General features: G+C 45.9%; 2 protein-coding genes across 8 annotated transcripts; one reads left to right on the top strand and one right to left on the bottom strand.

The window, feature by feature from the left end:
- Positions 1–10865: 10865 nt before the first annotated feature.
- Positions 10866–75932, top strand: SLC44A4 (solute carrier family 44 member 4). Of its 2 annotated transcripts, none has more exons than XM_053295542.1 (21): positions 10866–11066; positions 37250–37298; positions 38665–38700; positions 41152–41230; positions 44450–44546; positions 45997–46128; positions 49683–49743; positions 50111–50216; positions 51136–51219; positions 53073–53185; positions 56011–56133; positions 57067–57166; positions 59040–59132; positions 59397–59499; positions 64050–64306; positions 66449–66543; positions 68040–68143; positions 72796–72869; positions 72979–73144; positions 74115–74199; positions 74296–75932. In XM_053295542.1, exons 1-21 carry the CDS (start codon positions 11040–11042, stop codon positions 74391–74393), a joined length of 2082 nt encoding a protein of 693 aa, XP_053151517.1. In that variant the 5' UTR covers positions 10866–11039; the 3' UTR covers positions 74394–75932. The 2 variants fall into 2 exon arrangements, with proteins under 2 accessions (XP_053151517.1, XP_053151516.1); XM_053295541.1 differs by having other exon boundaries at positions 38627–38700.
- Positions 75933–78567: 2635 nt separating this feature from the next.
- On the bottom strand, positions 78568–104439 carry LOC128344749 (centrosome-associated protein CEP250-like). Of its 6 annotated transcripts, none has more exons than XM_053295545.1 (12): positions 104270–104439; positions 103664–103778; positions 98500–100251; positions 96852–96977; positions 95812–95910; positions 95028–95141; positions 93656–93793; positions 91965–92144; positions 87538–87714; positions 84812–84991; positions 82139–82232; positions 78568–78899 (listed from the first exon to the last, which is right to left on the bottom strand). In XM_053295545.1, the coding sequence occupies exons 3-12, from the start codon at positions 99415–99417 to the stop codon at positions 78868–78870; spliced, it is 2058 nt and encodes a 685-aa protein (XP_053151520.1). In that variant the 5' UTR covers positions 99418–100251; positions 103664–103778; positions 104270–104439; the 3' UTR covers positions 78568–78867. The 6 variants fall into 6 exon arrangements, with proteins under 6 accessions (XP_053151520.1, XP_053151521.1, XP_053151523.1 ...); XM_053295546.1 differs by having other exon boundaries at positions 103675–103778; XM_053295548.1 differs by lacking the exon at positions 104270–104439 and adding an exon at positions 104181–104241 and having other exon boundaries at positions 82139–82229.
- Positions 104440–111294: the final 6855 nt, after the last annotated feature.

Here is a 111294-nt window from a genome sequence, read left to right as displayed (position 1 = left end):
AAGGTGAGAAATTTCTGATTCTCCACCATCAATGTTGCTGTATGTCTGTGACTGACACACCACCAGCTCTGACAGCAGCAGAAAAAAGCAGGGTATCCAGCCAAGGTTCAGGAAGCCAACCCCCTCCCCCATTGTTTCCTATGGGAAAACAGGGTTCTGTGTTAAGATGTTTTGACTTCACACACCATTTTCAGAAACCACATGTGTGAGGACCTCCTGTATTTGGCTGGCACGGTCCGTTGTATCTCCTCCCTGCTCTCTGGCACTGTTTATGTTCTGTGCTCAATTTGCCCAAATGGTCTGCCCCTCTCCTGACTACAGAAGATCGGTGTCTGTGTTTTCCTGCAACCCATTTGATATCAGCCCTGCAACTGTTCCATGTAGGTATGTCCAAATGAACGTTAACCAGTTCCATTTTGAAGGCTGAGGCTTGTTTACTACATATCCTGTTCATAGCAGCCTTGGGCTAAGTAACCTTAGTGGAGACCATGGCCCAGTCATTCCCAAACTGTCAAAGCATACTAGTGTGTTGAGAAATAACTGAAGAAGGATCATGATGTGCAGGCAACAGGGAAGTGATTCTGTTTACCTCTGTTCTGTGAAAAGCTTCCCCCGTGAATTTCTGTACATCAAGCTGCTATTAAAGGCAGAAGAGCAAGCCATACAATTTTCTCCTGGTCACTTGGTAATCCTCATTAGTGGGAGAAGTGACTGTATACTACATAGGCATGCAGTCTAGCTACCATCTCTTTTGCAGTTTTGCTCTTGTTTGTACTGCTTGAGTATAAACCATGGAGTTAACTCTTAAACATGGCTGGTGGTGGGTGCTTCAAGGAGAAAGTGCACCAGTGGAAAATTGGCAACCATAGGAGGAAATCTTTGCTGTTACAGGCTTGGAGTAAAATTAGTTTCCTTGTAATTGTATTTCTCTACATTTAATGATAGAATGGACTGCACTGGTTCAGACTGTAGGTGCAGGTTTCTGGTTCTGAATACTTCTCCACAATAAATACATATTTAAAAAATTCCTCACACATCAAAAACTAGCTCAGTAGAGAGAAGGGTTCAATCTAGCAAAATGAGCTCAGTGGAGAGAAGGGTTCGATCTCACCCCTATGCCTGCTGTGTGGCTTTTCTGTTTTTAAGGGGTATTTTTAATGCAAAGAAGTACCGTATTTTACAGACTATAAGACGCTACGGACTATAAGACGCACCTTAATTTTAATCCAGTTTTTCAGAGTTTTAACATATTAAACTGTTAAAACATATAAGACGCTCCTGAATTTTGGGGGATATTTTTCGAGGAAAAAAGTGAGTCTTATAGTCCATAAAATACGGTATTAAAAATCTTCTCCCCCTCAGTCTGAAATAGTACAGTCCACTCCACCACCTCAGCACTCTACCACCCAATTCTGATGTATCTGTTGGCCAGGGATACACACAATCTCGATCTCACGCTTGCGCATACAAACACCTGTTCTTCTGTTCATATTAGGGTTGTCATTTGCTTTTGCAAGCAAGGGTCCTGTGCCTTAAATAACTGAGATTCAGATTATATAACATCCAAACTCAGGAATGTAGTTAGTAGTGACAAAGCTTAGCTTGTGTGTTTCTCCCTTCCTGGTGTTAGAGAGCTTGAAGGGGATATTTCTTTATCTTTAGCTACCCCAGCTGCAGCGGAAAAGCACTGCTAATTAATATTGTCTAGAGACATGCAGTTAAAGTTATAAATACAGTAGTTTATTTAAGAAATCCATCAGCGAGATAGATTAAGACCTACATGTCTCATTGCTAGCTACTTACAGAAAGGGAAGGGAGAAGAAGGAAGTCTTTCTCTCCAGGTAAGAGAATGAAACTTGAGACTATCATACTAACAAAGGGGAAGTATATCACTGTAATTGTTTAATTGTTGTTTTAAAATTTTTTAAATTGTTATAGTGTTTTGAATTTGTTTTAGCTCTTTACTGTTTTAGTGGTTTGTTTTAATTGTAAACCACCCTGAGCCATTTTGGAAGGGCAGTATGCAAATAGATAGATAGATAGATAGATAGATAAGAGAAAGCATAGTCAGAGAGGGGATTCTCTTTCTCACAATTTCTACCCCTAGTACTCCTAGTGGTCAATAGGGTTGCTGGTGCTAGGAGTTGATGCCGTCAGGAGCTACATCTCCAGCTCCTGGGCGCTTTCCAGATTACATGCTACAACTGCGGCAAACTGCTTCGGTTTAGCAGGATCATCTTGAAAACCATCTCCAGAATCTCAAACTCCTACAACAGGAAAATACAGCTACTTTTTTGCAATGCGCATGCAACACTGCAGCACTATAACACAAAGATAAAACCCGAAAGAATGTATCGGAAATGTGAATGGCACCTTGCTGCCAGCACAGGGATGCGGTGTCACAACCCAGGAAGTATGAAAGCACACTTAGATTCATAGTGACCCTGTTGAAGGGTTTAATCTGGAAAGTGCCCAGATAGCTGTTCAAGACACTGAAGCATTGTTTAGAGAGCACAGTGACAACTTTATCTAGCTGTGGAGTTAAGGGCAGTCAGTCTAGTATAAATAGGGATATGAGAGAGCAAGGTTTAAATCTCTACCACATGTCTAAGGGAAAAGCTATCAAGTTGGTTCCCAATGGCTACCTGAATATCAACAGGAGTGTGTACATTAATACTGTTAGAAGAGAGATTTATTCCCTGATGCTCGTCTCTTGGTTAGGTATTTTCACTGGACACCAGTATCAAAGTTTCAAACAAAGCTTTATTTCATTGCTAGCAAAAGCTTTTGGGTGCAGCTGCCCCCAGTCTGGCAGGCCACCCATCTTTCATACTCTGTGCGTCATATTTCACCCCTGTGCATCATATACAAGTCAACGTGCTACTTTAAGCCCAAAGGTTCCAATTTGCTTCCAAGTGCTATATTTCCCAATTACACTTCTCAAGACTTCTGGCTTGCGGACTTGGCCTTTGGGAGAGGAGAGCTGGTCTTGTGGTAGCAAGCATGACTTGTCCCCATAGCTAAGCAGGGTCTGCCCTGGTTGCATATGAATGGGGAGACTACATGTGTGAGCACTGCAAGATATTCCCCTCAGGGGATGAAGCCGCTCTGGGAAGAGCAGAAGGTTCCAAGTTCCCTCCCTGGCTTCTCCAAGATAGGGCTGAGAGAGACTCCTGCCTGCAACCTTGGAGAAGCCTCTGCCAGTCTGTGAAGACAATACTGAGCTAGATAGACCAATGGTCTGACTCGGTAGATGGCAGCTTCCTATGTTCCTATGATTTCCCCTGCCCATTGAGACATACTTTTAGGCAGTGTCATCATAAAATATCCTCAAGTCATGGGGGGGATCTACCAACAACTGCAAGCGCCATTGATCCTAGTTAGCGAAGTGCTGTTCAAACCAAGTGTGCTTTTTGGCTGTTAAAGCAAGTTGCAAATAATATTCCAACAATACTTACTTAACATTTCTTTTACTCCTGTACCTTATTGTTGACTTAGGAACAATAAGTAAGACACTGGAAACCAATTCTTATGTTTACCTGTGTAAATGTGAGAGAAGCAAGGAAAATGTTTGTTGACTGGTTGAATGGACTCAGTATGTAAAGGAAAGAGAGTTTCTCTGCATTAGGGGAAGGAAATTAGGTAAGAAGCATTGAGTAGGAGAGGAGAAAAGGCTGAAGCTAGGATATGGAGAGGGCTGGAGGGGGAGGGTATGAAACTAGGGAAAGGAGAATGGGACCAGTAGTTGTGTACTGCAGGATGGCCAGTCTTAAGGCTTCAGGAAGCTTAAATTAATCAATCAATCAGTCTAGAGCTCTTGGAACCACCAACATAAAATAGGAGCTTGGGGAAGCAGAGCCAGTCACAAAATGGTGGCTTCAGGAGGCAGAGCCAGTCACAAAATGGCAGCATGAACAAAATTTTATAACAGAAGGGATTAATAATAATAACATCATAAGGAAGTTTCACACCAAAACCACTGAATTATGGGAGAGTTTTGCTGCTGCAGGAGAGGATGGGAGAATGAAAGGCTGCTTCGTGGGAGAAGAAACTGAAGCGAAAGGAATGGGGGAGAAAGGAGAAATGACCCTGAGTACTCAGAGAGTAAAAATGGTGCAGCCATGTCCTCATCAGCCAGCCAATCAGATTTGCAGTTTTGGCGGGAAGGGGAGGGAGGGAGCCACAAGCCCATAAGCCCAGAGAGCTGCTTCAAATAAGCCTGGGAGGCGCTATCTAATGCCCACCCCGAAGTACTGACCAAATTAGGGCAGGCTCAGAGCAGGGCAAGCAGAGTAATTGCCTGGTCCCATTCTTGTTGCTGCCATTAACATTACCCGGAAGTGGCCCCCTCACCCACAAGGGCTCTCTAAGGACACCCCCCTGCATATACATTCCTTGTGTAGCAACCAGAGAGGAGAGAACTTGGCATCTGCATATATGAGCACAGTGAAATGAGTAGGATAGGAACCTGAGGGAGGGGACCCATAGTTCGTTGGGATATTACCAAAAAGGCTCCAGGTTCCATTCCCAGCACTTGTGTATCAGGACTGGGAAATACTTCTTTCAAATAAGCTCTCTCTCTATTCTAAATAGTCAATAAAGCCAGTTCTGAAAGTAGAATGCCCGCAAGGGAGGGGGTGCTTCCCAGTGTACTGCATGGAGTGCTGCCTGTATGACTCTCTGCCTGAGAGGCAGACGTCCTGGGAATGCACTCAGTGGAAAGAGCTCCTGCTCCTGGCTCAGAGGGAAAAGGTTCCTTCCCTTAAAGCCAAGGTGGCTGGCCTGGAGAAGCTCAGGGAGGCGGAGAGGTATGTGGGTGAGAGCCTGAGGGATGTGATAGAGGCATCCCACTCCCAGGCTGATAGCTCCTTGGCTATTGGAGAATGAAGGTTTCGGGAAGGAGGACATCAGTCTGAGGAAGATGGGAATGCTCCCTTAGAAGGACCCCTTCCTTGGATGATGCACCCATATCCTCTTGCACAGAGGATACTCCTCCAGGGATTGGGGGCCTCCTAGTAGTGAGTGATTAGATCATTAGGAGCAGGGGTGCACCTAGGTATTTTTGATGCCTGGACCCAAGGCTAAAAGGCTTCAGAGGGACCCCCTCCTGCTGTGAGCCCCCCGTTAATTTTTTTTAAAAAAACACCTCTTGTGCACAAGCAGGCCTCCTCAGCCCGCACACATACACAGCATTTATTTATTGTTGTTTGTTTGTTTATTCGATTTATATATTACCCTTCCAAAATGGCTCAGGGTGCTTTACATTGAAACAAAACAATTAAAATCAATTAACAATTAAAAACAGAGATTATAAAACAGTTGCAAGAGTAAGTGTGACTCTGTTGGTCCTTTTGGACCTCTCAGTGGCTTTTAATACCATTGACCATAGTATCCTTCTCTGGCGCACTTGAGGGGGTTGGGGGTGGGAGGCACTGCTTTGTAGTGGTTCCACTCTTACCTCTCGGGTAGATTCCAGACGATGTCCCTCGGTGACTGTTGTTCTTCGAAAACTGAACTTCGGTATGGTGTCCCTCAGGGTTCCATATTGTCTCTGATGTTTAACATCTACATGAAACCACTGGGAGAGATCATCAGGAGATTTGGTGCAGGGTGTTATCAGTATGCTGATGGCACCCAAATCTATTTCTCCATGTCAACATCATTGGGAGAAGGCATCACCTCCCTAAATACCTGCCTGGAGGCAGTGATGGGCTGGATGAGAGGTAACAAGCTGAGGCTGAATCCAGATAAGACGGAGGTACTTATTGTGCAGGGTCGGAACTTGGGAGATGATTTTGATCTGCCATTTCTGGATAGGATCACACTTCCCCAGAAGGAACAGGTATGCAGTCTGGGGGTGCTTCTGGACACAAACCTCTCCCTGGTGTCCCAGTTTGAAGCAGTGGCCAGAGGTTCCTTTTATCAGCTTCAGCTGATACGCCAGCTGCATCCATTTCTTGAGATAAATGACCTCAGAACAGTGGTACATCTGCTGGTCACCTCCAGACTTGATTACTGCAATGCACTCTATGTGGGGCTGCCTTTGTATGTCGTCCGGAAACTGCAGTTGGTCCAGAATTGTATGCTGGTCTCTGACTGTAATAAAGCTTGATTGATTGATTGATTGATATGCTGACTGTGCCTTAGAACAGTTGGTTGCGGAACCAACCAGAAAGAAGGCAACCTTGGACTTCTCCTGAGTGGTGCCCAAGACCTGATGCAAGATGTCAGAGTTGTAGAACCAATGGGGAACAATGACCATAGTGTGATCTAGGTCAGCGTATATGCAAGTGGAGCACTGCCAAGGAAGTCCAACACAGATACACTGGACTTCAGAAGAGGAAACTACTAAAAAATGAGGTGACTTGTAAAAAGGAAACTGAAAAGGAAAGTCATGAGGATCAAATCACTCCAGAAAGCATGACACTTATTTAAAACCAGAAGAATAAAAGTTCAGTTGGAATGTATACCAAGAAGGAGAAAAGGTAGCACCAAGTTCAGGAGGACGCCAGCATGGCTAACAAACAGGAGTCAGGGAAGATCTAAAAGGGAAGAAGAATGTCTTTAGAAAATGGAAGTCCTACCTGAATGAAGAGAAGAAAAAGGGACATAAACTGTGGCAAAAGAAATTGAAGGAGCAGGGGCGGAGCTACCATTGGGCAAACGGGTTCAAAGAACCCAGCCTATGCCCAATCAGGGGCCACGCCCCCCACGTCTGATGTCAGACGCGGGGGTGCTGGTTTAGCTCCTGAGCAGGGACCACGCGGCCCCCGTTCAGCAGTTAAATGGCCGCTGCAGTCGTGGTGCGGCCAGGAGCGGCTCATCCCTGCTTTTAAGGCAAGGAAGAGCTGCTCCTGGCTGCGCCTAAGTAGCTCCTGAAGAGGCCACGCGGCTCCTTCAGGAGTTAAATGGCCGGCACTGCGTTCGCAGCACGGCCAGGAGCGGCTCTTCCCAGGGAAGAGCCGCTCCTGGCTGCGCTGCAAACGCAGCACCAGCCTACAGGAGTTGGACTCCATCTCCCGAACGGAGCCTTGCTGATGTTAGACATGGGGGGTGGGTGGCAGGGTGAATGGGGCCGCCGCCGCACATGGGCTGCCAGCAGTCAGGCTCCGCGCCTGGGAAGGAGGCAATAAGGGATGCAAAAAAGAGAGTCTGAGGAGCATATAGTTAGAAGTGTCGAGGGGAGTAACAAAATATACCAGAAGAAGAAAACCTGCCAGGGAGGCGGTTGGACCCTTAGACGATGAGGGCATGATAGGAATTATTAAGGAGGATAAGTAGATTGCAGAGAAGCCAATCCATCTTCTTTGCATCCATCTTCACGGCGCAGCTGACTATATACCCTCTCCAGAACTGAGCTTCTCAGGTTTGGAGGCTGAAGAACTGGGCCAATATGAGGTGATGTTCCAAACTGTCTCGAAAAACTAAAAAGTAACATATCACCAAGGAACTCAAATGTGAAATTGCTGATTTCCTAGCAAAAATATGTAACTTGTCCCTACAATCAGGCTCTGGATCAGAGGACTGGAAAGTACCTAATATAACTCTGATTTTCAAAAAGGGATCCAGGGGGAATCTGGGAAACTACAGGCCAGTTAACTTAATTTTGGTGCCTGTTAAATTGATGGAAAGCATACGTAAGGACAAAATTGTTAAACATATAGGGAAAAGGCCTTGTTGAAGGAGAACCAGCATGGCTTTTGCAAGGACAAGTCTTGCCTCACTAACCTGTTGGAGTTCTTTGAGAGTGTCAACAGGTATGTGGACAAAGATGATCTGGTTGACATAGACTTGGACTTCTAAAAAGCTTTTGACAGAGTTCCCTACCAAAGGTTCTTGAGTAAACTTAGCCATCATGGGATAAGGGGAAAGGTCCATGTGTTGATTGATAACTGGTTGAACGACAGGAAACAGAGGGTAGGAATAAACTGACAGTTTCACAATGGGATCTTTACTGGGACCAGTGCTCGTTAACTTATTCATAAATGATCTAGACGTTGGAATAACCAGCAAAGTGGCAAAATTTGCAGATGACACTAAATTGTTTATATCCCCCTGCTAACTGGGCAAAGAGGCACCTTTTACTGTGGTGATTCTCCTTATTTAGCAGGGGGAGAGTAACTGGCCCTATCCACCCCCAGGACAGTACCTCCAGTGACTGTTGCTGGTGTCTATCTTGTGTTTCCTTTTAGATTGTGAGCCCTTTGAGGACAGGGATCCATCTTACTTTATTTGTTTGTTTGTTTGTTTGCTTGTTTTTTCTCTGTGTAAACCACCTTGAGCCATTTTTGGAAGGGTGGTATAGAAATAGAATTAATAATAATAATAATAATAATAATAATAATAATAATAATAATAATAATAATTAATAATGTAAAACCTGCAGGGGGAGCAGTCTCGCGAAAACTTACAACCCGGAAAAACAACACCTTCTTTACTCTGGATATACGACGCCCTAGCTCTATATCACAGCGATCAAATCCGAAACAAGGCATTGGAAATGTGAATGGCACACTTCTGTCAGCGTAGGGATTGCAGTGTCACAACTCAGGAAGTGTGGAAGCACACTTCTGAGATCCGACGTGACCCCATTGCAGGGTGTAATCTGGGAAGTGCCCTGGAGTACTGTGAGCAATTCTGGTTATCACATCTAAAGAAGGACATTGTAGAACTGGGAAAGGTGCAGAAGAGGGCAACCAAGATGATCAGGGGCCTAGAGAGCACCTCTCTTATGAGGCAAGGCTACAACACTTGGAGCTATTTAGTTTAGAAAAAAGATGACTGCAGGGAGACATGATAGAGGTCTATAAAACCATGCATGGTGTGGAGAAAGAGGATAGAGAGAAATTCTTCTCCCTCTCACAGAACACTAGAACCAGGGGTCATCCCCTGAAATTGATTGCCAGGAAATCTAGGACCAGTGAACGGAAGTACTTTTTCACACAATGCATAACCCACTTGTGGAATTCTCTGCCACAAGATGTGGTGCCAGCCAACAACCCGGATGGCTTTAGGAGGGGTTTGGATAACTTCATGGCAAACGGAGTGGTGGTCTTGGAAGAGTAACTTTTCCAACCTTAACCTGCCTCACTGGGTCATGAAAGGCTGAAACACCCTGCTGTTTGAGCTCCTTTGTTGAAAAAGCAGGATGCACACCTGAGATGGGTTGATTCTTGGCACATTATTGACCTAACTTGCTTCATGGAGTTTGGCTGAGGATGCAACTAACGTACAGATATGTTGTAACAGATTTTTCCTCAGTGGGAAGTGTGGGGGGAGGAGGGACTTGCCAGTTTGTTCTTATGTTGAGAGGCCTCGTGGATCTCTCTCTAAAGAGAAGGAAAAACTTTTCCAGGCACATCAGCTTTCCCCCAAATTGTACTACAGTGGCAGGAGAAGCTGCAGTTGATTAGTTTCTTCCATTTGTGCAGATATTAATGGTACAAAGGCCTACCAGCTACCAACTTTTTCTGGCAAGGCTCCTATGCATTTTAACAACTTCTTGTCATGCATATAGGTCACAATAATATTTCCTAGCATTAAGTGGAAATAAATAAAAATAAAATAAATAAATAAATAAAATAAATAAAAATAAAGCTTCTCCTGTTACATTTCAATTTTATATGTATCAGCATATTTGTCCTTCGTTGCCTCTTTACTGTCTGTTTTAGCTTGTATGTGTCAGAGTCTTCAGGAACATAGATGGGTGGTCTTTGCTTTGTAACTCTGTAAATTGTCATGCACAGTGATGGTGAGATTTTAAATGTATTCCTCATCTGTTAACTCTGGGTAGTTTACAATAAACAAAACAAAGAAAGATATAACAATACAGTAAAACAATAGAAAACAGTTGGAAACAGCTTAAATAACAACAGACCATTCCACCATATAGATATGAGAGCAGCAAACTGCAAGCTTGGCAGACTCTTTCTTGGCAACATCTTTCTGTCCTAGGCAGCCGTTAAATGTACAGAAGCACTACCAGGAAAAATGTTGGCAACCTAGTTCTCAGCTTATGGATCTGCCATATTTTTACAATACAATACAATTATTGTATTGTTTTAACTTTTATATGTGTTATATGTTGTTGTTGTTGTTGCTGTTGTTATTAATTCAATTTCTATACCGCCCTTCCAAAAATGGCTCAGGGCGGTTTACACAGAGAAGTAATACATTTCTGATAATAATAAATAAATGAACTGTTTTAACTTTTATATGTGTTTTAATTGTTGTTAGCCGCCCAGAGACGTAAGTTTGGGCAGGGTATATATTTAATAAATAAAATAAAATAAATAAAATAAATATTTTTCTTGCATGTCATGGCATCTGATAAAGGGAGATTATAGCCCCATTCAGAAATTTTTGTTTTACATGCATTCAAGTGTCTGCACACATGTACTATGTTTTCTTGCAAATTACTATACCTGTGGTCATGTTAAAAATGGACCTGGGTACAGGACTCCTCAAATGCAGGGTACAGATAGGAAGTGTATGACTGTATGCCTTTGAACATAATGTGTGAATAGCTATATCCGTACACTATACAAGGTTGTGCCTACGCTGAGCATAACGTGAGAATAGGCTTATAGGTTGCAGGTTTTTTTTCAGTAATGAAACGGGACTCGCTTTGGAGGTAGGAGATCAAGGGGAAAGTTTGGAGCACTGAGTGAGTTCTGCCCACGTGGGACGCAAAGGAAAGGGTCCCGGCCAGCTGTGGTCGGCGTGCAGTGGGTTAACACGCAGCTGTTGCTGGTGGGGGCGTGGGCTGGACTCAGCTGTGCAGAAAGGGGCGTGCCTGGGCTGAAACAGGTGAGCGTGGCCAGCAGGTGTGTGTGTCGCTGTATGCTCAAGAGAGGGAGGCGGTGATGTCATCGGGGGCGGGGAGGACGAGGACTGCCAGGCAACAGGTTCCACTCCTCAGAGAGAACCTTTCGAACAATCCAACTTCTTCCTGTAGAGTTCTGAAATCAGGTGGTGCCTGACTGAGTCTCCCTTCTCCCGCCACAGCATGGGGGGCAAGGGGAAACGGGCGGAAGGCGATGGTTCTTCCTCCTCCAGCCCCTATGGTGAGTTTGCTGACTGGGTTTTGCAGGTGTCTGGGGAAAGCTGGTGGAGGAAAGGGCGTGAGTCGGTCGGGGGAAGCGGGATGGGGGCCTCGGCTTGAAAACCGAGGCGGGCTATGGAAAGAGAATGGGATGAGTTTGTTTCGGAGTGTAACAAAAGTTTCTTGTTTCTGGAATCCAGAGCAGTCCTTTCCTGGGAGTTCTCTGGTGTTTATGTGGGAGATGGGCAGCTCGCTAAGGGGTTAGGGTAGAAAACTGATGCTGGGCTGGGTGTTAGTGGGAACACCAGAAGAAAGACTGAGTATTATAGGGGTAATTTGTTGGGTGTGTGTGTGTGTGTGTGTGACCTTTGTCCCATATGTGAGCTTTCTGAAAGGAATATAAGCCTGCTCTACAAATTCTATTCGAAGGAGCCTATTCTAACATACACAGAAGTGACCTATGTATGGGGAATCCCAATGTGTCTGTACTATGAAAATTGCACACACCCTCTTGCACATATATATGTTGATGGATGATATTGTATAGCACATTGTGGATATAAAATACCTTTCCTTCAAACTTCCACAGCACTCCAGCAAAATGTGTGGCAGTGGCAGGGGTGAACTATGAGGGGTGAGGTGTCTGGCCCTTTTAATGCTGCCTGTGTGGGGTGTAAAAACAGGAAGTAGTTTTTAAATTGAAATATGTTTGTGGACATTTGGGACTGAACTTGATTGATCTTTACCCTGCTCCCCACCTACCCCTAAAAATTCCAGAGGCTTAAAAAGTAGGTGGCTGGACCAGGAGGTGGGTGGATTTAGCTGGTGAATGTTGGGGGGCAAGGTTGTCTGAAAGGGGTATGAGAGTGGGGGCCACATGCAGAGGTACTCCTATCCCTGGACTTTGTCTAGGGCCTCCATACCCTCTTTAGGACAAATCTTTAGACCCCCAAATCCTCTTTAGGACAAATCCATCTGTCCTGGGTGATGTGGCTTGTGCCCTCAAGAACCTATGTGTTAAGAAAGGATGCTTAACTCACAGCAGGGCGTGGGGGCTGGAGGGGGGAGGCTCCAAAGGCCTTTAGGGCCAGGCTCCAAAATTACCTAGGTGCATCTCTGGGCCCGATGAGCCACCTAATGGTGCAGCGGGGAAAATGCTTGATTAACAAGCAGAAGGTTGCTGGTTCGAATCCCCGCTAGTACTGTATCAGGCAGCAGTGATATAGGAAGATGCTGAAAGGCATCATCTCATACTGCGTGGGAGGAGGCAATGGTAAACCCCCCCTGTATTCTACTAAAGACAACCACAGGGCTCTGTCACCGGGAATCGAAATCGACTTGATGGCACACTTTACCTTATCTCTGGGCCCATTCTGTGTAGACTCTTATAGTTCCAGCAGGGCTGGGGCAATATTGATTCGTTATCACTGTATTTGCCCCTGCACAAGCTAGGGGTGGCTCTAGCTGGGGGACTATCCTGGGAATTGCAAGTTCAGTAGTTGGGGTAGGATTTGGGCCCGGAAGCTTCAAACTACTTGAAGGCGGTTGGTTGAGAAGGCAGGGGACCTCCTTGGGTGGAAAAGACTTGAGTGTAAACTATGAGAGGGTATGCACTTCATGCTAACTGCACCTCATTTTATTTATTCATAAATTACGTGTGTATCCGTCTGTCCTTTCTCCAAGGAGTCCAGAGCAATGTTAATGGTTATGGCTGGATTATTGTTTATACTTCATTGGACTGAGGAAGATTTCGAAACTTAGTCTCGGTGCTAAAAGTTCCACATTGTTTAATTCTATAATCTCAGCTTACTGTTCTTCATATTACTACCTAAAGATGAAAATACAATAGGTAAACCTTTCACTATTTGTGTTTTCACTATTTCTTATTCTATTGATAATGTAACTTCATTATCAGTTGGGTACTTATTGGGGTTTTTTTGGTGTTTTTTTAAAAGGATTATATCTTGGTTTTGGTACCTATCCCCGTCTCATCTTCAGTCTCCCTGGTCCTAGTCCAGCACTCTAACCACTACACCACACTGGCTTTTATGTAGTGCTTTAAGATGATCACAGTGCTGCTTATACGTTATCTTGTAATCCTTACAGTAACCCTGTATGGTGGGGGGTCAGTACTGCAGATGGGGCACTGAGGCTAAGTGAGGGTTGCCTAAAGCCACCTAGTGAATTCTTGGTAGAGGCCTTCCTGACGTATCTCAGTTCCTTGGCCACCAGCTCTTGTTGTCAGAAGCAGTCCTATACGTTCTCCTTGGAGTTACTTTCTTTATCTCCTGTTGATTGGTTCTGCCATTCAAGAGGATAAATCTTCCTCCTCCTCCTATGCAGCTAACACAACTGTTCTCCCCCCCCCCCGCTTCCTGTTTCCCAAGGATACCACAAAATGGTGCTTGTTTGTTGCAAGGTGAGGTGCTGGGGCTTTAGCTTGCCTACAAGCTTATGTTCTCTCGGGCAACAGAGGTGTTGTGCTGACGTATAGTTGCAAGGGGAGGTGCTGGTTAAGAGAGGTCACTGTGCACAGAGCCAACCCAACCATGAACCAGATTGATGTGGGCTCCCTCAGGCAGATCATGGATTGCTTCTCGGGGGCAGCATTGCAGCTCACCCAGTACCTGAACCATGGATGGCCTGCCAATGAGAGAGAGAGTAAAATGGCACCACTTCTTTTTCTCATCCCATTTTCCCCCCTTCTTATTTTGAGATATTTGAAAGAAGGATGTAACTGGAGTGTAACTCTAATAGTGGGGAGGAAAGGAGAAAATGGTGTCTGGTGCTTTGCTTCAGGCAGCAAAATGGCATGGACTGGCACCAGCTCTGCACATGCTCTGTTGCGCTCGTCAGCTCTTAACTAGGCTTGCAACTGTGTTGGTTCTTCATGTAATGGAACTAAACTAAATGGACCAGCATTCATGTTCCTAACTCTGCCATGACTTTGTAAGGTCAGGATACATGCTACATTTAGTCAGAACATCAAATTACTTCAGAATGCAGTTGTTTGTTTAATTGCCAGTATAAATGGAAGGGAGCATGTTATACTAGTGCTAAAATAGCTCCACTGCTCTAGATTTTGCTTCTGTGCACAATTCAAAGTGCTGGTATTGCTTTTTTAAAAATTCCTAAATGGTCTCGACTTGTGTTACTTAAGACAGGGGCTCCCAGCCTTGAGTCCCCAGATGTTGGCCATTGTGGCTGGGGATGATGGGAGTTGTAGTCCAGCAACCACATCTGGGAACCCAAAGTTGGGAGCACCTGACCTAAGAGTGTGCCTTTTCCTCCCCTTTGCCATCCCAAACACACCAAGATCCTGGTGAGATACTTTCTACATTTTGAGTTCTGATTGGTTAGGACAAGGATAAGGCTCCTTCATTGGTAGCCCCATTCTCCAGAATTTCCTCCTGGGGGAAGCTCCCTTCTTGCCTTCTAAAAAACTAGGTAAAATGTTTTGCTCAGCATCTGGAGAGAGACGCAAACTGACTTGTTACAGCTTCACAGGGCTTTTGGTCTATATTTTTGGTAACCTGTAGCTGTTATCTGTAATGGTAAGAATATGAACATGGAAAATATTTATATACTGCTTTTCAACAAAAGTTCCCGAAGTGGTTTACATAGATAAATAAATAAAATGGCTCCTTGTCCCCAAAGGGCTCACAATCTAAAAAAGAAATATAAGATAGACATGAGCAACATCCACTGGAGGAATACTGTGCCGGAGTCAGACAGGTCCAGTTGCTCTCCCCCTGCTAAATAAAGAGAACTGCCACTTTAAAAATTTGCCTCTTTGCTCATTTAGCAGGGGACCGTAAGCCCACAGTGAATATCTGGCCCACAATTAATTGGGCTAGAACTTTGCAGTCTCTTTGGCTCTCTGCCCACAGAATGCCATTTTGTGTATTGAGGGTTACTTGAATGGATAGATAACTGATCGAATCCTATGTGTACAAATGTATGTTTTGCCATGTATACTTGTAGTGGGAAGCCACAGTGGTGACTTCTTAGCTTGTGTACATGTAGCAAAACACACTCATGTGTCGCCACATGTGACAAATTACACACTAGATCTTACATCTTGGTTGGAGGAGTCTTCAAACTAAGTTCCCTTGTTCGAAGTTAGGAATAGAAAGCAAACCTTGCTTGCAGCTTTACTGTACAGTTGAGTCTTCCTTATACTTACAGCATTTATTTCAAAGTGCTGTAGGAACTGCTAGGGCTTCAAGCTTTTTTGATGGAAGGTGCCTTTTTTCTATATCGGTACAAAGAGATGGATAGAAAAATGAATGACACATGGAAGGTGGATGGTTCTACTTAGGAAAATTTTTGTCACCACACCAGCCCTTGCTAGCAAGGCACAAACTGAAACTTGATCACTGCTCTCTGTTTGCTAATATTGAAATGTATGACTTTGTTTTGTACAGAGACTGTTGATTTATCTAACTTGGCACTGTTTAATCTGACTGGCATGTATACTGAGCTATAGTTCCTCCCTAAAATTGGTAAGGTGGTCATAGAACCATAGATTTTTAGAATGGGAAGGGACCTTGGAGGTCGTTCTGTATCCTCTTAAATTGCCTATAGTTAATGGAAGCATATGGAAGCTTTCAGACTATGCAGGCATCTCTATCGGGCAGAATGGAAAGACAGTTAGTGCACTGGTTGGGACTTAACTTGGAATACTGGGTGCTTTCCAGATTACATCCTGCAACGGGGTCACGGCGGATCTTGGAAGTGTGATTACACACTTCCTGTGTAGTGACACTGCAGTCCCTACGCTGACAGCAGGGTGCTGTTCACATTTCCGATGCCTTGTTTCAAATTTAATGGCTGTGATATAGTGCTATGACGTCATGTATCTGGCATTTAAAAGTTGCTGGTTTTTCGGGTTGTTAGTTTCCACAAGATTGCTCCCCCTGCTGTTTACATTTCAGATGCGATCTGCCTGAATAGAAGCATTTTGCTGCTGTTGAGCAGCTATCTGGAAAGCGCCCAGGCTGATTAATAAACTCAACAACTTATATACTGAAGCATTTGTATAACAAGCAAAGCTGTACTAGTGCAAAAATTGCATAGTTGCAGTAAAAAACAGAATTGCACTGTAGCATGCAAAGGTTCCCTTTAAAACACATGAGGCATGTTGCAGGTTGCACAACTGTTGTGCAAGCACAAGCTTAAGAACATAAGAACAGCCCTGCTGGTTCAGTCCCAAGGCCCATCTAGTCCAGCATCCTGTTTCACACAGTGGCCCACCAGATGCCACTGGAAGCCTACAGCAGGAGTTGAGGGCGTGCCCTCTCTCCTGCTGTTACTCCCCTGCAACTGGTACTTAGAGGCATCCTGCCTTAGAAAAATGCTATCGCCTATAAGCTTGCTTGCAGTAGTGTGACACTAGCCTAGGACACTAACACCAGACTTGGTGCAAGCAGCTAGCTCAACAGCTTTGCATTAGTTCAATGTCCTTGTGCAAGCGCTCTGTTAGAATGTTAGCCTCCGTGTCTAGTTCTGGGCACCATAATTTCGGAACACTGATCGACTTAAATCGTTCAGAGGTGGGTAACAAAGGTGGTGACAGGTCTGGAAACCAAGTCCTATGAGGAATGGTTGAGGAACTGGGTATGTTTAGCCTGGAAAAGAGACGATTAAGAGTAGATACGATGGCTAACTTCAAATATCTGGAAGGCTTTCACTTGGGAGGAGTGGGATTGTTGCTGCCAAGGGCAGGACAAGAACCAAGCAGTTGCATTTATAAGGAAGCAGATTCAGACTAGACACGGGGAGACAATTAACTACTGCAAGAGCAGTTTGACGGTGCAACGGTCTGTCTTGTGCAGTGGTGGGCTGCTCTTTGCTGGAAGCTTCTCAAACAGGTTGGATGGCCATCTGTCAGAGATGCTTTAGCCATTTCCTGTACTGAGCAGAGGATTAGACTAGAAAGGACCACCTCCAAGATCCCTTCTGACTCTAACATGTGATCATTCTATTGGCTACAACAGCCCCTTCCACCTGGTTGGTTGAGGGGCTCTGGATGAGCAGGGGGTGGAGCCTGCTGCTGGGGTGCAGCCCCCCCCCACCCTCTCCATGTCTTCGTTGATATTTGATAGTCCCTCCTGAGCATCGTAAGAAGCATCCGTATACATGTCCGTGTAATTAGTTACTTCAAGGCATAATGGCTAATCTCTGGGCTCTTCAAACACTGGTTGCATGGTTACTGGTTCTAATGTGAACACAAGATAGCTTTCTCCTGTTGAAAAGGCTGATTCCTCTTAGCGCCTTGCCGTTCCTGGATGCTGCAAATTCTTCTGCCATGACTTTGTGGCATGTGCTGGCAAACAGCCCAAATCATTCCATAGGTTTACGCCCTGATCTTGGGTTATACCCTACGTCTTGCCCCTGACCTTGGAGGCTTGTAGCAAGGAAGGTGATTTGGCAGAGCAATAAATCGTGAGTGACGACCGCTTTTGCTGGAGTCGGAACACCTTCGCAGGCATCAGAAGCTGTCCAAGTGAATGATTTGTTCAGCTTCACAGCCATGTTGCTCAGAGTTCAGGAATGACCAAGCGTCTGGCAGGGAGCCATGGTTAATGTACATTCTTGTATTCTTGTTGTTTACTTCCCCTCTTTTTCATTTCCCTCTGCTCTCTTGCTAAATTTAGCTCTGTGGGGCAGAGACCTTCTTTCTTTTTTTCATTTATATCCCACTCTTCCTCCAGGGAGCCCAGAGAGGTATACATGGTTAGCTTTCTCCTCACAACAACCAGGTCTAGATGGTGAAAAAAGTCAATACCCATTACCCCCCAAAAGTTATGGGAAACAGAGGATGCTTTTCACCAATGTCTCCACTTTGCATAAAATTTGCATATGTTTATTGGTATTATATATGCATATTTTGATAAATACACCTCACCAGCGTGAAGCTGATGACCAGGTGAGCTGTTTAGGTGCAGGGTTCTCAAGGCCTCAGTTTCTTAACAGTAAATTCACTTCCTAGTTAGGTGTTTCTCTCTCTCTCCTCCTCCTCCTCCTCCTGCACAGGTCACCCAGCCTGCAACTTCTCCTCTTGGCTCAAGGAAGGGCAGCCAGCTCGCTACTGAGCTGGCCTCTTTGAACGCTTGCGCGGTGGTGTGTGCAGGGTCTCCCACTCACTTGTTGTTCTCTACGGCTACAAACATTTATATACCACTTCTCAACAGAAGGTTGCATAAGATGCTCCCCTGTCTCCAAAGGGCTCACAGTCTAAAAAGAAAGGCAAGGTTGCACCTGCATTGGCCACTGAAAGAATGCTGTGCTGGGGTTGGATCAGGCCAGTTGCTCTCCCTATGATAAATAGAAGAGATTCATCACTTTAAAGGGTGTCTTTTTACTCGGTTCGCAGGGGTAATTACTAACTGAGTGACGTTAGTTAGCGAACTGCCAACTTCTCACCGCTGCCACCACACGAAGGAAGCAAGCGGCACCTCCCAGGCCTACCTAGCCGTGCTCCTGCATCATGTGGCTCTGAAATGTGCTGCTGAAGCAGAAACTCTACCCTGGCTTTCCCATTGGGTAGATGTTCAGTAGGATGCCAGCAGGGCAAAGAGAAGAAAAGTGGCTTACTATTTTCTAACCTCCCCTTCTTGGGCAAGGTGTTGGAGAGCATGGTGGTGTCTCAACTCCAGGCAGCCTGGGATGAATTGGGTCACTTAGATCCTTTCCAGTCAGGCTTCTAGCATGGATACAGGATGGCCTTGGTTGCCCTGGTGGATGACCCACACCGGGAGGGACAGAGGGAGTGTGACTCTGTTGATTCTCCTGGACCCCTCAGCAGCTTTCGATACCATCAACCATGATATCCTTCTGGGTCATCTCTCCACATTGGGACTTGGGGGCATGGTTATATGGTGACTCTGCTCCTATCTGGAGGGTCCTACTCAGAAGGTGGTGCTGTGGGACACCTTCTCCACCCTTTGGCCTATGGCGTGCCACAGGGATCTATTCTGTCCCCTAAGCTGTTTAACATCTACATGAAACCTCTGGGAGAGGTCCTTCATGGGTGTGGGTTGTGGTGCCATTAAAATGCTGATGACACCCAGCTCTATCTATCGTTTAGGTCAGCAGGCACAAGGGAGGCAGTAGATGCTGTGAAGCAAGGTTTGGAGGCTGTTCTGGACTGGACTGGATTGCGGCAAACAAGCTGGAACTTAATTTAGATGTGCTCTGGGGTGGTAAATCTGGTCTTGGGTGGGGTCACACTCCCCCTGAAAGACGAAGTCTGCCGTTTGGGGGTGTTTTTGGACCCGATTCTGTCCTTGGAGACACAGGTGATGGTGTTGTGCAGAAGTGCTTTTTACCAGCTACAGCTGGTACACCAGTTGTGACCCTGCTTGGAGAAGTTGGACCTGACCTCGGTCACTCATGCTTTGGTAACATCTAGATTGGACTACTGCAATGTGCTCTATGTGGGGCTGCCCTTGAAGATGGTTTGGAAGCTTCAGCTGGTCCAGAACATGGCAGCAAGGATGCTCGTGGGTGGAAGACACTTCATGAGTGTCATACCCATCCTGTGGTGGCTTCATTGGTTACTGGTCTGCTCCCAGGCTAGATTCAAGGTGCTGGTCTTGACTTTTAAAGCTCTATATGGCCGGGGTACCTGTTGGACCACATTAACCCATATGAACCTGCCAGGACCCTCCACCCAGCATCTTGGGCCCTGCTCATGGCCTCACCACTAACAGAAATCCAGTTGGCAGGGACTTGACAGGGCTTTTTTTGTTGTTGTCCCTCAGCTTTGGAACACTCTCCTTGAAGAGCTTCACTATACTCCCTCCCTCAGTGTTTGTAAAAATAAAATAAAAAATCTGTTAAAGATGCTTTTAAATGTGTTTGCTGTATATATCTGGTAGGGTCTATAGTTTTCAGTTTTTATAGATCTCAGTTCTTAGCTTTTTATTTTTAATTTGGAACTTTAATTGTTTTTTTAAAAAAATAACTTTTATTCTTTTATTTTACATTGTATCTATTTTATTAATGTTGTGAGCCACTCCGAGCAGCAGTATACTGGAGGGGCAGGGTATAAATATTTTAAATAAACAAAATAAAATGAGCGCAAAGTGTTCTGAGCAAACAAAACTTTCCCGCTGCTCCCCAGAACTGCAGACACCATGACAAATGCAAAAAAGTCATTTGGTCCCCAAATAGTTGTATGTCCTCTATAAAAGTCCCTATTAAGTAACCCTGTCTATAAATGAGATATGGGAAAGCACATTGGAGCTGCCTCCAATAGGTGAGTCCCCTTTGTCCTAATACCCGAAGCCATAGCTCAGTGCTCTGAATGCAGAAAGTCCTGGGTTCAGTCCTGTTGTCACCTGTTAAAACGATATCTGGCTGCAGAGGCGGGAAAGACTCTTTCTTGAAATGCTCAGAGTAGACTGAAGACTCAAGTGAAAGGGGAAACGAAGGGGGGCTCTTAATATAATTATCTGAGTTACTTGTATAGCCACCTTTCAAGCTGAGCCCCTCAAAGCTGTGGCAGGTGAGGTCTGATGTAAATAGCCACACATTGACTTGCCTCACCAGATTCATCCCCTGCCTTCTAAAACAGTAGCTAAGGAGGATGTTTCAAGGTTAGGGGCAGGGCCCCCTCTAATCTGAGTGCTGCTCTGACTCTAGTTCAAGGCAGCTGCGCATGGGGTGGCCACAGCCTCCAACAGTCAGACCTAGATTTGAACTTGCATCCCCTTTTCTGAGCAAGGATCCAGCTCAGTTTCCCTTGTGCATCTGATAAAAAAGGGTCCTGGTTTACAAAAGTGCAGCCACAATGATATAGCTTTTTAAGGTGGCAGAGGGCACTCTGCTACTTTTCTTACAACCTGCTGATCTCAACATTCCTGGTCCCATTTTCTGAAGTAGATTTCAGTGTTGTCTAATTCGAAGTGTCTCGCTTTCATCTAACAAGCATTGGAGACATGCCCCGTTAATGATGCTCTGGATGACTCTGACATTTAATTATCCCCCCCTCCCCACTGCCGTTCATGGAGAAATGATCTAGTTGCTTGTTCTTGGGTGAGGAGCGTGTTGGCTTGTTTGGTCACAAGGGTGCAGCCCAGCAAGAGGAAGGCGGATGTTTGCTTATGACTGCCTAGCTCAAGAACAAGGAAATGCAAAATCCCTTTATTTTATGGACTCCCAATCGAGGTTAAGGCAAGGACAGTTTTCTCCTCTAGCCAGCAGGAAGCAAAACCCTAAATGTATGGCATAATCTGCCCAATTTGTGGATAACTGAGAGAAACTCTCTTCTGGTTTTTTATTACAAGAAGATAGGTTGCCGAGTGAAAGTTACTAATGGGTACTAGCACCTGGAACATGCAATCTGCCTTGCTTGATTGAGCCAAGGGTCACTCTAGTCCAATGGATAAGCTGGTGATTCTGGGAAGTGTATAAAGAGATAACATAAGAACAGCCTTGCTGGATCAGGCACAAGGTCCATCTAGTCCAGCATCCTGTTTCACACAGTGGCCCACCAGATGCCTCTGGAAGCCTACAGCCAAGTGGTATGTGCATGCCCTCTCTCCTGCTGTGGCTCCCCTGCAACTGGTATTGAGAGGCAGCGTGCCTCTGAGGCTGGAGATGGCCCACAGCCACCAGACTAGTAGCCATTGGTAGACCTGTCTTCCATGAATCTGTCTAAACCCCTTTTAAAGCCATCCAAGTTGGTGGCCATCACCACATCCCATGGCAAGGAATTCCATAGATTAATTATGCACTGTGTGAAAAAGTACTTCTGCTTGTCGGCCCTAAATTTCCCAACCTTCAGTTTCATGGGATGATCCCTGGTTCTAGTGTTGTGAGAGAAGGAGAAAAATTTCTCTTTGTCTACCCTCTCCACTCCATGCATAATTTTATACACTTCGATCATGTCTCGCCTTAGTCGCCTCTTTTCCAAGGTAAAGAGCCCCAGATGCTGTAGCCTAGCCTCATAAGGAAGGTGCTGCAGTCCCCTGATCATTTTGGTTGCCCTCTTCTGCACATTTTCCAGTTCTACAATGTAAGATGTAAGTCTGCCCTATTTGTGCCTAGCAACTAGTTATTCAGAGCACATCTGCACTGTCTCCAGATGTGGAGGTTCCTGATAGCCATCATTTGGAATTGTCCATTCAGCTTCTAAACTTAAAGCTGGCACTACCCAAAGTTTTCTTTAGTGTGCAACCAGCCACCAAACATGCTGTTGCCCTCCCCCCCCCGCAAAAGTGCAGTTCTAAAATATTTGCAAGGCCAGCCCAGCCCATCCACCATGTAGGCCTAAGCTAGGATACCTATTCGGGGGATGGGGGCACCACCAACTGCCCAAGTAAAAGAATAAGGTTCTTGTGGGTTCATCCACTGCCCCACACCATGGAATACCAGCCAGGTATCCACATTTTGCTAGGCACAGGTGCTGGTGCCTGCCCACAGTGCTGCCTGCAGGGCTAAGACAGGCTTTAGAACGTACTCCCTGCCAAAATAAAAGCCTCCGCATTTCTGACAGCTTTAAAAAAGGGCTGTTAAGACACATCTATTCACCCAGGCTTTTAATTAGACTTAGATAATCTTTCATTGTGTTAATGTTTTAACTTTGTTTTTATGCCGTGTTGTGTTGTAAACTCCCCAGAGACGTGAGTTCTGGGCAGTGTACAAATATGCTAAATAAAGGAAAGGGGGTGTTTTGCTGTCTGAGCGAAAGTTGAGTGGGGCGGCCCCACTTCCTGGCTGGTCTCTAGCTTGCTTTCCTTCTCTCCTCACCCCACAGCATGAGCGCGTTCTCTCTGTGCCCCCTCCCTGTCTCCCTCCTCTCTGTTACTGCTGTAGCTGCTCAGGTGGGAGCCTCCATCCTGGTTTTTCAAGTGTCTAGACTCAAAACAGGAAATAAGTGGTTCTTGTGATGGTTGGGTTGGCTTGGCTGTGGCTGGGCCTGGTTTGTCCCAGAGGGCAGCTCCTCACAGCACCATTAAAAAGGAGACAGAGTTTGACCCTAAAGATTGCAAGGCCATCAGGTTTCCAGGTGGCAGCAACAGAGAAAGGGCGGGCATCAGGCAGACTCTGAGGTGAGCCCCTAAACTCTTTTTCCTCGGAGATCCTCCACTGAGCTCAAGCTGGGAGCAGAAGTCAAGCCGGGCAACAGCTCAAGTTAAAACTGAGGCTCTGCACTCCTTGATTGATGCATAGGAACATAGGAAACTGCCATCTACTGAGGTCTATCTAGCTCAGTATTGTCTTCACAGACTGGCAGCGGCTTCTCCAAGGTTGCAGGCAGGAATCCCTCTCAGCCCTATCTTGGAGAAGCCAGAGAGGGAACTTGAAACCTTCTGCTCTTCCCAGAGCGGCTTCATCCCCTGAGGGGAATATCTTGCAGTGCTCACACATCAAGTCTCCCATTCATCTGCAACCAGGGCATACCCTGCTTAGCTATGGGGACAAGTCATGCTTGCTACCACAAGACCAGCTCTCCTCTCCATGCAGGGCACCAAAGTCTAACTTTTCCTGGTGCCAAAAAAGCCAGGCCCTGAACATTTGTGCAGTTCAAAAATTCAAAGTGAAGCAAAAGTTTTATATTATATTAGGTGATTTTAAAAGTGACAATCATGCGGAAACTAAAGTGAGTTGTCCAGATTCCCCTAGAACCCAGACCCTGATCAAACCTACTCATTTCTCTTCCTGCCCCATCCCCCTGCCATCAAAGATGCTTCTTACGATTGTTGCTCTCCCTGGAGTGTATTCACCAATGAATGTAACATTCTTCTGAAATGTTGCCATCAAATTCCCAGTTCTGCGGCTTCTAAGAGTCACGGAATGTGACTCTAGGCGACAAAGTACGTGTGCACAGACAACTAAAATGCACAGGTGTGTATTTTAGTGGCACATGCTGTGTGCATGGATTACACTTGCATGTCATTGTGCAGTTCTGAATCTTCTTTAAAGCCCTTGTACTGGCCATCGCTATATCTTGGGCCAGTCGTTGTGTGAAGTATTTTCTTCCGTCCATCCTAAATCTACTGTTCGTTGCATAATCCCGAGTTTCTGTATTAATTTACTCACTGTATGCTCTACACTTGAAACTTTTATTCCAGAAGTGGAGGGATAGCTCTGGTTACTCAGTGGTTAGAGAAGGGACTCTGCGCTTCAGGCTCGGGAGCGCTCTGTCCAGAATTACAGTTCATGTTCCGATGACTGGCTATATTTCTATTGTTCCAACTTAATTGGGGAAGAGAAGGCAACAATCAAATTTCATAAATAAAATTTGGAAGATTGTAACCTTACACACAAAGTGCCTACGTCTGAAATTGTGAAGCTTGTGTGCATGACACCAGTCGTGAATTATGAAGGTGTGTTTTGGCTGGCTGAGTGTCTCCACCAGACAAACCGGTGGTAAGACGGACCTCCTCAGATGACCTTAATGTGCTGTGGGGATCATGCAGAAGAAGGTGCTTTCGGACATAACTTGGACCTAAGCCATTCAGGGCTTTAAAGGTAATAACCAGCACTTTGTATTTTGCCCGGAAACATATCGGCAGCCAGTGTAACTGTTTCAAAACAGGCATAATATGGTCTCTCCGGGTTGCCCCAGAAACCAATCTGGCTGCCGCATTCTGAACTAACTGAATTTCCGGACTATACAAAGGCAGCCCCATGTAGAGTGCATTGCAAAACTCCAGGCCTGGAGGTTACCAGCTGATACACCACTGTTTTAATGTAGATATTGAAAATCATTGGTGACAGAACGGAGCCCTGAGGGACTCCATATAACAGCTCCCATTTTGAGGAGAAACTGTCACCAAGCTCCACCATCTGGAAGCTACCCGAGAGATAGGAATTGAACCACTGTAAAGCAGTGCCCCCTATCCCCAACTCTTTCAGGCGATCCAGAAGGATACCATGGTCGATGGTATCAAACGCCGCCAAGAGATCGAGAAGAACCAGCCAGAGTCACACTAGCTCTGTCTGTTCCCTGGTAAAGGTCATCCATCAGGCTGACCAAGGCTGTCTCCACCCCATAGCCCGCTCTAAAGCCAGTTTGAAATGAGTCTAGATAATCAGTTTCCTCCAAAACTTCCTGGAGCTGGTCGGCCACCACCCTCTCAATCACCTTGCCCAACCAAGACAGATTGGAGATTGGCTTGTATCCACTGCGAAGGGGTCTAGGGAAGGCTTCTTAAGGAGTGGTCTAACCATTGCCTCCTTTAGACAAGGAGGCACCCTACCCTCCCTGAGCGATGCATTTATGATATTAACTAGGCAACCATCTCCCTGCTAGATAGAAGCAAGTCTGGCAATCCAGAGACCAGGTGGTAGGCCGCACTGCCCCAAGCAGCTTGTCCACATCCTCAGGAGTCACAGATTGAAACTGATCCAACCTAATACTGCAAAAAGGATTGCTGGACACCTCCTCCAGAGACCAAATAGTGGAGTCCAAGTCGGCCCGAATACAGTAGATCTTATTTGTGAAGAACCAGGTTTTTTATTGGTTTTTTGACTTTGAAATAGTGATATTATTTTTATATTTGTACTTCTAATTTGTATTGTGCGTTGTGTGTTATACTGTAAACCACTTTGGGATTATGTTAATGAAAAGTAGTATGGAAATGGAACAATTCAATCAATAAAAGCAAATTAAAGATCTGAAGTGATTTCCTCCTGCATTTGCAAACTTTAAATAAAGATATTGAAATGAGAACCGATCCTGCAACAATGCAATGGCAGGGGTATAGCTGGTGGGTATGATGGCCTGAAGGAGCTATACTCCTACTCTTTGTAGTGTTGTGAGCTGCATTAAACCCCAAACCCTCTGAATATATGAACCATTCACATTACTAGCAGGAACAATAGTCCTGCTGGATCAGACCAAGGATCCATTAGGCTTACCTGTTTCTCTTGCACTGTTTCAGTCATATGCTTGTGTTGGTTTTTAATCTTGTTTGTACATGCAAGCCATACTTCACATCTTTTGTACAATCTGTGCACAGTGCAGATCTGTATGCACATACATTTAAGACATTGTGTTGGAACACATGTGCAGTACTGCACTTATCTGTGCTATGCATTTGATAGGGCGTAAACACAGGTTCACTCTTAAAATGCATATACAGTCCAGTCATTCACAGAACATGTTCGTGTGTGCAGACACCTGTATGCCTGCTGGGGTATCCCCTACAATCTATCAGAAGAGGGCTGCAGTTTCCTATGTGCAGGGAGTACTTGTATACAGAAGTGCATTTGAGAATCAGTGCAACACACATGCCTCCAGTGCAGTCTGGCCGTGCTTTTGCCATCCCTTCTGCTGTTTCTGTGAATGAGAGAGCATGGCAAAGATCAGGAGAACGGCTTTTACAAAATGGCAGTTGGTCCATTGGGGTGGAGGGAGCCAAATACAACACTAGCATAATACCATTGCCCACAACTTTGATGTTTCAGTTGGTCCAGCGAACTTTGAAGTTCATCAGAACTCTTCCTGCTGCTGGAGTATATTTTTTGAGGAATGCCCATGCATTTTACAGTTGCTTCATTTGCATATTTAAAGGCAGGGATAATTGGAATTCCAAGGTCCAAAGGCCATTCACTCTAATGGATGCTCTAGCACTAGAGTGAAAGGAAGGGAAAGCCGCCCCACCTCCCATGACACTTCCAGCCACCTCAGGAACAAAGCAGTCCTTTCTCCAAACCCATCCCTCTCTAATACAGAATGCTCTGACTTGCTTGCCCTTAGGATGTTTAAGTCAAGAGATATTGGAGGCTTGTGCGGTGGGTGGGTGGGTGGGGGTTCACCCAGTGAAATTGAGTAGCAGCTGATTATTCAAAACAGAGGTAAGAAAGTACTTTCTCATACCATTCTGGAATTCGATTGCACAAGGTATCAAATGACACCAGGCACTAAAGCTAATATAGCTTTAAAATAGAATTAAATTAATGGAGAAGACTGTCAATGACTCTTCGTGGTGGCTGCCTAGCACCTCCAGGTTCAGAGGCAGTATGCTACACAATCCCAGCTCCTGGAGGACAGCAGGGGAGAGGGCTGTTTCCTTCATGTCCTGCTCATGGTCTGTCTAGAGCAGGGCTACACACCTTCAGTCCTCCTGCAGATGCTGGACTAGAACTCCCATCATCCCTGACTATTGGCCACTGGGGAGGATACAGCTCCAGTCTAGAGGAATCTAGCTGGTGACCCCTATGGAGAACAGAATCCTGGACTTGATTAAAGTTTATTTTCCACACTCAAGAGCTCTGATCAGTTGTCGTGCTGTATGCAAATCCAGGTATCTGTATAGAAGTTCTGTACATACGCAAGTTGTACATGCAGTTAACAGGGCTTTATTGTCAGGGAGAAGGACTCTAGCCCAGCTTTACTGTGATATACTAACTATGTACACGGAGGAACTGTTTTCCTTTCCTCCACTGGCCATCCTGCTATTCCCTTATCTGAAGTGGTACAATCAAGTTTGACCACCCTCTGTTGTTTTGAATGAACCAGGCTTCACAGGGGCTTCTTCTAAACATTCATGTAGTGCTGTGAGAGCCCCTTTTTCTGTGGCCTCATCCCATAAGAACATCCCTGCTGGATCAGGCTAAAGGCCCATCTAGTCTAGCATCTCCCTGTTTCACACAGTGGCCTACCAGATGCCTCTGGGGAGCCCACAGGCAAGAGGTTAGGGGCAACTGGAATTGAGAGGCAATGTGCCTCTGAGGCTGGAGGTGGCCACCAGACTAGTAGCCATTGATAGACTTGTCCTCAATGAATTTATCTAAGCCCCTTTTAAAGCCGTCCAAGCTGGTGGCCATCGACACGTCCCATGGCAAGGAATTCCATAGATTGATTATGCACTGTGTGAAAAAGTACTACTTTTTGTCAGTCCTAAATATCCTGACATTCAGTATCATGGGATGACCATGGGAGTTCTAGTGCTGTGAGAGGAAGAAACATTTCTCTGTCCACTCCATACATAATTTCATACACGTTGATCCTGTCTCCCCTTAGTCACCTCTTTTCCAAAGTAAAGAGTCCCAGATGCTGTAGCCTTGTCTCATAAGGAAGGTGCTCTAGGCCCCTGATCATCTTGGTTTCTCTCTTTTGCATCTTTTCCAGTTCTACAATGTTCTCCTTGAGATACGGTGACCAAAACAGTGTGCACAACTCCAGATGTGACTGCACCATAGATTTGTACAAGCAGCATTTTTATTTTCAATCCCCTTCCTAATTATCCCTAGCATAGAATTGGCCTTTTTCACATCTGCCACATACTGAGTCGACACTTTCAATGAGCTGTCCACCACAACTCCAAAATCTTTTTCCTGGTCAGTCACTCAGATCCCATCAGCATATATATTAAGTTGAGGTTTTTATCCCGATATGCATACATTTGCTTAGACTGAACTCCATTTGCCACTTTGTCACCCACTCCCCCAATTTGGAGAGAGCTTTTTGGAGCTCCTCACAATCTGTTGTGTATTTTGCTATCCTAAATAGTTTAGTGTTGTATACAAATTTGACCACTTAGCTGCTTACCCCAACTTCTAGATCATTTATGTAATAGTTAAAGGGCACTTGCCCCAGTACTGACACTTGGGGGACCCTACTTCCCTCCATTGTGAAAACTCTCCATTTATTCTGATCTTCTGTTTCCTGTCCTTCAACCAGTTACCGATCCACAAATGAATCTGTCCCCTTATTCCATGACTGTTAAATTTACTCAAGAGCCTTTGGTGGGGAACTTTGTCAAAAGCTTTTTAGAAGTCTAAGTATTCTATGTCAACCAGATCACCTTTATCCACTTGCCTGTTGATGCTCTCAAAGAACTCCAAAAGGTTAGTGAGGACTTGCCCTTGCACAAGCCATGCTGGTTCTCCTTCAGCAAGGCTTTCTCTTCTATATGTTTCTCTTCCTATGCAGCGGCAGCAATAGTTTGTATAATTTCAAGAACATTCTCAAAGTGATTACATAGCAAAAAATCATAAGAAAACTGTTCGTTGTCTGCTCCTTCCCCCCCCACACCTCACCAACAATAGCTTCTGAGATTTAGTTAAAGCACTGCTTTAACACTTAATGAACCCCACCAAAAAAGATCCAGCTGTAAATACTTAGAAAGAATATTTTCTGTTGCCTTGCATGAGATTAATATATTCCTCTGCCACAAAAACAGTCTTTGGTGTCTTAATGACCAGTGCAGCCTCCCTAGGTTTGCTAAATCAATTAAGTTCTGTAATGAGACAGGGAACGGTTACTTTGGATCAACCCCAAACTAAAAGAATGCCAGGAAATGTGATTCCATCAGAGTCAGCTTCAACTGAGAACTGTTTCCTCTCCTGCTGCAGCCCTTAGCTTAGTCTTTAGGAAACCTAGAAAGTTTTGCCATGCCACTATAAATATTGCCTTGATAAGAAATGCTGTTGTAGTGTGCCAAGTAGCCACTGGGCTTTGATCTCTGGCTTTTTGTCCACTGGACTGCACTCGATCATGAGCTGCAGTTCTGCCTGTTGTGAGTCATTTCCCTGGCGAGCAAACTGGTCAGACCAGAAGTGTGGAATTTGCCTCTCTGGGCTTGGCAGCGCACACAGCACTTAAGCATCCTCCCTCCCTAGGGAAAAGTTGGAATGCTCCTTGCCATCCTGTGTCCATCCACTGATGTCTGCAATCGGCAGCAAGTAAATTGCACTCATTTCTTTTTCAAGTGCCACATAGTAATCATTGTAATCATTCACTCTCTGCATGAAGTAATACAACATGGCAGAGGCATGGGCAGGCACTGCACCAGTTAAGGAGAGGGGTTTATTTCCTCTCTTGGCAGTGGCCCTTTCTCGGGTGGTGTCCACAACTTGATTCTACTGCACAAGGCAGGAGTTAGATCAGGGCTGCTCAACTTTAGCCCTCTGGCAGATGTTGGCCTACAATTCCCATAATCCCTGGCTATTGGCCACTATGGCTGGGGATTATGGGAGTTGTAGTCCAAAAACAGCTGGGGGGGGCTATGTTGACCAGGTCTGAGTTAGATAGTTGAAGTGTAAGGGCTCTGCACCATTACAAAGTTGGGTTGCACTAGGGAACAACAACAGCAAATATTTATATACTGTTTTTCAGCAAAAGTTTCCAAAGCAGTTTACATAGAGAAATAATAAATAGATAAGATGGCTCCCTGTCCCCAAAGGGCTCACAATCTAAAAAGAAACATAAGCTAGTCACCAGCAACAGTCACTGGAGGTACTGTGCTGTGGATGGACAGGGTCAGTTACTCTCCCCCTTCTAAATAAAGAGAATCACCATGTTAAAAAGCCTAGTTAGCAGGGGAAGCCAACGTGATCCGGAAATGCTGCTCTAGTAGAACAATTGCAAGGCTGATTCTTGTGTTGCAAGGGCGGGGAGGCTGCTGCTTCTCAGGGAAACAATTTACAAGCTATGTGGTGGGTGGGATCCTAGGATGATTATGCTTGTGTCGTCCATGCTAACTCAGCCCCTTGATACTGGTGTGGTTCTTCCCACATGCTCCCAGCCCTCTTAAGTGGCTGCTAATAATAACCCTGAGCATTGGTATAGCACTCCCAGGTGTCCCTAAGAAGCTGCCTTGTACAAAGTCAGACGATTAGCCCATTTCACTCAGTATCATCTGCAATGATTGGCAACAGCTCTCCAGAGTTTCAGGCCAGAGTTGTCTTTGCTCCACCACTGAGCTATGCACTTTTTCTGTCGGCACTTGTAGCAGAAATCCCAGACGTGCCATCCTTCCACATAAGAACTCTGCTGCTTTGGATTAAAGGCCCAGGTTAAAGTGCAGCCAGCCTTCAGGGAGGGCCGTGGCTCAGTGGTTAGAGCACACATGATTTGTATGCAGGAGGTTCCAGGTTCAGTTCCTAGTACAGTGGTCCCTCGACTTACGAAGATAATCCGATCCAAACGCACGTTCGTAGGTCGGAATTTTCGTAAGTCGAAAAGCGCATCCACGGAGGTCCGGAACACTCGTAAGTTGAGGAAGCCGCATCTAAACCGGCAACGACTTCCGGTATTTTTTGTCATTCGTATGTCGAAATCTTCGGATGTCGAGTGCTTCGTAAGTCGAGGGACCACTGTATCTCCAGGTTGGACTAGGAAACACCCTTCTCTGAAACCCTGGAGAACTGTTGCTAGTCAGAGGAAGCAAACTTAGATGGACCAGCAATCGAACCCTGCACTACGCAACTCTGTCTGTTCCACCAGATTGCTCTGAGTAGTCTGCAGTTGGGACATGAAGCCAGCAGCGCCCTCCCACTGTTGCCCTTCAGCACTGGTCTTGGAACAGAGGATCCAAATAGCCATCACAGCTAGCAACCACTGATAGACCTGTCTTCTATTACAGGGGTCCCAACTTTGGACTCCTGGAAGTTGCTGGACTACAACTTTCACCATCCTCAGCCACAATGGCCTCTGGTATATTAACTTGTTTTAATCTCCCTTTAAGGCTACTTAAGGGGCTGTTGTCACATCCTGGAGGCTTTACAGACAGGGCTACTACCCCGAATTTCCTTCAGAAGAGAGTGTGTGCGTTCACACACAAGCCAAACCAACCCTAAAGTCCCTTTGAGATCCTTGGACCAACTCCACACACAAATCGGGCTTTGTCTTGCAAATTCTAGCTTATCTCGATGTATTTCTGGGTTTTAAAATACTGGTTTTAAGCTACTTTTTCTGAAAACGCTGGAGCAAATAGGGAGAGGCACTGATGTAGAATCATTAGCATGATAAGAGGGATATACTCTTATAGGAATGCAGATATAGCTTTTTAGTAATCCCCCCACCCTGGACCCCGCCCATTGCCTAGAAAGAAAACACGGAGGCATGCCATGTGAACTTGCAAAAACAAAAAACGAGAGCAGAAGGGAGGGGCTGCTTCCCTCAATGCCGTGAGTGTAATTCGAAGTGGCTTCACTCAACATTTACCTCGTAGCATGAAGCCATGTGTGAATAACTCCCTGGTATATGAGGAGAGCTGGTCTTGTGGTAGCAAGCATGAATTGTTCCCTTTGCTAAGCAGCGTCTGCCTTGATTTGCACCTGAACAGGAAAATATATGTGCGAGCACTGTAAGATAGGAACATAGGAAGCTGCCCTAAGCTGAGTCAGACCACTGGTCTATCTAGCTCAGTATTGTCTTCACAGACTGGCAGCGGTTTCTCCAAGGTTGCAGGCAGGAATCTCTCTCAGCCCTATCTTGGAGAAGCCAGGGAGGGAACTTGAAACCTTTTGCTCTTCCCAGAGCGGCTCCATCCCCTGAGGGGAATATCTTACAATGCTCAACTTCTAGTCTCCCATTCATATGCAACCAGGGTGGACCCTGCTTAGCTAAGGGGACAAGTCATGCCTGCTACCACAAGACTAGCTCTCCACCCTTAGGGAATGGGACTGCTCTGGGAAGAGCATCTGCATGCAGAAGATTCCAAGTTCCCTCCCTGGCATCTTCAAGAGAAACTGCTGCCAGTCTGTGTAGACAATATTGAGCTAGATTTGGTAGGAGGCAGCTTCCTATATTCCTAACCTGTGGCAGAATATTCTTTAATTTTGTATAGTTTCGTTGGCAATCAACTACCAAAAACTTGTTTAGGACTGCCCAAACTGTAGCATTGTGTGTAAAGAGAGACTTCTATCTATCCATTTCCTCCATACCATGTAATTTTATAAACCTCTATTGCAGGCATGGCCACCCTGAGGCTCTCCAGCTGTCTGACTGCAACTCCCATCTCCACCTGTCACAGCTTATTGTAACTGGGGATGATGGGAGTCATAGTCCAGCAGCTAGATAGCCTCAGGTTGGCCACCCCGGCACGATTACATTTACTATCTTTCCTCTACCTTCCTCATAGGGAAGGTAGTCCAGACTCCTCATCATTTTGGTTATTTGCATGATGATTTGCACTTGGGTTGCACATTCTTGTTCACCTGGAAGCGCCATCCATGTAGAAACTGCATAATGTGTGAAGCAGCTCAAAGTTCTAATGCATTTGGGGAGCACCCCCTTCCCTGACTTCTTATTGACTTACCCAGAACTATAAAAGTACATGGAACGTTGTCATTTCAAAGTCTAGACCTGTTTCAGACTAGCTTTTGGGTGGGCTATGGGGTGGAGACTGCCTTGGTTGGCCTGATGGATGATCTCCAGTTGGGAATTGACAGAGGAAGTGTGACTCTGTTGGTCCTTTTGGACCTCTCAGTGGCTTTCAGCACTATCGGCCATAGTATCCTTCTCTGGAGCATCTAAGGGGGTTGGGGGTGGGAGGCACTGCTTTGCAGTGGTTCTACTCTTACCTCTCGGGCAGATTCCAGACTGTGTCCTTCGGGGACTGTTGTTCTTCAAAAACTGAACTTCGGTATGGTGTCCCTCAGGGTTCCATCTTGTCTCCAATGTTGATTAACATCTACATGAAATCACTGGGAGAGATCATCAGGAGATTTGGTGCAGGGTGTTATCAGTATGCTGATGACACCCAAATCTTTTTCTCCATGTCAACATCACCAGGAGAAGGCATAACCTCCCTAAATACCTGCTTGGAGGTAGTGATGAGCTGGATGAGAGATAACAAGCTGAGGCTGAATCCAGATAAGACAGAGGTGCTTGTTGTGTGGGGTTGAAACTCAGGGAGATTATTTTGATCTGCCAGTTCTGGATGGGGTCACATTTCCCCAGAAGGAACAGGTACGCAGTTTGGGGGTGCTTCTGGACACAAACCGCTTCCTGGTGTCCCAGGTTGAGACAGTGGCCAGAGGTGCCTTTTATCAGCTTCGGCTGATAGCCAGCTGTGTCCTTTTCTTGAGATAAATGACCTCAGAACAGTAGTACATCTGCTGGTCACCTCCAGGTTTGATTACTGCAATGCACTCTATGTGGGGCTGCCTTTGTACATAGTCCAGAAACTGCAGTTGGTCCAGAATGCAGCAGCCAGGTTGGTCTCTGGGTCATCTCGGAGAGACCATATTACAACTGTGTTGAAAGAACTACACTGATTGCCCATAAGTTCCTGGGTAAAATACAAGGTTTTGGTTATAACCTATAAAGCCCTAAACAGCTTGGGCCCTGGGTATTTAAGAGAGCGCCTTCTTTGCTATGAACCACAGCGCCCATTGAGGTCATCGGGAGAGGTTCATCTGTAGTTGCCACTGGCCCATTGTGGCTACTCAGGGACAGGACTTCTCCATTGCTGCCCTGAGGCTTTGGAACACACTTCTTGTTGAAATAAGAGCCTCCTCATCACTTACAGCTTTTAAATATTCAGTCAAGATGCATTTGTTCATCCAGGCTTTTAGTTAGATATTGTTTTAATTGTGTTTTTAATAGTGTTAATGTCCTAAATTTTAAATTGTTGTAATGTGTTATCCTTTTTATTTGTTTTGTTGTAAACCGCCCAGACACTTGTGTTTTGGGCGGTATACAAATGTGTTAAATAAATGACCTTTTATATCCAAAAGGTCTTTCTTTTTTCCCCTTTTTTTGCAGGATACCATGTTTTTGGTAACTTGGAAAAAAGTTGATGTCTTGTAGAGTAACACTTTTTTATTAGTATGATCTCCCTGCCCAGGGTCGTAACTATAATAGGGCAAGGGGAGACAGTTGTCTGGGGGCCCACTGCCGTGGGGCCCCCCCAGAGGCAAGTCACATGACTGACTCCCCCAGCCGCGCACCCGCCCGGGCTTCCTTCAGTTGTATTCATCCTCCAAAACTGATGTGAGTGTTAAGACCTGGAGCTACCAGAACAGCATGTCTTTCTCTAGTACCATGAAATGACTTGCACCATCCACAATTTACAAAACCTTTTTGAAAATAATTTAGGATGTTGTTTTATTGTGGTAAAGTGTATGTACCCGTGTTTCCCCGAAAATAAGACAGTGTCTTATATTGATTTTAGGCCCAAAAAATGCACTAGGGCTTATTCTCGGGTAGGTCTTATTTTGCACACACCTCCCCCGCCACGGCAGGCAAGCACAGAACAACTTACTCCGAGGTAGTGCCCCAAGTTTAAACCCCGTCTCCTGCCGTTCTCGATCCCTGCAGCCAGCGCGCGGCCGTGAACCCCTACCTCCCGCCTAGGTCCTATTTTTGGGTAGGTCTTATTTTCGGGTAGGTCTTATATTAGCGGCACATCAGAAATTACTGCTAGGTCTTACTTTCGGGGAAACACGGTATGTATGTATGTATGTATGAATGACTATGCTTTTTGTTACCACTATTCAGCTTCATTTAAGATTTCTTTACTTTATGAGCTGAGCTTCAGTGAGGGGGGACCCATTTTAAAATCTTGTCTCTGGGCCCACTCCAACCTTGCTACGCCCCTGCCCCTGCCCCAGGATACTAAATCTCAATTTTAACAGCAGGAAAGACCTCACAGGGAAGGGAGAGCCTATAGTAACAAGTGATGAATATGGGCCACTAGTTACATGGACTCATGTTTTTTTTCACCAATCTTGGTGTGACAAGGTGTTGTAATAGTTGCCAAGAATTGGGTATGTACTGTTGGATCTGATCCAGTCAAGATGGAATTCATCCCTCCTGAATCCTACTGCCATTTTATCATTTGCTGGTTGGCAAGAGCCTGTGATGCTTCTACTAATTTCATTGTGGAGTGGTAGCTGTTGGTGGAATCATTCTGGGCAAGATTCTCGCATTTCCTCTTCTATGATGGCTTGCATCCTGGCAGAGCTGACAACAGTAGTTCTTCAGTACCTGCACTTTCTGGCTTGATTTCAAGGTGCTCTTTGCTTGCTTCCTGGTTGAATTTTTACAGCTTTCTCTGCTTATCTCTTATCTCTGGTAATTGGAACCAAATAGTTTCAATGTCATCGTCATTGAACTTGGAGCAGTGCCTTGTCAACAAATACACAGGTCAGGCCTGTCTGAATGTGTCACTGTGCGATATGGTTTGGGGCAGTTGGGCTGTCTGGATTTAATTCCCTAGTCTTAAATCAGTGCTTATTCTCAGCTGCTGCTGCCTGACTGAGACCTGATAGATAGGTCTATCAATGGCTACTAGTCTTGTGGCACCTCCAGCCTCAGAGGCAAGATGCTTCTAAATGCCAATTTCAGGGGAGCAACAGCAGGAGAGAGGGCATGCCCTCACCTATTGCTTGTGGGCTTCTCAGAGGCATCTGGTGGGCCACTGTGTGAAACAGGATGCTGGACTGGATGGGCCTTTGGCCTGATCCAGCAGGGCTGTTCTTAGTTGCTGCCAGTCTGTGTGAACAATAGCCTATATGGACCAATCATCTGATTCAGTATAAGGCAGCATATGTTCCTAGAAAGCCTGGCCTTTCAACCAATGCTTGATTTCTATCCAGGCCAAGTGCACAGAACCTGAGACTGCCAGGAATTCACACTTCTGGGAAATCCTTATTTCAGATATATCTTAGCTGGTTGTGGTTACTCATGGGGGGGGGCGGTGGGTGGGGGGCTACTCTGCACATGTTCTGGGGAACCCTCTTCTATATTATACTTGCAAGTCTATGCTCTGGCACTGAAAATAGGTTCTGGAATGATATTCTGGTATCTAGTAATATTCTGAATGATATTCTTGTTATGGAAACCTTACTTGCTATCTCGGCTTAAAAAAAAAACAAAACTAAATGAGAAGTATGTTAATGAGAGGTGTGTTGTTAAGAAGTGTTGTTGTTGCCAGAAGTGCCTCTTTCCCACCAAAAGAAAGAAGGCAGGGGGGCAACTTTCAGTGGGACAACAGTATGACAGGAAACAGCTTGCCTCTCGCACCATCTGTTGTAGTCCCAATAAGAATTCTTCCCCTGGCTATTCTGAGTGGGGGGCGAGGTGGGGGGGTAGATACTACTCACAAGCATGCCTCTTATTAACTCAAGTCAGCGCACGCCTTGTATGACTATGAGAGCCAGTGCAGAGTAGTGGTTAATATGTCTCTGGGGAAACTTGGGTTCAATCTGCATTCAGCCATGAAGCTCACTGAATGACCTTAGGCCAGTCACCATCTTTCTGCCTAACCTACCTCATGGGCTTATGAGGAGGATACAATGGGAGGAGGAACCACTGATGCTGCCCTCGCTATCTTAGATGAAGGATGGGGTACAAATGTAATAACTCTCCTAGACTCTTCTCTGTATACCTGGAGTCCTTCCCCCCCAAGTCTAACCATGAATGACCAGGCCAGCTCATCACCCCACACATAATGACTTGGCATTCTAGCTTCCAGTTTCATTCCACTCTCACTTCCTTTCTCTCACCAGGGGAGAAGTATAAATACGATCCCTCTTTTCGTGGTCCTATTAAGAACAGGTAAGAAACCCTTGGGATGTGAAATAAAGAGCTAACTAGAGTCAAGTGTGTTTCTATACTGGGATCGAAGAGGGGCTGCAAATCCTGGTTTTCTAAGGTCGCATTCACATGTTATGTTCAACACTGATATGAGTCCTTTTCAGACATTATGTTGAACACTCATACCAGCATGCACTAGTACCCTCATACAGTTATTAACATGCTATGTTGAATGCAGGTACAACAGTACACTATCTGCTCTATGCATTTGAAGGGCCTGTATCTAGGTTCACTTTTAATATGAACACAGATACAGTCATTCACACAAACACGTATGTGTGTACAGACTTCTGAATGCAGGTACAGCAATCTGAATAGGATTAAGATTTGTACTCTGCATTTGAGGGAGCCTCTGCTCAGGTTTGCTTTCGAAATGAATGTGTGTATGCTCATTCTCACGTCCATGCTCATTCTCATGTGCATGAACAAACACTTAACAGACACCTGTATTCATGTACAGCTTACTGTCTGAATAGGAGGGGTGGGGAGTAGGGAGGCCCATGAGCACTGAACTGCCAGAGCCGAAACCTGTCCCGCAGCTGTGCCCACAGATACCCAGTGGTGAAGAAAGTGTACTTTGGGCATGTTCAGGGGACATTTTTCTTTTATAGTTTCTTCAGAGCTGAGCCCTGACTGAAATCTAAAGCACTCTGGCCATGGTAAAGGTTTGGGGTTAAATCTGAACCAAAATGACCAGGGGGCTAGAACACCTCCCTAACAAGACTACAACATATCAGGCTTTTAGTTCAGAAAAAATGGTGAATAAGGGGAGAGATTATAGAGGTTTATAAAACTATGCAGGGTGTAGAGAGTGGACAGATATATTTCTCTCCCCCTCTCACAACACTAGAACCAGGGGTCATCACATGAAACTGATTGCTAGGAAATTTAAGATTGACATGAAGAAGCAATTTTTCCACATAGCACTTAATTAAGCTATGCAATTCTTTGCTAGAGAATGATAGCCACCAGTTTGGATGGCTTTGAAAAGGGATTAGACAGATTAGTGGAGGACAAGTCAATCAATAGCCACTAGGCTTCTTGACTATAGGCTACCTCCAGGTTCCGAGTGGAAAAATGCCTCTGAATATCGGTTGCAGGGGAGCAGCATCAGGGGTATGTTTCATCTCCTGTTTGTGGGCTTCCCAGAGGCACTTGGTGAGCCACTGTAGGACACAGGATGTTGGACTAGATAGGCTTCGGGCCTGATCCACTAAATCTGCTCTTGTGTTGTGTTCAGGTCCTTTTCTTTGTGCATGTGTGTTGATCCTACTCTCCCCCTTTTCCAGGAGCTGCACTGATATTATTTGTTGTGTCCTCTTCACAGTCTTCATTGCAGGCTACATTGTGCTGGGACTAGTGGGTAAGTAGTGCTAAAAGCTACATGACTTAAGCGATTGATTGATTAAGTGCCATCAAGCCGGTGTTGACTCTTAGCGACCACATAGATAGATTCTCTCCAGGATGATCTGTCTTCAACTTGGCCTTTAAGGTAGTGGCTTATTCATTGCTGTCGTAATCAAGTCCATCCACCTTGCTGCTGGTCGTCCTCTTCTTCTCTTTCCTTCAACTTTCCCCAGCATTATGGACTTCTCAAGGGAGTTGGGTCTTCGCATTATGTAAACCTGGAGTTCAGCCTTGAATGCTTATAGTTTTTGTTGAAGAAAGCAGCCATTTGTGTGGTGGGGGAGAACGATGAAAATCAGGACTGCATCATGTGGAAAGGAGATGTATCAACATGTGCCACAGACAGTCCAGTTAAAATCAATCCCCTCAGCTATCATCTGCCTTAGGAGGGAGGCAGATACTGAAGAGATACCTCTTCAGAGACAAGAATGATGACGGTGGAATCCAGTGTGGAGTACTGTGTTGCCAAGCAGACACTGATTAACTGGAAGTTAAAGCAAAATACTGCAGTTCCGCAGCTGGTCAGCCAAATTCTGCCAGCCATGTATGACAATGAATTTGCATAAATGATATTGTTTGCTTCCTTAACTGAGGGTTGAAGAGTGTAAATTCCATTTGGCCTTGACAAAATCTTGTTGAAATACTATGGTTTGTACTATGTCGGTTGTGCTATTTTAATTGCGAAATGGTGTAAAGAGTAGGATCTAGAAGTCTTTAACAACTATTAAAAAAGAAAAGCTTCCTCAACCATGAGGTCTAGCTGTGTGTTTACCCTCATCCTCTGAGCTCTGACAAGAGACATGATAGAAGTCTATAAAATCATTTTAGGGTGTGGAGAAAGCTGAGCGACATTTTTCTCCCTCTCACATAACCATGGGTCATCCCATGAAACTGATTGCCAAGAAATGTAGGACCAACAAAAGGAAGTCCTTTTTCACACAACACATAATTAACCTATGGACTTCTCTGCCACAAGGTGGCAGCCTGGATGGCTTTAAGAGGACAGGTCTATCAATGGCTGCTAGTCTGAGGGCTATAGGTCACCTCTAGCCTCAGAGGCAAGATGTCTCTAAATACCAGTTGCAGGGGAGCAGCAGCAAGAGAGAGGGCATGTCCTCAGCTCTTGCCTGTGGTCTTCCCAGAGGCATCTGGTGGGCCACTGACTGAAACAGGATGCTGGACTAGATGGGCCTTGGGCCTGATCTAGCAGGGCTTTTATGTTCTTATGTAGAATGACACTCTTCAGGGGTGTATCTGTGACTGCGTGGATGTGTTCTAAGGATGTGGGCCACTGAGGTTGTTTCATCTGTTGCCTCCCATCCACCTGCCACCTCCACAGCAGTCCCACTACTAAGCCTATAGCCCCTGCAAGAGGTGGGGTAACAAGTGAGCAGGGCAGCAGTGCCAGCCTGGACCAGTGTAAAAAGAACAGGCAAAAAACTAAAAATGGGGCTTATTCCAGATCCCAAATAAGGCCACTAGGAATTATGTCATATCCTTGTAGTCTTTCATTTTATAGGTTCTGCAAGAATTTATTCCACTTCTTTTCTCCGCCCGCCCCCTGCCCCACAGGCTGCCTCCAGTGCCACTGTTTATTTATTTATTGTTCAATTTTTATACTGCCTTTCATAATGCATCTCAAGGCAGTTTACAAAAGTTAAATGTGAGTGTGCTGAACATAAGCTTACTTAGACATCTTTTAATAACTTAATTTTCTTAATTTTAGTATGGAAATCATTAAAATACATTATCTTTTTTTAATGTACAAGTTCAACTTAATCTCAGCTGCATAAATCTCAGTCACGATGTCCTCTGCAGATGGGCCGCAGAGGTCATAGTGATATGTCTTGGGAATGTGCAGCCAATATGTAAGCTGATGCCACTATGCCCCTGGAACTCTTCTATAACCCGATATCTGTAACTCACTTAAAACTTGGGTACAGATCTGGGGCTATTTGAAGCCAGTAGGTTAGAATAAGCCAAGATGGGTGGGTTTGGACTACACAACCAAATTTAGTTTATTTGAACCTAGACAGGAAGCAGGCCCTTGCATGGGCATGGGAGTGGGGAGCATATTTCCCCAAGGCTCAGGGATGCCATGCGAACCCTGGCTCTAACAGCTTTCATGTGAGCTCTGAACCAGCCCATCATTTCCTCCTCCTTTGTTTTTACAACAACCCTGTAAAGTAGGGTGGGCAGAGACAGCAACTGGCCCAGGGCCAGCAAGTCTATTGGCTGAGTGGGAATTTGTACCTGGGCCTTCCAAGCCCATTAGCCTGACAGACTAACCATTATACATGATGGCTATAGTGGATAAAGAAAAACCTTCAGTAATATGTAAAATGCACAGGATTTTCATCTGTAAAATGCTCACTTTCATTTCTCTCTCTCTCTCCTAATTTTCAAGCTTGGCTGTATGGTGACCCTCGGCAGGTTATTTACCCTAGGAATTCAACTGGATCCTACTGTGGAATCGGCGAAAACCGGTGGGTTACAAGATGCATGGATATGAAGGGGAATCAATGGAAGTGGGTCATAGGGAAGCAGTTTAATAAGCACAAAAGGCTGGAATCCATAGCAAGAAGTGCAGCTAGGAAGATGGTCTGGCAGCCTTACATCTTGCTTCCTTCCTCCTGACTTTTCTCATCTCCTTTATTGCTTTTCCTTCCATTTTGGGTGAAGCCAACTGCTTTTTAACATCTATATGAAAGGGGATTTAGTGCTGGGTGTTATCAGTATGCTGATGACACCCAAACCTATTTCTCCTTGTCATCAGCATTAAGAAATGACATTAGCCCCTTAAATGCCTGCCTACAGGCAGTAATGGGCTGGATAAGGGAGAATATATTGAAGCTGAATCCAAGAAAGATGGAGGTGCTCATTGTGAGGGTTGTAATCTGCAAGACAGGATAGAACTTCCTGTTCTGGATGAGGTTACACTCCTAGCTTGGGAGTGCTCTTGGACCTGGGTCTCACCCTGGTGCCTTGGGCTGAGGCTGTGGCCAGGGACACTTTTTACCAGATGCTATTGATCCAACAACTCTGCCCGTTCCTTGAGGAGAATGACCTGAAAACAGTGGTGCACTAGCTGGTAACCTCCAGGTAAGGTTGGATTACTGCAATGTGCTCTGTGTAGGGCTGCCTTTTTACATAGTTCAGAAACTTCAGTTGTTCAGAAGGCAGCAGCCAGATCTCTTGGTCTCTGGGGTATCCTGGAGAGACCACATTATGCCTGTTCTTAAACAGTTGCACTGGCTGCTGATATGTTTCCAGATAAAGTACTGGTTATTACCTTTAAAGCCTTGAATAGCATAGGTCCGGGATACCTGAGAGAGCGCCTTTCTTTACAAGATCCCCACTGCTCATTTAGATCATCAGGAGGGGTCCCTCTTTGGGTGCCACTGGTTCATCTGATGGCGACCAAGGATAGGGTCTTCTCTGTTGTTGGCCCTAGGTTGTGGAACATGCTCTCCATGGATATAAGAGAATTGTCTTCCCTGGATGCCTTCAAGAGAGCCTTAAAGACCCATGTTTTTAGCCTGGCTTTAAGTGATATTTAGTTTTAGTTACAATTTTAATCTGCTTTTAATTGGTTTATGGTTTTAATTGTATATTTCTGACTTTAGTGTAAACCGCCCTGAGCCTTTTTAGGAAGGGTGGTATTCAAGGGTGTAGCTATAATTGAGCAGATGGGTTCAAAGAACCCGGGTCCCCAGCTCCAGAGGGCCCCCCAGCTCCACCCCTTCCTATTCTCTTCATTATCTCCTTCACTCTGTGGAGTCGCCGTGGAGAGGGGTGAACACAGGTCTCCTCTCCCCTAGCTACGCCCCTGCGGTAAATCGAATGAATGAAAGTTTTTTCTTTACTGTTCTTAAAGTACAGCATAGGTTTCCAACACATTTTTTCAGGTTTTTTAATACAATCGGAAGTTTATCAATACAATATATATAGTGTAAAATCCTTTTTCCTCTTCTCTTATAGTTGTGTCTTCTGTTTGAAATTATTGCTTAACTCTTATATAAAAGTTTTACTATGGTTGCTCTGGACTCTACCACTGTAGAGAGTGGGGAAGGTTAAGCCACATTTCACCCTGCAATCTAAATTCTTCAGTCCCCAAATGGTTGCAGCATAGTCAAATGTTAAATGCCTCCATACCAGTTATGGCTTTACTGTGATGTGTAGTCTGGCCCTGAGAATCCCAGCTTTTTTTATGGCTACAAACCAACACTTGTGTGTGTTGAAGCACTGCCTGCTGGCATCTCAGAGCCCAGATAGTTAGAGGCCGAGGAAAGAGCTCAGTTTCCCTGCACAGTTGTTTACTTCTCTCCGTGATCAGCACAACCAAAAACAGGTGACACAAAGCATGTGGAATTCTTCAAAATAAGAGCAATAGTGCATAATTCTGCATGAAAAACGTTGATCGCTCCTGTGCATTTTTTTAAAAAGCACACAGCCTGGCTATAGCATGACCAGCCGTAAAGGACAGAACAGATGTGCCTTTTTGTAAAAGAGGGAATTTTTAGCAGATGCAGCTTCTTGTATCCTTGCATGAAAAGCTACTCCCTGCGCAAATACCCCCTTCTGAGGAGCCTTTCTGCCCTGTGCATCTAATTACCCTAGCCCAGGGCGGCACAACTTCAATCCTTTGGATGTTGTTGGACTACAGCGCCCATCATCCCTAGTCACAATGGCCAATAGGGCAGGGCCGGCCTGTCCACTAGGCAGACCTAGGCGGTCGCTGAGAGCACTGCAACTCCCTGGGTGGAAGTCAAGTGGGCCAGGCCTGCCTTCTAACTAGTCTCTGGCTTGATTTCCTCCTCCTTCCCTACTTGGCATGCTCTGTCCCTGCCTCATACTGCTCTGTTACTGCTTCTCCTGCTCAGACGGGAGCCTGCACCCTGGTTTCTCAAGTGCTGAGACACAAAACAGGAAGTGGTGCACATGACAGTTGGTGTGGCTGTGGTTGGGCATGGTTGGTCACAGAGGGGAAATTTTAGGGAGACAGAGTTTGGCTGACCCTGAGGATCACAAGGCCTTCACAGCTGAGGGGAAGGAGGCGGCAGCAATAGAAGAAGGGAGGACAGGTGCCAGGTGGGCTTAGAGCTCCTCAACTCCTTTCCCTCTTCCCACCATACCCTCAAACCACTGCAAGCTAGTCATTTGCTGGTCATCCACATGGGCTGGTCATTTGACCCAGTGAATGAGCAGCCTGTACAGCTCAAGTTTGAAGCTGGGGCTTTACCTGTGTTTTCACCCTGTTGAGTTTCTGCCTAGCATGAAACTGCTAGATTCCTGTATTGGATTTGTACCCTTCGCTTCCTGCAAGGAGTTCAGGATGTTGTACGTGGTCTCCCCACTTCACCTTTATTTCATCCTTGCAACTATAATATGGAAGACGCTGAGAAAGTGACTGATGTAAGGCCACCTAATCAGCTTTATGACTGAGTGGGAATTTGAATCCAGGTCCTTCTGGTCCTAAGCTTGACATCCTAACGGCTACACATTGCTGGCTCCCTAAAGGCACAGGGATAGTCAGTTAAAAACACACACACACAAAGCAATGTGACAATCTGAACTTGCTATCAGTATCTCTTCTGCAAGCATTTAGCCTCAAAGCCGCATGGCATCTGATCTGATTGAAATGCCACAGCCCTCCCCTACTCCCTTTCTGTTCCTTCCTATGACTTTAATTATCTTTTCTGCAGCAACAAGCCTTTTCTCTTCTATTTCAACATTTTAAAATGCATCCCGAAAGATCCCATATCAATTGCCATGGACGGACTGCAGTGTCCTACTACACAGGTAGGGGAAGACGTGTGGGAGTGGGGTTGGGGCAGGGGAGCCATGCACTTGCTTGGGTTGTTTGGGACAGGAGATGGGTGCTGGGAGCCAGGATACCTGGGTTCTCTGGGAACTGGGGTTGCCGCCACTTTTGCTTCTGGCCCTGTGCTCTTGAAGAAACCTTTTCTTTGTTGTGAATTCAGTGGCACACCTAGGGATTTCTGGAACCCGGACCTAAAGGGGTTTGGACCCCCCCCCCCGCTTTAGGGAAAGCTGGAAACTTTTTTAAAAAACCTGTACTTCATGGTGCACTAACCCCGGGGGCCTCCAGCTGTCCTGGGGGGCACAGTGCAAGTGTCGCAAGTCAGTAACATCACAAGCTTGCAATGCTCATGACTCTTGGGAGTGGCTCACCTGTGCTAAGGCTTCTAGCAGGCCTGGACAAGCCCACTAGCCCAGTAGGGCTAGTGGCTTAGCTGCTGCTGCTGCCACAGAGGAGGCCTGCTCGACTCTCACTCCCACCCAGGGGTGGCAGGGGGCTTCAGGGAGCCCCACTCCCAGTGCTGAGGAGGACCGGACTTTGTCCTGGAAGTCCAGTACAAAGAGCGCCACTGTGCACATTTGCCACACTTGTCTGGATGTCAGCCATTGTCTTCCAATAGAAGCCCACAAAATTGTCCATGTACCATGTTTACCCGTATAGAAGGTGACTCTGAACTTAAGATGGTGCCTTGAGATAGAGGTTAAAAACCTGCATTTACCCCAAAGAAAGGGGGCTCTGAATGAAAGATGATCAACCTATATTTCCCGGGAAAGAACTGGGGGGAAACTTCAACTTGGATTCAGTGAACACAGTAGCAAGGAATTGAAAGAATAGTTCCATGTCCCAAAGGGGCTCGCAGTCCAAAAAGAAATGGAGTATCCAGCAGCAGCTCCTGGGAGGGAGCGCTGGGCTGAATGGGGACTGTTGCTCTTTCCCCTGCTAACTACAAGAGAGCTACCACTTCAAATGGTGTGTCTTTACTCAGCCAGGGGTTCTCAGACTTGGGTCTCCGGAGGTTGTTGGACTAAAACTCCCGTCATCCCCAGACACAATGCCCCAAACACCAGAACCCCTGCTGTAAGGCTTAGATTTTAGATTTATTACAGTCATCGGCAAGCACAAAAACAAACAGTTGCTGTAAGGTAAATGCCGTCTTTTTCTCTGTCTCCCAGTTGTTTTATCTGCACAGTGAGGAAAGCTTTACTTACTGCATTTCTGTATGTCATGTGGCTGTCAAAGGCACAGGAGCAGGGCTTGTAAAAACAAACAAAACATTGGCAATCCTAGTTGCAAGAACAGGCAAAAAACAAAATGGGGCTCATTCCAGATCCCAGCTAAGGCCACTAGGGATCTGTCACATCCTTGAAGTCAATCATTTTATAAGTTTTGCAAGAACTTATTCTACACACTTCTTTTCTCTCTCTCCAGCTTTGTGTCTCATCCTGCCCTGAAGCTTTCTGGACTCTGCATCCAAAAGCCTTCGCTCCTGGTGCAAAACCTTCCGAAGAGTGGAAGCAGAAATGGTGCCAGTCTAGTATTAACCTTACCACTACCAGCCTGGTAAGTTAGTAACTGTTTGCCCTGAGCGTGCCATGTGCTGACGCCGGGCCTGCAAGCCTGGGATGGGACAACAAGAGTGTAGCCTGGCTTTTGCAGGCTTGTCTCCAGCACCTCTCCCTTGGGGAATTAAGGGCTGAACCAAAAATCACCCAGGTAATTGTCGGAAGCTGTTCCTGAGAGTTCTGAAGTTAGATTTCCATGTGCAAGTAATCCTTTACTGAAAGAGACCCCTAAGCCAGGGGCTTCTCAGACTTGGGTCACCAGATGTTGTTGGACTACAACTCCCGTCATTCCCAGCCACAATGGCCATGACTGGGGATGATGGGAGTTGCCGTCCATCATCCTCAGGGGACCCAAGTTTGAGCTTGCCTAAACAGGCGTGCAGGCAGATGTTCTGTAACTATGTGGAACTGCCCAAACCCAGACAGAAGTGGTTTAATATTACACCAATAGAAAAGTAAATTGTATTATAAACCATATAATTCAGGGTTGCACAACTTTGGTCCTCCAGCAGTTGGACTACAACTCACATCATCCTTGACTGTTGGCCACTCTAGCTGAGGATGATGGGAGTTGTAGTCCAACAGCTGGAGGACCAAAGTTGTGCAGCTCTGATATAATTAGTAGGCCCGTACAATGCTTCAGCCGAAGCTGAATACTTTGCATTGCCCCTCATATGCTGGTAACTTCTAGACTGGACTACTGCAATGTGCTCTATGTCAGGCTGACTTTGTATGTAGTCTGGAAACTGTAGTTGGTACAGAATGTGGCGGCCAGGTTGCTTTCTGGGTCATCTCAGAGAGACCATATTACTCCTGTATTGAAAGAGCTACACTGACTGCCAATTAGTTTCCAGGCAAAATACAAGATGCTGGTTATTGCCTATAAAGCCCTAAACAGCGTAGGTGCTGGGTAGTTAAGAGAACGTCTTCTTCGCCATGAGCCCCATCGCCCATTGGGATCATCTGGAGAGGTTTGTCTACAGTTGCCACCAGCTCATCTGATGGCAACTCAGGGATGGGCCTTCTCTGTTGCTGCCCCTGGGCTTTGGTTTGCACTCCCTGTTGAAATAAGAGCCTCCCCATCTCTGGCAACTTTTAAAAAGGCACTGAAGACACACCAGGTTTTTAATTAGATTTCTAGTTTTAATACTCTTAATGTTGAGTAATGATTTTAATGTTTTAATAATTTTTAATTGTTTAGTTTGTATTGTTTTTGTTCTACATCACCCAGAGATACAGGTTTTAGGCGGTATATAAATATATTAAATAGATAAACTTATTCAATAGTACTATTTGGGTTGCTCTAAAGGATGACTAAATGTCAATAGAATTTCCTTTAGTACACTTAGTTAGGTTGTCAGCCAGCATCCCTAACTAATCAGGCAACAAATCCCTTTTAATAAAAATACTCATTAAGAACTGAATGTGGCAGGCCTCATCTTAGAAGAGAGATTCCCACCCACCCTTTTCACTCTTGGAGAATAAATGATACCTTTTCCAAGATGACGTCTGATGCATTGTGTACAAGCACCACTGAAAAATGGAAGCAGTTGCTCCTTTCTTCAAAGCTATTGTTAGCTATATGCAAATATATTCAGACTGAATAGATCTGTTATAATGTTTTAACCAGACTAAGGTTTATAACATGTGGGAGAACTATGCATACAATAGTATGAAAAAAACTCTACTTGTGGTAGGTGTTTAATTTTTACATAAACTTGAAAAAACCACATTTTAAAAAAATCAATGTGCAAATGCCCACCAGTTGATTCTTAAGACTAAGAACCCAGCAATCTACTCTCAGGCAGGAATAATAAATATCATGTACCCAGAATACTTGTTCTCTCTCAAGCCAGGAAAATCTACCATGTCCATCTGGATTGGAGCAAATAACTGCTGTTATTTGGAAAGAAAGAAAATCCTGCCAAGGGATAGCCCTTCCGCTGCTGTTGCCTTTCCTCACCCAGGAAACTTTTCACACGGGGCTTTTGAAGCCCCTTAATTCGCATGTCCTCCGGAATGGAGGGGGTGCGTTCACATATCAGCTAGATTTACCCCGAAGTCCCTACGAGTTATCAGGCAGCAGTTCACATACAGTTTGGGTTTTTCACTGCGCGTTGGGGTGTTGTTCGGTTTATATCTGGGGTAAAAAAAATCTACTATTTGTGGCAGTTTTTTGGAACACCTTCGAAGTTCGAGTTCGCAGTAAAGTCTCCCCATAAACTCTCAGTAAATCCTGCTGAGCGTAACAGTCCCTGGTGGTGCACATAGTTGGTTTACTCCTCTTTACCCAGCTGGGGAATTTCTTACCAATCAACTGTATAGAGTTGTACTGATAAAGAGCCTGTCTTCTAGTAGTGAGCATGAATTCTCCCCTTTGCTAAGCAGAGGTTGCCTTGGTCTGCATTTGGATGTGTGACCACATGATGAGCACTGTCTGCTTCATAATATTCCCCTTAGAGCAGGAATCGGCAACCTTTTCTGTTGAACTACAACTCGCATACTTCCCAGCCATAATTTATTGTGGCTGAGGATGATGGGAGTTGTAGTTCAACAGCCAGAGAGCCAAAGTTGCCTACCCCTGTCTTCAAGGAAAAGCTGTAGCTCAGTGGTGGAACACCAGTTTGGCATGCAGAAGGTCCCAGGTTCAATCCCTAGTGCTTCCAGGTAGGGCTGGGAAGGTCTTCTGCCTAAAACCTTGGAGTGCCACTGCCAGTCAGTGTAGACCAGATGTTGTTGGACTTCAACTCTCATAATCCCCAACCAAAGGCCACTGGGGCTGGGGATTATGGGAGTTGAAGTCCAATAACATCTGGGGATCCAATGTTGAGAATCCCTGGTGTAGACAATGCTGAGCTAGATGGACCAATGGTATGACTCGGTATAAGGCAGCTTTGTATGTACCTACATGGCTTTCTTGATATTTGTGGGTAAGAGGATTGGAGGATGGTTTTTTTTTTTTTTGGTTTTTTTTAAGAGAGCTGAAGACACATGAAAGGGTCTTCAGATATCTCTGGATGGGCCCACCCACAGTATGAATATAAATCCAATTCAAGTGGACCTTGTTAAATGCAGTCCCAATAATTGCGGTTTCGCATATCCACAGTTGGGCAGTGGAGACCCGACTTTGGTATATGCTGTTTAAAAGGGTTAAAAAGCACATATCCACAGTTCCTAGGTGGCAGGAAATTACCTCCGTATGGTGGCATTTCTGGCCACCATTTTGCTGAGCAGAGCTATTTTGTGGCTCTTTCTTTCTTGAAGGAAAATAATGATTCCCCCCATGACTTTTCATGGAAAATCGGCAAAACCTGATGTTTGGGGGGGCATTGCTGGACAACTAGAGACCTGAAGACCTGTATAGCACTTTATTTCTCTGATTTATGCTTTTTAAAGCCTTTCTTTAGCCACCAGGAACCTAACCCTCTGATTCCCATTGCCTCAATGTGTCATCATCCGTGGTTCCGTTATCTGCAGTTGTAGCTGAGAACGGAACCCCCGTGGATAATGAGGTCCACCTGTATATAATGCACTCATTTGTTTTGTTCCCAGACTGTGTCGGAAATTCTCAATCAACAACTTTGCCCTCATTTCACTATTCCCTCCATACCAGGTAAGTGCTGACATTTTGCAGAACAGGGTCATCAGGATTGCCAGTTCTAGATCATACAAGGGCTCCTCTGCCTTGTATAGAAGGGAGAATTCTTCCCCTTCTACTTCTCCTGTCACTTCAGCACTGCAAAAGGAGAGGCCATACCTAGCATACTTTGCCCTTCTATACAACTCCAAAAGGTATATGAGCGCTCTCTGCATTGCTAGGCATTGTGACAAATGGTAAATTGCTAGGGCAAGAGAAGAGCCCTTCTACAACCAAGGTGACTGGATTCTATGGGAAGCAGAATATGAGGATAGAGTGACAGTGTTGAAGTCAAGCCTCTGGGCTTCAGACTTGGTCCTAACCTGCCTCTCTTTCTTTTTAGTCTTCAGCCGTTGCTTCCCCTCTCTCAACTTCTCTCAGGCAGGGGATTTTCAGTTGAATGGTATGAACTCATCTACTACCTTGGATACTATCAAGTCCAGTGCAGAGTAAGTCCTCTATTTTCTGAGGTGCTAAATCTGTGTCTGGGCAGTACAACCCACCTGCAAATGGCGGTGCCACAGACATGGCAACATGTCTGAACATACTATATACCTGTGTTTTATTATTTCACATTAATATCCTGCCCTTTCTCCAAAGAGCAGCATCTATGATTCTTCCTCTCTACTTCTGTCTTCATGATAATCTTGTGAGGTAGGTCAGGCTGAGAGCAAATGACTGGTCTAGTTACCGAGTGAACCCCTTGGCTGAGCCGGAAAGGAGCTGAAGCCAGGTCTTCCCAACACCTTAACCCCGGGTGCACCACTTCATCCTTGCAGCTGTTGCTGGACTACAACTCCCATCATTCCCAACCACAGTGACCCAGATGGATGATAGGAGTTACAGTCCAACAGCTGGAGAGCTGAAGGTGTGCACGGCTGCTCTAACTATTACATCACACTGGTTCTCGGTTGTGTGGGGTACTGGCTGCAGAAGGAAAAGGAGGTTCAAATCCCCATTTTAGTTGTGGCACTGAAGGGTCTGTAGATGACCCTGATCAAATATGAGTTTAATCTTGTATCACATTTTATCAACAATATAAGTATCTTTTTTCCTACTGGCAGACAGCTTTTCTTTTGCACATCTTGTGGGGTTTGAGGTTTGTTTTTGTATTTTGACATATTTGTATGTCAAACATATTTGTTTGTTTTTTAAACACATTTGTTTAAAAGGAAGTTAAACTGGCAGGCCTCCACCACACTGCTGGGTTCCTTGGATGTGCTGGAGCTATTAAAAACCTCTGTCTTGGACAGCCACTTGGATCTTCTTGCTGGCTTTTCCCACTCCTCACTCCTCAATTTGGCAGTGGCTTGTAGTCTCTACTTGTGGGCCCCCCTCTAATGGCCCGGTTTTGGTCACTCCTGGCAGGCAGCTCATGAAGGTCCTTGATGCCAAGAACATTGGGATGAAGATCTTTGAGGATTTCACGCGGACATGGTACTGGATCTTGATGTGAGTGGTTATAGTGGTTGGGAAGCCAACATTGTGGAGAGGGAGAATAGTGCTTTGTAGATTCATATGTGAGTTCCCAAGCTTGGGCTCCCAGATCTTGTTGGACGACAACTCGCATTATCCCAGCCTTTGGCTGTTATGGCTGGGTATGATAGGAGTTGTACTCCAGTAATATTTGGGGACCCAAGGTTAGAAACCCCTGGATTAGCATATCAATCAAGGATGACTCTTAAGATTAATGCCATACTGCTACTATGTATATATGCTTCAGTGAAAGGTTCTCTCAAGTTGTTGTTTACTACTACTACTACAGATTTTCCCAGTCCCCAAAGGGCTCACAGTCTAAGAAAATACACAAGCAAGGCACCAGCAATGGCTACAGAAGGGATTCTGTGCTGGGGTTGAATTGGGCCAGTTCCTCTGCCTCTGCTAAAAGAAAAATGTTGCTTTGAAAGGTGCCTCTTTGCTTAGTTAGCAGGGGACCAATGGTCTGGGCAGAACTGTGTATATGCCTGTACACATGTCGTTTTATTGTGCAAGTATGGGGCATGACCTTTGGCTTGGAATTCAGTGCCCTGGGCTTTCATTTAAAAATAACCTTAGGCTCTCTCTGTTACTACTGTTTACAGATCATTTTTCAGCTAAAGTTCTCAGAGCAGTTTACGTTAAAATTAAAATAAAAGAGATGGTTTCCTGTCCCCAAAGGGTTCACAACCTAAAAAGGAAAACAAGGTAGGCACCAGCAGCCATCACTGGAGTTGGATATGGGCAGTTTCTCTCCCCCTGCTAAAGATAAGAGAACTGCCGCTTTCAAAGGTGCCTCTTTGCTTAGTTAGCAGGGGACTAATGGTATGGGCAGAGTGGGCCACTGTGCGAAACAGGATGCTGGACTAGATGGGCCTTGGGCCTGATCCAGCAGGGCTGTGCCTAGGTTCTTATGTTCAGAGCTGTGTATATGCCTGTACACATGTAGTTTTATTCTGCAAGTATGGGGCATGACCTTTGGCTTGGAATTCAGTGCCCTGGGCTTTCATTTAAAAACCTGGTTTCTAACCCCTATGAATGTAAAGACACCCTTAACATGTAGATGGTGAAATCTCAGGAGCTGGGAGAGGCTGAGTGGCACTATCAGTGGTCGTGCTTGAGGGCCATTGTTGTGTTTGTAGGGGGTGCTGTGTGCAAGCACTGGCTCCTGTGGTGGTGTATGCCTTCCATAGTCTTGTCACAACAACTTGGTGGACTAGGTCAGGCTGAGAGATTGATCCCTGCGAACTGAGCAAAGAGGCACTTTTGAAAGTGATAATTCTCTTATCTTTAGCAGGGGGAGAGAAGCTGTCCATATCCAACTCCAGTGACAGCTGCTGGTGTCTACCTTGTGTTCCTTTTTAGATTGTGAACTCTTTGGGGACAGGACACTGTCTTATTTATTTTAATTTTAATGTAAACTGCTTTGAGAACTTGTTGAAAAATGATATGTAAACAGTAGTAACAGAGAGAGCCTTAGGTTACCCAGAGAGCTTCATCACTGGATGGGAATTTAAAACCAGAGCGCTCCAGCTTAAGTTGAACATCTTATCCTTATGCTGTGCTGGATCTTTAAACAAAGTATAGGCCTCTGGCATGGAGAAAGGTGGGATGCACCACAGTATTCTCTGGACCTTGTCCTTCTGTGCAGGTCATGGGGGGCATATTTGAGGGGTATACTCGTGGGTCAAATGGGCCGTAACCCAGAATTTGGCTTTTAAAAAGCCAATCTGCAGGAGCAGAGATGGGCATGAGGGATTGGTTTGGCTGAGTATGTATGCATTTGTAGCAGTGATTAGATTTCCCCACCCCCTTTTGTCATCCTCAAGAGTACTGCTGATCTCCATGGTGGTGAGCCTACTATTCCTGCTGCTCTTGCGATTTTTTGCTGGGGTTCTGGTGTGGATTCTCATTGTAGGAGTGCTGGCTGTCACTGCATATGGTGAGTGACTGTGAAGAACTGGAGTGCTGGGCTGAAATAATTGTTGGGTGACCATGAAATATACTGCAGGATTGGGTCCTACCCAATCACTATGATGTGATTACCTAAAATTCTCTCCTAGAGCTAACATAGCTCATCTTGTTCCTCTTGCTTGGAGAATTTCAAAGTTTCCCTGCAGATTACACCTACATCGGGGCAGGCAGATGAGAAACTGGGATCTATAGGCAGATCTCTGGGTGATGTACAGTAGATCAGCAAGGTTTTGACTCTTGTTTTAACAATAGAAAGTAAACTTGCAAGTTTAAAAAAAACCTGCCATGGCTGGCTATGTGCTAGTCACGTATATATCGGTGTTCCTCACAGGTAAAACACTGCTATTAATGGCCGTCAGACCATATTTTGTGTAGCTCTGCTGGCAAGTTCTAGAGTTTTGTGTTCACATTTGTGATCTGTAGTAACTTGGATGTAGATTCATTGCATATATGCAAGCCATCCCCTTATAGGTTTATGGGATATAATAGGCATTTCTCTCCCTCTCCTGGGACACCATTTTATTGATTGGTTGGTTGATTGATTTTATCATGTTTTTATACCACCTGATATGTACATTTTGCATCTGGCCCACATGATGGCAGGAGAGCAGCAGCATTGGGTTTTTAAAATGGCAGCAGGCTGGTCAAGGTTGAGGAGACTGTCTCAATTAGTGGCCAGCAACCAGAGTCTGCAAATGGCTGCCTGTAGTCCAAGGATGTTATACCTCAGGGTAAGGGGGACGGGCCTATGCACTGAGGTAATTTTCACAAGGATTCCTTCAGTTTTTGGCATTGTCTGCTGGTAGTGACTGAGGAAAAGATTATTTTGGCTGAGTGGCACCCTGTTCTTGGAATGCCCTTCCCAGGGAAGCTTGCCCTGGCACCTACCTTGATGTATCTTTGGTGGCAGGCAAAGACTGCACTCTTAAATTGGTGATGGAAATGGTGTGCCTTGCCACTATTTTACCCTGCTGTCTATTTTGACCTGTCATTGGCTTTTATTAGTTTACTGGCTTAACCTGCACAGAGCATCTGTGTGCTAGTACTTGATTGTTCCCCTCACCTCCGCTATCTCTCCACCCTCACCTGAGCTGTGCTCCTGCTCCTCCTCCATCCCATTGCTTCCATCCCCCTCACCCCTCTTGGTCACAGCTACAGCGTTCCTGGTGCCGATTGGCCAAGCCGCAACCCCCTAACCCCAGAGACCTCCCCACCCTCACCCGAGCCCCGCTTCTGCTCCTCCCTACAGGAGTAGCGGCAGCAGTTGACTGGGCCCTTCCTCACTGCTGTCACCGCCATGGCTGCTCATTCCCCTCTGGATACTGACAGGCTCAGGCTCATCCCTCACCTGCCTGCCTCGCTCCGCCAAAGGCCTCTATAGCTCCGAGCAGCCCCGATGGTTGACTGGGCCCTTCCTCACTGCCGACATGGCCACTTGTTCTCCTCAGGCCGCTGACAGGCCCAGGCCCACCCCTTGCCCTTCCTTCTTTCTCTCTCCCTTCCTGAGTTAACAGGTCTTGTTCATCTTGTTTCCTCATCTAATTCATACAACAGCAGCCTCCTTCTCCTCAAGGGGCTCTTTCCTCCCTCACAACCCCTCTCTTTGCAGATCCCTGCCCACTGTCCTTTTATATATTTATTTTATCATGTTTTTATACCACCCGAATGTACATCTCTTGGCGGTGTACAAAAATATCTAGAGATAGATTCTTCTCTCCTCTACAATCTTCCCACCAGTAACAGCTGCATTCCAACTGACCTTAACCATCACAGGCTCCGCTTCCCTATCTGCATATGGAATCCCCACTGCCCAATCACCACAGTGCTCCTGCTCTGTTACCTCTGATTGGTAAAGCACTCTGTGGGCGGGGCTTGTCACATGCTATTTGCCACAGACCACCTAAGCCTTTATATATGCGTGTGCATACATACATTCTCTCTCTCTCTCGCTGGCCCTGCACAGAACATATGTGCACTAGGACTCTATTACTCTCCTTAAAGTCCTGCCACAGCCCCTGCTTTATTGCTCAGTGTCTGCCACCCCATGCATAGCCAGGCCTGCCTTCCCCTCCCCACCCCCCCATCACTCAACTGTTCACTCCCTCAGCTCCAACAGCTGGCCTCACTGAGTCTCCTCATGAGGAGGAAGGCCAAGCTGGGGCGGGAGAGAGTATCGAGGGCCATCCATGAAGGCTGGATGGGAAGCTCCAGCTTGGCCGTCCTCCTCACGAGGAGACTTGGTGAGGCATCAGAGGCCGGCGGTTGGACCTGAGGGAGTGATCTGCGGCTGAAGGAGGGAGTGAACAATGCTGCTGCTCTTTCTTCGGCCCTCCTACTCCTCCTTGGCAGCAACTGCCCTTCCATCCGCTCCTCAGGTGCCTCTTTCGTGTCTCCTCTCCCTTCCCCTCCCCCCAAGTGTTGTCAGAGCTGTCGTGTGATGTGCCACGTACCACGGGATTTGCTACATACCTCCTAAGACTTTTAGATATAAAAAAGATAGAGAGGTCTCCCTGAAAATGGCTGACGATTAAATTGCTCATGAGAAGTCCCACTGAAATGGGACACGTTAGGCATGGCTTATCCCGTTAATCTCAATAGGACTACTCATGAGCAACTTAGTTTGGCTCTCTGCCAATGTGTTAACATTGAGGGATTGGGGATAAAATATAGTGTCCTGATATCCATGGCGTTGCACATACTTGGCTGTGGTGAGGACACTGCACACAATGCTGCTCTCTCTTTTAGACTGCGCTGAGAGGGAACTGACCAGTTTCTCTTTCTCTCTGCCTTCAGGAATCTACCACAGCTACATGGAGTACAGTAAGCTCAACAAAGATGGAGCCAGCATCCAGAACGTTGGTTTTACCACCAACTTGAGTGTCTATGGCAGTGTCAAGGAGACCTGGCTTGCTGTCCGTAAGTCGAAGGGGAGGGGCCTTTGCCTTGGTTCGGTAAAAGTTCTTTCTCAGTGAAGCAGAGGTATCTCTCACATCCACTCAGGAAGCCAAATAGTTTGTAATGAGAAGATAGAAACGGGTGGGGATTTATTGCAGAACATAAAATACGGGTAGTCTAATATGTTTTAAATAACTGTATTAAAACAAAACTGATGGTAAAACACTTAAAAAATAAGGGCCCAGTGCCTGTGGGATATCCTAGGGCCTCTGGCTTGGACTTGAGCTTCAAAACGTATACCATGTTTTAGAAGAGCAGGTCTGAGTTTGTCCTCGTAGCCCTTGACTTTGTACACTTGTTCATTCCCATCTCTCTGATGCAGCAGCCTCTGGAGGTCAGATGATGGCCATCATGGCGGGCATTGCATCGAACTGTAGTTAAACTTCCTTAACAATGGTATGGTAAGATGTCTGAGCGGAGCCATTGTTTCTGCACTATTTAAACACATCAGAGGTTTATGGTTGGGCTTGATTTGTGTATTCTAAAATTTTATACGCCCTGCCTTTGTGGAGAGAGATGGGAAGTTTACATTCAGTAAACAAAACCTGTCTTAAAAAAACAAGACACAAGACACTTGACATGTAAGGATTGGGGATAAGTGTGCAGACCTGGGGAGTGAGGAGCTAGCCAGGGCCCTGTCCAGCATGTTATCCCTCCTCCAAACCTGAGGCTTCCTATTGCTGAAAATCCAGCTGCTATTTTTTTAAATTTATTTTTATTTTAATTATTTTTATTTTTATTTTTTTTTAGTATTTGTGTGTGTGTTTTGCATTTTTATTTATTTGATGTATATACCACCCTTCCAAAAATGGCTCAGTTTTTAGACGTGAATTGGTTTCTTTCCCAGCTTGGTTTTGAGGTGCGCCCAGCCAATTCTTCCACTTTCTCCCTCAGTGATAATTCTTTGTGTGGTGGAAGCTGTCTTGCTGCTTACCCTCCTGTTTCTTCGCAAGCGGATCTTTATTGCCATTGCACTCATCAAGGAAGCCAGCAAGTAAGTGGGGCTCTGTGATGGGAGATCACATGGAAGCTGCTTAAATGATGGTGTGAAATGGCACCGACAGCTCTTGCTTGCCACTAGGCAGGGGCATAAGGCCTATAGAGACGGGCGGTGAGGTAACACTGGGGCTGCTGCTGCTGCCGCCTGGGGGCTGCCAGTCCTCTCCCCATGCACCACCCCCACCCCCACACACTGGACACTCTGCTGCCCATGATCCCAGCAAGAACAGGTGGCCCTTTCAATGAGTCCACTGGCCTCTGCACAGCCCCACCTCATCAAGCCAGCGCAGCCCCGCCAGCTTGGTGGCAACATCAGGCCATGCTGGCATGAAACAGGTGAAGGTGGTTGGGCAGGCGACTGGTGAAAAAGAGGCAGGCAGGCTGCCGGTTGGGTGATGGGGGGGCGGTGTCTGTGCACCTTGAACTTTGCCCCAGTTCCGCCTCCAACCTTGCATCTCCCCTGCTGTTCGGGCTTTATTCTAAGCAGCAGGCTAGAAAAAGCATGGCCACTTTTTCCAGCATGGGGAAACCCTACCCACCCAGCCCCCGGAAACTGAGCATGAATTGGGTGGAGGAAGCTGGATCCCACTCCTGGGGGAAACTTCACCTATAACTTGGTTTGCAAGTGAGGCTGAGTGGGCTGAAAAGGTCCCTTAGCAATGCAAGTTGCTTCCTGACCACTAAGGGCAAGCTCCTTAACCTTGTCGCAAACTGTGCTGAAGCTGGAAGGGATCTTGGAGTGAATCATCATTGGTCAAATTATGCGTCTTCTCAGGCTGCTTCCCAAAGTACACCTTCAGAATCTGACAAAAAAAGCACTCCAATGCACTTCAAAAGGAAGCCATAGAGTTTGCCTTGCTAATGAGATATCAAGGACAAAGAAAGCAAGGAGGACTAGTGAAAGATTCAGGGCTTCATTGTTTCTCTGAACTGCAGGAAAAAGGGGATCATAGCATATAAGGCTCTCCTCTAATTCTATAAGGGCCTTAAAATGCCACCTAATGGCACAGAGGGGAAGTAACTTGCTTAGGGAGCAAGTGGTTGCTGGTTCAAATCCCCACTGGGACGGGAAACACCTATATCGGGCAGCAGCGATATAGGAAGATGCTGAAAGGCATCCTCTCATACTGCACGGGAGATGGCAATGGTAAACTCCTCCTGTATTCTACCAAAAAAACCCCACATGGCTCTGTGGTCACCAGGAGTCGACACCGACTCGACAGCACAACTTTACCTTTTAATTGCCTCAGGTCAGCTCTTTGGGGCTCAGGGCAAAAAAGCTATTGCCTGAGCCCCATAGAGCTGATCTGAGGCAATTAAGGACCTAGAGGATAGCCTTATATGCTAGGATCCCTTTTTCCTGCAGTACACAGAAACCATGAAACTCTGAATCTTCCACTAGCCCTCCTTACTTTCTTTGTCCTTGATACCTCATTAGCAAGCAACCTCTATGGTTTCCTTTTGAAGGGCACTGGAGTTTTATGAGCAGTGCATTGAAGTGCATTCTTGTGCATTCAACTTTCAGCAGATGGTGCAGGGAAGTGATTGCTTAATTTAACTCTTAAGGAATGGTCTTGTTAAAGGAAGGTTCATGCTTTGGGGTGCACCTAAACTGGAGATGTGGGAATGGGAGAGCACCAGGAAGTTGACTTAAGAATGGTTGCTACACTACACTAGCAGGATAGTGGTGGTAGAGTGCGTAAGTGCTAGGTGAGTGGTGGGACTTCTTTAACAGAGACCACTGTGACTTTGATCTCTGTAGAAAATAGTGGCACTTTGCCATTTCAGATTGCTAGAGGGGACATATGGGAGATCAGCAGAAAGCTCCCCAGGCTGCCTTTGCAGGTGTCTTTTGTCTCCTTCTCCAGAGCCATTGGATACATGATGTCTACTCTTGCTTACCCTCTGCTGACCTTCATCTTGCTGCTGATATGTGTGGCTTACTGGGGTATGACAGCCTTGTATCTTTTCTGTGAGAGGCCTTGTATCTTCTTCCGCGAGAGTTGTCAAGGCCTGGTTCGAAATATGCAGGAGAATGAAGTAGCAGAATTCTGGACTACAGAATTTCAGATCACAGGTTGAGGAACTTTAAAAAAAACACCACCACCACCACTTGTTCCATTTCACAAAGCTCTATCCAGAGCCATAATATTTCTAAATCTACAGTGGTGAAAGGGGAAAACTCTGCTGTTGCTGTTGTCTTCCTTGACTGATTTCCACCATAGATATTTGGCCACCTCTGGTGTGCCCCTCTATCGCATTGCCCCCACAAACGCCAGTGCTCCTGGCTGTAAAGGAATCATTGCTAATCAAACCTGCAATCCACTGGTGAGTGTCAATGGAACCAAGGAATCCTGGCACCTAGTAGGAGCTTTTTTATTTATGTATATGCAGAAATCATAAATAAGGTCACCCTGAGAACTCTGGTCTGGTGAGGAAGCTGACCATTTCGTGTTAGCGGGGACCTGATCCATTCTAAAAAAAATGAGCTTGGTTCCAGTTCAGGTTCTTCAATAGCCCTGTTCATTATGTGTAGTCTGTTTAGAGTGTATGCATGTAGAGCTCCAATATTCAATGCATAACCTTTTATTTGAGAGCAAAACCTTTAATTTGAGAGGGTCTGAACCCAGGTTCACTTTTAAAATGACCACATGTATGGTCATTCACACACAATGTACACATAGACAAACACCTGAAAACATGTATAACATAGCGTTCAGATACTGACTTTAAAAACATGGTTTGATAAGACTCAGATGCTTTGAACTAAAAAGCAGAGTTCAGAAAATTGAGAGTCCTTCTTGGGACTGAAGTACTATTGTTGGACAATTTACTTAGGTGTATATTGTGAACAAATGCACTGAAGCTACTGAAGAAGGCCAGTACTGGCCAAAACACATTTGGCTATTAAACATATTTGAACACTAAGTTCCATGAGGACACAGAGAAAATAGGCCCACGAGGATTTCGCTTTTTGATAATGAATACAGTGTATTCATTATGTAGAATACTTTCTTTCACCTTGCTATCACACATTGCTGACAGTCTAGTACCATGATGACAATGAAAACAAAGGGCCACAAGGATCAAGGCTTTTGGCAGTGAATATAGTACTTATTTGAAGGACTTTTTATCTATCCTCATTTATATGTATTTTATACTGTTTTTATGCTAGTGTTTTCATTTTTTTAAAAAAAATCAGATTGTTTTTTGTTTTGCTCAATGTTTTAATGTGTCTTTTTAATAATCTTGTTTTTAAATTTTATTGTGAGCCGCCTTGGGATTTTCTTAATGAAAGGCGGGGTATAAATTTAACAATAAAATAAATAAATATGGATTAGTCCTTACAGAATATGTTAACGGGTTCTGTTTGGGAACTATTAGTCAATATCAATTTCTGTGTTTTATATTATGGTTCTTTAATTATTTCTCTTGATATATTGATCTGTTTTGGTGATTATAGCTCATTGTACTTATTTATTATGACTGTATTATTATTATTATTATTATTATTATTAATTCAATTTTATTAATTGATTCATTCATTCATTCATTCAGTTTCTATACCAGCCTTCCTAAATGGATCAGGGTGGTTTACATTAAAATAAACTTTTAAAGAACTAATAATAAAAGAGTTAAAATAAAAAATATTAAACCAGATTAGAATTAAAAACTAGACATCATTAAAAGCCAGGCTAAAAAGATGAGTCTTTTTAAGATTCTCCTGAAGGCCTCCAAGAAAGATCATCTCCTCATATCCACGGGGAGTGCAATATGCACTCTACAATCTAGGGGTGACAACTGAGAAGGCCCGATCCCAGGTTGCCACCAGATGAACTGGTGGCACTCAAAGATGGACCCCTCCTGATTATCCTAATGAGTGGTGGGGATCTTGTAGAGAAAGGTGCTCTCTCAGGTAACCTGGACACAAGCCATTCAGGGCTTTAAAGGTAATAACCAGCACTTTGTACTTTGCCTGGAAACATATCAGCAGTCAGTGCAAGTGCTTAAAAATAGGCATAACGTGGTCTCTGCAGGATATCTCAGAGAGACCAATCTAGCTGCCACATTTCGAATTAACCGAAGTTTCCGAACTATGTACAAAGGCAGCCCTACATAGAGTGCATTGCAGTAGTTCAACCTGGAGGTTACCAGCTGGTGTACCACAGTTCTCAGGTCATTCTCCTCAAGGAACAGGCAGCGTTGTCAAAGCACTCCTGGCCACAGTCTCAACCTGAGGCACCACAATAAGACTTGGGTCCAAGAGAACTCCCAAGCTATGAACCTGTTCTTTCTGGGGGAGTGTAACCTCTTCCAGAACAGGAAGTTCTATCCTGTCTTGCAGATTACAAACCCCAACAATGAGCACCTCCATCTTGCATGAATTCAGCTTCAGTTTATTCTCCCTCATCCAGCCCATTACTGCTTGTAAGCAGATATTTAAAGGGCTAACAGCATTTCCTGATATTGATGACAAGGAGAAATAGATTTGGGTGACATCAGCATATTAACACCCCAGCAACAAATTCCATAATAATAATAATAATAATAATAATAATAATAATAATAATAATAATAATAATAATTCGATTTCTATACCGCCCTTCCAAAAATGGCTCAGGGCAGTTTACAAAGAGAAATAACAAACAAATAAGATGGCTCCCTGTCCCCAAAGGGCTCACATTCTAAAAAGAAACTTAAGACACACACCAGCAACAGTCACTGGAAGTATTGTGCTGGGGGTGGATAGGGCCGGTTACTCTCCCCCTGCTCAATAAAAAGAATCACCACGGTAAAAGGTGCCTCTTTGCCCAGTTAGCAGGTGTTATGACCTCACCCAGCTGTTTCATGTAGATGTTTTTTGGTTTTTTTTAAATGGTGACAGAATGGAGCCCTGAGGGACTCCATATAGCAGCACTCATTTTTATTTATTATTTATTTATTTAACATATTTGTATTCCGATCAAAACGCAAGTATCTGGACAGTATACAACAAAACAATAAAAACAACAAATAAAAGGGTTAAAACATTACAATTTAAAACATTAAAAATATTAAAAATCATCAAACTATTAAGACAGTATCTAATTAAAAGCCTGGATGAACAAATGTGTCTTGACTGCCTTTTGAAGAGCAACTGTCATCAAGCACCACCATCTGAAATCTACCTGAGACATAGGAGCAGAATCACTGTAAAACATCCCCAAATCCCTCAGGTAATCCAGAAGGATACCACGCTTGATAGTATCAAAAGCCGCTGAGAGCAGAGGCGTAACTATAGGGGGGGCGGGGGGGCACATGCCCCAGGCGCCATCTTTTCTGGTCACGTGGGGGGCGCCGCCATGACCAATTTTTTCAAAGTGCAGCAGTGCTGCAGCAGTCAAGGGAGTGCGTCGGTGCCCCCTTCCCCATGAGCGGTCCCTTCCGCGCCGCCTGCGCCCCCCCATTGCTTTGCTGGCGCCTGGTGGCCAGTCAGTGGTCTGGCTTGGCAGCGGCGGCGGGCGCTTGTGAGGAAAAACCTAAGTATAATGTAGTATGTTGGGGGGGGGGCGGGGGGGCGCCATTTCAGTGCTTGCCCCGGGCGCCGTTTTCCCTAGTTATGCCTCTGGCTGAGAGATCCAAAAGAACCAGCAGTTTTGCACTCTGTCAATTCCCTGGCAAAGGTCATCTATTAGGTTAACCAAGGCTATCTCAATTCCATAGCCTGCCCTAAAGCCAGTTTGAAATGGGTCTGGATAATCGGTTTCCGCCAAGACCACTTGGAGATGGTCAGCTACCACCCTCTCAATCATCTTACCCAACCATGGGAGGTTGGAGCCTGGCCTATAATTATCCATCACTAGGGGGTCCAAAGTGGGCGGCTTAAGAAGGGCCTCCTTCAAACAAGATGGTATCTTCCCCTCCCTCAGTGAGGTATTAATGATATCAATTAGACCAGCTCCAATAACCTCCCTACACAATGAAATCAGCCATGTTGGGCAAGGATCCAAAGAATAAGTTGTAGGCTGTACCTCTCTAAGCAGCTTGCCCACATCCCCAGGAATCACAAACTGAAACAGATCCAATCCAATATTGCAAGAGGGATTGCTGGACACCTCCCTAACTGTCCCTGCAGAAATATTGGAGTCCAGATCAGCCTGGATGTGAGATATTTTATCAGCAAAGAACTAATTGAATACGTCACAGTGACATTGTTTCTGGAAACAGATTTGAAACCAAAAGGGCTTGAGTTAGACATCTAACAATCTGGAACAGCTCTGCTGGACAAGAACTTGCAGACGCAAAACGCACCTGCAAGTATTTGAATGATTTAGTGACGGCTTTTGTAATTATTATTTTAATATACCTTTATTCATAAATAACATACATTTTAAAACATATGAATCTGGGTTCTTTTGGATTTTTTATGGATTTTGCGTGAACTTAGTCTTTTTTTCCCCCCCAGGGGTTTAAAGGTCAACCAGTTATATGCACTGGTGCTTCTTGAAGTGGGGGCAGGGATCACTCCAATACAGATTGTACTATATATACCCAAATAGATTCTGCATTTCATATTTATATAGCTACGACTTAGACTACCGACTCAAAAAGTAGAGGTTAAATGCAGGTTATATCTGTATCCCCCTGAAAGAGTCCATTTTCTGACATCAAAGAACATTGGGGAGGGGGGGACTAGTCTTGGATTTGGGTACATGCAGTCTGTGGTTTCTCTCATTTAACCTGTGTATGCCGAATTCTTCTTGATGATCGAGCTTCTATTTCTGTTAGCACCCTTGCTGAATCCTGCCTTGTTAACGGAATGACTCTCTGCTTCAACTTTGGCGCCAGCCATCCTCCCCACCTTAACTGTGCACATTTCCCTTTGTTTCCTCCTCCAGGAATTCAATGCCTCCACTTACACGTCTTGCATGGTGGAGTGTATCTTCTTCAAGTACAACACCGAAGGGCTCTATCAGCGCAACCTCTTCAACCTGCAGATCTACAATGCTGTGGGCTTCCTCTGGTGCATCAACTTTGTCATTGCCCTGGGGCAATGTGTGCTGGCAGGTGCCTTTGCCTCTTACTACTGGGCCTTCAACAAACCCCGAGATATCCCGGCCTGTGCTGTGGCTAACTCCTTCATCCGGACATTGCGGTACGTGGCAGCCTGTGAGAGATTCCTGCCCTCTGTTGAGGAGATGGTTCAGAGCAGCATCTCCCAAGCGGGCAATTTTGTCCGTCTTCCACTTTTCAGCCAGCACAAAGTGACTTGCAATTTAAATAAGAAAAAGTACAGTAAGTTAGATGGGCATGTTTAACAAAGCCAGGGGAGCGGGTAGAAGGAGCTACAGGTGGGCTCAGGGGCTTTATTTGATGCTTAGGCACTGAGACAGCCCCCTTTTTTCGCAGGGGCCCAAGGACAACTGAGACAGGGGGCTTGGTGGCAGCAGCAGCAGCAGGATCACAGCTGCATGAGGGCTGCCAGCCACATCCCCTGCCTCCTTCCTACATTGAGTGCTCCACTGTGTGTAATCCCAGAGATAACAGATGGCCCCTTTAAGGCAGGCTTGATCTCACTGGCTCGTCCGTTTTCCCTTAGACCAGGGCTGCTCAACTTTGGCACTCCTGCAGATGTTGGCCTACACCTCCCACAATCCCTGGTTGTTGGCCATTGTGGCTGGGGATCATGGGAGTTGTAGTCCAAAAATGGTGGGGGCAGGGAGGCCTGCCTTAGAAAGAGCACCTACTCTGGGCGCAGACCCACCAGCTTCGTGACAGGCCATGCCATGTAAAGCTGGTAGATGCAGTGAAGAAGGTGGCAGGCATGGGGTGGGGGGGTGGGGGGGATGAGCAATCTTGCCCCAGGCCTTGCTACACCCCTGCCTCTGTTGCTTCAGAATAACAGGTGGTGGTGGTGGTAGACAACAGGGTCTGAAACAGGCTTGTTAAGCTTCTACCAGACAATGACGATGAATATTTATATACTGCTTTTCAACAAAAGTTCCCAAAGCGGTTTACAAGTCCCCATCTCTGGCAACTTTTGAAAAGGCACTGAGGACACATTTATTCACCCAGGCTTTTAATTAGATTTATAGTTTTAATATTTTTAATATTGGGTTTTAAATGTTTATAATGTGTTAAATGATTTTAATTGTTAATTGGTTTAATGTTTTCAATCATTTTAATTGTAAACCATCCAGAGACACAAGTTTTGGGCAGTATAGACATATTTTAAATTAAATTAAAATAGAGAAATAAAAATAAAGATGGCTCCCTGCCCCTACAATCTTAAAAAAGATACTTAAGATGAACACCAGCAATAGCCACTGGAGGGATGCTGTGCTGAGGTTGGATAGGGCCAGTTGCTCTACCCCTGCTCAGTAAAGAGAATTGCCACTTTTAAAAAGACGCCTCTTTGTTCAGTTAGCAGGGGGAAATTACTCTGCCATTTGCATAGGACAATGGGCAGTGGTCTTGACCTGTGGGCTATTTTCAGTTGACCTTCCACTTTAAAAAGAGCCCTACAGCAGTGCATAAATGTTGTTTTCCTTTGGAGCACAAGACATAAAAATAGAAGGAGAGCTGGTCTTGTGGTAGGAGAGCTGGTCTTGTGGTAGCAAGCATGACTGTCCCCTTAGCTAAGCAGGGTCCACCCTGGTTGCATATGAATGGGAGACTTGATGTGTGAGCACTGCAAGATATTCCCCTCAGGGGATGGAGCCGCTCTGGGAAGAGCAGAAGGTTCCAAGCTCCCTCTCTGGCTTCTCCAAGATAGGGCTGAGAGAGGTTCCTGCCTGCAACTTTGGAGAAGCCGCTGCCAGTCTGTGAAGGCAATACTGAGCTAGATAGACCTATGGTCTGACTCAGTATATGGCAGCTTCCTATGTTCCTATGTTCCTAAGTATTATATAACACTGTGTCTTTCATTAGGAATAGTGTTGATATTCAGGTTTACTGCAATTTGTTGCCCAACAAATCAGTTTCAGATCAGCCTGGATTCGCTAGAGTCCACTGAACATTCCCTGCCACTCCATCCCCTCTGATGCTTCTGCAGGACAAGCAAGAAGGTCCATTATTTAAGGCCAGCATGGCACATGCAAACTAGATTTCCCATGATTCTAAGAGGCTCGGCTAGGTGCAGGCATCTCTAGGTCCAGTACATCATGATGATAGTGTGTGAGGGTCTGCTTATAATTTAATGCAGAATCCATGTTGCTATTCCAATAAATCTCTCATTCCTAATCTCAACGAAGAATATTTTGAAGGGACTCTCTAACAGGATCTCTGCTCTCCACAGGTACCACTTAGGGTCTCTTGCTTTTGGTGCCCTCATCCTCACCATTGTCCAAGTCATCCGCATGGTGCTAGAGTACCTGGACCACAAGCTGAAAGGTAAGAGGCAAACAGGCCAGGCAAGAAAGCAAGACGGAATTAACCACAGTTGAAATATCCAAGCTGGTGACAGTATCTCTGGAAGTAGATGTGCTCTAGTGTGCCTTTGCATTCTAGAAAGGCTTCAAAGAGGGCCATTAACTGGTGGGGTTGGTGGGTAGGAGGTTATGGATGTGACCTTCACCTGCAGATAGAGATACCTTCAAGGAAGAGCAGGTATTACTGCTGCTGGCCAGTTTCTCCTTCCCATCAGCTTTCCTCTTCAACTGACACACATACAGACGCTTGGTCACAAACTGCCCCCCTCCCATTTTTCAGACAGGATGTCTGCTACTTTGTGTATTCCCCAAAGCACGTGCAGTCTTAGCAGTTCAAATGCTTGCTTGTTGCTTTGTCAACAACTGTCTGCTCATTGTTTGTGGCTTTTTCCACCATGAAAACTGCTCCAGGGAGAGGGGGAGTTGAGTTGGCTTTGACTGGCACAACAATCAGCCAATCAGCACTTCACATTGCTCTGCTCAGAGAAGGGGTAGGAAGTATTGACCAGTCTGAACAGTGCAAATGGGGTTTCTTCTCCTGCTGGGGGAAACGGGTTTCTCCTGAGCCCAGTGTAGAGAACAGCGCACATGTCACATGTGGTGAATGGAACCTTGTATTTGCATTTATTATTATTATTATGTCTTGTTTACACAGTCAGACAGGTGTTATTGACTGTTTTGTTTTATCCAGACATCGAGTCCTTCCCAAGGACCTGGGATGGCTGAATTTTATTGTCAATGGTTATAGATATCGTCGCAGAATATAGGCTGTTCCCAGTAAAGCTGCTTTTTGTAATTGGCTGATGGTGATTTCTGTGGCCCCTATGGTGTTGAGATACTCTTCAAGGTCTTTTGGAACTGCACCCAGGGCACCAATTACCACTGGGATTATTTTGGTCTTTTTAGGCCACAGCCTTTCAATTTCAATTTGTAGATCTTTGTATTTTGTTGTTGTTGTTGTTGTTGTTGTTATTTTGCATTTATATCCCACTCTTCCTCCAAGGAGCCCAGAGCTACATACGACATACTTAAGTTTCTCCTCACAACTACCCTGTAAAGTAGGTTAGGCTGAGAGACACGTGACTGGCCCAGAGTCACCCAGCTAGTATCATGGCTGAATGGGGATTTGAACTTGGGTTTCCCCGGTCCTAGTCCAACACTCTCACCACTACACCACGTTAGCGGGTGGGGGAGTAACTGGCCCTATCCACCACCAGCACAGTACTTCCAGTGAGTGTTGCTGGTGTCTATCTTTTGTTTCTTTTAGGCTGTGAGCCCTTTGGGGACAGGACCCATCTCATTTATTTATTATTTCTCTGTGTAAACCACCCTGAGCCATTTCTGGAAGGGCAGTATAGAGAATGAATGAATGAATGAATAAAATAAACTTGGTAAATGTTCAGCAGTGACATAATCAATGTAATGTGAGCTCTGAACCAAATGGATCTATATTTGCAGATGCCCACAATCCAGTTGCCCGCTGCATGCTTTGCTGTCTGAAGTGTTGCTTCTGGTGTCTGGAGAAGTTCATCAAGTTCCTCAACAGAAATGCCTACATAATGGTGAGCCTTGCTGGGGATCCAAAGGGAGGATAAAGAGGTGATGGTGGTTGGGAGAGAGCAGAGGGGGCACCCAAAGGGGATTTGACGGGAAGAGAAAAGGGATGGGCAGAGTGTCTCCCTGGAGGTTCAAGAGCCAGTGTGTGCAGTGGCTAGAGTGGTACATTTGGATATAAGAAACCCAGGTTGCTTCCACACTTGCCCTTTTCTTGGTAGTTGCCAACTTGCTTGATTCATTACTTGTGAAGAATCCTGCCTGCCTGTTTCAAATCCTCTTCAGCTATAAACTTCCCTGCGTGACGCTTAGGTGAGTTAGTCTCACCTGCCTCCATGGGATCCCTGTGCAGGCTTTTTGCAGAACATGGGTTTCAAATGAGAAGCCAGCCTTGGGAAGGCATGCACTTCCTTTGGCTCTTCCCCTTCTTAGAACAACTTCCCACTTTATCAGTATTATAAGAACATAAGAACAGCCCTGCTGGATCAGGCCCAAGGCCCATCTAGTCCAGCATCCTGTTTCACACAGTGGCCCATCAGATGCCGCTGGGTGCCACAGGCAGGAGTTGAGGGCATGCCCCCTCTCCTGCTGTTACTCCCCTGAAACTGGTACTCGGAGACATCCTGCCTTTGAGGCTGGCAGTGGCCTTTAGCCCTCCGGCTAGTAGCCATTGATAGACCTCTCCTCCAGGAAGTTATCCAAACCCCTCTTAAAGCCATCCAGATTGTTGGCTGTCACCACATCTTGTGGCAAAGAATTCCACAAGTTGATTATGCATTGTGTGAAAAAGTACCTCTGTTTGCTGGTCCTAGATTTCCCGGCACTCAACTTCATGGGATGACCCCTGGTTCTAGTGTTATGTGAGAGGGAGAAGAATTTCTCTCTATCCACTTTCTCCAAACCATGCATGATTTTATAGACCTTTATCATGTTCCCCTGCAGTCATCGTTTTTCTAAACTAAATAGCTCCAGGTGTTGTGGCCTTGCCTCATAAGAAAGGTGCTCTAGGCCCCTGATCATCTTGGTTGCCTTCTTCTGCATCTTTTCCAGTTCTACAATGTCCTTTTTAAGATGTGGTGACCAGAATTGTACACAGTACTGTACTTCAGGTGTGGCCGCACCATAGTTTTGTATAAGGGCATTATAATATTAGCAGTTTTATTTTCAATCCCTTTCCTAATGATCCCTAGCATGGAATTGGCCTTTTTCACAGCTGCTGCACATTGAGTCAACGCTTTCAACGAGCTGTCCACCATGACCCCAAGATTCCTCTCCTGGTCTGTTACCGACAGCTCAGATCCCATCAGCATATACCTGAAATTGGTGTTTTTCGTCCCAACGTGCATTACTTTACATTTGCCAACATTGAACTGCATTTGCCATTTTGTCGCCCACTCACCCAGTTTGGAGAGATCCTTTGCAAGGATCATCTGCAAATTTGGCCACCTTGCTGCTTACCCCTACTTCTAGATCATTTATGAATAAATTAAAAAACACCAGTCCCAGTACAGATCCCTGGGGGACCCCACTTCTTACTTCCCTCCATTGTGAAAACTCTCCATTTATACCTACCCTCTATTTCCTGTTCTTCAGCCAGTTAGCAATCCACACATGTACTTGTCCCCTTATCCCATGACTGCTAAGTTTTCTTAGGAGTCTTTGATGAGGAACTCTGTCGAAAGCTTTTTGGAATTCCAGGTACAGTATACTATGTCAACTGGATCACCTTTATCCAAACACTTGTTGACACTCTCAAAGAACTCCAAAACGTTGGTGAGGCAAGATTTACCTTCGCGGAAGCCATGCTGGCTCACTCCCAGCAGGGCCTGTTCTTCTAGGTGCTTTACAATTTTATCCTTGAGGATGCTTTCCATCAATTTGCCTGGAATGGACGTTAGGCTAACCGGCCTGTAATTTCCCAGATCGCCCCTGGATCCCTTTTTGAAAATCGGTGTTACATTTGCTACTTTCCAGTCTTCTGGTACAGAGCCTGATTAAGTTATATATTTTAGCAAGGAGGTTGGCAATTTCACGTTTCAGTTCTTTGAGGACTCTTGGATGGATGCCATCTGGCCCTGGCGATTTGCTAGTTTTCAGTTTTTCTGACAGTTTAGAACATCATCTCTTTTCACTTCTATCTGACTCAGTTCTTTAGCCTCCATCCCCTAAAAGCCTGGTTCAGGAACTGGTATATGCTCAGTATCCTCTGCCATGAAGGCAGATGCAAAGAACTCATTTAGCTTCTCTGCAACCTCCATATCTGCATTTAGCTTCTCTGCAAGCTCCACATGCACCAAGGTTAATGCTCACTGTGCTCCAAGGTTAGTATTAACCATGGTTTTCACCAAGAAATGAGGTGACAGACTGGGTTAGAGAATGTATATACATTCTGTCCTTCCAAAGCAGGGCTGCCCAACTTCAGCCCTCCTGCAGTTGTTGGACTACAACTCCCATCTTCCCTATGGCCACTGGCTGGGGATGGTGGGAGTTGTAGTGCAAGAGCTGGAGGGCCTAAGTTGTGCAAACCTGTTCTAAAGAGTTCAGGGTGATATTCTCGATAACTTTCTTTCCCCCTTCTGTCCTCACAACAGCCATGTAAGGTAGGTTAGGGTGGGAGATGGTGACTGGTCTAAGGGTCATCCAGTGAGCTTCATGGTTGACTGGGAGCTTGCTCCTGGGTCTCCCTAGTCTGGCACTCTAACCACTACACCATATTGGCTCTCAAAGGAGTGGGAAGGGACATGCTTTTCCAAGGCCTGATCTGCAAACTACTTCTGCCCCAGCCCAGGATGTCTGGGATGAGAAAATGATATTGACTCCATTAGGCTCTTCTAAGGTCTTGCAAGGGGAGACCTGTCACAGGCATGTGGTGGGCCTGCAGTACAGTCAAACCTTGTTATACACAGAACCACTATTCACGGTTATGTGTATCTGCAGGTGTCAAATAGACACCTGACCTCATCCACTGATACGAAAAGGTTAAAACCCATGTATCCATGGTTCCTAGAAGGCCTGAAATAACTGTGGAGGTCCTTTCCAGCTACGATTTTGTGGCTTATTGTCAAAATTTTGAAAACTGGAAAAAATCCATGACTTTTGGGCGGCATTGCTGGATGCTAGGAGACCTGCACAGCACGGTATGGCACTTTGGCCCGTTTTCCCTTTTTAAAATGTTTTAACATATTTTCTTAAGAGTCTAGGAACCTAACCCCTGCAATCCCATAGATCCAATGCCTCATTATTTTTTATTTATTTTTATTTATTTTTACATTTATATCCCGCTCTTCCTCCAAGGAGCCCAGAGCGGTGTACTACATACTTGAGTTTCTCCTCACAACAACCCTGTGAAGTAGGTTAGGCTGAGAGAGAAGTGACTGGCCCAGAGTCACCCAGCTAGTATCATGGCTGAATGGGGATTTGAACTCGGATCTCCCCGGTCCTAGTCCAGCACTCTAACGACTTCACCACGCTGGCTTCGTTACCTGCGGTAATCTGTGGGAACGGAACCGCTGCAGATATTACTGTATTTACCTGATTCCAAGACTAGGGTTTTTTCCAAGTTCTTTGATTTTTAGTAACTTGGCCGATTGTCTTAATTTCAGAGTCCTCTTTCTCTTAGGTAAATACAGGTACAACCTGGATTTAATCTGTTGTGTTTTTTTTAGGAGGTTGTTTTAAATTCAGAGTCCCCTTCTATTTGGGTAAATATGGGTATAGTGCAATACAGGGCAGGATGCCTCTGAAGACCAGAACTGTTGCAGGGGAGCAAAAGCAGGCGGTGGGGCATGCCTTCAGATTCTGCTTGTGGGCTTCCCACAGGCATCTGGTGGACTCTGCAGTACTGCTAGAAAGGCCCTGGGCTGGATCCAGCAAGGCTGCCCTTACAGCACCTCAAGAATAGCACAGGGTGCTATTGCTGGTTCTTAAAGTGATCTTGTACATGAAAACCTTGAAAATCCATTCCAAACTAGTTTCTGTATATAGTAGGTTTTTTCCAGGATGCTTCAGAAAGCAGGAAGAAGCAGGAGTTGTTCTTCCAGGGTTCACATCAGAAAAGTTATAGATAACGAAGGTGCTCATGTCATTGCATTAAAAATAATACACCCACTGAGTGTCAAATACTACATCTGAACTGTCGCCTAGAGTGACTTGGATGGAGTGGTGCATGTGAGCACCGCAATCCTTTATAGACAACAAAAGTTGGAAGGAGGTAGCAGGGAAGGAGCCTTTAAGGAAATGAGGTTATGGCGTGGTCCAGAAAGCTAAAACAGTCTCCACGTTGTATGTGATGGACTCTTAAAATAAGTAGTACAGTACGACTTAGATTCCTCAGTATAGTATTGGCTGTGATTATTTAATGGCTCTAAGATGCTTTGAGAGCTAATGTTGGCTAAATTGGCCTAGAACAAAAATCATGGTGGTGGTGGGAGGGTGGGGAAACCAAGTACGGTAGACTTCTGGACCGAGGAGGGATTACAACTATTTCAGCTGAGTCAGAGTGGGGAAAATACAGGTTTCATGGGTGTGTGTGTGTGTGTGTGTGTGTGTGTGTGTGTGTGTGTGTGTGTGTGTGAAGGGAAGTTTCAAACCCTTTCAAAAGATGTAACTCCTTTTATATTTCTCTCTCTCTCTCCTGAACTCCCCCCCCCCACCTCCTCAGATTGCCATTTATGGCAAGAATTTCTGTATATCAGCCAAAAATGCCTTCAAGCTCTTGATGCGTAACGTTGTCAGGTAACCAGGGTGAGAGGTTGGAGGCAGCAGGGGTGAGGCAACCGGGGGAAGTGGACTGGTGGGGACGAAGAGGCCTCTGGTTCTAGCCTCCCCTTTTCTCTCCCTGCAGAGTTGCCGTCTTGGATAAGATCACTGACCTGCTTATGTTTTTTGGGAAGCTCTTGGTGGTTGGTGGAGTTGGAGTTCTGTCTTTCTTCTTGTTCTCTGGAAAAATCCCCCTCAAGGACTTGGAGCTGCAATCCCACACCCTCAACTACTATTGGCTCCCCATTCTGGTATGTAACTGTGACCATTCCTTGGGCATTTTTGCCTGCCTTCTTCCCATGTGCCCCCTTTAAAGCACTTTTTGGGTAGGAAGGATCATCTTGTCCAATCCAATGAGGGAACTGAGATACAAGAACACATTTTAAATTAACTAAAAAGTGGTACAGAATACTAAAAATAATGTTGCTGGCAGAAAATTGAAAGGATTAGGCTGGGAAAGTCCAGTGTGTATGTGTGTAGCTGCCTTATACTGAATCAGACTACAGGTTCACCTAGCCCAGTATTGTCACTGACGGACAGCAGTTTTCTAGGGCAGGGATTCTCAATGTTGGGTCTCCAGATGTTATTGGACTTCAACTCCCATATCCCTAGCCCCAGTGGCCTCTAGTTGGGAATTATGGGAGTTGAAGTCCAATAACATCTGGGGACCCAACACTGAGAATCACTGCTCTAGGGTTTCTGGGGCTGTAGCCCAGTGGCAGAGCATCCCTGGTTCAATCCCTGGCATCTCCAGGTAGGTCTGGGGAAAGTTCCTGCCTGAAATCCTGGAAAGCCATTGCCAGTAAGTGGCAACAAAACTGGGCGAGATAGACCAACTGAGCTAGATAGACAAATAGACAGGTCTGACTCAGTAGAAGGCAGCTTCCTGTGAAGTTGTCAGGGATTTAACCTTGGACCTTCTGCACACAAAGTATGCAAAATAGGTGCTCTACCTCTGAACTACAGCATTCATTGCTCACTGACAGAATACAGAGTTCATATGGACTAACAGTCTGATTTGGTGTAAAGACCACTTCATATGTGCCCCAGAATGCTGTGGTTGACAAATTCGGGGGGTTTTGTGGGAAGAATACTATCTATTTCTGGCAACTGGTAATTTCCCCAAAGACTGATAGAAATATTGGAAACTATCCTCTAGGGCAATCCATAATTAAAGTTTCTCTCCCTCCCCCTGTTTTTACTCCATGTGCCCCACTCCAGACAGTGGTGGTAGGTGCCTACTTCATAGCCCAAGGATTCTTCAGCGTCTACACGATGTGTGTCGACACTCTCTTCCTTTGTTTCTGTGAGTATTTACCTTCCTGCTCCACAAATCTCTTCCTTGCCCTTGCCTTGGTATAAAGACAGGCCTGGCTCAAACCTCTCTCATTTCTCACTGTAGTGGAAGACTTAGAGCGAAACGATGGTTCCAAGGAGAAGCCATATTACATGTCCAAGTCCCTCATGACGATCCTCCACAAGAAGAACAAGGAGAAATAATGCTGGAGGAGATGTTCCTTTTATGAATCACCCACTCGTACTCCTGGTCCTCATCATTTCGTGCTGTTCCATTTCCTGTCAGTCATGTCTGGATTTTAATCCCTACCTTTTTATATTGGGTACAACCCTGAACACTTTTTCGAATTTCTTGGATTTGGACTTTTAAGGCTGGCCAGCTCTTGCCTCATTTTGTTCTGCTTCATGTCAACCATATTGGTTTTTTTAAGCCTCGCTGTACTTGGAGTACCAGCAACATACTCCCCTTTATTTTATTGGCCATTTTAACAACTTACCTTGCCCTGTAACAAAGCCCCTCCCTCCCTCTCTCCACAGGAGGTCATCCTATTTTCTTTGGCCATTGCTGGCATGGTGTCCAATCCATTCGGCTGAGGAAAGTGAGTGTTTGATCCACTCGCACTGCCTCCTGCTGATTGAATCTACTGAGTTTGCAGGCCATAGCAAACTGAGTGGTGTTCCCCTCACAACTGGCTATCCTTCTTTTGGGTCTGAGCAACTTCTTTTGTAAGCACCCAACTTATTTCTGGTCTGTACCACCCTCTAAAACAAAGCAGGTGATTCAGAACCACACAAGTGCTCTTTCTGCAGCTCACCAGATGGAGAGGCAGTCGCCAATAGCTGCTAGCCATATGGCAAGTCCAATGGTGGTGTTTATGCCTGGCATTTTTCCCCAATTGGAGTGTGGAAGGAAACAATACGTTTAGCAAAATGGCTGAAGGTTACAGATGATCTTCCTTTCCAGGTTACAGCTACCATTCAAGCTTTTTCAAGGGGCTTCAGCATGTTTTCTGGTTGCCTGTTTCCATGTTGTTAGCCACTTCTGGATCCGCCCCCCCCCCCTCAATTTCTTGATTACTTGATCCTATACATTTTTCAGTTTTGTTTCTGCTTTCTGATAATCCTTTTTGTCTTCCAGGCCAATTTAACTGTCTTAACTCTTGCTGACCCTTTTCCTTACTTGCAAATGTCTGCCATTCTATTTCAGACCAGACTGTACCACCTCCTGCCCAGCTGGTTCTCTTTCAGAGTATCTTGTTTGATCTGTGCTCTATGGTACTGGCTACATTCCAACAAAGAATAGTAAACTTAAATCCAATTCAACACACTTAACTTTGCTCCAAATAGCAGCCATCTAATTTCTCAACTGCCTCCATTGGCAAGCTGCATCTTATTCTTTCCCATCTAATTTCCAAATGTTTCTATGCCAGTTCTTTGACCTTATGACTTACGACTTCCATATTACCTTGGTCTAGATCCATTTCCTGTCAGCCATATCTTCCCACCCCCACACTTTTAACACTTCCTTCTACCAGTTTCTATGACTCGGGGACAATTCTCTTTAAAAATACAAAAAGAACTTCCTGTTTATGATGCAAAGCACAATCAACACTCCATAGATTCCTCTTTATATAATGAATGAGCTGCTAAAATTGTATATAGACTTTATTCTTTCTGTACAAAAAAGTAAAAAGTTATTTTATAGGAAGCATACACATTAAAACTGATTTGAACTAAACTTGATTCTCTCTCTCTCTCTCTCATTTATGTAAGCTATGTTCAAACCAATTTATATACAGCTAGAATTGACAAATGAGTGCTAGGCTACCACTTATCCTTGCACTCTAATGGTATTGCATTCAAATTCTATACCAGGGCAGCTTTAATGGTTTATAGATTGTATTAACACCACTCCTACTCCCAAATAAACATACTCACAAATGTTGCAGTTATGAAAGGTTATTGCAATCACTGATTTGGTACAGAGTAAGTTACATGGGGTACCTCATGTGCACCCAATTGGGAAGAAGATGAGCAGTGAAATGAGGCCCCAGGGTACATGCCACCTGTGCCTTCCTTAATCTAGCCCTGTTTTCCATGTACCTACTTCTACAAGGCTAGAAGACTCCTGGGTGCTTTCCAGATTAAACCCTGCAATGAGGTCACATCGGATCTCAGAAGTGCGCTTTCACACTTCCTGAGTTGTGACACCGCAGTCCCTACATGGACAGCAGGGTGCTGTTCACATTGCCAATGCCTTGTCTCGAATTTAATTGCTATGATAAAGAGCTAGGGCATCATATACCCAGTGTAAAAAAAGTTGCTTTTTTTGGGGTTGTTAGTTTCCACGAGAGTGCTCCCCCTGCTGTTTCGAATGTGACTTGCCTGAACCGAAGCATTTTGCTGCTGTTGAGCAGCTAGGTTGGAAAGCACCCTGATCTAGAAATACACAAGAGGAAGGGGAGTGGAAGTAGGTGGGCTGAAAGCGGGAGGGTATGTAGCTATTCAACTACGTGCATCTGGACTTGGTTACAGTAGGGGAGGGTTTGGGGCATGGTTGTATTGCAGACTTCAGAAAAAAGGTAGGCTTTCAATGAAGAGGGAGGTAAAAGAAAATGAGAGTGACATGCTGGGAGGCAGGTCCAGTCAAACAGAAGGGGCAGCAAGAGACAAGAGTGGGGTTAGAGGAATAAAGGGCATGTGCAAGGCCTTGTCTTGATAAGATTAACAGGGCCCAAGCAAGACGCTTTCTTTAGTATATCTTGTGAACATAAAGGAGGAAAGCAACTTCTTTTATATATGGTAATTTGGGCCAGCTGAGCATCTGGCCTACTACTGCAACACCATTCTTAGACTGCCTTTCTTTCAGGCTGAATGATCTTTGGCCACTATGAAGTGGAGTTTGTATTGGTTTTCTGAGGACAAATTTAAGCTGAATATGACTGACTTGTGGCCTGTTCATATGGAGTCTCCCACTAGTATGAGTGGCCTATAATTTCCCCCCTCCAAAAATCCGGACTAGGAACAAGTGCCTAGTGTTTTAATGTGTCCATAAAGTGGTTAATGTTGTCCTTTTCTCCACCCACCCTAAATTGTCTGGCAGGGTCACTCCTCCTTTCATGATTCAAGGGACTGCCTCAGGCAGCAGCTGCTGGAGTTCTGTTTGGGGTTTTTATTATTGGCAGGTTAAGAGCTTCGGCTTGTATTATTATGCTCAGCTGCCATATATGGTGTCTGGCCATTGGTCCATCTAGGTCAACATGATCTACAGCAGCTTTTAAGGCTTTAGGACAGGGGTCCTGCCCAGCCTTCTATGGACCCCACAGTCTTCTCCATGCAAGTAGGTGTCCTAGTATTGAGCTATAGCCCTTCTTTTGAGTAACTGTGTATCCCACAGGCCATAGGAACATAGGAAACTGCCATATACTGAGTCAGACCATTGGTCTATCTAGCTCAGTATTGTCTTCAGACAGGCAGTGGCTTCTCCAAGGTTGCAGGCAGGAATCTCTCTCAGCCCTATCTTGGAGATGCTAACCCTAACCCTGCTTAGCTATGGGGACAAGTCATGCTGGCTACTACAAGACCAGCTCTCCTAAGAGAGGACAGGAGACTGAGCCACCCCCTGCTCATGAGGGGTAAGGATTCCATCCTTCCATTTCAACCAGGCTCTCCAATTGATGTGGCGGCAGATCGACTTCATAGGTCTTGCTGTAGTGTTCACTTGCAAGTAACATGAAGGATGCTGTTTTGGTAGAGGAAACTTAGCACCTAAAAACAGCCAGGAGGAGACACAGACACAAACATTCTCCAAAAGTAAGTAGGTTCCCTGGAATCTGGGATGAACCCCAGCTTCTGCTCTAGACTCTAGGCAAAAAGTCATAACAAAAGCACTCAATAGGGGGGCTTGCAGTGCTATGGTTAATGTTCCTGATGTCTTTGTCTCTCTTGAAAAGCAGATACCCTGAGAGCTGTGGCGGCTTAAGGCCATGAATCAAAGAAAAAGTGTTTAGCCCCTCCCCGCAGCCCCACATACCATAATCCTGATGAAAATCCACCACCCCAACTAGTATTAGCTGCAGCAGGGCAAGCTTACAGCCATGGACATTGTATATTTAAGACTTCCCCTCCATAATTAATAGCAGCCTGAGGATGTGGGGAGGGATTTTAGTTGGGCAGTTGGAAGGCTGGTGTTGCCCCCACATCCAGCTCAGGCTGCATTGTGGCTGCTTTTTGCAAAATAGACATTTCAAGCACATGATCCCCCTGCTGAGGTAGTAAACATGCATCTAGGTTGAAAGCTTCAACCTAGAATCATCACACTGACAACACTGTTTGGGAGGCAGGATAGGCTAAAGTATAGTGAAGAAAAACAGAAAGCTACTGTGGTAGAACACTTTATTTCAGGAAAGGAGATAGCTTTTGCCCTCTGCAACTGGTTCTCCAGCAGCCCCTGCAAAAGCCTGTAGTGTCCCACTCCCCACTGGATACACAACCATCATCAAGCAGCATTGATACTTTAGGGTAGCTCCCCACACCAGAAGTAGCCTAGCCAGCAGCTTACCCTGCCCTACCCACATCTGACACAACCAACCGCCTCTTCTGGTCTTCTGCAATGCCTCTGTGGATAGAGTTCCAGTTCATTCTCTACAGCATCATTTGACTTTTGGAACTCCTGGGGTCAGGTGAGAGGCAGGAGAGGCTGACCTGAAACTAGAGAGAAGTAACTTCGTCAAAGCCATTTGCACACACTCAAAGTCTCTCAATAGAGGCTTCCAAGGAAACATCCCCAACAAAGCATATCACCATTAGTCTACTGGAGCAAAATCCAAATGCACACTTCCAGAAGTCCTCAACAGCACAAGCCTGTGTTTAGTCACAAGCAAGTCCCACTGTGTCCAACAGGGCCAGCTAACTGTGCATATGATTACAGCCTTGATGAGTTACCAGTCCATAACACCTTAAAGGCTAACCATTGTGTGTGGCATAAGTGTCCATGCATTTGACACAGTAAAGTTGTTGGGCACAGCACTGTTTGTTTTTTACATTTATATCCTGCTCTTCCTCCAAGGAGCCTAGAGCGGTGTACTACATAAGTTTCTCCTCACAACAACCATGTGAAGTAGGTTAGGCTGAGAGAGAAGTGACTGGCCCAGAGTCACCCAGCAAGTCTCATGGCTGAATGGGGATTTGAACTCTGGTCTCCTTGGTCCTTGTCTACAGTTCGATGCCACCTTTAAGAGACTAAAAATATACACTGTTGGATCTGAATTGTCTTTTTATTACCCAGCTCACAACAATCATTTGTGTGCTACAGCAATCAAAAAGACAAAATGTAGTGCCCCATTAGTAGATAGTAAATCTTTTCCTTCCTCCATTTTCTGTTCTGTCTCCTCACTCTACTTAATTCCCTATATATTGTTCTCCTGTGTCCTTTCCTTTTCTGGCATCAGCCCCACCACCCATGGCTGACCCCAAGATCCTGGTGAAAAAATGAAGGCTACCAACATGGCCACCAAGAGATATTCCAAGGTGCTGCCACTCCCACCACTCTTCCAGCCATGCTCTTCCTTTATGATGCAAACAGGAGGGATACTGTTATTATAGCAGGTGTGTCCAGCTGTTTTTGGCCTACAACTCTCATCATCCACTATCCGCTGGGATGATTGGAGTCGTAGACCAAAAACAGCTGGAGGGCCACAGTTGGATAGTGGGGGGAAAAGATGGCAGCCACCAGCCCACCACACCAAGAACTAAGCCAATTGGCTCAGTTCTTGGTGATGAAGTGTACTTCAAGCCATCACTGCTAAGTGAAGAAACCACAAGGAGTTGGGGAAACTTACCTAGCAAGTGGCAGCAACTCAAAATACTCTTGACAGCCATGCTAGCAATGCCCCCATTGTTGTGGACAATGCCATAATGGTTTTGGAATCCATGTTTAGAGCTTTCCCACTAATTATAGTTCCAATAATGCACAGTAATCACTACATACTTAGTGTGGATCAGGCAGGTGGCTTTCCCCCCAGGGATATGGGAAGAGACTAAAGAATCACACCTATGTTTTCCTTTTTTTATAATAATCCAATAAACTATTCATTAAAAATGGCAAAGCACAGCCTTATAGGTTTTTTTTTAAAAGCAGCTGCAAATATAGCTCCTCCCACACAAATAAGGAGGCCTGTTGGGAGCAGTTTGTCCAATTTGGAACTGACCTTAAAGGTCCCAAAGGCTCAATCACACCCTGTGCCAATTCCAAGCTTTTTGGGAAGAGATACTTTGATCAGAAATATGTTACTGGAGAGTGAACCAGTATGTGGGACAAAGGGAGCAGTTAGGCTCCTCTTTGGAGAACAGCTAGACTGCCTTGAATGTTGTGTTTGCACTCCCGCCAAACTTTTGTTGTTCAAATATACTGCATGGAGTACCAATTGTTATCTGTCTGGGAGCAGTCTGGATTATCCAGAAATCCCCATTCAGCCATGAGACTTGCTGGGTGACTCTGGGCCAGTCACTTCTCTCTCAGCCTAACCTACTTCACAGCGTAGTTGTGAGAAGAAACTTAAGTATGTAGTACACTGCTCTGGACTCCTTGGAGGAAAAGCGGGATAAAAAATGTAATAGTAATAACAATAATAATAAATAATTATACCATGCTATAGTAGGAAGCTTGCCAAGATAATATGTAATCCAAAACAAAGGAAATGTACTGACTTTTTAGACTACTTGTGGTCATGAATCCCTGCGTTCCTCACCCCTCCTCTGACTTTGTCTGTGATACCCCTCCCATTCTGACCCAGACTGAAGATGCTTACGCATGGTGTGTGTTTTCTGAGAGACAGATATGAGTCCTATGTATGTGAGGGACAGGTTGACTGAGGAGTGCCTGCGTTGGGTCTAGAAAAAATGTTTACTTGCCGAGATGAACAGGCATGGAAAATTCCACCAGAAAGGTATGGGGCAGATTCATCATTTTTAAAAAACCCTATACGAGATGGACTCCAGGCATGGAAAGGGGCAAACAAGTTTTGTACCACCTGATGGTCTGCCTAGCTCCTGAGCCTTGTGCAGAGGTTAACTGCATAGGAGAGCCTTGTCAGTGAATGCTACTGTGTAGTCTAGCATACAGAACAAGATCCTTATGGCACCTTGATCCTAATGGGATCCGAAATGACTGCTTATCAGCCAGCCTGATAGGCCTGCCTCCATGTACCTAGATGGGGTAATTATGCACTCGTTTGTCTCCTAGAGTCCAGCTCTGGCTTTGCTAACCTCTCCCCTTCCTTTTAGATGGCAGCCAGCCAGTGTGTGACTGAACCTGCTTATCCTAACACCCTTGCTCCCCTTCACCCCCTCCCTTTTCTGACCTTCTAGCTAGGCAGAAGATGCTGCATTCATTGAACTGCTCTATCTTCCCTCCCATCAGCTTCCCAGCATCTCTACCCCATTCCTTCCCCTTCCATTCCTTTAGATTCCGGCCTGTTCATTTGAATTACCTGTTGACTTAAGAATTTCAAGGTTAGACTATGAAACAACTCACCTACATGCAACATTAGAATGATTTTGCTTAGAATATTGATTATTGCCTTTACTCAGACACTCCTGTTTCAATTATGGTTTTCCTTTCAATGAAGCGTATAGTTATTAATAGCCTTGGATGTTCTCTCTCTCTTTCTCTCTCTCTGGTCTGTTCATGCTCCATGGTTAAGAGCTCGTGCAGAGAACATGTTGCAGCCCTGGTTGTCTTCCCCATTCTGTTGCATAGACTCTGAGCACACCTAGAGTGGGGCAGACCCCCAGGGGTGTCTAGCAGTCCCACAAAGGCACTTGGGTGAGCACCACCCACCAATGAACCTGGCCCTGGCCCCACTCATCATGCTGCCTTCCATTTGTAAAGCTCTAGCAGCAGCTTTCTTTCCCTTGGGGTACAAGTTGCACCTCTTGCCTCCACTCACCTTTGCCACTCAGCATTGGCTTCGTCCTCTTCAGCCAGCGCTCCTGCAACTTCTGCAGAATCCGGTCCTTCTCTTCCACCTCCTGCAGAACCTTCTGCCAGAGATGAAACAGATCATATCAGAGCCAGCTGCAATGGGCAAAGCTGTGCACAAGTGTCAATCCAGCCTGCCAAAAGGTACCATTCATGTTGTAGCCCGTACTAACTATGAAGAGATTGCCCATGTGCCTAGCTTCTTATTCTGGCAGAGAGTTATTTGAGAAACAGCAAGAAAGAGATGCTAAATATTCTATTTACTGGAATAGAAAAACTAGCTTCATTTTATTCCTGCCACTGAAGAGGGATGGGTGTGTCTGCAATCATATGAAACTGCCTTCTATTGAGTCTTAATCCACCTAGTTTACAAAACACCTATATCAGGCAGCAGCGATATAGGAAGGTGCTGAAAGGCATCACCTCACACTGTGTGGGAGGAAGCAATGGTCAACCCCTCCTGTATTCTACCAACAACCACCACAGGGCTCTGTGGGTGCCAGGCGTCGACACCGACTCAACGGCACAACTTAACCTTTACACTGACTGGCAGCAGCTCTCCAGCTCTACCTGGAGATTCAAGCGATTGAACCTGGGACCTCCCGAAAGCAAATCATAGAAGCTACAGCCACACTCACCAATTGAAATGAATAGGCTTATAATACATGTCTAAATCTGGGTTGCCCTGTGGTCAAAGGGTGTACATATTAAAAAGGGAAGATTTTAAAGGATCCAGATAACAGCAGAACACAACACCCACTGCAACAGCTTTCATTTCCATGGTGTTAGATTTAAACTCCATATTGCCTCCTTATTGTGTCACTGCTATTGGTGTTGCACCATCAGTGTGGGTGCTACTTTAATGAGTGGACAACAGAAAAGTCCATACCTCCAAGGAGGCCACAATCTAACATTCAAGATACAGAATTCACAGATGAGTGGTGGAGGCAAAAATACACAGGGGACGAATGTGTGTAGAGTCCAGTTACATCTACTAGGCTTAAGGTATTCCCAGATGGGAAGATATTCCATTTGAATACTAGAATACTCTATTCCAGTCTCCAGATTATGAAGCTCCCGTTTGCACAAAGTATTTATCAGTGAAGCTGTTCAACCGTTTACGTCCTCCATTTGCTGTTACGCAGCACCATCTGCTGGTCCTTTGCAGAATAGCCATGATGAAAATCACATATTTTGAGACTATTTTCAAAGCAGTTTAATTTTAATCAAAGATTTCCTGCAAATGGCCAGGGTGTTTCTCACATCTGACTTTTAGTTTGCATCTCCTCCAGAATGGAGGTGTCCCTGAACTCACTGCAGATTATCAGGGAGCACTTCACACACACAATTTGGGTTTTTCATTGCACATTGGAATGTTGCCCGATTTATATCCAAGGTTTAAAAAATTCTTTTTGCGTTGGGTTGTGGGGGGGGGGGCAACTTCAAACTTGCAGTAAAGCCTCACAGAAAACCCATAAAGCCTGCTGTCTGGGAAAGCTCCAGGAGGTGATGGTGCATAATACTGCATGTGGTGATGTGATTTTAAATTACTATTCCTTTAAGGGGTTGAGTATGAGAACAAACTGAAAGGGATGCAACACTGCAGTTACCTGAATCCAAGACTAGGTTTTTTCCAAGTGTTGTGTTTTTTTTTAGATATTAGAAATCTGGTGGTCATCTTAAATTCAGAGTCCTGTTTCTTTTGAGTAAATGCAGGTATAACCAGCTACTTTTTAAGAGGGTCATCTTAAATTCAGAATAATCTTGATCCTATTAGGTATACTGCCTCTTTAAAAGGAAAACCCAGAATGCTTTAGTATGAGAAAGATCATGTGACAGCACTGGGTAAGAGTTTTGCAGCAGAAGAGCTTGTGTGAGTGTATGATCACTTCTGGGATTTGAATTGTCCCAAGCCAGACGGACTAGAAACTGGAGGTAGTTCACAGGCAAGTTGTACCACCTTCTTCTCATCCTTTGCTGTCTGCTCACTTTACTAAGTTCTCAAAATGTTTCACTGTCACCTATATTACTTTGCAAAGTTGTAGTAAGAATGACTGAAAGAGTGTCCAGTATTATTCCTGTTTTGCAAAGTGGAGGGGAGCTGAGGCTCACAGGCTTACCTACATACATTAATGGCCAAAGTAATACCATGGCTTCTCAACTGAAAGTCAGTACACAGTGAACTAGCCAACCCCGTGCAGAGCATCTGTGCACTCTTTGGGGCCAGCGGTTACCTCTCCCCCCTGCCCTGCCCTGCCCCAGTCTCTGCTTCTGGGCCCAGCCACCTCTCCTCCCCCCACCCCCACTTTCTTTCCCCCCTCCAGGGCCTTGCCGCCACGGCTGGGCCTGCCACTCTCTGGCCTCCACAGGAGAATTAATATAATAGATGGGTTTCCATTTGAATCAAACTCTTCTGTTTGTTCCGGGAGTGGTGGGCTAATTTTCTCATTCCGTTCCAGAAAAGGACAGCATATACAAAGAGGCTGAGCCAGCACAGAATTGAGGTTGCAATTCTGTACCCTGCACGAATTTCCTGCTGAAAAAGCTGGCAACACTAGTCCTACTATCAACACATGTTCTCATTCTCTAGTTCCTTGCCAGTCTCCTGTGGTTTCTTCAGACTCCCTGCTTTTCTGCTCACCTCCAAGGCCTGGTCCTTTTCATCTTCCGCCTCCCGAAGCTGGGCCAGTTCTGAGCGACACTCCTCCAGTGCCAGAGCCCCCTGGGCCAATTCTGTCTCTGCTTGAGCCAGGCACCTGCGCAACATTCCCATTTCCTGTGCCCGTTGCAGGGCATCTTGGGAATGCCGACGCAGCTGCTCCTGAGAAAAAGGAGGAGGAAGTTGAGAATTCTGCTCTGTACCTTCTTGCGGTCTTGTTGGTGGAGAACAGGAAATCAGAACAAGTGACCTACTCTGGGCCACAGTCACTTCTCTCTCAGCCTAACCTACTTCACAGGGTTGTTGTGAGGAGAAGCCTAAGTATGTAGTATACCGCTCTGGGCTCCTGGGAGGAAGAGCGGGATATAAAATGTAAGTAAATAAATATAAAACAACACCACGAGCTATCAGTTAAAGGGACAGTTTAAATCTCAGCTGAAACACAACCTGAAGCACAGTACCCGGCAGAAATAAAGCTTATGAGCCCTCCAAGACCAGGGCCAGAATATATACAGGCAAATACTATATTTTATTTATATTTATACACCAAAAGGTGAAATCCAAAAGGTTAGTGACGCAAGACTTGCCCTTGCAGAAGCCATGCTGGTTCTCCTTCAACAAGGCCTGTTCTTCTATATGTTTAACAATTTTGTCCTTAAGTATGCTTTCCATCAATTTACCCAGCACCAAAGTTAAGCTGACTGGCCTGTAATTTCCCGGATCCCACATGGATCCCTTCCTGAAAATTGGAATCACATTAGCTGCTTTCCAGCCCTCTGGTGCAGAGCCTGATTGTAGGGACAAGTTATATATTTTTGCTAGGAGATTGGCAATTTCACATTTGAGTTCCTTCAGAACTCTTGGGTGGATGTCATCTGGCCCTGGTGATTTGTTAACGTTTAGCTTTTCAAGACAGTTTAGAACATCTTCCCTTGTCACCTCAAATTTGCCCAGTTCCTCAGCCACTAAACCTGAAAAACTCAATTCTGGAGGGGGTATATGGTCAGTATCCTCCGCTGTGAAGACAGATGCAAAGAACTTATCCAGCTTCTCTGCAATCTCCTTATCCTCCTTAATAATCCCTTTCACACCCTAATCATCTAAGGGTCCAACCGCCTCCCTGGCAGGTTTTCTACTTCTGATATATTTAAAGAAGTTTTTATTATTCCTCTTGACACTTCTAGCTATATGCTCCTCCAACCCTCTCTTTGGATCCCTTATTGTGTCCTTGCATTTGTTTTGCCAAAGTTTATATTCCTTCCTGTTCTCTTCATTTGGGCAGGACTTCCATTTTCTGAAGGAAGTCTTCTTCCCTTTTATAGCTTCCCTGACTCTACCTGTTAGCCACGCTGGCATCCTCCTGAACTTGGTGGTACTTTCCCTCCTTCTTGATATACATTCCAACTGTGCTTCTAGTACTGTGGTTTTAAATAAGTTCCATGCTTTCTGGAGAGATTTGACCCTCCTGACTTTCCCTTTCAACTTCCTTCTTACCAGTCCCCTCATTTTTGAGACATTTCCTCTTCTGAAGTCCAACGCATCTGTGTTTGACTTCCTTGACAATTCTCTACTCTCATATAAGCTGAATTGGATCACACTATGGTCACTGCTACCCAATGGTTCTGCAACTCTGACATCTCTCACCAGGTTCTGGGCACCACACAGGATTAAATCCAAAGTCACCATCTCTCTGGTTGGTTCCGCGACTAACTGTTCTAAGGCACAGTCATTTAGCACATCTAGAAATTTGGTCTCTCTCATTACCTGAATGTGAATTTACCCAGTCGATGTGTGGGTAGTTCAAGACACCCATTATTTCTGCCAGCTCTAGGTACTCCCAGGGGCAACCATTCCATGAGGCTGGATGACGGCACTGGCCCCCTGCTGCCATCATAGGCCGCACACTTGTCCGTAGTTTGGGGTCAGTGGGGTCACATCACCCTTCTCAGACAGCAAAGTATCTTTGGCTATTCCTGGGTACTCCTTTTCCCAGAGAGTCAGGGAAATCCCAGCTTCAGGTATTCCCACCCAGGGTTCAAATGTTTTGTTTTTGATCCATCTCGTTTGGATACAGACAGTGGGCAACATCCAGACCAAGTTAGTCATGACTAAGGCCCAATGAAATTAGTGGTGCTTAGTAAAAACCAGATAGTCTGGATGCTGAAGTACAAACCACCTTGGGAACATACTTTTCTGGAGGTATACAAAGACGCTACGTAAATAAATGCCTTTATCATCATCTGCTGATTTCTGCAGCTCAGGCTACTGATGTAAGGCACAGGAGCAGAGCCGGTTAGGGGGTTTTGGTCAGCTAGCAACACTACTGGGAACCACTGCTCCCTCTAATGGGGATCCCCAGATGTTGTTCACTACAACTCCCACAATTCCCATCCAAAGGCCACTGCAGCTGGGGATGCTGGGAGTTATAGTGAACAACATCTGGGAATCCCCGTTCAAGGGGAACAGTGCTGAGAATGCAGGAGAAAACTTCCTTCTTTCTGAGCAATTGGATGGAATTTTGCTTACACATTTTGTGTATGTGTTGCCTTTACTCTTCCGTCGTAAAATGGCTAGAGACTGGGCCCCTCCTCCTAAGCATCAACCCTGCTCATGTGGATGACAAGAATTCAGAGGGGCCTGGAATCTCCCCGAGGGGGCCAGCCCACCCCCACCACAGGCCCCAGGCAGAGCCTCACCCCTCTCATTACCTGCAGCTCCTGTTCCCTGGCAGCAGCCGCGTCCTCCATCACCTGCAAGCGTTGCTGCCACAGGGCTCTGATCCGCTCCTGCTCAGCCAAGGCCTGGATCAGCAAGTCTTCTTTCTCCTGGATGCGCTGAAGCAGCCCTGGAGCAAAGTCTGGGCTGCTGAGAGAATTTGCAAGGGCCTTGGCAGAGAAAGACAGATGTCAGTGTTGGGGGTTGTAATTTGTATCCCCCACTTAATTAGCAGAGCACTAAGGAAGCTACCTACTCCAGCTAGAGAGTAGTTTGCAGAGTTTAGTTGTTGCAGATTTAGAGAAGTCACGTGAAGATTCTTGTAGAATCAAATACTAAGTAGATTTATTGGTGAAGTACACCTGTGGATAGGAAAGACCTAATCCTTAATCTAAAGAACAACACAATGAATAGGTAGGGAGAGATAGAGGTTTCCATCTGCTCTCTAAGAGGAAAGGAAGGGATTCTGACTCTCAACAGGAAATACCTGAAGAGTCATAAGAACATAACATAAGAACAGCCCTGCTGGATCAGGCCCAAGGCCCATCTAGTCCAGTTTCACACAGTGGCCCACCAGATGCCTCTGGGGAGCCCACAGTCAAGAGCTGAGGGCATGCCCTCTCTCCTGTTATTACTCCCCTGCAACTGGTACTCCGAGGTCATATCAGGGATCATAGAGTAGAGACAGGTAGAACAGCTAGGGAGACCCTTACCCACTCTCTCTACTCCCAATGCCCCTAGTGGTCATTAGGATAGTTGGTGCAAAAGGTCAATGAACTGGAACTCCAGAAGCAGAAGGAGCGCATGTGGGTGGATGTGTTTGGCCTTGTCTGCAATTCTAGCACAGGCAATCTCCACATTTGGTTGCTTGTCACAAGCGATATCGAGACATGATCCTGCTTTCACACCTTGACAAATACTCAGTTTTCTAGCATGGTGCACCTCCAGAAAGAGTAGCAAATTCTATGCTCCCTTAGGGCAGGGGTTCCCAATCCAACATTGGGTCCCAACAGCTCCCATCATCCCCAGCCATTATGGCCAAAGACCGCTGTGAATGATAGGAATTGTAGTCCAACAATGTTTGGGGACCCAAAGCAGGGAATCTCTGAGGTACATTAGACATTCACAAGTTTGTTTGTTCATTTAATATATTTTAATACTGCCCACTACCCAAGTCTCTAGGCAGTTTACAACAAAAAATTAACACATTTTGAACATATTTAAGACAAAGCAATCAAAGTTCAACTAAAACATCAACTTAAAAGCTTGGCTGAAGAGAGGTGTCTTCGGTTGTTTCCTAAAAGCCATCAGGGATTGAGCAGCTCTAATGCATTGCTGAGGGAGGGTAGGGTGCCTCCTTGTTTGAAGGAGGCAATGGTTAGACCACTCCTTAAGATGCCTTCTCTGGACCCCTTAATGATGGATAGTTACAGGCCAATCTCCAATCTCCCTTGGTTGGGGAAGGTGATTGAGAGGGTGGTGGCCGATCAGCTCCAGGTGGTTTTGGAGGAAACTGATTATCTAGACCCATTTCAAACTGGCTTTAGAGCTGGCTATGGGGTTAAGACAGCCTTGATCGGCCTGATGGATGACCTTTACAGGGGAATCGACTGAGGGAGTGTGACTCTGCTGGTTCTTCTGGATCTCTCGGCGGCGTTTGATACCATCAACCATGGTATCCTTCTGGATCGCCTGGGGGAGTTGGGGATAGGGGGCACTGCTTTGCAGTGGTTCCGCTCCTATCTCTCAGATAGATTCCAGATGGTGGAGCTTGGTAACAGTTGCTTCAAAACAGGAACTGTTATATGGAGTCCCTCAGGACTCCATTCTGTCACTAATGTTTTTCAATATCTACATGAAACCGCTGGGTGAGGTCATCAGGAGTTTTAGTGCTGGGTGTTATCAGTATGCTGATGACACCCAAATTTACTTCTCCCTTTTGTCTTCAGGAAATAGCACTCATTCTCTAAATGCCTGCCTACAGGCTGTAATGAGCTGGATGAGGGATAACAAATTGAAGCTGAATCCAAGCAAGACGGAAGTGTTAATTGTGGTGGCTCAGAATCTGAGGGGTGAGTTAGATCTTTCTGTGCTGGATGGGGTTACACTCCCCCAGAAGGAACAGGTACACAGCTTGAGAGTAATCCTGGACCCAGGCCTCACTCTGGTATCTCAGGTGGAGGCTATGCCCAGGAGTGCCTTCTATCAGCTCCAGCTGATTCGACAGCTGTGCCTATTCCTTGAAGAGGATGACCTCAAAACAGTGGTGCATCAGCTGGTAACCTCCCGGCTCGACTATTGCAATGTGCTCTACATGGGGCTGCCTTTGTACGTAGTTCAGTTAGTTCAAAATGCAGCAGCCAGATTGGTCTCTGGGGCAACCTGGAGAGACCATATTATGCCTGTTTTGAAACAGTTACACTGGCTGCTGATATGTTTCTGGGTGAAATACAAAGTGCTGGTTATTACCTTTAAAGCCCTGAACGGCTTAGGTCCGGGTTATCTTAGCAAGCACCTTCTTCTGTATGATCCCTCCCACACGTTAAGGTCATCTGAGGAGGTCCGTCTCCAGTTACCACCGGTTCGTCTGGTGGCGACTCAGAGGCGAGCCTTCTCTGTAGCTGCTCCTGGGCTGTGGAATGCACTCATGGCAGAAATCCGTAATTTGAGCTCATTACTGTCTTTCAGGAGAGCCCTTAAAACCTATCTATTTGGCCTGACCTTCCAGAGTTTTTAAACTACTGTTTAAATTATTTTAAACGGTTGCCCTGGTTTTCCAGGGTTTTTAGCTGTTTGAATGTTTAACTGGTTTTATTCTGTATTTATAGTTTTGATTTTAATTGTTGATGGGTTTTAATTGGTTTTATCCTGTTGTAAGCCACCCTGAGTCATTCTGGAAGGGCATGTAAACCATCCTGAGTCATTCTGGAAGGGTGGTACATAAATAAATAATCAATCAATCAGTCAGTCAGTCAGTCTCAGCAGGAAGTACACTCCACAGCCCTGAGGCAGAGACAGAGAAGTCGCCACCAGATGAGCCAGTAGCGTCCTCAGACAAACCTCCCCTGAAGGTCAATAGGTGGCAGGGTTCATAATGAAGAAGGCGTTTTCTTAAATACCTTGGGCCCAAGCTGTTAAGGGCTTTATAGGCATAACCAGCACTTTGTATTTTGCCTGGAAACATATCAGCAGCCAGTGCAATTGTTTCAAACAGGAGTGATCTGATTTCTTCGGGACAACCCAGAGACCAACCTGGTGGCAGCATTCTGTACCAATTGTAGCTTCTGGACCTTGTACAAAGGTAGCCCCACATAGAATCTATTGCAGTAGTCAAGCCTGGAGGTGACCAAGCATGTGTGACCAGCATGTGTTGTTTTGGCAAACACAAACACACCTGGCATCTAAGAGATAAAAGGATACTTCTCTGTCACTGCTGGAAGGTGCCAGGTCAGCTCCTGTTTGGAATATGGGAAGGAAGTTCTTCACAGTCACCCAGAATCTTGGCACTATGGGCAGCACAGTGGCCAATGGGCATTTCACCTTGCCCGTCGTCATATTACCAGGAAAGGGCAGAAGAACATGCATTCAGAAAAGAGGGGCCGCGTGTCATCAAAAAGGGCACTCCTGAATCTCTCGACCAGTGCCCATAGACATCCATGAGTGCAACATCTACATAAGAGGAGCCCAGCAGGATCTGGCCAAGGGGCCTTCTAGTCTCGCTTACAGCATTGGCCAGACAGATACCTCCAGAAAGTCCAAAGGTAAGGTGTGCGAGAGGAGAACTCCAGGGCTTTAATATCATGACGTATCCAGAAACAGCAAATGGTGAAGTCCTTCCTACTGGCTCCATTTCAAAACTGTACGTGGGATCCCCCACCCCCAATATTGAAATACTCTCCAACATCAATCATCCTACCCCTACCCCGAGGAAATTTTAAGAATACAGAAAACACTGGGCTACAGCCCTCCTCAACATGCTGGCATCCCACAGACGGGTTTTGTGTGTGTGTGTTTTGATATGGAGGAACAAATATGGAACCCTGGCAGACTAACTCAGAACTCTGGTACAGGAAGGAGCCGTCTTCCTGATGCAGCAGTGAGTCCTCCTCATTTATGGGGGCTTTCCAAGCAGAGGCTGGACAGCTCTCTATCACAGATGCTGCAGCACTTTCCTGCACTTAGCAGGGAGCTGGACAAGAACAGAGGTTCCCACTTGTGGGTCCCCAGATCATCCCCAGCAGTCATAATGGCCATGGGCTGTGGTGGCTAGGGATGATGGGAGTTGTAGTCTGACAATACCTGGAAACCCAAGACTGGGACCCCCTGGACGAGAAAACGTCCTTTCCAACTCTACAACTCCAAGCAATACTTCTGACTGTGGTGTTTGGACCAGAATCTGAGCCAGAGTAGGCATAACTACCTCCACATCCTTGGTGCTGCTGGTCAGTGCCTCCTGCAGGGCTTTGATTAAGGCGTCCTTGTCTGTCAGAGCCAGGAGGAGAGTCTGGTCGTGCTGTTGCCAGGAGTCACGAGTGGAGGCATAGAGGGATTCCAGACGCTGGATCTCCTGATCATTCTGGTGTAGCACCTCACGCAAAGCCTGGGAGAGACGGAGGACTGCAGAGAGTCACCCAAGCTAAAAGCTTGTTAAGACAAAACCCAGACAACCCAGACTCATTTCCATTGTGGGGGCGGTGGGGGGGGGGAGTTCTTTTTTTGTCCTAGGACAGAAGCCATAGCACCCGAGTCTCCACCTCCTATCAGTCGTAGAACTCCAATTGCTAACCCAGCAGTCCTATATCTAGGGATTGTCCACCCACCCCTGGAAAAATCCAGATTCATTGTCCAGAAACCATGGAACAACAAGAGTTTTAAAAAATCACATGATGTTTTTGTTAGTTAACATGCGGAAAATAAAATGTGCAAGGCAGGTACATAATGAGAGATAGAGTGAGAATACTGGCAAGCCCCTCAGTTGAAATTAAGTGGGTCTGCATTACCCATAATGCCAGGGGGGACACTAATGCACCCCCACGTTTTTAACGCATGAGACGAGATTGCCCCATCTTTACCCAACATCAGTAGAAATATCAGACTAACATGAAAGAGCCAGTGTGGTAGAGTGTTGGAGGAGAAGTGGGAGGCCCAGGTTCATATCCCTCCACAACCATGACGACTCTGGACCAGTCACCCTCTCTCACTATCTCACAATGTTGTGAGGAAAACACCGAGTGGGGGAGGGGGAAGAATAAAAAATGCTGCCCTGAGCTCCTTGGAGGAAGGGCACAATAGAAATGTAAGTAAAATTATCATAAATAATGCCTCTGAGGGCTAGAAGCTTGATTTTTAAAACAAAAAAGCTCCAAGATTCTCCGAATTCTGTCCCAAATAATCAGATTCCATCCAAAATTCCATATGTACAAAAACATGGAGCTACCTAATGGTGCAGTGGGGAAATACTTGACTAGCAAGCCAGAGGTTGCCAGTTCAAATTCCCGCTGGTACATTTTCCAGACTGGGGGGAAAATGCTGAAAGGCATCATCTCCTACTGCGCGGGAGATGGCAGTGGTAACTCCTCCTTTATTTTACCAAAGACAACCACAGGGCTCTGTGGTTGCCAGGGTGCTTTCCAGTCTAGCTGCTCAACAGCAGCAAAATGCCTCCGTTCAGACAAGTCGCATTCGAAACATAAACAGCAGAGGGAGCAGTCTCGTGGAAACAACAAAAAAAACCCCAGCAACCTTCTTACACTGAATATACGACTTCGCAGCGATTAAATTCGAGACAAGGCATTGGCAATGTGAATGGCACCCCGCTGTCCACGTAGGGGCTGCGGTGTCACAACGCAGGAAGTGTGGAAGCACACTTCCGAGATAACGATGTGACCCCACTGCAGGGTCTAATCTGGAAAGCGCCCAGGAGTCGACACCAACCCGACAGCAAAAACTTTACAGAAACATGACAAACTACCAGTCCTGTCTTCAGGAGAGATCAGGACTGGAGTTACTTTCCCCATGTTGCATAGCCAGTCAGACCATCTTCTGCCATACAGGCCTTAATATAGGCCCTCTCCCGCCTTGAGCCCAAGTTATTCCTTCCTTCATTCGTACATGCAGGGTCTCCTCGCCCGTGCGGAGTGCAGTGTTTAGTCTTGCCAAGTCAGTGTCTTTATCCTTCAGCGCCTCCTGAAGGTGCCTCAGTTCTCTGTGCAGAGATTCCAGTACCAAAAAATGGCTGGACAGGGTCTTCTGTGGAGGCAAAAGCGACAGAGAAAAGAAAAAGAATGAGAGGAGATGCTTTATACGAAGTCAATCCAATGGTATATGCAGTCCAGTAGTTATTGGATGAGTGAGAACAGTTAGAAGCACAAAGTAGACCTAATAGCAAAATATTTGAGTTAACACACTCACTGGAAGAGTCCAGTGCATTAAAGATTTAGACCGATCAATAAAAAACAAGGTACCTTATCTGAAGATTGTCTCTATTTTATTTAGGCTTAGGCCCGTCTAGGCCCCTGAATATATCTGACATGCCCAACCACTCACACGGGTTTCTGCTGCAAAATGAAAGCTATTTCCCCCCAGTTCTTTCCAGGGCCTCTCTCACCCTGAGGACTTCTGGGTCTGGCTCTTACAAAAAAGGCCAAACACAAATGACTGTTCTTTACTGGCATTTGCTCTTTCAGTTACTGCCCTGCTACCCATGGTACCAGCTTTTTCACTAGAGAAGCCACAAGCTGAACCTGGACCTCCCATATGCAAAGTGTGTGTTCTGCCATCAGAGCTCAAATTATGGGGAGAAAGGTAAAGTTGTGCCGTCGAGTTGATGTCGACTCCTGGCACCCACAGAGCCCTGTGGTTGTCTTTGGTAGAATACAGGAGGGGTTTACCATTGCCTCCTCCCGCACAGTATGAGATGATGCCTTTTAGCATCTTCCTATATCGCTGATGCCAGATATAGGCGTTTCCCATAGTTTGGGAAACATGCCAGTGGGGATTTGAACTGGCAACCTCTGGCTTGCTAGTCAAGTCATCTCCCCACTGCACCATTAGGTGGCTCCTGAAATGGTACCGATGGCCAAAATCTGTGGGCCTCGCTCCTGGACCCCAAATTTCTGGGCCTGCTAACGGGTCTGTGCAGGGCAGGGACAAGAAGTTCCCAAAGCAGTTTACATAGATAAAGAGAGAGATTAAATAAATACACACACACACACACACACCCCTCCACAGTTTCCACCAAGTAACACCCTCCAAAGCCTTCTTACACAATAGACAAAAAACTGCTGCAAGAACAGGGGAGTCAGGCCCAGAAAGCCTCAGGGTGAGAAAGGCCGTGTGATTCACACACCACCTGCCATTTGGCACCACCTGCCATTGAGCTGAGCCAAGGGTTCCCCAGAGGACCTCTTGGTTCCTCACCCTCCATCCCAAACCACCCAAGATCCCCAAGTCCTCTCCTCAGTGGGCAGGCCATGAATGTTACCTCTAAAATTTGGTCTCTCTTCTTCAGGCGCTGGGCCATTTGCTTTATCATGGCTTCCAACCCAGAGGGCTTCACCCCTGGAGCTCCAAGGGACTGCAACATGACCAGACAGTCCTGGAGAAGAGGAGGGAGATGAAATATACAAAGTTTCTCACCCCCACATGCTCTTTCATGCCATCCTTTCCATCCCCATTTTGCAAGCGGGTATCCATGTTGCTAATGGTTTTGATGGTTTTAATGTATTATTTCTAAGCATCCTTGCCTCTACAGAGTTCAGGGCGATGCATGCTATTCTCTCCCTCTCCCTCCACAATTTATCTTCACATCAACCCTGTAAGGTTGCTTAGGCGGAGTATGTGAGGCTTGCCCAAGGGCACCCCAAATCTGTTAGGAACTTCAAGCTGAGTGGAGATTTGAAACTGTGCCTGCCTAGCTAGTCCTTAGGACTGGCAGAAATCCAACAGCTGAAGCCGTTCTCAAGACTGCCTTTCCCTGATGTTACAAGAATAGGATCCCTTCCAGAAGAGAAAGAAGCAGCCCCCCCCCACATGGCACTCCCGTTCCCCTTCTCCTCTCTCATCCATTCCCTTCCCCTCCCCTCCAGTATTCCCTCTAACAGGGATGCCCAGATGTTGTGGACTACAACTCCCAGAATCCCCAAGCAAAAGACATTGCAGCTGGGGATTCTGGGAGTTGTAGTCCACAGCATCTGGGAATCCCTGTTAGAGGGAGCACTGTCCCCCTCCCTGCATCCCGGAATGCCAGTTTTGCCTCCCCCTCTCACCTGCAACACCCCCTCCTTGCTCTGCAAACACCTTGTCAGCTGCCGAATCAGCCGCTCTTGGCTGCTGCTCACCGCCTTCTCCAGTGGAATTCCAGCCTCCTGTGCCAGAGAGGGAGAGAGGCGAGAAGCAGTGAAACAAGGATGGTTTTGCTCCCTTTGGAGTAACTGTGAATTCTAGTGTAGGGCTTGGAGCAGGATAAGGAAGGGGACGCTCAGAAACAGAAGCTTGCTTCATACGTTATCTGAAGGGAGCCAACAGGTGGGAGAATCTAGGCTAGGTTGCTCTACCAGAAGCGCCCATGTTCATTATATTGTGTGCGCAAAGCAGGGTGTAGACTTCTCAGTTTCCCAGGGGGGCACAGGGCATAAAGGCGGAGAGATCTTGTGGAAGCAAGCATGAATTCTCTCCCTTGCTAAGCAAGGTCCACCCTGGTTTGCATTTGAATGGGAGATGACATGTGAGCACTGGAAGATATTCCCCTGAGGGGATGGGGTCGCTCTGGGCAGAGCACCTGCATGCATAGAGCACCACTAGCTTTTCTCCTTGTTATGCTACTTCTAATCAGAGAATCAGAGAGTGAAAGGGCACTGAGAGGCAGCGGTGCCTCCTAAGAACTTGCTGAGTTGCTACAAAGACAACACACAGGACTGCCTGTGTGGTTCAACTGACGGATGAACTTGAGCATGAGAGCTTGCTGAGGCTACCTGGCAGCCAGAGGTGGGGGGGCATTGCCTCCCCCAAGAAATCCAGGATGACGACTTGGGCCCCACCCTCCCCACCTGGCAGGTGCTTTGCCCCCTCCGGGAAATCCTGGAGGAGACATTTATAGATTTTATATACAATTTATATATTTTATTGAATATATAAATTGAATAGAACATGTGAACAGGGTTAGAGAAGATCTTAGTGGGTGCAAGTTGTCCCACAGGAGTGCGAAAAGCAGCACTTGCTGAAATCCCCACTTTTACCCAACGACCACAAGCCCCGTCTTTCCTTGCATCTGGAAACAAAGGCTGCACCCAACACAAAATGGGCCTACCTGACTTGAGGCCTCTCCCTGCTTCCCCTGGAAGTTCCTGAGCTCCTCCTCGGCTGCCTCCAGACGTTCCTTCAGGTTCTTAAAGGCCCCTTGGAGGTCCTGGTGCTGTATCTGCTGAGCTTGGAGCTTTGGGGTTGGGGGTGGGGAGAGAACGGGTTAGAGAAGAACACAAGGGGTCCACACAGCTAGATTATGAGGTGGCGGGGTGGGGGGCCGGCGGTTAGGATTGCCAGGCAGTGCTGCTGCCTGGGGGATCCTTCAGCCAAGTGCCTTTGTAGGCCCCTTAGCAGCAAGGATGGTGGGAAGTGGTCATGCTGTGCTTCTCTCTCTCTCTCTCTCTCTCTCTTAAAGCTATAATATAGTGTCTGCCTGCCCCCCATAGTGTGACTGGATGCTCTTCCTCCAAATCTATGCAAGGGGTTCTCTTAGCAGGTCAGAGCCCTCTTTGGCAGCCATGCCGACACAGCCACTTTCTCTCTCTCTCTCTTTACCCATAAGGCAATGCTGCTGCTACTGCTTTGTCCAGTAATACAGAGGCATTGCTTTAGAGAGACACGGTGGCTGCCAATATGGCTGCCAAGAAGAGTTCATAGGGGCCACTTACAGGCCCTATGAACACAGCTGCCACTCATGCCAAAGATGTCCCATTGATGCTACCATGTTAATCCACCCCTGCCTGGACAGTTGAGTGTGTCCAATTCCGGGCCCTGCGTTTTGAGGAGGATGCTTATAAACTGGAATGGGTTCAGTGGCCAGCATGGTGTAGTGGTTAGAGTGCTGGACTAGGACCGGGGAGACCCGAGTTCAAATCCCCCTTCAGCCATGATACTAACTAGGTGACTCTGGGCCAGTCACTTCTCTCTCAGCCTAACCTACTTCACAGGGTTGTTGTGAGGAGAAACACATGTAGTACACCGCTCTGGGCTCCTTGGAGGAAGAGCGGGATATAAAAATAATAAATAATAATAAAAATGGCGAGGGGTCTGGAAATCCAGTCCTATGAGGAACAGTCAAAGAAGCTGGATATTTCGCCTGCAGAAGAGCAGACTAAGGGGAGAGATGAAATCCAGTTTCAAATATTAGCCAGTGTGGTGTAGTGGTCAGAGTGCCGGACTAGGACTGGGGAGACCTGAGTTCAAATCCCCATTCAGTCATGATACTTGCTGGGTAACTCTAGGCCAGTCACTTCTTTCTCTGCCTAACCTACTTCACAGGATTGTTGTGAGGAGAAAGTGCTTAAGTATGTAGTACACCACTCTGGGCTCCATGGAGGAAGAGCAGGATATAAAAAATGATTTTAAAAAAATATTTGAAGAGCTCTCACATAGAAAGAGCAGCAGCAGACTTGTCTCTCTGTGGCTCATGAGGGCAGACCACAGGGTTGAAATGACAAGGAAGCAGATTTAGGCTAGACACCAGGAAGAATTTCCTAATTGTGACAGTGGAACAGCCTGTCTTGTGCAGTGGTAGGCTCTTCTTCGCTGGAGATTTTCAAACCAGGGCTAGACAACCATCTGTTAAAGATGCTGTAGCAATTTCTTGCACTGAGTTGGACTAGAAGCCTTCCAAGGCCCTTTCCAACTCTAACATTTTACCACAAGACTCTCAGAAAGTCCCTTGCATTTGCCCCTCCCTCTGGGCCTCTTACCTTTAACTCCAGTGGCATAAACTCATCCGCCATGTCTTCATACACCTCCTCTCCCAGTGGGCTTTCCCTGCGGGGTGTGGACATGTGCCTCTTCCCCGCCAGCACTGGAATCTTGCTGCCCTCTGGCACTCTCAACCGCTTCCTTCCAATGCCCCTCAGCGCCCTCAGAGCTTCCCAGGTGGAATCCAGTTCTGGCAAAGTGTCCAACGACAGCATTGAACACGACTCGGCGTCGCCCAGGCTCTGGGACCGGAGGGACATCTGGGAGCCAGCATGGTGGACAGTGGGCATGCTCCGAGACTTGTCCCGGCAGAGGGGGAAGATCGGAGACAACATCCCCAGTTTCCTTGGGGTGTGGCACACCCACTCATAATCGGCGTCCTCCACCCGGAGCCCATGGCAGCTACGGCACTGGCGGTTCCGGCATGGCGTGCCTGGCCGGCTGCTGTCATTATCGTTCGCCCAGCACTCGTATTCGGAGAGAGCCATGTCGTCCTGAAGTAGCCGCTGGTAACGCACATGTGGCAGATCAGCGATGCTGGCCGAGATCTCTTGACCTTCATAGGACACGGAGTAGTCATTGTCATCTGGGAACCGCCGGGCATGAATGTAGCGCAGGGAGCGGGCCAGCTGGTCTTTTTCCGAGAGAAGGCGCTGGAGGCGGTCAATGGAGAGGGCTTGCACCCGGGCAATGACAGTGTCGAAGCGGTACACCCGGCTCAAGGCCTGTGCACATTTCCCACACAAGAACTCCCCATGGCCATCACCACGGAGGGGCAGCTCTCGGCTGAGCACGTACGACAGCACCACCAACAGGTCGGGACGGGAACTGCCTCCGCTGCGGCCAAACAGCCATCGCCGATGGTTTCCACGCAAGACTGTGCCACAGAGGCGGCAGAAATTGTTAGGGCTATCCATGAATTTGAGGGGAGTGGGGGAGGAAATCCTGTCTTCTCAGCTCTCCTCAGATTTCTGATCCCCCATGAAGTTGTAGGTGGCCACCAATTATTGTGAGATCCAGAATCTCTACAACCTAAAGGAGTTTTTCCGTATTCAACAGCCTGATCAGAATAGTGAAGTTTATCCGTTTCATCAGCCCCTCTATATTAGATGCTCTAGAGAGCTAAACCTAGTTTTCTTGTGATCATCTAATCATTTTCCTTTTGGTGTCCAAGCACTTAAGGACTTGGCTGAGTTCATTCACTAGCTTGTTTCTGGATCATTTTCAACCACTGTATTTTTCTTCTTCAATAGTTTGGTCCACTTAGGCGCTGGTCTAGTCCAAGACCTTATGAAATCCAGAAACTACTAGGATCTCAAAATATCTGTTGCAAAATATTAACCACAGTACAATCAGACTCAAAATTCATTTGAGCCAGCTATAGTAAATCTGAATCCCAAACAGCTGATGAATCAAGAACTCCATTCTAGATTTCTCTGTAGGCACTGGCTATCCAGCATGATACATGCATTTAATCTAGCATATGAGTTGGGGGGGGGGGGAATCTGTAATTTAACTTGTGTTTCAGGGAATCTAAACCTAATATTCTTTTATTCTAACTCTTCCCATTCCTGGTAGCAACTGGGCACCAGAAAAGGGGTATGTGTGTTCTAGAACAGGTTATCAAAATCTGATAAAATTATTTCCAGCTGTAAAATCTTCAAAGAGTTCAGTTAAATTCTCCATTCTCATCAGCTCAGACTGTATGTCTCTTCTTCATATTCCACCAGTTTCTTGCTCTGGATCCGTTCCTAGAAACAATGAAAAAATGGTTTAATGTTGATCAAGGACTTTGTTTTTCCACAAAAAATGTCTAAGCTACAATAACCTAATATCATGTCATAATGGATCTTGAGGTGATAAGGACAGATGGTCACTAAAGTTTTGGGTAGCTTGTTTCTGGACTGCAGGTCAGATCCCATCACTCCAGCCTTCAGTCATTGGGACCAGGGATGATGGGAGTTGTAGTCCAAAAACAAGTTACTCAAAATGGGTCAATCAGTGGATAAGGTGCAGACTCCTTCCTGGCTGTTCTGAGCACAGCCACAACACAGGACAACCTGCACATCACAGATTAGCTTTCAACCAAGAGACTGAGCCTCTCTCTCTCTCCACCCCACCCCCACAAGGAAGATGGCCTCACTCCTTAGAGAACAGAAGCTGCAGAAGTCTTCAGAACCAAGAAGCCACACACTGCTGCTGGCTCTAGCTTGACAACTGTTAACACTTGACATGGGTTAGCTGCTGGAGTAGAATGGCCAGAAGAGCAACAAGGAAGCACCCAGTTCAGTTACGAGCTCACCAGGAGGTCTTAGGAAAACCCTGTTTTGTTTCAGCTTTAGCATCCTCCACCCACTGCCAATCTGCAATGCAAGGTTAATAGTATGGCCTACCTTACAGGGTTGTTGTGAGGATGACAGAGAGAAAGTACATACTCTATTTACCTGATCAGATGACGACTCTGTATTTAAGACAACTCCCTTAAAAAATACAGGTCAGACCTGTACTGACTCAAAAGAAAGAGGACTTGAATTTAAGACAACCTCCCCATTTCTAACATCAAAGAATGTGGGGGGGAAACTAGTCTTGAATTCAGGGGAAACAATATAACGTGGCAAGTTATTATTTGTGACAAAGATCACTATGTTGTTATTTGGGAACTTTGGCTACATAGTCCAGCGCAGCAAGAAAAATGCCTGTTGGCCAGTCTGAGGAATTTCCTCCTTTCTGAGTTCATATCAAATATTGAGATTATCCTTGCCAAAATTAGAGACAGGTCAGGAGTCATCACCAAAATGCACTATGCCAGAAGTACCTGCAGGGCAAGGAATGTGTACTTTTATCAACACACGCCCAACAGCACAAACCGCAGAACCAGAAACCTCATGGCCTGCAGCAGGCTCTAGCTTCTTGTGAGGAGGGATTCTGTCTCACCTCCACCCACAGTTGTGGGTGTTCAACAGGTCTGCCCTGCAAGCAAGCAATCTATTTTTGCGCACAGAACACAAGGTTCTGAACAGCTCTGCTCTCCTGTCAAATAAAAGGCATGTTCCCAGTCCTCTTAAAGGTGAAGTTGGGCTGTGGAGTCAACTCCTGGCCACCAGAGAGCTATATGGTTTTTTTTGGTAGAATACAGGAAGGGTTTACCATAGGGGTGTGTGTGTTTTTTTAATTATACTTTTCAAGGCTGATCCCAAGCCATGCAAGCCAGCAAACTATACAAAACTTAGCAAAGATATTGCCAGTATACTTTATTCAGACCACAGAATTTGCGTTTTCTAGCTGCAAAGTTGTGATCTGTAAGCATAAGAAACACACTGCTTTTCAGACCTGGGTGTGAAAGCAAAGCTCATTTGCCTAGCCACCCAAAGCAGGCGGGGCAGGGCAGAAGCTTCTCTCTCCCTTCTGGCTCTGACCCTTTACCTTCTTTATTGAAGTGCCTTAGAGCTTGCGAGGGGGAAAGAAAGCTGAGAGATTATTTGTATTGACTTCCATTTCTGAGAAGAACCATTAGGAATCCTTTTTGAGGAATCTGAATGCCAATTCACACATTACACATTTCTATAACAAAACTAAATTAAGGTGGCAGCATTTAATTCATTAATTAGTCAAATTAACCTTTTAAGAACATTTGAGTAAAAATGTGCCCCCAATTAGTTAGTCAGCAGATTCTTTTAGAGATATATTTAATACAAGCACTTGCATAACCTACAAATGCAATCAAGCAACCATCTTAAAAGAGCATTCCCCTGCTTTTTCTCACACAGAAGGGAATACCTCTGAAGATTATGCCTCCTCTTACATATATGCAACCTTCATCCATGGTCATCTCACCACCCTGAATTCAGTGAAAGAAGGGTACAAATCTGAATAGTAATGCTTAAAAAGCATGCTTGTTGCTCGAAACATTTTTTACTCCTACAGATTTGATTAATAGAAAAATGATACAATTGACTAATCAGATAACAACTCTAGAAGTACTTCCCATATACAGTAGAAGGAAAACATTTTTTAAAACCCACATGTAGATGCTGCATACACGCGTGTTTTTCTTTACAACTTAACTGGGCAAAGAGAGATACCTTTTCAACTCTCATATTTAGCAGGGGGAGAGCAAGTGGCCCTATCCAGCCCCAGCACAGCTTCCTTCTCTCCAGTGGTTGTTGCTGGTTTCTACCTTGTGTTTCTTTTTAGATTGTGAACCTTTGGTGATGACAGGGAACCATCTTATTCCTTACTCTCTGTAAACTACTTTGAGAACTGTTGTTGTTTTATCATTGTTAAAAAGCAGTGTATTAACAATGGATGTGGTGTACTGGGAAGCCAAAGCAAGTAATAACTGTCTATATCTGTTGAGAATTGCATAGGACTGTCACATATGACAAGTAGCCACAACATGGGTTTAAAATGCCTTTTCCTCCTTGTTTTCCTTCTTCCTTGTAGGAAGAGCATAACACATGAAATACAAGCAAGACCTCAGCTGCTGCCAATATGCTGGAAAGAAAACCCCTCCTCTCCCAAACATGACAGATGGGTTGGGACTACAACTCCTATCATCCTCTTCAGCCATTGTAGCCGAGGATGATGGGATTTGTAGTCCATTAACACCTGAGACCCAGGATTGAGAACCCCAGGCTCAAAAGACTAATAAATGCACTGGGGCATAAGCTTTTGCAGGCCAGAGCCCACTTGATCAGCTGCAGCTGACCAGGTGAGTTCTAGCCTAAGCAAGATTACAACACCATACAGTGAAAGAAAGCAGTCGTTTAAACATGACAGAAATCAAAACTAGACACCCTGAATTTTCAAGTCTCTCCCAGATCTGGCAATAAAAGCAGCTGCCCCAACTTGCAGTCTCTCTCCTTCTCCTAGCCCTACCCCAGGAGATCTTGGAGCCCTGGCTGTGAGAGAAGAGCGTATTTCTCCAGGGTGGACTTTGCACTCTGTCTGAGGGTCTACTCACTCGCCCGTTACAAACGCCACAGCTGGTTTCCTTTCCTCCACCCTTGGACCCTCCAGATCCAGGCCGCTAGACTCACTTTTGGGTATCACCCCCCTTCCAAAGAACAGCTGCAGTTCCCTCCCCCCTCCCCCCCGTACCTGTCTTTCTCCTGCCCTTCCGCCACTCCACCCGGAGCAAAAAGCAACTAGATGCTAGCGCACCTGGCAGATACCTGAGCCAGCAGCTCCGCCCCTTCGGGACCCGGGAGGGGCTGTCGGGTAGGGATCCCGGACCGGTTCTCAATTTGCCTCTCCCTGCCCTAAGCAGGTGATTCCTCTGCCAAAAAAAAAAAAAAAAAGCCAAAGAAGTTCAGCTCCCCTTGGCCGCCTCTCTGCCCTAAACTACTAGATTTAAGCATGCCGTCTTGTCTGGCCTTTTGTACTCTTGGTCAGGCAGAAATCCACCAGGTAAAGCCTCCACGCCGGGGAGAAAAATGCAGCTGATGTCAAAGCACAGAAACCTGAACCCCGAAAAAGTAAAGGTAGCAATTCTAAATCAGTCGACACACACCCCCCGAAACCCCTGGATCCTGGCTGGCTCCCAGCCTCCCCCTCCCCCGACCCCCAAGACACCTTGGGGTGCTCCAACCTAGATTATCCCACCTGTTAGCTCCCCTCAGTAAAAAGCCCCCTGTTATCCACAACGCTCCCCGCGCCCCTCAAGTCCTTCCCGGCTTACCCGTCTCTTCCATCCCCCCCACCCCCCACGAACAAAGTTCTCAGCAAGTGCCTTCCGCCCCGTCAGTTTTCCCTTTAAAGGACACAGACCCGGCTTCCCTTGTACTAATTGCTTCGCGAAGTGGTTTGCAGGCAACAAGCCACTTAAATGGAACATGTGATGAGTCGCAGTAAAAGGATTTGCCCGGCGTAATCCACGCGTCGGCCGATCTCCACCCCCCTGCTCCGTCTGGCTGTCCAGCTGGGGCGGCTATTTCCCTGATCCCTCCCCTGCCGGGGGAGCCCAGGGAGCAGGAACTAGGACGCCTGGGTTCTCTTTGGGACAACTGGACGAGGTTGGGACCACTTAGCGGTCTTCTGAAGGAGTGAAAAGGTCTTTGACTCGCCTCATTTCCATGCCCGGCCACTAGGGGGTGTCGCGGCGCAGATGTGTATCCTCCCAGGGCCTAATTGCTTACCTGGATCCGGTTTGCCCTGGGCGGGGGCCCAGCTGCTTGCTTGTTTGTGCCACGTCACGCTTCTTCCCTCTGTTGACTTTGGCTTCAGCTACGTCAACCATCGGTGTTAAATGCTCCCACCCAAACCTTCTCAGAAGAAGTGCCATTCATTCACAGATCTCGCCTTGAAGGGGGACGGTGGGGAGCGATTCCTCATTTCAAAGTGGTGGAGGGGGGAATAGGTTTTGGCAACAGAAGAATCCTCTTCCTTTCAGATAAATACAAGCTTAACCTGTATTGTCAAGGTTTATTGTTCGTCCCTGCTAACTAGGCAAAGAGGCACGTTTTTGACGTGGTGATCTCTATTTAGCAGGGGGAGAACAACTGGCCCTATCCACCCCCAGCACAGCATCCCTCCAGTGACTGTTGCTGGTGTCTATCTTAGGTTTCTTTTTAGATTGTGAGCCCTTTAGGGACAGGGAGCCATCTTATTTATTATTTCTCTATGTAAACTGCTTTGGAAACTTCTGTTGAAAAGCAATATATAAATATTTTTTTGTTGTTTAAATCAGGGGTGTAGCTATAATTGAGTGGATGGGTTCAAATAACTTGCCCCCCAGCTCCACCCCTTCCTATTTTCTTCATTATCGCCTTCACTCCGAGGGGCCGCTGGGAAGAGGGGTGTACACGGGCCCCCTCTCCCCTAGCTACACTCCTGGTTTAAATATACTGTATCTATGGTGGTTTCTAATCCTCCTCTGCCTCCAAAGAATCCAGGAGACTTTGCTTCTTTCCCTGCCCAATTCGGGAATCACTGTAATTTCTATTCAAGCGCCACCTTCTTTACACATGGGTTACATTCATGGAATGTGACAAGGGAAATGGCCATTGGCTTTTGATTCAACTCATATAAGCATGGCAGAAAGCCAGGACTCCTGGGTTCTCTGAAAAGAGTTAGTCCGGCTAAGGGAAACCCATCTGGGCGACAGAGGCACCCCAGGCCCCTACCTGCCCTTCCAAGATCCTTCTCCCTTAATTGTAATTGCTTTTATTGTAATTATAAATATCTGGATAGTTAAGGACAATATTTATTTATATAATTTTGTGTCATCTTGGACATTACATCCACTTAAAAGATTAAGCATAAGTTGAGAGGGGTGGGTTTCAGCACCTCCCTTCCTCCCCCAATTAAACACTAAGTAGTATTTCATGTCGCACTTTCTAGTTTTCCCCACGGATTCTCCTGACGTAGTCCTTACAACAGCCCTGTAAGAGAAGTATTGTTTACCCTTCTCTTGTGGCTGAGGCTGGGAGGGCAGCGCTTGCCTAAGGGTGCCTCCTTGTGAGTTCATTGCAAAAGTGAGTTTCATCTGAGGCAGCCCCCACCTCGCCCCAGTGCATCTTGGGGGTGTTAACTGGTCCCATCCATATGAAGGCTGCAGACTGTATGTCGGCAGTCCTTGATGGGAGCTATTCTTAAAACAGCCTTGACATCCTGCAAATGGATCTGTGGTCGAAGTGGTCGAAGGATCTGTGGATCGAAGGATAGGCTGTATTATAGGCTGTATCCAGACCCCAGAAAGAAATTACTGCCCCATTTGATCAGACAACCAAGTGGCTTGACAGTGGAAGAGATGATAATCAGTCGCTTAGCTGGTAAACTCTCGTATTACCCTACAAGTGGCCAAGTTTGCAACTGCTGCACAGAAACCGCCTGCAGGCTCCCCGACTAAGACTACATTGGATTGTAAAGGCAGTGAGTACAGTATATCTGATATTCCAACATCTTACACACAGATGCCCTTTGTGTACTTTACACACTATGATATCAAAGAGGTATTCACTTATGGGGAAGAATTGCTGCATTTTCCTATGCAGCTCTTTCCCCCCCCCTCCCCGCAGTGTATATAGGCATCTTATTTTAATTGTAATGGCCTTTGGCTATAAGCACTAAATTAGTACTACAATGCATAGCTCACTATCTTGCTGCACCAGCTATCATGATAGTGTTTTTGTGCACTACAACAGAGATTGTCAGACTTGGGTCCTCAGGTGCTGCTGGACCACACCATGGCACAGTCTCCCGTAGGCTGAAATACCAGCAGTGGTCTCAACTCAGTGGTTAAAAAGCACTGGTGTAAAGCACCACCTGTAGTCCTCCCTAAGAGAGGGGAGCTGGTCTTGTGGGAGCAAGCATGAATTTCCCCTTTGCTAAGCAGGGCCTGCCCTGGTTTGCCTTTGAATGGGAGGTGACCTGTATGAGCACTGTAAGATATTCTTCTTAGGGGATGGGCTGCTTGCATGCAGAAGGTTCCAAGTTCCCTCCCTGGCATCTCCAAGATAGGAATAAGAGAGACTCCTGCCTGCAACCTTGGGGAAGCTGCTGCCAGTCTGTGTAGGCAATACTGAGCTAGATGGACCGATGGTCTGACTTGGTATGGCAGCTTCATACATATGGATTGCTGAGATAGTGTATAGCAATCCTGTAGGTAGATCAACAAAAGGGCGTTTCCGCAGAGAAACACTCCATTTTAAAAAGTTCTTACCACTTTTCTACTTGGCATCCAGACTGATGTCTTTAGCTGTCACACAACTGCACAGCACCATCTACTGGCTTTTTGCTGCTCATTTGTGATGAGAATCTAGGCTTTTGAAACTACCAAATCTTATCATGAAGTCACAGTAAATGGCCAGCAGGTGGAGCTGCAAAATTGTGTGACAGCCAATAATGTCATCTGGATGATGAACAGAAATCAGATAAGAACTTCCATTTCAAAGCAAGAATCAGTCGATTAATTGATCCATTTCAAATCAGATTTTTTCTCTATCTGAGCACATCCAAGTCATTCACATAAGTTGTTTTTAATTGCCCATATTCTCCCCTCTCAGGGATTTGAGCAGTGTAATTAGATCTGAAAAGCAGCTTAAACTGCAGGAAGACTTTTGCCTTCCCTACTCCAAACTGGAAAGCAGAAGCAGGTGACAGATGTTCCATCACAGCCTTCTGTGTTAAGGTAGCTTGGTGACTCAACACCGCCATCTAATGGGTATTGGTGGGTACTGATACCACCAGGGCACCATATTTAGCACATGTCCTGGAAGACACAATCTTCCTACCCCAGTGCAAACAGCAGGAAGAGACTGAAAGTGAAGCTCTACACATGTGTATATCTGTATCTGAACACATATGTACACCTGGGTACTGGAAATTGGAGATCATACAAATGTACTGTAGACCAGGGTTTCTTAGCCATGGATCCACAGATGTTGATGGACTACAACTCCCACCATCCCCAGTCATGTTCATTGTGGCTGGGGATTATGGGAGTTGTAGTCCATCAACATCTGGGGGCCCAAGGTTAAGAACCCTGCTGTAGACCACAAAAGCTTATGCCACAATAAATTGGTTTCTCCAGAGGTTCCCATACCTGTCCCCAGATGTTGCGGACCCAGTTTGGGGAACCACAGGTTAATCTTTAAGGTGCCCAAAGACAATTGCTTTTGGGGGTTCAAAGCTTACTTGAAGCACAGGGCCTGGTCTACAAATAAGCAGTCCTGCAACATTGCTGCAACTTAGCTGCTACAGAGCTTCTTAGTTAACTGCATGGAAATGCCACTGGAGGCTCCACAGAAGAGCAGGACTTCTGCTGTTTAGGCAAATCTCTGCCTAGGCTGGCATTTGGCTTGCCACTTGAGACATGGTTTTAGGCACCTGTGTAGATTTTTCCACCGTGGGGCAGTTTTTGCTTTTATGTATCTTTTAAAGATTATGTATCATTGTAAGCATTCAGAGTGCTCAATTTGGAGTGGAAAAATAAGGACTATACACTTAGTAAACAGATACAGTTTCATACACAGAGACACACACTTCCCACCCATTGATTTCTTGAAACATACTAGTTATCCGATTGATACACTGTTAGGTAAGAGACTATCATTTGTCTCCCCCACAGGGGAAACACAGGGGATACTGTTAAAGGCCTGTATTCCCCTTGAGCATTTCCAGACAAGACTTTTAGCTCATTTCTCCTCCGGAATGGATGGTGTGGGTTCACATATCAGCTAGATTTCCCCCGAAATCCCTGTGAGCTATTGGGGAGCACTGAACACACAATTTGAGTTTTTCATTGTGCATTGGAGCATAGCCCAATTTATGGCTGGGTAAAAAAAAATTCCTCTTTTTGCATCCTTTTTGGGGGCAGATTCAAACTTGTAGTCAAGCCTGCTGTCTGGAAAAGCTCCTTTAGAATACAGGCCCCCTAACAGAACTGCAGAGGCTGCCTTGCACTGCCAAGAATCACCTTCCTTCTCCCCACCTCAGCAACTCCATTCTGTGTCCAACACCCTCTTTCAACATCTCTTGGTGTCAGAGGCCTCAGCTGTAAGATCTGGAACAGTACCTGGACCTGTTGCTACCTGCCTGTACACAGGCAGTAAAGCCCGTTTTGTTCCAACAAGCTTGTTCCTGATCTGCTTTAAGCTGAGATGTAAATGACGGCTACTGTTTGGGCTTCTATTTGTCTTGTGCGGCTGTAAGCTATGGCAGCCCATTATCTCAGTGGGCCTGAGGTAGGGCACCAAGTTCTGCTGCCCTATTCAGGAGTTAGATCCAGGCTGGCACTGCGTTCACAGCGTAGCCAGGAGTGGTTTGTCCCTGCCTTAAAGGTAGGGATAGCCGCTTCTGGCCACGCTGCAAATGCAAGCCAACCTGGATGGCTTTAAGAGGGGTTTGGATAACTTCATGGAGGAGAGGTCTGTCATCGGCTACTAGTTGGAGGGCTATAGGCCACCTCCAGCCTCAAAGGCAGGATGCCTCTGAATACCAGTTGCAGGTATTAAGTCCCTGCCTTAAAGGTAGGGAGAGCCGCTTCTGGCCATGCTGCAAATGCAGCACTGGCCCCGATCTAGCTCCCAAATGGGGCCACACGGCCCCATTCAGGAGTGGGATGGCCCCGCAGTGCGGCCCCATTTGGGAGCTTGATCGGGGCCAGCGCTGCATTTGCAGTGCGGCCAGAAACGGCTCTCCCTGCCCTTAAGGGAGAGAATGCAAATGGGAATGCAGCGCCAGCCATTTAATTCCCGAACGGGGCTGCCCAGCCCTGCTTAGGAGCTAAACCAGCACCCCCTGTGTCTGATGTCAGATGCGGGGGGCGTGTTGGGGCTGCGAAGCGTGGCCCCTGAGGGGTGGCAGCCCGGGTTCTTTGAACCTGGTCACCCAGTGGTGGCTATGTCCCTGCTACCCAGGTAGGAGGGGGCCCATAACACTAGAACCAGGGGTCATCCCATGAAACTGATTGCCAGGAAATTTAGGACCAGCAAACAGAGGTACTTTTTCACACAACGCATAATCAACTTGTGGAATTCTCTACCACAAGATGTGGTGACAAGCCAACCTGGGTGGCTTTAAGAGGGGTTTGGATAACTTCATGGAGGAGAGGTCTGTCATCGGCTACTAGTTGGAGGGCTATAGGCCACCTCCAGCCTCAAAGGCAGGATGCCTCTGAATACCAGTTGCAGGGGAGTAACAGCAGGAGAGAGGGCATGCCCCTTTCAACTCCTGCCTGTAGGCTTCCAGCGGCATCTGGTGGGCCACTGTGTGAAACAAGATGCTGGACTAGATGGGCGTTGGGCCTGATCCAGCTGGGCTGTTCTTATGTCCGTATGTTTATGGAAGGCCGTTTGCCTGGGACCTACTGAAACCTGGAGTCAGCCTGCTACAATTTTTAAAAAGCTTTATTATCCTAAGAATTCCAAGAGAGAGACTTATGTCTCTGTTTTGTATAGAGTGTGTGTGCATGCTGGATTACCAAACTTCATATACACACCAATAGAGTCTGAGCTGTCAGTGACTGAAAGGTATCCTGGGGTCACGGTGAATAACTCAATGAAGATGTTGACGCTGTGAGTGGCAGCTGTGAAAAAGTCAAATTCCATGCCATGGGCAATTAGGGAGGGGATTTAAAATAAAACTGTTAATATTGTAATGCTGTTGTACAAATCTTTGTTGCAGCCACATTTGGAATGATGTGTACAGTTCTGGTTACTGCATCTCAAAAAGAATACTATAGAACTGGAAAAGGTGCGGCATAGGACAACTAAAATCACGGGGGCAGCGGGGCTAGAGCACCTTCCTTCTGAGGAAAGGCTACAAGGCATGGGGAAGAGAAAGAATTCTTGAGCTCTTTTCTCATTTTAAAACAAAGCACACAAATGCATACATTTTGGGAATAAATTGCTTTTATTCTTATAAATACAGAGAGACTTCCGGTGGCAGAGAAGGCAGCCAGATTCCAGCAAATTATCCCTCTAACATTTTGCCTCAAAAAAAGGCCATATAACCATTTATAAAATTGTGCCTGACCTAAGAGGAGACAAATTCAGAAGGGATATTCGGAAGAATACTCCAGCAATCTCCTACAATCAGGCCATCAGGTAAGCCATGCCTAGAACCAGCAAGCACACAAACAAGTATCTAAAACCATAAATATGTAAACAGTTTCAATGGGCAAAGGGGAATCTTACAGTCGAACCCTATGAATTTATATTCAGAAGTAATCTCCACAAGTTCAATGGAGCTTACTTCCAAGTAAAGATGAAGACAGATGTAACAAAGAAACAGAGCTCACAACAGGTCCCCCCTCAATTGTGGGGCTTTGCAACTGAAATGTAAAGGGGGAG

The sequence above is a fragment of the Hemicordylus capensis genome, chromosome 2 (assembly GCF_027244095.1).
Source record: "Hemicordylus capensis ecotype Gifberg chromosome 2, rHemCap1.1.pri, whole genome shotgun sequence".
NCBI classification, from domain to species: domain Eukaryota; kingdom Metazoa; phylum Chordata; class Lepidosauria; order Squamata; family Cordylidae; genus Hemicordylus; species Hemicordylus capensis.
The sequence above is the reverse complement of the archived record's forward strand: the minus strand, read 5'-3'. Positions and strand labels throughout refer to the sequence as shown.

What these genes read in the sequence shown, in the direction of transcription:
- LOC128344749 (XM_053295545.1), bottom strand. Translation starts at nt 99,417, where the DNA reads ATGGATAGCCCTAACAATTTCTGCCGCCTCTGTGGCACAGTCTTGCGT. An exon ending in GCAAGGAGGGGGTGTTGCAG is followed by an intron (nt 95,142 to 95,811) that starts GTGAGAGGGGGA and finishes CCTCTTCTCCAG; the next exon opens with GACTGTCTGGTCATGTTGCA. An exon ending in GCCAATGCTGAGTGGCAAAG is followed by an intron (nt 78,900 to 82,138) that starts GTGAGTGGAGGC and finishes ACTTCTCTCTAG; the next exon opens with TTTCAGGTCAGCCTCTCCTG.
- SLC44A4 (XM_053295541.1), top strand. Translation starts at nt 11,009, where the DNA reads ATGGGGGGCAAGGGGAAACGGGCGGAAGGCGATGGTTCTTCCTCCTCC. An exon ending in CCTGGACCACAAGCTGAAAG is followed by an intron (nt 66,544 to 68,039) that starts GTAAGAGGCAAA and finishes CTATATTTGCAG; the next exon opens with ATGCCCACAATCCAGTTGCC. An exon ending in ACTATTGGCTCCCCATTCTG is followed by an intron (nt 73,145 to 74,114) that starts GTATGTAACTGT and finishes GCCCCACTCCAG; the next exon opens with ACAGTGGTGGTAGGTGCCTA.